General features: G+C 40.6%; 6 protein-coding genes across 12 annotated transcripts; 4 read left to right on the top strand and 2 right to left on the bottom strand.

The window, feature by feature from the left end:
• The first annotated feature begins 9,921 nt into the window (after positions 1-9,921).
• Positions 9,922-12,047, top strand: LOC122659742 (cysteine-rich and transmembrane domain-containing protein WIH2-like). The gene is made up of 3 exons (XM_043854860.1): positions 9,922-10,008; positions 10,230-10,407; positions 11,959-12,047. The coding sequence occupies exons 1-3, from the start codon at positions 9,960-9,962 to the stop codon at positions 12,002-12,004; spliced, it is 273 nt and encodes a 90-aa protein (XP_043710795.1). The 5' UTR covers positions 9,922-9,959; the 3' UTR covers positions 12,005-12,047.
• A 7,269-nt stretch (positions 12,048-19,316) lies between these two features.
• LOC122659741 (probable amino-acid acetyltransferase NAGS2, chloroplastic) lies at positions 19,317-67,438 on the top strand. 4 transcript variants are annotated; one of them, XM_043854856.1, is made up of 10 exons: positions 19,317-19,794; positions 20,601-20,688; positions 26,522-26,730; positions 26,905-27,056; positions 33,053-33,473; positions 42,181-42,278; positions 43,352-43,463; positions 43,652-43,811; positions 66,376-66,448; positions 67,141-67,438. In XM_043854856.1, the coding sequence occupies exons 1-10, from the start codon at positions 19,396-19,398 to the stop codon at positions 67,289-67,291; spliced, it is 1,863 nt and encodes a 620-aa protein (XP_043710791.1). In that variant the 5' UTR covers positions 19,317-19,395; the 3' UTR covers positions 67,292-67,438. The 4 variants fall into 4 exon arrangements, with proteins under 4 accessions (XP_043710791.1, XP_043710792.1, XP_043710794.1 ...); XM_043854859.1 differs by lacking the exon at positions 20,601-20,688 and having other exon boundaries at positions 19,660-19,794; XM_043854858.1 differs by lacking the exon at positions 19,317-19,794 and having other exon boundaries at positions 26,511-26,730.
• Positions 67,439-72,036: 4,598 nt separating this feature from the next.
• Positions 72,037-80,969, bottom strand: LOC122657641 (NADH dehydrogenase [ubiquinone] iron-sulfur protein 4, mitochondrial). Its single transcript, XM_043852411.1, has 5 exons — positions 80,767-80,969; positions 78,370-78,458; positions 77,241-77,370; positions 74,713-74,742; positions 72,037-72,138 (listed from the first exon to the last, which is right to left on the bottom strand). The coding sequence occupies exons 1-5, from the start codon at positions 80,923-80,925 to the stop codon at positions 72,079-72,081; spliced, it is 468 nt and encodes a 155-aa protein (XP_043708346.1). The 5' UTR covers positions 80,926-80,969; the 3' UTR covers positions 72,037-72,078.
• A 3,297-nt stretch (positions 80,970-84,266) lies between these two features.
• Positions 84,267-115,084, top strand: LOC122658258 (telomere repeat-binding factor 1-like). 2 transcript variants are annotated; one of them, XM_043853178.1, is made up of 7 exons: positions 84,269-84,502; positions 85,219-85,386; positions 85,610-85,809; positions 88,371-88,455; positions 91,100-91,186; positions 110,060-110,404; positions 114,632-115,071. In XM_043853178.1, exons 2-7 carry the CDS (start codon positions 85,237-85,239, stop codon positions 115,010-115,012), a joined length of 1,248 nt encoding a protein of 415 aa, XP_043709113.1. In that variant the 5' UTR covers positions 84,269-84,502; positions 85,219-85,236; the 3' UTR covers positions 115,013-115,071. The 2 variants fall into 2 exon arrangements, with proteins under 2 accessions (XP_043709115.1, XP_043709113.1); XM_043853180.1 differs by lacking the exon at positions 91,100-91,186 and having other exon boundaries at positions 84,267-84,502; positions 114,632-115,084.
• Positions 115,085-121,557: 6,473 nt separating this feature from the next.
• On the top strand, positions 121,558-124,393 carry LOC122658257 (F-box protein At3g12350). Of its 3 annotated transcripts, none has more exons than XM_043853175.1 (2): positions 121,558-122,657; positions 123,723-124,393. In XM_043853175.1, exons 1-2 carry the CDS (start codon positions 121,623-121,625, stop codon positions 124,188-124,190), a joined length of 1,503 nt encoding a protein of 500 aa, XP_043709110.1. In that variant the 5' UTR covers positions 121,558-121,622; the 3' UTR covers positions 124,191-124,393. The 3 variants fall into 3 exon arrangements, with proteins under 3 accessions (XP_043709110.1, XP_043709112.1, XP_043709111.1); XM_043853177.1 differs by having other exon boundaries at positions 123,637-123,859; XM_043853176.1 differs by having other exon boundaries at positions 123,628-123,859.
• A 1,584-nt stretch (positions 124,394-125,977) lies between these two features.
• On the bottom strand, positions 125,978-127,678 carry LOC122658259 (LIM domain-containing protein WLIM1-like). Its single transcript, XM_043853181.1, has 5 exons — positions 127,515-127,678; positions 126,720-126,816; positions 126,566-126,607; positions 126,351-126,439; positions 125,978-126,205 (listed from the first exon to the last, which is right to left on the bottom strand). Exons 1-5 carry the CDS (start codon positions 127,647-127,649, stop codon positions 125,978-125,980), a joined length of 591 nt encoding a protein of 196 aa, XP_043709116.1. The 5' UTR covers positions 127,650-127,678.
• Positions 127,679-131,576: the final 3,898 nt, after the last annotated feature.

Raw genomic sequence — 131,576 nt, 5'->3', positions numbered from 1 at the left:
GTGAGGACATAGGGAGCGTGTGGAAGCATTTTTTTTTTTTTGGTAGATAACAGGACTATTCATTCATGCGCGTCCAACGCCAATAGAAAAACAGGACGCATAAAAAGATATTGAAAAAACATAGATAACATGACCAACAGAAGGTTTGGGTATACAGAACCCAGACCGACGAGGCGGAAAGCAACCCGGTCTTGCATGCCACCATAGATTGAGTCATCCGGAGAAGGAGATGGGTGAAAGCCATTGCCACAGAAAAAGTATTGTCGACACAGCAATTGATAAGCGCATGCATTTTCGTGTCAATAGAAACGATCCCATTAGTGCCGAAAAGATTTGCGCCATCATGTTTACGTGAGCCGACACGTTGCTGTGACGAGAGGAGCTTTGGTGAACAGTGACAGGACCACAAGATCTGAACAACGAAAGGGGTCAGGGTAACGGAGCCAGCCATTTCCATGGCAACACCAATGCCAAAACCGGCGTAACCTGCAAAACTAGAACCTAACAAAGAAAAGGAAAAAGGAAAAAAGAAAAGGGGAGAGGGGGAGGGGACATGGGCTGGGAAAAGGGGAGGGGAGGGGGGGGGGCATGGTTGCGGAAAATAGGGGAGGGTGGAGGGACACCGTGCGGATAAAGGGGGGAGGGAAGGAAGGTGGAAGGGAAGCCCATGGAGGCCATGGCCGCACACTGTACCAGAACTTCCCTGTTCTTGAACATGGCCAAGTCAAAAAGTGTGAAGACGAAAGCGCAGAGATAGAAGGCGCCATCGCTGCCTGAGATGCCAATGCGCATGAGCACAGCGTCGATCCAGGTCGAAGACCCTTCTCCTCCATAAAGCTTCATCACCGTCGCCTTCTCCTCCATAAAGCTCAGGTCGAAGACCCTACCGGACCAGACGGCGGACCTGAACTCGCCGTTGGAGCCGTTGGAGCCGTCGTCTTCGTTTGTGGTTCCGATGAGCATGGTGGAAAAGAGACACGCACTAAGGCGGATAGAGCAACACGCACTGAGGTGGACTGAGACACGCACGGCGGCGGAAGGAGAAAAAAAGAAAACGCTCTGCGACGGACAAGAGAAGAAACGAGAAAAAAAAACCTGATTATTCAGTGTGTGGAAGGGGTGAGATTTCCACCTTTGCTCTTTAATACCATGCAACGATCTCTAACCTCACACACAACATATATAATGGGTGAGTATTGCTCCCAATGAATGATTTAGAGGGCAGCCAATACCGGAGGCTTGTTCAGGTACTCTTTGATATCTTTGTAGGCCTGTCTCAAATCTCGTCCCAGACAAAGTGACCCGAACCCTTTTTTTTCATGAGCTTAGAGAAGTGTCAACATTTTTTTGAGAGATTGGAAATATGGGAGAAAGGTTCTCTGAGCAAGCAAGGGTACTCAAACATGAGGTTTACAACCGGTAACAAATAAGTCTATTTCGTGAGTTCATGGTTAATACTGTTAAAAATTAAATTTGAATTAATAAAATTACCCTTTTAAAGAAAAATCCAAAAAAAAAAAAAATGAATGAATAAAATTACCTTTACAAAGAAAAAAAATAAATAACCCTTACGATTTTGAAATCTACAACTCATCTTCCCCAATCGATGAATACATGTTTGGTGGTGGCTAAACGTTCATTTGACACTTATATCCTTCATTCTAAAAATTATATTTTTATAATCTTTAACATTTTGTCATGTTTTTTAATAATTACAAAATCTTTGGTACCCTCAATAATTATTATTGTGTATACTTAATATTATTTAATATTATTTTCATTTAAAATCCATTTGTTTTTTTCCCTTAGTATTTATTATTATTATTATTTTAATAACTTAACCAGTTCGTTGGACGCCAAATACAAAACCCACTCCCATTTCATTCCTCCCACAAACCATGTCTTTCTCTTCAATATACCTTTTCGTTCAATATCTCTTCTTCTCCCTCTTCTCAATATACCCTTTCGTTGGATAATATTGGAAAATATGGGATTAAAAGGAATAACTTATCGTGTAATGTGGGAAGGTGTGAATCTGGTAGACGTGGAGCCAAAAACTTTTCATCTCAAGCCAAGAAAACCAAAGCCCATTTAATTCCTTAAATAAACATTGGATTTCTAATTAACCTTTCATAGGTACTTATTACTATTATTTTAATACATTAATTCTAAACCCATTCATTTTTTCAGAAATTAATCCTCCGTTCACTGATATAGCAAAACCAGAGGTTCTCTCAACAGTGTCTTCCCCATAAATCTGCAGTTTCCATGTGAGTCCAACAGTCGTCATTCCTCAAGGTCAACAGAGGCAAACCTTCTTCTCTCCCTCCACGGCTCCACTTCTTAATCTATTTCTCTGTGACGAGAGACTACTTGCTCTCTTTCTAGGGTTAGGGATTGGTTCACTGTGGTTATCCGAAGAGATACACTTTCTCCATTTTCCTTATTTGTTTGGGTTTTCAAATTCTCTGAGATTTGTTCAAAATTAGTGTTTACTGCCAATTTCTCAGGGGTTATGTAGGTCTGCTTCGAACACATGGGCAAGAATGAGAATCCACTTCTCTACTTGGTCTTGGAGTATATCGACACCGATTCAAAGAAGCTTAACGATTTTCACCGTAAGGGACTGAGTTCCCAGCCTTCCAATCCTTTCCTCCTTCTGTTATTCAGGTTCGTCTAATATATTAATTCTACTTACAGGACTCTTCATCTCCCATAGATTTGACATTTTCAGATTAAATTGTTTTCCTATTGTAGATTGTTACACTGTTACAAAGTGCCAAGAGTGTTTTTGAGATCTAACCGCTACTCAACTGAAGCTATGTGGTCTATTAGATGCATATTTGGTATTGCTTCCTTCCTAACTGTTTTTTTTTTTTTTTAATATTTTCAAATGATTTTCCATTGCCGTATAAATAATTTCTCTTATTTTTTTTGGCTCTGGATTAGCATTCTTATGCTGATTGCTAATTTTGGAATCACTAAAAGTGTTCCCTTGTAACTCATCCTCAACCCTATTTCACACACGTACAAGATTTCAGTTTGATTCTTATATTTCATCGTCTTCTTTTCTTAACCCCTAATCCTGGTTGACTCTTTTCTTCCCATATCATTAACTATTAAGTAAACTCTCAATTTCACTACGGGAAGTGCCATATAATTCAGAAACCTGATCATGTTAACTAATTATTATTTTTAGTTGCCACTTCTGTTTCTTCACCGAAGCAACTGCTATCTTCTGTTCAATTATTATTATTATTATTATTTTTTTTTTTTTGTTAAGGACAAGGGCCTATAGAAGCTCTTCTATCCTACAACGTATTGTCATGCTGCTTTTCCTTAATTTTACAGCAAAAGCAGACCTTGTGTGATTCAAAGTGATGATATTTATTCGTGAATCAATACATTTTTTCATACATTTACAGAGATGCGACTTCCTAAAGTGTTGAGTGCATCCTCTGCATATGTGATAACAGTTAAATTATAAATGAATTCTCTGATAGTGTCTTCTTTACAAATGACCATGAGGTATGCAGAACATAAATACGGACTTGATAATAGTAAATGGATATGTTCTAATTAAGTTCATGTTTTAAGTTGAACATTATTTAAGTTCATCCCTGCCACACAAGTAGATGGATTGGTGGTTCCATGTGATGGGGAACCTATCAACTCTTTCCTTTCTTTTTTACCCACTGTTCAACTTTAGATTATCTACAGAGGTCAAGGCTTGAAGACTGAGCATAATAAATTTTGTACGCTCTTGTGATCTTTTTTTAAGTTGCACTCTTTTATCTCCTTTTCCATTTCTGCAGTCCCACTGTTTTTGTTGTTCCTCCAATGCTAATTCTCCTGGTTATCTGCCAACAAGTTATGTACCTTACTTTTGAGATATGTGTTCTTCTATACAAAGTACGCAATAGAAATTTTAATGCTAATTATTGTTTTTGCAAGAAGCATTAACTTTTTTTGACACATTTTTTTAATGTTGTATTGTTGTGTTGGTTCTAGGATTTAAATTAACTTTTGTTGACATCTATTTTTTTTCCGTTCGCATGATGGGAACAGCCCTTGTTTCATCATTTGAGGTATAAGTTCACTATCTATATCTTTTTCCTTGGTGGTTGACAATGTCTATCTTAGTTGTTGACAGTATCTATTCAGACGATTTTCCTAGAGTGTTGGAAGATGGAATTTTACGCTCTTCCCTCACCTAAAATCAGCACATGTTGGACATTCCCTTTCTCTATCATTTCATCACCAGGGAGGATATGAACTTCATCCTTCCATGGCTCATTGTATGTTTCTTTTTCTCCACATTCCGTAGCCAAGTCGTCCTCATCGACATCATGATTGTTTGACCTAATTAATTTTTGTTTATTGTTTAGTTTCCCATCGGAGTCAGTCAATGGAAGTACTAACAGGCATTCCAGTGCAACAATAGAGATATCAGTCTGTAGGATAGTAGGACTATACAATATAGGATTGAGATCTCATTTGACAGGATATCATACCAACACACGATGAGCACATACAAGCATAGGTGATTTAAGGTATAAATTGTTCAGTCTACACCATCAAATCTTAGTTGAAAAGGGAAACTAATTCACTTTTCACTCTGTAATCCATGAGCTCCCTTTTCTGAAATCTTCTCCTCCTTCGACCTACATTTTGGGGATCTCAAGGGACCACAAAGAGAGTGATTGGGATTAGTTATGAGCGTGGTGCATTATATATTTTTATGGTTTGGATCTATTTCCACTACTGTTGCTAAAATTACTATTGCAAAGTTAGATTTATAACATTGGAGATTAGGACGCCCTTCTTATTCTAGACATTTTCATTTAGCTAAGTCTGTTTCTGATAGTTCAGTTCCAATAAGCATTGTGTCATTATCCTCGTGGAAAAATTTCAAAGTTTACTTTCTAAGTTCTTAAAGAATGTAACATTCTCTGCTTTCTTATCTGCCTTCTTGCTAGCTGCTCTGCTTTGAGCTAAAAGAAGAAAATGACGAACAATTTCTCTCCATCTTTCTTCTAATCCTCTGAATTGGCACACTTACGAACTACCTATTTTTGTGCTTGGGTGATTGCCCACTGTTTGTTTTCTTCTTCTACTCTTAGGTTCGATATTCATTTATTTCTTTTGGAATTTTACGGATTCTGGTTTTACTTCTTCTATCAACAGCAAAAAGACTTTTATTTGAGGACTAGATAAAGATACGAGCCTGGTAAGCCTTATGTTAGTTAATATTTATCGTTATTTTCTCCATTCTATTTTCAGATTTGGTCTTACGGAAATAAATACTATTCAAATGTGATGTTGGTGTCTTTCTACATTTCATGCTAATATTTACAAGGATATCTCCCAAATCTTTATAGCCTAATGGAATGTACTAGACGTATAGTGTTTAGGTTGATAGTAAGTTTACGCTTTGTGTTTTTTTTTTTTTTGTCAGAGTAGGATTTCTACTATTGATTTCTCTTTTGCCCTTTTTTTCATGAAATCAAAAATATTGTGGCAAATAAGGGAACTGGCTCAATTATAATGAAAGATCGATACACAGTGCAATCAAGACGTAACTGTTTACTATTGATGTGGCTGATCAAGATGGCGTGAGTTATGATCTTTCATATTAAAATATATCAATGTTTCCTTTCCTCTGTGTGTGTGTGTGAGAGAGAGAGAGAGAGAGAGAGAGAGAGTGAGTGAGTGAGTGAGTGAGTGAGTGATGTTATCGTATGTTTCAATTTGACGGCTTCTAAAAAAACGTTGATGCATGCAAAAGGTAGACGACACTAGAATCCAGTTTGATTAATAAAGAGAACGCTTTGATGTCAAAATTTATGGGCTTCCTCTCACGACCTTAGTTAGTAAGTTCGGGAATGGCAATTGAACGGGAACGGATACGTACGGCAATTAAACGGACTAGACAGTAATAAAATTTTTAAAAAATTCGGCTTCATAAAACGCATACGGTAATAATATGGTACGTCTTTAATATGGGTATAATATGGCATAGACGGCAATAATATTTTTAAAAAAACGGACATATTTATTAAATAACATGCATTCACCACCTAATAAACAAAATAATATCATGATTTTATTAACTAAAATAAACACAATAATATAATATGTTATATAACATCTCTAAGATTATCATTTAACATACCAAAATATCAATAATCTACAAGAAATGAATGTAGATTGTCTGAAAATGACATTAGTAAGTTGATTACCTTATCATTAAATCATTCTTCCAACATTACATTTCTTTCTATCTACAATGAGATAACCATATATTTTTAACCAGATGTGTTCTTGTGAAGGGGGATGAGTTCCCACTAATTAACCAACACAAGACAAGTGGGAGAGTTCCAGATATGGATCTCCACTGTACACATTAGCTACAAGAGATAGAAAAACAAAAATAAAATAAAATAGAGATTGAGCCGTTCTTGCCAATATCACACCAGATTCATTTGCTTCACTACCACCATCAAAGTTCAAAGACCAGAGAAACAAGAGGAGAGTACAAGACTTAAGTGCCGTTTTGTTGAACGGAGATGGCGAGGATGATTGGAGATGGATGGCGGCTACTGTTGCCTGCTACGGTTGGATGTTCAACGCAAATCGAAAGGGACGAAAGGGAAAGTGAAATCGTTTCCCTAAATTCTAATCTTTTGGGTAATTTTTTTTTAAAAAAAAGAGAGTATAATACGCGTATTATAAGAGTATAATATACGTATTATAAGAGTATAATATTTGATTGGCGTATTTTTTTTATAAAAATATGAAAAAATACGGGGATGGGAGTATTATATGTTTAAAAATACGGGGACGCATATAATATGCGAATTTACTAACTAAGCTCACGACTCTAAATCCCATTTTATATATACTTGATGAAGTCATATGCTTTGATCCTTGAGTTTGATGGCGTGATAGTCCATATCAAAATAATCACCAAGGAAATCAGTATTGAATGGAACATGTATTCAAATTATTGCCTAAAGCCTATTAGTGCTTAGATTAGTCTGTTTCAGACTCATTTTCTTTCTGTGCCACCTAAAAAATAGCCACAAAGTTTACTAGTATATATATATAATACTGCTTGGTCACGGGTCAATGGGAACATGTGCTGTGCATCCAACATGGGTCCAACATGGGGGATGGGGTGATTATTTTGCCAACCCTGTGTTTTGGCATAAGTATGTGCTACCAAGCAGTGTTGTCTTTCCCCGTATACTGAATATTTGATATATTAATAATCTCTTATTGCTAATTATATTTTGAAACCAAACCAATGCCCTTTTTTTCTTTTTTGTAGAAAAGATATCTATTGATAGGAATGGAATACACCCTTGTGATCTGAAAAAATGGATTCAGATACATAAGGATCAGAATTAGGTCAAACTGTGCTATCCATAATAGACACAGCCCTCCTAACAAAAGAGTATACAATAGAGTTCGCAGCCCTTGGGATGTGTTGGAAGATACACATATCAAAATAAGAAGATAAATGGGAATTGTCTTCAATGAGCAGCCTAACATGAAGGGCTGAATCCTTAGTTCTATGCCGTAGATAGGATATCACCTCCAGATTATCACTTTCGATCATCAATTTGTAGGCTACCCCTCTGATATAATTTGTAACAAACCTTCCTGGATGGCCATAGCTTCTCGCCTTCTCCTACTAAAATGTCATTGAAGTCCATGGGATTAGATATAACTAAATGGAATGGTCCCAAATGATCACATAAGAGGAATCCTAAGCCACTCTGGCTCTTTTCCGGGATATGGGATGCATCACAATTGAGTTTAAAGAAATCTAAAGGTAATAATTTATTTGTGAGGATAACAATTATAATCTCCAATAATAACCAATGGAAGTGATTCTCATGGATTTTTTTTATTTTTTATTTTTAGTGATTATCATGGATGATGATATAAAAATAGGGTACTTGGCACATATTTAAATTTTGTGGGCAAGTAAACTCAAAATTCCTTTAATTTTTATTTTTTTTAGTACTTCTTTGTCAAGTTAATGCTCAAATAGACTCCATGAGGATGTATGATTAATTTGCATTCGAAATTTAACACATGTTAAGTTCAAATAATTCCTTAAATATCCAATAGGTGGAACAACACAAATAAGAGGTCATGAGTTTAAACCACTTTGGGGCCTATCCCCATCCCCTACCCCCCCCCCCCTATTAAAAGTTCAGGAGAATGTTCTTTGTGCCAGGGGCGCAGGCTGCGCCCAGACACATGGGGATGGGTGCAATGACTACCCTGCCTCCTTGAGTGGTAGAAAGATTAGTTTATCAGACCTCCAAAAAAATGTTTTGGTAGAGAAAAAGATTTTATTCTCACACATAATTTGTTTTAATTTTTTAAGGGGAAGTGTTTGTTGTTGGGGAATGTGTCCTTGCACAAATAGGGCCAATGAGAATTTACACAAAAGCATCAATCAGGACGTCATTTTGCATTTCATGGGGATGAGGCAGTCATTTCAAATCCTCCCCCCTTCCATTTTTCTGGGCTCAGGATGCCATGCTCCCCCATAGAAACCATTTTTCCATTTTTTAGAAAGAGGGTTTCACATGAAGCAAGTGGAGGGGGGGGGGGGGTCTCACGACACATTGATGGTGTTGCAAAGAATAGTATCATCCACGTGAGACCCACATAGTTAAAACAAAAAGAGAGAGAAAACAATAATAAAAAAAGGAGAGACATAGGTATGTTGCCACGTGTGCTACATGCTAGCAGGTGGCACCATTGGGTGTGTAAGACGGGGTATCAAACAAGAGGGATACGGGTTATTTCAATGGGGGGAAGAGGGAGATATGCACATCACTCTCTAGCGTGTGGATCCTGCTCCTCTCTAGGGAGTCCATTGCCCAGTGAGGCATCGAATGGCTAGGCTAACTGGACGCGTGCAAGGATGCTTGCTTTGGATTTTCACTGGGCACTCCCTGGGCGATGGGGGTTGTTGGAGAGGAGCCCGACGTCTAATGCGTGGCATGCGGGCGGCATACCCAGACTACTTTTGAGCAGCTATTTCTCTATTTTTTGAGTAAATTACTTAGGCCTCCCCTGACCTTTCTGACAATTCAGAGAACCTCCCCTGCCCTTCTGACAACTACTCAGACCTCCCCTACTTAAACCAAGATTGAAAAGCAAGGGAGGTCTAAGTAATTTGCTTCTATTTTTTTTATCCAAAGGGGAATTGTTGTTAGGCTGTGTGGCCCCCTACACCGACCCAAGACATCCAATGTGCCCATGTGCGTGTGATTTTTTTATTGCATGGAGGGAGGGTGGGATGGTCATTTCACCATTCCTGTGTCTAGCGTCAAGCAACCTAACAGCCTTCCAGTTCCGCAGTGCCTCTAACAAGGGGGGCACAATTACCACCCTACCCCTATTTGAACACCCTGCTCGAGTGGGGTCCACCCCCCTTATTAGAGGCATTGGGGAATTGGAGGAGATAATTTTCCCTTCTTTTCCCCTTTTCATCGATGCAAAACAATACTATAAAATAGGCAATAGGGCAAATAGGGGTAGGGGGAGAAAAATGGGACTGTAGATATTGGTTCCAAGCAAAATACCTAACGCATATTGAAAACACTGAGGGGATTTTACAATACAATACCATAAAAAAAAACTGAGGGGAAAGTGGGGGTGGGCCGGTGGGGGGTTTCGTTCGGATTACTTGAGCTAAGAAAAGGCAAACCGCGTCCCTCACACACGCAAAAAACACATCCTACCCTGACGGCCCCCACCCCACTCCCCAGAAAAATCGAATTCCCGTTTTGATCTTTATCTCTTTCTCTAGAAATAGCCGTCTCCACCCACCATTTTTAACATTTGGTTTCGGCGTGTTGTTAACTCCATTTCCATTGTTCTCTACCTTTTTTCTTATCTTTCGAGCGAGGGAAACATTGACCAGAGAGATGAGTTATTACAACCAGCAACCTCCCGTCGGCGCCCCTCCTCCACAAGGTATCTCTACCTCCGACCTAAAATTTTATAGATTTTTATCAACTCCTGCGTCTTTGCATGTTCGATCGATCGACCGATCCACTATTGAGGGTTTGGTTTTCGTTTGCTTTGCTTTTATCCTCGTTTTGATCGAAAAATATCGGATTCAGGGATTACTTATTAGGGTTTTTTTATTTTTAAATGTTATTAATTTATATTTGCTTGGTTCCTTGATTAAACAGGCTATCCTCCCGAGGGGTATCCGAAAGATGGGTATCCTCCTGCGGGATACCCTCCGCAAGGCTACCCGCAGGGTTATCCTCCTCAGGGTTATCCTCCTCAGGGCTATCCTCCTCAGGGCTACCCTCAATATCCTCCACCACCTCAACAACAGAGCAGCGACGGTTGTCTTCAAGGATGGTGAGTCATCTCTCTTTCTCTCTCCGTCTCCGGAGCCTTTTTCACTGTGCAACCTGTGAGATCCTGATTCGGTTTTATTTTGGTTTATCGGGTAATTGTGGGAATAGATGAGTGGGATTATGGATCGTTTGGCCTGACCTTGTGTTGGAATTAGGCATTCCTCGGTCTTCAATCTTAAGTCTTAATCGTTTGCGACGGTTTGGTTTGGTAGTTCAGTCATAGATGTCGGTGGCGTATGAAGATCGCTACATTGTTATCACATTCAATTAGAAAACTTGACCACTTTCCTGATTACGTCTCTATACCATTCTTCTTTTTTCTCTCTCTCTCTGGGGATGGGAAGAAAAAGCTAAATAGTTAAAAGGGTGGGAGAGTGTGGTTCTCGAATGGAACGGTTCTATACATTTTGGGGGAAGAGAGGTCATTTCAGGTGACGAGGAGAAAGAAAGAGAGGCAGAGGCAGAGGCAGAGGCAGAGGCAGAGAGAGGGTGCTTAGTGTATCTTCTGCAGATTAAAGAAATAGAGAGATGATGAGACTATTTTTTGACCATTGGCCATTGGGGAAAGAGGGGGTGGTTTAGATTAAATTAATCATATCGAATTTTAAAGTCCTAATTTAATCAAGGGTCATTTCAAATTTTAGTCTTCAATTTAATAAGGTAAAAGGTTGCATGGTTTAGATTAGATTAGATATCAAATTTTAGGGTCTAATTTAATAAGGGAATAGGTTGCATGGTTTAGATTAGATTAGATTAGTTGTAATGAGTCTAATGGCCTCCTTGCTCCCTTTAAACAGGGTAAAGTTTGGATCAACTCCCCTGAGACTTCCACAAATGTTCATCTAAACAATCTTACCTCTTTCTCAAAAAACTGGGTCTCATATCTTGCACCTTCTCTCAAGGGTGTGTTTGGTTGGCAAGAAATAAACAGAAAAGAAGGGGGAAAACAGGGCAAAGGTCATCTCTCTACATCTTTTTGGCGGCTTGTCCAACGCTCTCCCAAAAAAAAATATGAGGATTGAATCTAGGTGACTACACCAATCAACTGTGACAGAACGGTAACATAGCCTTGAAGGGCGGCACCGTTTTGAATTTTTATTCTCTCAATTACACTTGTACTTGACGGCAAGTACATCTAATAGAGGGATGAATAGTCTCTTTCTCTTGTCAACCAAACACACCGTTAGATTTGTTGGAAGGAGTAACACTAACGTAATAGTGAAGGGAAACACACCCTTGGACTTGGAGGTAGTAGTAAACATGAAAGGGTGAAGACATTGGGAGCGTTTTTTGGTTCCTACCCAGGTTGTAGGCTACCAGGAATGTTCCTGCTACCTGGGCCAAAGAAATGTAATAATCCACCTGCCCTTGGGGTTCGTGCCCTTTTAGATTTTAGTAGTTTCAAAAATATCGTTAGATTCTGTGGAACATTCCTGCAACCCGCTGCAAGAAGATAGAGTGAAAAAAAAATGGAGTTAACTCATCATTTTCTCAACAACAGGGAAAAAAAAGAAAGAGTTGGTTAATTTTTGGTTGTTTATGGTGGGTGCAGTTTGGCGGCCCTTTGCTGTTGCTGTCTTCTGGATGCGTGCTTCTGAGGTTTCTTTCTGGAGCGGAATGGTGTGACTAATGAGGTTTTTATTCGGAATAGAGACGATTCAGACATGTGACTGATGAGGTTGAAGCTGGCCATTTTCTGCAGCTCTATTTGATGTAGATTTTTCACTCTTTGTATTCTCTCCTGTCTTTTCTTTCCATCGACCATTTGGAACAACAAAACAGTTTAAATACTTTTGATTTGGAACTTCCGTATATGTGTTTCTGGTATATTCATATTTCGTAATTTCTTAGTGGTGGTGGGGTTTTGGAGAATTGGAGGTGTGACTTTACGTGTGTAACTAACGATAAATCATCTCTCCCAGGGGTTAGGGGTACTTCGCCTATCAATTTTTTGTTGAAAAACGAGTCCTGTTTTTGCTTCCGATTGGCTTCTCCACCCATTGCAAGAGAGATCCCAATATCTTTATCTATCCCACCTGATCTCTTTGAGATTGGACTGAAGAATAGTATTTCAGATTGTGAACAATAAGGTCCCATTTGTTTGATGGGGAGGATGGGGCCGGGTGGGAATGTTGTGGGAATAATTCCAGATAGTGGGTTGGGGCACATGGGTGAGATTTTTATTTTTTTTCATAAACAGTAACTAAAATTATATGCTTTTTTGTGAGACGTTGGATAGTATAGGGGTGGAATATTCAAATGCTAAGTTAGCAAACAAAGCATTAAATGTTGTTTCTTGAGTTTTTGTAAATTCATCACCTAAGATTAAACAAATAAGATTCAAGTGGGATTTTGAAATGCCACATCAATACTTTTGCATACCAATTCTCCCATCCCACCTAAGTCCCCAACAAACAAAAGGCCCTAAAGAGTTAGAGATAGAGATGAACCAAGAGTCCAAGCTTCACAACACCATTGGTGAATCTAAGTAGAGGAGAACTTAATCCATTGTTTCCTTTCCTTGGATCGATACTCTATCTATTCATTTTGAGTTGATTTTAAAATCAAGTTATATGATGAGAGGATGGGCCTTGGTGCAACGATAAGGTTGCTCCATTGTGACCAAATGGTCACGGGTTTGAGTTTGGAAACAACAAAGGTTCAGGTAGAATCTAGCTGATTCTGATTGATCCAAATAGAATTAGATCAGAATTGATTGGACTTGATTCAGATACCAATTCCTTGTTTTAAAACCTTGAGGAATATTTAAATCAATAATGTCATAAAAAAAAAATGTTTAGAGCAACAAATTCTCTAATCAATGGTGATAGTCGAATATGGCGGCAGGACCTTCTCAATATCCACTTCCATCCGGATGATGCAAAAGCCATTAAGTGTATCTCTCTGAGTTTGTTTCTAGGGGAGGATACCTTGGTGTGGGGAGCTTCCAAAACTGGAGTTTTTTTGGTTAAGTCTACATATCACAACCTGTTGGAAATTGCTCATACAAATCAGGCTGATAGACCATCCTCATTAGATCATCAACAAGGGGACCAGATTCATGATAGTGTCTGGAGGCGTATTTGGGGCTGTCAAACACTCCCTAAGATAAAAAAAATCTGCTTTGGCAAATCTGTACTCGGGGGTTAGTTTCGGGAGAGGGTCTTCACCAGCGCCAAGTGAAGTTGGACCATGCCTGTCAGCGTTGTGGAGCACAAATGGAGACTAAAGATCATATATTCCTTGGTTGCAACTTCGCTAAAGCTGTGTGGTTTGGGAGTGCTCTCTCCTACATACTTCCTTGTGCTTCGGAGCCTAAATTCCATTTGTGGATCAAAGGGTGGGAAGCTATTCGGACTGGGTCGAAGAAAGGACATCGGGAGGCCTGTGGTTTAGCATCTTTCTTATGCTGATACATTTGGATAGCTAGGAACGATCTCATTTTCAAGCGACGGTCTTGGACTCCATTGGAAGTTATTGCAGCAGCTCAAGAGGCTCACCAAGAATTCCTCTCGGCCTTGGGCCCAAAACCTCAACACTCGCAAGATCGGAATCAGTCCCCTCCAGCTCGATGGACTGCGCCATTATCAGGAACCCTTAAACTGAATTGCGATGCCTCTCTTGTGCCAGATTTGACATCGGGAGGCTTGGGGTTTATTGTTAGAAATCAACAGGGCCAGTGCGTCTTTGCGTGCTCGGAGCCCATGGAGTTTAGTTCGATCTTGGCTGGAGAAGCCTTGGCCATGAGAGCTGGTCTGTTATCTTGCATTGGGGAGTGTTTGGACTCAATCCAAGTGGAGTCTAATTGTTTAGAGCTTATCAATCTCGTCAACTGCAACGCCAAGCCTGTGCCGCTGGAGATCACGTCCATCATAGAGGACATTTGTTTCCTTGCAGCAAGCCTTCAGAACTGTTCTTTCTCATACATTCCTAGAGGGTCTAATTTTGTATCTGACCATCTAGCCAGGATGACCACGTCCCTTACGTGTAGGACGATTTGGCTAGATTCCACTCCTTGGCTCCATAACCTATGTATATCGGATGCCTCGGTTTTGACACGTTCAATTAATAAATAATCCTTGTTTCTACCAAAAAAAACTTCTATTAGCAAATTCCTAAAAGAGTTTTTTTTTTTTTTTTTCTTGGTAAAGATAATCTTATTACTGGATTTCATGAGGGAAAATGGATATTACATTAATCAAAGAATAGCCAAGGCAGTGAAATGAGGTCCGGGTTAGAACCTTCCCAAAGATGCCATGTTTGGCTTTGAGCCCCAAACCTCGTTAGGGCGTTGGCGACAAAGTTGTCTTCCCAAAGGGTGTGCTGCAGGAAAATTATCTATTCCATTTCCTGCCTGCTCCATTTCCCCAAGTGCCTCTAATAGAAGGGTGGACCCCACCTAGATAATGTGGTCGAGCAGGGGTAAGGTGGTCATTCCCCCCCCCCCCTATTTGAGGAACTTGGGGAAATGGAGTCGATAATGATCCCAGAGTGGTTCTATAGATGCCCAGTAAAAGGTTGATGGGCCTTTCGGATCCCATAAGCTTCCGCAACATAAGCATTAATTTGTTCAATTCCAAATGTAAAGCAAAAGACGGTTAGTACTCCTCCTCCTGAATCGCGGCATATACCTCCAATTCCAGCCCGACCAAGGTTGCTTTCTAGTTGTTTATGATCTACTCATGTATCAATTTCATTGGAAGAAGGTTTTTTGTGTGGTCTACCTAATGATACCACATGGAAGAGTGACATGACAATCCAATCCTTAAATAAAAAAGAGTGTGATCTGAGTTTTGTCACTGGTCAAGTTTCGTTCAAAGGTCACTCGATGCTGGGAGTTCTTCGGGCGGCTAGCTCAAGGGGAAGGCGATACAGATGGATCGAACAAGCCCAGGTTGAAGCCTTTGCATTGAGATAAAAAGTATGGGCTAACTTATACCAAGGAAAGGGCCGCATACAATAGTTAAAACCATGTCTGTTTAGATGTCAAAGTGAAGTGGAATAAAATTTTCAGATGCCATTTATACCATAGCGGTGCAAATTAAGGTTTCTTAATAATGAATCAATATATAGAATATGATATTTATATTAGAATTTTATCATGTATAGACACTGCAATATTCATAAATATCAAAATACATGTAACTTGCTCTTGTTCTCATAAAAGAATGGATATTGTGGAGGATGCTTCTTTATGTGATTGTGTGAATGTTTATGGAGAGATAATGAATAGAAGAGTGTTTTGATTGCGTGGCGTAGAGCTAGTTATGTGCTATTGCTCTACTAGTTACCAATTCTATCATTCTCACCCTCATTGGCTCATTTTTTTTTGGTCGATCCAAATTTTCCTTCATCCACGGTGAATCAAGAATTTCTTCACTAATAATTTTTTATTGTTGGATGAGACTCTTGTACGCTTGAGAATGGGAAGGAATTTGGACGTTCGTAATATTACCGCTGGAATCTGAACCATCATGCCGGAGGGAGACATGCGTACCACAGATTAAGAACTGATCAAGAGAGAGGTCGGAGCGGACTCAAGGGGGAGTCTCTATGGCTTAAGTCATAACTAGTAGTATGAGCTAGTAATTGAAAGAGCACGAACGCAAAAGCAATTGAGTGTGATATATTGATGTATCGTATCTTGTACTCTACCTTCTTATTTTATAGGATGAGCAGTGGAGAGAACCGATTCACAGTAGGAAACAGAAAAGGAAAGTTTCATTGCGGGGAAGTTTCCTTGTTGAGAATTCTTTTCCGTGTGAAGAGTCATTTTCCTTGTGGCGGCCATACTATGAAAGAGTTTAAGTCTCTATAGATCACAATAGCTTCAATCTTCCTTTTGATTTGGTCTTCTGACATGTGTCAATCATTCATTGATGGATTATTTTTATGCATATCAGTATATAATGAGGATAGTAATTGTAACGATCACATTGGTGGTTGTATGGAAACATTCTTAGTTCATTGTAGGTGAATAAAAACTTTTTCCTTCTTGTCCTGAGTTCCTTCTACTCACTTCTTTTCCAACTGTACTTTCCCTCTGATTCTCACAGTTCTTAGACTTGCATGCATTGCATTGTTTTTTTTTCTTTCTCATAAATAGCAATTAATAGAATGGTAAAAAGAAGAGTATTATCTTCGATGCCAACGTGGGAACATCTCCCACACCACACCAATGGTTAAGCGAATAATGATGATATCATCCTACAGGAACCCAATAATAAATGACAAGAGAAAAAACAATAAAAAAATCTTTCAGAGGGCCATAGTATACTTGTGTCATGGCCTCATGTCATGGCCTCATGGATATCTTCTCCCCGTGTGAAAGGGACTGGTAAATACAGTTGAGAAATCAACTTGAATCGCCCTTTTCAAAACAAGGTGAGTTGGGCTAGTCAAACCTGATCAGGTTGAATTTTTATTTTTTATTTTTGGTAACTTTTTAAAGGGAAAAAGGTTGGCACATCTAGGGATGTAAATGGATAATCGAAATTCGAATTCGAATCCGAATCCACATCCATATTCGTTTAGGGATATCCGTATTCTCTTAGAGATATTCGAAAAATAATCCAAATACTCTGATAAAAATCAGAATACTTAATAATAAAAAATTAAGTAAATAATGATTTTGAGGGTTTTTTAAGATTCAACAAGTTCTAAAATATGATGAAAAGATAATCATGATCTAAGAGATATCGATTGAGAGTGAATTGTATCCGCTAGGGGGAGGAAGGTCCAGGTTTCACATGGCAGAGATGTATATGGATGGTTGAAAATCCAAATTCGAATCCGTTTAGAGGTATCTGTATTCGGTTAGGGAATATCCGATTCCGATCACATCCGATCCGTATCTGATCCGTTTACATCCCTAGGCACACCTGTATCTAACTCTCTCTCTCTCCCCCCCCCCCTTTTGAAATGACCCCCTACCCCTCCTTAATTATGCCATGTCCTGTGCCCACTAACTTTCAAGGCGGTGTTCCTATCCCTCTCCCTTTTGTAATATCTGCCTTCTTCTCTTTCTCCAAATGATGAGGGACGAGACTATGGTTGCTTCATAGGTGAGAAAAAATAAGAGGCTAATATTAAAGATAACAAATAAAAATTTTAGGGTTTTTGTTTAGTTGCATACGAAAGTTATGAGCTATTAATAATATATGGTCCAATTAAGAATAAAAAAAAAGACTCCGTGAATTTTACATCATGCTTGCAAAAATATATGGTCCAATTAAGAATAAAAAAAAAAAGACTCCATGAATTTACATCATGCTTGCAAAACTAGGGGTGTAAATCGGTTCGGAACCTGGTATTTGGTTTGGTTCCAATGAGTATTAGTGTGATCCAGATCTAGACCACGTCCTGTCTCAGTTCTGAAATTCTGTACTCGTACCGAACCTGCATGGTTCCGGTTTGGATATGGTTACAATTCACTTCTTGTAATTAATTCTTATCTGGTTACTATATCTAGGTATTATGTCGGGTTTAAATTCAGGGGACAAGACAAATGCTTATTCGCTGGCCAATAGATGTTTGGGGTTCAAGATAGTTTTGGTTAAAATATTAATCTAATAAGTTATATTTAGTAAGCCATAAGGACTAAGGACTAAGGACTAAGGGAGGACTAAGGCACTAAGCCACTAAGGTAAGTTAACCGTCAACTTAAGAATCTTAAACCATTAAAAAACCAAAACTAATAAACTATTAGGATTTTAAGTTTTAACTAACTAATAAACTATTAGGGTTTTAAGTTTTAACTTTAATGCGGGTATTTGGTTCAGATTCGATTAGAACCGTTGGTTTAGTGGCTAGTTTCGGATTCGAATCGAACCAAATTATAAAGACATTTTCAAATCCAGGACTTAACCATATTAAATTTGGTCCGGATCTGTTCAAGTTATTTGGTTCGAATCTGGATTCGATATTCTATTCCAGTTCCTCATTAACACCCTTAAGCAAAACACAATAAAAACTCAATTTGTCTGGTCATTTTCTTAATCTGGGCAAATCTTCACAACTCCTCACTAGATTTCATGTTTTTTTTTTTTTCGGATGACCTGCTCAAAACCCAGTTTTCCAACTACATAAATAGTACTCTGCACCAAAAAATATACAAAAAACAACATAAATAGTACTACCAAAAACACTACATAAATAGTTAAAAGCCCTTTTTCCTTTCTATTATTTCTTTACCAATATTTCCATCTTTCGCCTTTTGACCTTTTCCATTGTTTTAGCCATGCAGTTGGGGAAGGAGCTTGATGCCCAATCATTGAATGGCATATGTGCTAGGTGGCAAGTTGAGAGTTTCACAGAACACGATGGCCATACAATTCCAGTCCGCAGAGGAGCCCGATCCGGCTATCCTCTCATCGGGGAATTGCATGCAACATGATGGCCGCAGCCGAGCCCGATCCGGCTTTTCCTTGTCAAATATCTTTGCGAGTCCAATTCTTTGCACGTTGCACCTACGTGAGAGATAACCAGTTGTCTCAGTTTTGTTATTTACAAGACGAGGAAGGGTATTAATGAAAACAAAAAGAACAAGTGGTTGCTGTCATCAGTCATGTGACTCGTGTATGTTCACCCGTCCCCATGTGGGTAGCTTATCCGGATTCTTTTCACCCGTAGTGCAGATGATTTACCTCACACAACCTTGGATCTTTATCACCTCCAGTTTGCTGACCGGCCCAGTTCCCCATCTAACAAAGAGGGGCTGAAATGACCTCTCTACCCATGTCCAAACACCCTACCCGGGTGGGGTCCACCATCACCCTATTAGAGGAACGGAACTGGGCCGGTCGGCAAACTGGAGGTGATAATTTTCCCACAACCTTCGTCTTCTCTCTTCTACAGAAAAAAAAACCAAAAAAAAAAAACCTTCGTATTTCTCTCCCCTCCTCATTCCGTTTACTAATTTCCTTTTCCATACGTGTCTCTGTTTTGTTTGGAACATAGGATTTCGGTCTGGTCTCGAATCCACGCATCAATGGCCGCTTCGATTTCTAGTTCCTGGACTACCTTGCAGAACCATGGAGAGATATCGGCTACGCAGGAAAAGAAATTCATTCCAAGTGGTGCTTCGAGGTTCCCCCATGGTTTCAGGGCCACTTTCCAAAGTTACCAGTCGATCAAAGGGCTGCCACCTCTGGTTTCACTTCGTTCCAATGGAAACGCCGAAAGGAGGGGACTCTTCGTAAATTGCCATATTTTCGGCGAATTGGAACTCGGGAACACTAACGACCGTTGCTCTGATAAGGACAAGCACTTCGTTAGCTGGTTTCGGGAAGCTTGGCCCTATTTTAGGGCGCATAGAGGCAGCACCTTCGTTGTCATTATTTCCGGAGAAATTGTCGATACTCCCTCCTACTTGGAACCCATTCTAAAGGCAAGTTTCAGATATTCTCATCCTATTCTTTTCATCTTTCTTTCTTTTTTCAAATTTGAATGGTCTTTTTTAAAATTTTCTTGGTTTTTACAAGAATATATTGTTTGATTGTCGAGTTAAAACATGCACTGCCTATACACATTTAGTTGGAATATTAAATTTTAATCATTAATGTTTAGGTTTTTATTGAAATCTGCTCTCAGTATAATTTGATCAGATGTACAAACAGTCAGTGAATTTATTATCCTATGTTCCCTTAGTGTATATTAGCCATAAGTTTTAAATTTAAAAAAAAAAAAAAAAAAAAAACTGAAAATGGTGGTTCAGTTTTTATTTGTCAGTTCTTCACTTCGATAGGTGATTTCAACCCATAAAATAATGCTTCGCTATCTAATAGTGCAGCAATTGTTGGGAAGACAGCTGATTAGAACAATTGAAAGAAAAATGGTCAGAATACATCTGAGTCAGGTTTAAACTCTGCGTACTTTATATCATACAATATTGGACTGTATTGCTGAATATCTTATCGGATAGTATGTAATTATGCAGTACATGTCATAATATTAGAAATTTCATGGTTAGGTGCCAATGTGCATTTGAACGACTTCTGAACTACAATGTATAATTTGCTGGCTGATTCTCATTTTCATCAGGCTTGCAAACGTGTTTCCCATGCATTGCGTTTCATTTCAATGTCATAAAACACTAAATGGAAGACTCCTGTGTTATGTAATTTATTTTCTTTTTGTTTATGGCCCTTGATGTATACTTGCTTGTATTTTCAACACTAAGACTTATACATGCAGGATATCTCTCTCCTTCATGGTCTGGGGATCAGATTTGTTCTTGTTCCTGGGACTCATGTGCAAATTGACAAGCTTTTGGCTGAAAGAGGTGAGAAAAGTCTGCTTTGACCTTGTCACTCCCTTCCAGATTAGCATGGACCATCTGGTAAAGAATTGGTCCTGATGATTTTAGTGCTATAGGAAGCATCATCAATGTAATACGGAACATAACATGATTCATCTGCCCAATATACATGTTTTTTTTGCCATGTTACATCAGCATGGTGTTGGTATTGCCACTGCACTGGAGTACAATTTTTATTTTCTTTTGGTTCTTATTGTTCTATTGTAATGTTGGAGACTTTATGTAGGATATCTGTGACCATTCAGTTAAGAAGATCTGGCATTCACTATTTTGGTCTAGCATTCCTTTATTTAAAAGTTAGATGTAGAGAAAAAGGCTGGTGTCCTGCATTGGTCCCCAAAATCCTTAGGGCAGTAAGCAGAAGGGTCCGTATAGATTGGAACTCATGCCATGCTGATTGCAGCTGATGTTGGCATTTCTTTCTCTAAGTTATAGTCTTATAGAGCATACCCCTCCTCTTCATTCCATCAAGCTGAATTTTGATGTATGCTCTGTTAGCTAGCCAGTATATCAAATCTGTATTCCCAAGATTTTGAAGTTTCTAATCTTCTAACAGACTTGATTTATTATAAGACCAGAAAAATAGGATCACAGATATAGGAATGAAAACCAGAAACTGATAAAAATTACTGATTTCAGAAATACAATTCTCATAGGCCTGAAATTGTAGTTGATGGGTTGGTTTGGCAAGTAGAATTAGCCTGCAAAGTTTATCAAAATCTGATGGCCAGATCTTGAGACCTGGTGTAATCCTACTGCAACTAGGAAACTTGAAAACAAGAACAGAACAACAGTAAATCGATTAACAGAACCTGAAATCATATCCGTATTCTCGGAGGCTATTACAATGCAGAAAACAGATCAGAATAGGTTTTCTAAGTAACAGAAAAAACTGAAATCAGTAGCAAAGTAGATCTGAAAATGAGGAATCAACATAATAGTATAGCTGCAAGGTGTAAGGTTAGAAAAATATGATTTGTAACTTTGATAGCAGGAAGAAGGATAAAACATGTTAGGAATCCACCTAAACTCCAGGCTAGGAATTTATCAAAGCCTGCAAAGATAATCCACTATTCCACTAATATATCCACCATGGTCTTCGCTTGGAATCCACCAAGTAAACATCACTGAATCCACAGAATCAGAATTCAGAAACTGAAAAGCTTTATTCTTCAAATCATTGGGATGGCTTGAAGGCCTTACATGTATTTATAGCTTCTCCAAAAGCCTGTGATTGGCTTAGGAGAGAGCTTCCATCATTCACGCAATAGGAAATAAAAGCATCTATCATCTAATCAATGGAAAAGCTCCAAACTAACCTATTACATCATTCTGCAAATAAGAAAAGATGAGCCAACTCAGCTTGGAATAAATCAATCCCAAACCAAGATAAGATTTGATATAAAAAAATTAAGGAAACTAATCTTCTAGAAAAAACCCCACAATAGGACTCTTGAACAAGGATGAGATCTGGAATCATACTCAAAACAGAATTTGGATATGAACATTAACCGCAAGCTGTTATTGTCACAGCTAGGCTGGCTGTCACACTGAGAAACTGGCTGTCATGCTGGCTGTGAGGGCTTCTTTCTCCTCTGGTACTGTTGCTGGAACTTTGTCTGCATTAGTTTCATGCTGAGGTAGGGCTAGAAGCTAGATGATGCAGTTACATGTAGGATTATAAAGGGATTATTTTGCCTTTTATTACTTATTCTTACTTCCTGTTTAGTAACCGATAGGAATGAGTTGGACTTTGTTTCAAACTGTACCTCTGTCAGAGTTTGTTTAGGAGTTTTTTTATTCTCTCTTTTATAAAAATTGTAACCCACGATGGGATTGAATTGGATTGATTCAAATTTGAGATTATGTCATTGGCTGCCAAGAGCTGTGGGTGCGCAAACCTACCTCCTCTCCTTTGATCTTCTCTCTTGTTTCAGATACAAACTATCCACACTCTCACCTTCCATTCCTTTCCAAGAAACCTTGTTACTCTTCATCATCTTCTTTCATTATTTGTCTTTCCTTGTTTCTTCCTTTCCCTTTATCGTTTCTGTTCTTGTTTGCTGTATTGGGCTCCAATCAACCAAGCCCATCAATCAACACCCTACCCCTAATTCAAGCCTATACAATGACTGTGCTAAGCCCATTACATGTGAAAACATTACATTCTCCCACTTGGGCAGCTTATGTCATTGTAGTTACAACTGGATTACATAAACTGTGCACATATAGGAAGTGTTGAAAGAGGCGCACTATTGCAAAGTCGACCTCAGGGAACCAGCGGGAGATCAATTGCAGCAGGATCAATACAATAAAAAGAACAAAAATTAAATAACTAAAACTCTTTTATTGCTATTTTCTGTTTACATATGAAGAAGAACATCAAAGGATAGGAAAGAAGAAGAAAGGGATATAGAAGGGGGGGGGAATAGGATCAGCTATATCAGCCCATCATCCTCTCACCAGGGCTTCTCACCCACGGTATCTCACCGTTGCCGCATCTCACAGCTTCATCAATATCCATTTTCTGTTCAGCCACATACATTTATTTATAATAAAACAACACAATCCTAATCTAAGTAAGAAACCGATTAATAAAATCTATAAAATAGAAACTAGACTCTTAACTAGGATTCCCAATTAGGATTACAACTCAAATAGGAAACTAAATAAGTGTCTAACAAAAATAACACCAAAAAGTCAACTCCCCTAAGCCAGCAGCCCATATCAGCCCCAAAATTACTGTTTGCATGAACAATGTCGTGAGAACAGTGCGTGAGGTACTGTTCATGTAAACAGTAACTTTTTCGTTCTTTTTCTTTGGTTTTCTTCATGCTTCAATCTACATCAATAATGTTAGACTAGAACCAGAATAGATCAAATCCCAGGCAGAATCAAATAAAAAACCCTCCAATAAATACGAAATTATATGAGGGAACCAAAAGAACAATGGGAACTAAAATCATATGAGGGAACCAAGAGAACAATGGGAATTAAAATCATACGAGGGACCAAGAGAACAATGGGAACTCAAATGAGGGAACAATTTCCTCATTTGAAGTAACAATTAAAAAAACCACAAATTTGTAACCTGTTGAAGCAGCAATGATCTCGATGTTGTAATATTCAAGAAATCGATGTGACAATCAGTTGAAAGAAATCCCAGCAGCTTGTAGCACTCTTGAGATCGATTTGAACAAAATTAGGGTTTGGATTCAAGAACGGATGGAAGGGGATGGGGGAAGGAAATGGGGAAAGGTGGGGCTGGCTATCTCAGCCTGAGCATCACACCCAACCTATCTTAGGATTTTCCCAAAGGCTCAAGCCAATATTTCATTAATCAAATTCGTGTACAATGCTGGCCTCCTTACAAACTTATATAGAAGACCCTAAAATAGACTTAGACACTAAAAAGGAAAGGCCTAACCCTATCCTTAACTAATAAGGTAACCTAAATTGACTAAGAAAGTGAAATAATAAAGAAAACAAACTCAAAATAGGACTCTAACTAAACTAAAGAAGCAAATCCCGTAGTCCTACTTTATACCCCCTATTTCAGGCTCATTAAATTAGCCAATTACTAAGTAAACCCATGGGATCAAAGTCCCAATACATATATGAGGGGAGTTTGGGAGCTGGATAAGGGCATTGATTGATGGGCTTGGTTGGATGAAGCCCAAAATGGGAGATGATATCCTTAATGGATAATGGGCTTTCCAGTTAACTGCCTTAAATTTTAAGTAATATGTGGGCGTATTAGCAATTATGCCTATTATGGGACAGGCATCAATTGTTCACTATAACAGGGTTGGTCCTTACTCTCAGTTTATAAATTGGTAGCAATGCCCATTAGTTGCTAACCCTAGCTATTGATAGAGAAGAGAGCAGACAAGATCAATTGGGAAGATCAGAGTGTAGAGGGTCTTCTTATTCAGACGATATGTATAGGTATGAATTTCTTATCGAATCTCTATTTTATGATTTTCATGTTCAATGGTTTGTCGTGTTGATTGCGTAATTAAATTCTCACAATTGATGAATTAAACTTTGCAAATGTCACATCAAAAGAATTTAGGAGATCAAACCCCTCCCTTGCTCCATGTCCCCTCCCTCCGGCAGCCTCTGCCGCTGCAAGCCTCCTGTCCCATCCCTGTTCCCCTTCTTCCGCCTCTCCTCCATCCTCTCCACCTCCCTCTTCCCCTTTCACCTGCCCTGCTAATCCCACCCCCGATCCCAAACCTTGGAGCTCCCTCTTCACCAGACAACCCACCACCACCACCGACAGACATTCCCTCCATTTCGTCTCCCCTTCCATTTTAGATGACTCCAATATTGGCTTCTGTCTCAAGGGCCTACTTGACGAAGAAATCTCCAAATGGCAGTGCTGCCTAGTGGGTCACTTCCTAGGCACCCGCCCCCCCTTTCACGTGGTTAAGACTTCTCTTCAGAAACAGTGGCGAGCTGCTGGTGCAGTCTTCACCTACTTGATGTCCAACGGCATCTCCATTTTCAAGTTCTCTGACGACTCTGATAAAGCTCGAGCCCTGGAGGGCGGTCCTTGGCAGAATGGCAAGAAACTGATCTTCCTTCGACAATGGGACCCGCTCCTCCCTTAGCAAAATCGACTTGAAAGCCATTCCCATTTGGATAATCTTCCTGGTCTCCCCCTCCATTACTGGTGCCCCTCTGGGCTCAGCATCGTTGGCTCGACCATTGGAACTCCCCTCTACTCTGACGAACGTACCAAGAAAATGGATAGACTTTCATTTGCCAAAATTTGTGTCGAAATCAACGCTGAAGCTCCTCCTCCAAATTTCGTCACCATCCAAGAAGAAGGACATTCCTTTTCTCAAAGAGTTCTCTATGAGTGGCTTCCCCACTATTGCTCCTCCTGCAAGATATTTGGTCACCCCTCGAAGCAGTGCCTCCTTGTTTCCGACGGATCCAAGGCTCCCTCGACTCTTCACTCTGTCGCTTTGGTTCCCTATGTTGAAAATGATGCTTGCGGTAAAGCCCCTGGCGATGGCATGTTTGATGCCGCTACTACCGAAGCTACCTTCAATGCCTTAGTCACTGTTGTGGAAGATAGACATCCAGATGAGGATTTCACGGTCCACGTAGCAAGTTTCTCCCTGATTGCTGACCCTTCCAAGTTGCCGGAATCTGAAACTTCTCCGGTCCTTTCCCGTGGTCGGAAAAAAGAGAGAAAACGCAACCGGAAAAATCTTCAAGCTTCTGAGGAGATTCTGAACTCCGGCGAGTTGACCACTGATCCCTTGACTTGCAGAGCCCCCTACGCTGGCCATAATAGGTTTGCAGTGCTCCAGAGTCTCGATCACGATGTTGAATGTGATGTTGCTTTCTTGCCTGCTCCTTCTGAGCCCTGGGTGAACCTTGAAGCTGATCTGCAGGCTTCCCCTGCAGATTTGCTAGCAACCTCCCTTTCACCTTCGCACAACCCTCTTTCCCCTTTGTTAAGCCTATTACTGTGAGAAATTTACAGAGTATCCAAACATGTAGTTCGATGGATATACTTTTTTGCATTCTATTGTTGAGGAGTGTGGTTAGATCATGACTGCTGGCTTGTAATTTAGATGTAAGTTTCTTTGGGTCCCTATTTAGAGCCATCTGTAGCAGGAGAGAGGTGGAAACGATTCCATGCTCCATCTGCTCATTTGTAGTGGTTGCTGGCTATTGCAGTTTGATTCATTATCTTTCTCTCCCCCTTTTGTTTCTTCATGGTAATGTCTTTGTGGGTGCTGTTTAGTTTCATGAAATGCAAACAGTGGTTTTGCAGGAAGTGAGGCCAAGTATGTTGGTCGATACCGAATTACAGACCCTCACTCTCTGGAAGCAGCAATGGAGGCAGCTGGGAGAATCCGTATTTTGATAGAAGCAATGCTTTCTCCTGGACCCTCAATATGCAGTATTCGTCGACATGGTGATAATAGTCGTTGGCATGATGTTGGTGTTAGTGTTGCAAGTGGTAATTTTCTTGCAGCTAAGGTGAGGAAGTTTCTATGAGAATTTGGTGGAATTTTAGGATATTTGCATTTCATGTTATTCCTTTTATGGTGAATATTCAGTTGAGAACCTTACTCAGTTTGAGGTTTATCTTGTTTTTTAAACTGTATTGCCTCTACTGTGAGTTGAATTCATTTTATTTCAATATTTTGCTAGAAACGAGGAGTTGTTAATGGCATCGACTTTGGAGCGACTGGTGAAGTAAAGAAAGTTGATGTTTCTCGTATACGTGAGAGGCTTGATGGAGATTGTATAGTAGTATTAAGCAATCTCGGTTATTCCAGCTCTGGGGAAGTTTTAAATTGCAAGTATGCTCTATTGTTCACTAGGTATCTTTGGTTATTTATTAATCTGATTGAATTAGATATGTGCTCTTGCTTTAATGGGTTTAATGAAGAAGGATGTGATTGCGTATACTTCATCCCACGAAAGATTGCCAGGTTTGACAAATCTCATTTTTTAAACTAATCTTTCAAAATAACCCTTCATAGATTTACTACACTGCATAAAATTCTCCTTCCTCTCCCTCTTTTAATCCATTAAATTTGCCAAGGGTAATATGGACAAATTAGAAAATTTTAAAGCATTTAATAGAGAGAGACAGCCATGACATTGGACGTGCTGCAGGGGATAATGATTCATAAATACCAGTTCTGGACTTCATTTTGAGGTTTTAGTTGCTAGTTGATAATATGACTCTCCGGGTGGGAGGAGGAGGACTAGATTTGCAGAATTTAGAGGGGTTTTAGTTGCTAGCTGATAATATGACTCTTTGGGGTGGGAGGAGTAGATTTGCAGAATACATTTGCAGATAGATAGCAGCTAGAGCCCAAAATTGGGAAGAGGACTAGATTTGCATAATATGTTTTCAGAAAGATAGCAGCATGCAGTTTAGGCTTTTGGTTGCCGTCGCTATAATTGTAAACAGGAGCAGCTTGGAGGAGCATTGTTCATTTATACTGTAAAGATCACAAGATATATTTCTCATACTGTATAAGTCGAGCTTGGACTTGTGCTGCATTTCCTTCTCATATTAGGATTTTCTCATCTTTCTCTCATCTAAAAGAGTGGGTATATATTCCAAATATCTCCTCAGATTTAGTAATTTTTTCGTCATAGATCAAGCATATTAATTCATCTTGAAACTGTCAATGTTACTTCTTTTGAGGTTAGATCCATGAGTGTGTGCCTATGTGCATCCCCTTGTTCGATTGGATTTCTGAATTGGTATCAGAGCTATGGAAGCACTGCATAGGGTTGCTGATTTCCTTTGTATTGTTCGAGCAAAGTCAAAATTCAACTTCAGATTGAAAGATGATTGTGCAGGTCTGGTACAGCATCACTACAAAACTTATGGACGGGTTTTTTAAAAGCTGGAGAGAACTGATGCAGCAGCAAAACCAGGGCCATCGGTTAGGTAATGATTGGACCAGAACTGGGCCAAAACCTGGTGTAATGCCATCAGACCACCTATTCTTCTCTAGTCCCTTTGCTTCATCCATGTGGAAAAGAGCCCTAAGTACCTGCTGGCCAGTTAGAAGAAGTCCCCTCTCCTTTCATCCGAATGGCTTTGGGTTGACATGGTGTTTTTGTGACTCTGTTAGCAAGCTCGCCTTTTGTGCATCTATCTCTCATATTTGGATGGAACACAATCTTAGAAAATGGACTTCCAACTCTCGCTCCTTAGATAAGATTTGGAATGTCATCTTTTTCGAAGTTTCCACCAAACTTGGTTTCCTCCCCCTAGCTCCTGTTAAGGATTCCCCAAGGAACAGGCTTATTGTTGTATCTTGGGGTCTGCCTATTTCCCTTCTGCAGCCTGACCCGCACTATGCTTTTTTGTTTTTGTTCTTTTTGCCCTTGGGCTTGTATATTCCTCTCTTTTTCTTCGTAATTTAAATTTTCATTCAGCAAAAAAAAAATTTAAAAAACTTGACCACTGTAATTGTCCAGATTCAATGAATCTGGCCAGTTTTAGATCAGTCAGGAAACCTTAAGAGTTCAAATAATGGGGCAGTTTTAGTAGCTTATTTCTTATTATTTTATCGTTATAGTTGGGCTAGATGATTAGGACTCTATGAGTCCAGCCCATGGTAAGTTTGGGTACGGCAAAAAAAGGGGTACGGATATGTACAGGTATTAAACAGACTAGACGACAATAATACTTCTTAAAAATCTGGTGCAAAAAAGTGTGTACAGAAATAATACGGTATGCGTTTAATACGGTTTCTCTGTAAACTTCCTGGAGCAAAACTACGGGTATATATTCACTATGCAACAGACATGTATATCACCTAATAAACAAAATAACAGCATGTAGATAATGAAGCATTGGAAATTGGGAGTGTCAGAAGCTATTCTGTGATTTCTTTGAGTAAGAACAATTTAGTTATCAAGCACAATATGTAAATGAAGCTAAAATAGTAATGGAAGATGAGTGATGCAGGGACTTCAAGCTAAATTTCCTTTAGTATGCAATATTGTGTTCAGAACTAAACAAGAGAAGCGTAACTTAGGTAGATACAGATTACAGAAAGTATCCATCGCAACTTGAAAAAAACGTATTATCCATTTGTGTTTTGTCAAGAAGTTCATTGCTGATTTACTCACTAGAGATCTTCAGCATTTGAGACTTTATATTAAGCAACTATAACAGCTAAAGTTCTTATAAACTTGCACACAGTCACCAAAAGGCTATATGTGATATCTGGAGAAAGATACGATCCCTTCTTAAAGCCCATCACTGTTAGTGGCATGTGTGTGACTAGCGTAAAATACATTAGGGATGACAAAACTAAAATTGGCATGATACTCTTGAGTACTTTTTCTAATATGATCTGAGTGCAACCACGGAAAGATCATACCAAAACCAAAAATAAAAAACCAGGGAAGGAGAGTGAGATACTTACAGAGAGAGGTGGAGATGGGGAAGACGAAGGGGGCTGAATCAGGCTTAGACGGAGAAGAGGAAGGAGACTCTGCTCCTTGGAAAGAGTTTTAACTTTTATGGTTAATTACAAGTCTCTCCGTCTCTCCTCTGTAAACAACACAGAGTATGACGAAGCACCGCTAAAAATAGCAGAAGCTCCGCTAAAATTATCTCTAACCGCCACAGAAACTGTTGCCGGAAGGGACTTCTCCAGTGGGACTGAGAAGCTGTGGAAGAGATGGAGAGGAAGGGAGTTTTCCAATCGGGCCTTGGACGGAGATTCACTGCTGCAATTGCCAGAAGGGAGTTCGCCAATCAGGATTTCTGGTTCCAAAAACGTAAGCTGAGAAGAAGGGAGTGAGGATTGGGGAGTTGCAATAGGGATTTGGGGGGCTTTGCAATCGGGAATTTAGGATTTGGGGGTTTTCAGTTTGTTTTTGGTTTTTTTTTGAAGCAATGAAGTCAAGGTGTATTATATGCTATTGATGTATAAAACCAGTTTGATATGTGACCATATAAAATGCGTGTTTTTAACCATATATATGCTTTCATATGTAAAAAATGTTTTTTTGATCTATACATGCGCGTATTGTAAACGTATAATATGCGTACTTACTAACTATTGTCCAGCCATGTTTAAGTTGTTTTTTTCAATTTTATTCAGATTTTTAGTAGCAGTAGATTACCTCCATAACAAGCTATTTACTGGAGGAATTTTAGGCTTAGTTTGTCTAGTTTTTGAAGTTTTATTTAAACATATGTAAGGGCTATGCCCTACCTACAAATTTATGACAGATAGATAATCAGTTCTTCTGAATTTTGGCCCTGTGGATTCAGTGGTGTTACTTGGTGGATTCCAAGTGAAGACTAAGGTGGATTCCTAAGTGGAAGAGTGGATTCTCTATTGGTTGTTTGGTGGATTCCGAAACAACGGGTAAGGTGGATTCCTGCCCCATTATCCTATTATCCTATATTCCTATCCATTCTTCTATCTTTCTTTCTATTTCTATTCTATCGTCCAAGTAATTGCAGGTCAGATTTCTTAACCATACTACCTGCGGATTTATTGTTCTGTCTTACTACTATTTCATATCTAGTTCGTATCTTAAAGTCTGATTACTGGTTACAATTCTGCCATATTTAGATGCAGTTTGCCTTTCTAGTTTTCTAGTTTCAGTTCCTGTTCTGAATTTTTAGTCGAAATTCTGGTTTCCTAGTCAAGTCTACTTCAACTTATTATCAAACTCTAAATTGCTTTGCATAAACTGAATACATTCTACTGCTGAATCATCACTTTTAATCCTTATTTGTCTTCTGTTTGAATTATTAAAACATATGAATTGATTTTGCAGTTCTAGAGCTTTCCCAGTTGGAACAGATCCAACCATCAGAATTGGATCAAACTTTGAGGACCTGGTCTCCCTGCTGCAGTGACCCTTCGATTACAGTTTCAGGCCTAACTGTTAATATAATCTTCGATGGGGATACAGCCAACTAGAACCAGAACCAGGATCTGCTAGGGTTTAATGGGATCGGCTAGGGCAGAATTAGGTAAATACTGAAATTAGGGTTAGGGTTTAAGGAGGTCTAGGGTTTGATGGTGGGTAATGGTAAGATGATATAGGGAAACCTTCCAGTGAAGGTCCTGAGTTGTTCTAATGGAGTTAGATGTGTAAACTTGAGTAGATGGTAAGTTAGCTTTAGGGTTTCGGGTTTTTGAAAAGGAGAATAATGTAGGAATCTAGGGTTTATAATGGATATTGTTGGCAGGGGCTTGGATCGAGTTTCCCTGACAGTGAGAGGGAGCTTCGGTCCAAGTTTGGGCTTTTTATGATGGTGGATTCAGGCTGGGCAGGTTTTAGGTTATGGATGTGATGTTTGGAGATGGAGGGATGCTAGAGTTTGGTTTAGAGGATTAGGATCAGAAGGGTTTGGGGATGGGAACTATATAATTACTTCTTGTTGGATGGATCCTTGACCTGGTAGCAGATCTGGATAACTGAGCTATGAATCTTCAAACAATCAGCAGTAACAAACTTGAACAGATTTGAATGCACTTGAAGGATAGAGGCAGTGAACTAGTGAAGGCTATCTCAGCCTCACCTTCACAGCCTATCTCAGGACAGTGGAATGCAACAAAGCAATTTTCTTATTCATTAAATCGTGGGAGGCTCTCAAGAGCTCTTACAATATATAGCCTTACGGCTGGACAGAATTCAAACTCTAACTATGACTAACAACTTAACTAGGACTCATAATTGAAGTAGGAATGCTAACTAGGACTTCTAACTAGGATTCAAACTTGCACCAGGAATCCTAATTAGAATTACAACTCAATAAAAAACTGACTTAACAAATAACAAAATTAAAATCCTAACTCAGCCCACAATTTGTACTGCTGGTGTAGGGTCCCCCTACACCAACCCAATGGCTATTCATGCTGGTGTAGGGAAGAATCCCTACACCTGTGGCTGGTTTTAGAGCCAATTTACATTAATTGTTCTTCTCAAATTATTAAAATATTTTTATTTTTTTATTTTATTTTTTTTTCTGGTTTTACTTTCTATTTCCTGCGATTCTGTTGAGCTAATCAACAACAACATAGCCTTATCCCAACTAAATGGGGTCGGCTACGTGGATCCTTGCTCTCCAATCAGCTTTATTCAAAGTCGTACAAGATACGAGGGCTAAGCCAGGCATGTCTTTCATCATCACTTCTCCTAGGGTTATTTTAGGCCTTCCCTTGGTTCTTTTAGTTCCTTCAATCTGAATCAAATCACTCCTCCGTATTGAAGCATCCCAAGGCCTCCGTTGAACATGACCATACCACCTCAAACGACTCTTTCGTAGCTTATCATGTATCGGAGCTACTCCCAACTCAGCTCTAATATGGTCATTCCTTTACTTTATCCTTCCTAGTTTTGCCACACAACCATCTCAACGTCCTCATCTCCGCTACACCTAGTTTATCTGTAAGACACTTCTTAAGCACCCAACATTCTGCATCATACATCAGAGCCGGTCATATGACAGTCCTATAAAATTTTCCTTTAAGCTTTAAAGGAATACGCCGATCACACAGTTCTTAGGACTCACCTCTCCACTTCATCCATTCTATTTTAATTCTCTGGGCACCATCATCCTCCATATCTTGGGTCCAAATATCTAAAATAATCATTTTGTGGAATATCCCTCTCCTCAATAATCATGATTGAGCCCAGATCCTGTTGAGCTACTCTCCAATTAAACTTTCCCTGGTTCGGGATTTGTCTTCATAACTTCTTGCATGATATATTGTTCTTGTTTTGTTCTCTTTTAAACGATGAGTTAAGAACTGTTTTAAGGTCTGATGCTTTTTGCTTTTACATGTTGCAGCACTTATGAAGTTGCTACTGCTTGTGCCTTAGCTATTGGAGCAGAGAAACTCATTTGCATTGTAGATGGACCAATCTTAGATGAAAATGGACGGCTTATTCGTTTCATGACCCTACAAGATGCGGACATGTTGATCCGCAACCGAGCTAAGCAAAGTGAAATAGCTGCAAACTATGTAAAGGCTGTTTGTGAAGAAGATATTTCTAGATCTGGATATATTGATTCTAATGGGATGAGTCTTCATCATCAGAATGGGAGTTTCAGTAAAAAAAATAATGCAACGTTTCATAATGGTGTTGGTTTTGACAATGGGAATGGACTGTGGTCTGGTGAACAAGGATTTGCTATTGGAGGTGAGGAACGGTTGAGTAGATTAAATGGTTACCTTTCAGAGCTGGCTGCTGCAGCTTTTGTTTGCAGAGTAAGCCCACAGTAAAATAAATATATTTTGTATTTATTTTTTGTTTACTACATGACTGTTGTATGAACTCTGTTGTCACTCTCTTCCTTCGTGTGTATACATGAGAATATGCTTTCATATTTCATTAAATGATGTTTGTTAAGATTATCGTATTTAGGTGCTTGGGGTTATTTATGTCTTTTGTGGTTCCTTTTAGTTAGTTCTAATTAGTTTTATGTCTCAAGGGTATTTTGGGGTTTTCTATTGTAACTCATTAATGTTTTATTATAAATAAACATCTCTCTCACGATTTAGTAATTCAACTAAATCGTGAGAAGTCTTCTTTTCTCTCTCGGTTTTACTCTCTCTTCTTAGCTTCTTCTTCTTCTTCTTCTTTGCTTTCTTCTTCTAGTTGTCTTGCTACAAGTTAGGTTTTAGATTTAGTTCTGCTACATGGTATCAGAGCATTGAATTCTGATCCACGAGATTCTTCTTGCTGCTGCTATTTTGAAGGGTTTTCACCTCTTTGTTTATATCGTGGTCTACAGCAACCATATGCTGCTTATATTGATCTGAACTCTAGTCATATATTCATGAAGGACTAGAGTTCTCTGCTATGCTCAACGCTTGTGTGTGTCCTTGCTCTTGCTTGAAGCCCTTGAAGATTGGTTCCTTGCTTGCTCTAAAACCACGACAATCGATATTCCAAAATTCTGAGGAAATCGATTTGTTTGTTTTTCTGGGATCTGTTCTTCATCATTGCTGCTGGATTTACAGTGATTATACATCATTAGTGCTGGTTATTATCGAAGATTATACTTCTGTATTGGGCTGTTCTGCCCTACTCTTCAAGGCTATCGATTTTACCCTGATCAGGGTTTTTGTTTCTTTTCTCTTGGGCTGTTATCGCATTGGTGTTTGCATCTATTAATTTCCCTGATGGCTGATACTAAGTCTTCTACCGACAACTTTAACATTCAGATTACCAGTGTGAAGTTGAATGGTGCTTCTAATTATCTACTTTGGTCTCAAGCCTTTGAGATCTATATTACTGCTCGCCGGAAGATGAAATACCTTACCATGGTCCTTCTGCCATCCACTGATGACAAATATGATGATTGGAAGGCTGAGAATGCAACCCTTCTTTGCTGGCTTTGGAATAGCATGGAACCCTCCATTGCTTCTAATGTTATGTTCCATAAAACTGCCAAGGGTGTTTGGGAAGAACTCAAGCAAAGCTACTCTCAAGATACAAATCTGTCCCGAATTTATGATCTCTATGAGAAATTCTTCTCTTTTAAACAAGATGGAAAATCCCTTGGTGAGTATTACAGTTCATTGAAGGGGACGTGGGAAGAACTTAATGTATACCAACCTATCTCTACTGATGCTACTGTAATTAAGTCCCAACGATCTGAATTTTTGGTTGCCAAATTTCTCTCTGGGTTAGATTCTGATCTTCAATCCGTCAAAAGTCAATTGTTGACTGGAGAGAAGATCCCCTAATGTAGTCCTAGGTAGGAGTAATCCCACTAGGAACCAGGGTAATAGGATCTCTTAACAAGGCTGGCCGATTGGGACAGCTTAGGCTAATTAGGGCAAAATTAGGGTTATGGTTAGGGTTTCGACTTAGGGTTTTATTTGATAATGATGTGCAGAATTTTATGAGTCTAATGGTATAAGTTGGATCAAATTTGGTTGAGGTTGGAATTCTAGGGTTTTGGGTAGGATGCCTTATGAAAATGGACTGTTTGTAAGATCTAGGGTTTAGGGGCAGATTTTAGGAAAGAGGTTTATAGGGTATTAATGGGCAGGTCTAGGGGGTTATTTTGGTATAAAGAAGTTAGGGTTTGGATGAGTTACAAAATTCTGCAATTTAGGGCAAAATTGGATTTAGGGTTTTAGGGTTCTAACGGATCTATGGATTAATGGAAGGGGTGATAATAGGAGTAGATGGAGCTTAGGTTAGAGGATTAGAAGAAGAAGGTTAAATGCTGAATTAATAAACTACTTACTTGAAAGATTAAATCTTCAATGGTAGCAGCTTTGAAGAACTAGAAGAAGGACCTCCCGATCTACAAGATGCAAGGAGTCGATCGGAGTCCACCAATCCCTTCACCTTGATATTACCCACAAGGTAGCCTTGATATTACTCACAAGGTTCACTCAACAGAGCAGAGCAGCAGCTATGGCAGCAAACAAAAGCTTTTCATTAATCAAATTCGTGTACAATGCTGGCCTCCCTTACAAACTTATATAGAAGACTCAAAAATAGACTTAAACACTAAAAAGGAATGGCCTAACCTTATCCTTAACCTATTAGGCAACTTAAACTGACTAGGAAACTCAAATAGACTCAAAATAGAGTCCTAATGACTTAAAACAACTTAAACTACTTAAAATAAAGAAGATTCCCTAGTAGCCAATAGGATATAAGAACCTCTTAGCCAATAGGATCACTTCACTTAAATTAGACCAATTGAACCAATTAGATGCAACCAATTTAAACCGGTTCAATTAAAAACACAAAATAAAAACTAAGTATTGGGCTAATCCCGTATGCAACCTATATACCCCTATTTCAGGCCTACTAAAGTGGCCTAATACATAGAAAACCCTTGGGAACAAAGGCCCAACATATATATATCCCAACCCTACACTTATTCCCAATGAAACAAGCCCTATTTGATGATGAATCTGCATCATCCCCTCTATGAATGAAGCATATTGTCGGCTCTAGAGATTTGTATCCCCTTCAGTGGTGAAGTCTGATTCAGCTCCTACCAACAAAGATAATTCTACCCTGTTCACTTCTACTGGAGGGCGTGGCCATGGTGGTAGTGGTAACTCTTCTCGCGGTCGTGGTTCTACTTTTGGGCGTGGTCGTGGAGCTGGTTCTGGAGGTCGTGGGAATATGTCTAACACTGTTGGTTCTCGTTCTGTTGATGCTAGTTCTCGATGGTGCACTCATTGTAATCGGTCTAATCATACTATTGATCAGTGTTGGCTCAAACATGGCAAACCACAGTGGGCCCGTGAGCAATTTGCAAACTCTACTGTTTCTGATGGCGGGGCTGATTCTGTGCACTCTTCCGACACTGCCCCGGGATCCTCTACTGATGGTGGTAATTCTTCTAATGATCTAGTCTCTCAACTCTTACAACGAGTCCAACAACTTGAGGCTTCTTCTTCTACATCTACCGCTGTCCTTGCCCACTCAGGTACTACTGCTTGTTTCGCGTCCTCATCCTCTCCATGGGTCATTGACTCCGGAGCATCTTCTCACATGACCGGTAAGCCTAATTTGTTTTCATCTTACACATAGCCTTCTATGTCATCTCGAATTTCTATTGCAGATGGATCCTCTATACCAGTCACTGGTCATAGGAAAGTTTCCTTGTCTTCTGACATATCTTTAACTAATGTTCTCCATGTTCCCAAGCTTCCTCTTAATCTTTTATCTGTTAGTCACTTAACTAAAACTTTGAATTGTTCTATAACCTTTCACCCTTCTTATTGTGTCTTTCAGGATCTTGCAACAAAGACAAAGATTGGTGGCGTGTATGAGAAGGGAGGCCTATATTACTTTGATTTGGGGACTACATCCACTGTAGCGGTTGCTACTTCTCCTAGCGTATCTCCATTACATTGGCACTATCGGCTAGGACATCCTTCTCTATCTAAGCTGCAGCACCTTGTTCCCAGATGCAAGTCTGTCTCCCGTATCGAGTGTGAAGCTTGTGAGCTTGGCAAGCATCATCGTACTGTTTTTCCTTTGAGTCCAAAGTCTAGGAGTACTTCTTTATTTCAGTTGGTTCATTCGGATATTTGGGGTCCTTGTAGGGTCAAAAGTCGGTTAGGGTTTTCTTATTTTGTTAGTTTTGTTGATGATCATTCTTGGATGACATGGTTGTACCTCTTGAAGGATCGATCTGAATTTGTTTCTGTCTTCAAATAGTTTTATAATGAAATTTGAGTTCAATTTGGTGTTCCTTTAAAAACTTTGCGTACTGACAATGCCCTTGAATTAATTCAGCGTGAGGTCTCTCAGTTTTGTTCTGACAATGGCATTCTTCACCAAACTTCTTGCTCTTATACACCCCAACAAAATGGTGTGGCCGAGCGCAAGAATCGCCATTTGTTAGATGTCGCTCGTTCTTTGATGTTTCATATGCATGTTCCCAAACTCTATTGGGCAGATGCGGAGTTGACAGCTTGTTTTCTAATTAATCATATGCCTTCATCAGTTCTAAATAATCAAATTCCTTTCAAATAGTGTTTCCTAATCGGGCTGTTTTCTCTCTTTCTCCTCGTGTTTTTGGGTGTCAGTGTTTTGTTCATGTGCTTCGCCCCGGGCTTGATAAGTTATCTCCTCGGGCTGTTAAGTGTTTATTTCTTGGATATTCTCGTACCCAGAAGGGGTATCGATGTTTTGACCCTGTTACTCGCCAACAGTTTATTTCTGCTGACGTTACCTTTTTCGAGAGTTCCCCTTATTTTGCTGGTTCCTCTGTTGATGTTCATCTTGATGAAGTTGGTCGGGTTGCTGCCCCTGCTCCTCTTCCTCCTCTTCCTCTGCCGATAGCTGCCCTACCTGTATAGGTTTATGTGCGTCGTCACCAACAGCAGCCGCTGCTCCCACTTCAACCTATTGCTGCCCCACCTTTACCGCCACCAGCTGATTCTCTGCCTGCAGATCCTCCTGTTGATGTTGATGATCTCCCTATTGCTCAGAGAAGAGGTACTCGTACTTGCACTACCCGTCCTCTTTATCCTCTGGCAAATTATGTGTCTGTTTCTCATCTTCCCTCTCATTATCGTGCTTTTGCTACTGCATTACATTCTACTTTTATTCCCTCTTCTTATACCCTTGCTATGTCTCACCCTGAGTGGAAAAATGCTATGGATGTGGAAATGAAGGCTCTCATCTCTCTTAAGACTTGGTCTTTGGTTGATCTCCCACCTGGTAAGGATCTTGTTAAGTGTCGTTGGGTGTACACGGTGAAGTACAATCCCGATGGTACTGTGGAGCGACACAAGGCCCGTTTGGTTGCCAAGGGGTTTACCCAGACCTATGGGGTCGATTACTTTGAGACTTTCTCTCCTGTTGCGCGGCTGAATTCATTTCGTATCTTGCTTTCTGTGGCTGTTAACCTTGACTGGCCCCTTTTTCAGATGGATGTGAAGAATGCTTTCTTATATGGTGACTTGCAGGAGGAGGTGTATATAGAGCAACCTCCTGGGTATGTTGCTCAGGGGGAGGATAGTGTCCGAGTTTGTCGCCTTCATTAGGCAATTTATGGACTGAAATAGTCTCCCCCATGCCTGGTTTGATAAATTTAGCAGTGTTGTTGCTAGTTGTGGATTTTCTCAGTGCTACTCTGATCACTCTATCTTTGTTAGACGACAGGGGTCTGATGTGGTCATCTTAGCAGTATATGTTGATGATATTATTATCACTGGTAATGATGCTTCTGGGATTGGACAGGTGAAGACATATCTACTCGACAATTTTCAGATTAAGGATTTGGGTAACCTCCAGTATTTTCTTGGCATTGAGGTTGTTCGCCGTTCTCGCGGTCTAAGCTTGTCCCAAAGGAAGTATGTTCTTGATTTACTTGATGAGACAAGTATGACGGGTTGCAAACCTATTGATACTCCTATGGATCCTCATGTCAAGTTTGGTGCTTCTGATGACACAGCCTTTAGTGATCCACACCAGTATCGACGCCTGGTCAGTAGACTTATCTATCTTACAGTTACTCGTCCTGATATCTCTTTTCCTGTGGGTGTTATCAGTCAGTTCATGCAGACACCTAAGCAAGTTCATTGGGAGGCTGTGTCGTATTTTACGTTACCTTAAGGGTGCTCCTGGCAAGGGGCTTGTCTATCGCCGTCATGGACACACTAGCATTGTTGGATTTTCTGATGCCGATTGGGCTGGTTCTGATGGTAATCGCAGATCTACTACTGGTTATTGTACTTTCTTTGGTGGTAACTTAGTTACTTGGAAGAGCAAGAAACAGACTACTGTTGCTCGTTCCAGTGCAGAGGCTGAGTACAGAGCTATGACTCACACAGCTGCTGAATTGATGTGGGTTCGTTCCTTTACTCATGAGCTTGGTTATTTCAGTGATCAGCCCATGGAGATGTACTGTGATAATCAGGCTGCTATCTATATTGCCAACAACCCGGTGTTTCATGAACGAACCAAGCACATTGAAGTTGACTGTCATTTTGTTCGTGATGCTGTTCTAAAGAAGTTGATTACTACTCCTTTTGTTCGGTCCCAGTTTCAGCTTGGAGATATGTTTACCAAAGCTTTGTTTCGACCACAGTTTGCAAGTGGCTGTTCCAAGCTGGATCTTGGTGATGTCTACGCTCCAGCTTGAGGGGGAGTGTTAAGATTATCGTATTTAGGTGCTTGGGGTTATTTATGTCTTTTGTGGTTCCTTTTAGTTAGTTCTAATTAGTTTTATGTCTCAAGGGTATTTTGGGGTTTTCTATTGTAACTCATTAATGTTTTATTATAAATAAACATCTCTCTCACGATTTAGTAATTCAACTAAATCGTGAGAAAGTCTTCTTTTCTCTCTCGGTTTTACTCTCTCTTCTTTTCTTCTTCTTCTTCTTCTTCTTTGCTTTCTTCTTCTAGTTGTCTTGCTACAAGTTAGGTTTTAGATTCAGTTCTGCTACAATGTTAATATTAGCTGAATTATTTTATTTTGCTAGGTTTGTATGTCTTTAATTATCTCTCATAAATTTGTTCATAAGTGTGATCCAAACTAGTGCTGCTAATGGGCCAATCTGGCTCGGCTCAGAAGCTTTCTTTTTCAGTTCAGGAGCTGAGAGCAAAACTAGAATTAATCTCTTTTTTTTTAATTCTAGGTTTCTTTATGCATTAATAATGTGTCTAGATTATTCTCTTGCTAAATTACTTGGAAAATTGTAAATTATTGATAACGTATGATATGTCCATGGTACCCTTACCTGATGGATTTGAAGGATGGGAAGATCGGACAGCTAGACGCACATTGGTATGCCAAAATTCAATTCACTTTGATTTACCAGTGCACAATCACAAAAACTTATATGCTATCCATAACTTCCATATAATTGACATATTTGAAGTTACAAAGATGCTATAATTGACATGCCATTGAAATAACAAAGATGCTATTTTTCTTATTAAAAGGTATACAGTGAAGCACCAACCATCCATTGTCCGTTATCTCTATCTTCCAATTATACCACATGATCCTTCTCCTCATGTATAAAGTTTATAACGAGAAATCTAATCAATTTCATGTAAATCAATATAATTCCCATACATGCCTAATAAGTAGCAAGGAAATCTCTTGGATGAAGTTGTTTTGGGCTGCTCTCTTAGGTTTTTGCTTGGACTACGCTTGTGTCAGAGGGTCTCTAGGAATAAATTTGGTATGAATACTCTGCTGGTTCTTCAGATCTAAATAGCCAATATGGTATTCCAAGTGATAAAAAAAGGTATCAGTATATTGCCCAAGGAGAGGAAACCAATTAAATAGGGGGGTGGGGGCAGGCGGATTTGGGATTAGGCAAAACCCCTAGGAGGAATGATGATTTGCTCTCTAAATGGCTCTGGAGATTCCCCAAATAGGTGAACGGCCTGCTCATCATGTTGAAAGTTAAATAACAATCATGATGGATCTGCCCTTCTAGCTTGTGCAGGTTCAATAAGCGATTGTGATTCAGTTACTGCCAAGTTGAAGGTGATAGCAATTCAACGTGGGTTGCTTAACTTGATCGTTCAAGGTGATCCAAAACTGATGATCAGATGGCTTCAATCTCAATTGGGTGATCCTTGGACTTATATGCACTTCATCAAGAAGGCTAGAGTTTTGTGCTCCAATCATAATTTTCTTTTAGTTGTGGAGGTTGAGGTCTGCCAATTCAATGGCGGATGAGTTAGCAAAGTTGGTGGTTGACAGAGATTGGTTTTACTTGCGTCCTTTTCCTGCAATGTGATTATTTCTCCATCTCCCAACCATTTTTGTTTTTGCTCTTACTGTTTCCTTCAATAAAATTTGTTAATTATCAGAACAAAAGATTGTGTTCGCTACCGTTTCACCTAAAAGCTTGAACTGTTAGGGAAGGGCAGCGTCAATGCATGCATCAACACTCCCCTGCACGTGCAAGCCAAAATCCCATGGTCCTTGCACATGGAGCTCATGCGGCATTTCCTTCGCGTGGCACTGAGGGAGAAGAAATGTCGGGAAACTCTTCCAATGCACTTCCCAGGAATCAAACACTTGACCACCTTGCTTTGATAACCACGTTCGCTATTATTTCACCTAAAAGCTCATACTGTTAGGGAAGGGCAGCGTCAATGTATAAATCAACAGATTGTCACACTAGGTGCTATGTTGGGCATCTATGCCTTCCTCAGCATCCTTGTTTCCTAAACTGTAAATTGACTTCGTTCATAATTTTGTTTTCAACAATTTAAAAAAGTTATTAACTTATAACCAACTGTTTTACGCCTAATTCTGTGATTATGAAAATGATTTTTCAACAGGTGGAACATTTGTTTCTCCTGGTACTTTACCTGCCTGTGGGTAATCAGTTAATATGATGTGTGTCTATTTGCTATTATTGGCAGACCCACGCCTGCTGTTCTCTGCTTTACTCAATTGAATTTTATGATGCCTTTGCTCATGGTAGTCCTAAACTACTCATCTTCTGTCAGGGTGGTGTTCGAAGAGTTCATTTACTAGATGGCACCATTGGTGGAGTTTTGCTATTAGAGTTGTTTCAAAGAGATGGAATGGGGACTATGGTGGCTAGGTAAACAGTAATCAATTTTTTGGATTAATTTCTCCCATAAATCCTTAAAAACCTTTTGTGAAAAACCGGCAATCCGATCGCAACTTGCTTTCACTAATCTAGCGGCTGATTCTTGTACACAAGTATTTTATCTATTTACCAACTTCAAACAGTTTTTGCTTGTTTATTATTTCTTTGGTGCTTTCTTTCACATTTATTTCTATACTCTTTCTGCTACATTTTGGTCAATCTTCTCTATGACATGTCAGTCAGCACATCTTAAGGCTCGTATGTTGTTGTCTCATTCAGGCCCTGTTCATTGTGATAGACTGGAAAATGTTTCAAAGGGTTAAATTGATACCATGCTCTTTTTAGTTGTAACACCCAACCCCTAGAGAGGGACTGAATATTTATTTGTTTCTTCTCTATTCTGCTGAGTTCTGGTGTCCAACAGAAAATAACAGTTCCCTTGGAAATACATAACCTGAAATGCAATCCCTTCATCTCTAGATCACCATTTTGAAAATTTAATTTTCAATAGCAGGTCCCCCGCGGTACACAACCTGTCTAATGCTATGCTCATAAGGCATATCACTCTTCATAACCTGATATTCATCTATCTCACTATGAAAACATCTAACAAGGAAATAGAAGGGTGGAGGGGGACATTTTATGACAGTTCAATGTTGTGACAGTATGATAATCAGTCTAAATTTCCTGCCACCTAGGCCTGCTTATCCAAAACCTATTATTTGACCATGCAGCTACAGACCGAACATTCCTCAATTATATTCTGTCAATCATCAATTCTATGTTTATACACAATGTGCTGTCAATTTCAATCTTATTCTTCTCTCTAAACTTCCACTTATTTCATTTGCACAAGCAGTTTTTTTATTTTTATTGATGCTGATACAAACAGTACATTTGCTGTGAACATTTTATACATGTAGTAGTTTGTGCATGTTTTATGAAGATATATTTTGAGCATCCCCCCCCCTCCCTCTCTCTCTCTCTCTCTCGCTCTCTTTAACCCACTCCCCAAAAAAAATTTTAAGGCCCTGCGTGACCTTTTATGTATCCACATTTCTCAGTGATCTTTATGAAGGAACACGAGCGGCTGCAGTGATGGATATCCATGGAATAAAACGAATTATAAAGCCTCTGGAAGATAATGGGACTTTGGTTCGGAGAACTGATGAAGAGGTTAGTGCAATGGTTTTGCTTCATTGGTTGTTATTTTGTCCATATCTGAACTGCTTTTTAATTATTTTTTAGATATAAGTTGTGTAGTTAGATTGTGAATTAAGCAACACCTGATGAAAACTGCTACTCAATTGTCTTTCTTGGAACTGGAATAGAGGTTTTGCTTATCATGTGCTCCATGTCATCAGCTACTAGAAGCGTTGGATTCATTCATTGTTGTGGAGAGAGAAGGTCAAATTATTGCATGTGCTGCTCTTTTTCCTTTCGTTGAAGAGAAGTGTGGAGAAGTTGCTGCTATTGCTGTGTCTCCTGAGTGCCGTGGAGAAGGGCATGGGGACAAATTACTCGGTATCATGTTGAAACTTAATGCATGTTTTGTTTTGTCGCATTGGCAATGCTGTTAGATGCTGTACATCGGACTAGGTAACATTACATAGGTTCATTGTGTTCTTCATTGTGGTCACTTTATTCACTTTTTTTGGGTGAATTAAAAAGATGGAAAGAGGGAGGGCTATTAGTAAACGATGAGTAAAATATTATAATACAACCAAAAAAAAATTGTTCTTTGAACTTTATTCATTTTTAGTTCATCTTGTTCGATTATTTGTCTTTATTTCTACATAGGTTGGAGGATGAGGAGTGGACCTCCTTTTTGGCTGCTTTTCTCACTCTTACCTTTTCTATTTTTGGCTTTTGTATCTTTTTCAAACATCAATGAGGCAATTGCCTTTCATTGGCTCAAGAAACATGAGCACATTTGAAGGCCCAAGCCTAAACTCAGTAATGGCTAGTGAAAGAATCTAGTCCATGTTGGAATTGTTTTTTGTAGAGGTCTTTATGTTTATGCAACAGCATAATTTAATCAGTTTCGAAAGAAATAAAATTTGTTTTTGTGAGCTGCTGACCATGTGAATCCTATTAGGTGCTGGACACCTCTGTTGACCCTCTTTTATTCTTCCTTCTTCTTTTTCTCTGCCTTCGCTTCTTCCTAGTTGTCCCCATTTCTGAGGAGACATGTTAATCAAATTCTGTTATTTCAACCTGCAGAATAATCCATCCCATTTGATATTATTATTTGTAGTTAGTACGTAGTAGTTTCATTTTTGATTCTGTTGTGGGCTACAACTCTGCTTTATATAAGCTTAGCCAATTAGATGAATTCTTCCTGTCAGTTTTGTTTTGTTCGCTGATTGATTGCATATTTTCTGTTGTGGGCTACAGCTCTGCTTTATATAAGCTTAGCCAATTAGATGAATTTTTCCTGTCAATTTTATTTTGTTTGCTGGTTGATTGCAGATTTCCTCCATCAATTTCCATCATAATTACTATCCCATTAACCTCCCTTCTCAGTTGTATCTGTTTGTTTAGAATTACGTCTAGGGTTCTGTTGTTGTGATGGCAGTGTTGGTAAGCCTATAACCAAAACCATCACTGCGACACCATCATAAATCTGAGAAAGATCACTTTTCTCTGGATTGCACCTCCGATTGACCTTTCTACACCATTCAGCTTAAGTTTCTTAAACTTCTGTTTTGATTTTTCTTATTTCAAAAATTTATCTTTTAATTAGCATTGTGTGTACATCTGCCCCTCCCCAGACCCTGCAGTAGCGAGAGCCTCATGCACTGGGTACTCCTTTTTATCCTTTAATTAGCATTCTGAAAGTACCAAATATCACTTCTTTTCCTGTTCTTTTCAATTTCCTCTTCTATATTGTATTAGAATTCTGCTTCCTTTGTTGGTACATTAAGAACATATGTCCATTTTCCTTGTGCAAGGGAAATAAAATGAAGGTAAGAGAAACAAAATCAAAACTAAAATGGAAAATTTTTATTCATTAGCTAACATGATAGTCTAACTTACTCCAAAGCATTCCAAATCTTGTTATTTTGCAACCAAATTCCTTGGTTTTAAGGAGAATAAAGATTTCATTCTGAAAGTATAATTACCATATTTAGTTAGTTTAAGAAAGTTACACAATTTTGATTACAAAAGTTTTTCTTTTTAAAACTGATTTCACTTCCCTTCCCTTGCAACCACCTGTAAGATTAAGGCTGTGTTTGGTATGCATTCTTGGAATGCAGTTCTAGGTCGATTTTGCATTCTCAGATGATAAAAACAACTAATTTTATCATCCGAGAATGCACTCCAAGAATGCATACCAAACACAGCTTAAGCGTTCACTTTCTTATTCCTAGTGAGATTGGGATTCCTTTTCCTAGTAGAACTAGGACTGAGGGGGTTCTCCTACATAACTCTCTGTTGGGCACAATGTTTTTCCTTTTTCCTGGTTGGGTAAGGTACAGTTAGGGGTTTAAGAGTAATGTAGAAGGGGTTGGAAGCCATGCAGGTTTACAAACTGAATGTGACCTCCGACGACCTTGAATGATGCCGCCATCACCCTCAACTATCCATTCTGCCCCTCCTCCCCCCCCTGCACCCATCTCCTCACCTCCCTCCCCTCTCCCAGCTCGCAGAGACCCCTCTCCACACCACACTCCAGCCTCCCTCCCCTCTGTTCCCCCCTCTATCTCAACCTCCATCCCTGCTTCACCCTCGAACACCCCTCCCATCACTAGTCTTGACCATTGCAATCCAAAACCCCCTTCCTGGAACTCTCTCCTGTCCAGCGCCTCCCCCCCATCCTCTGATAGACTCTCGCTGCACTATGTCCCCCCTTCTCTCGTTGACGACCCCAAAATCGGCTTCTGTCCCCATGGCTTGCTTGATGAAGAAATTTCCAAGTGGCAGTGCTGCCTCGTGGGGCACTTCCTTGGAGCTCGCCCCCCCCTTTCATGTCGTAAAATCCTCTCTTCTCAAGCAATGGCGTGTCTCCGGAGCAGTTTACACTTACCTCCTTAGCAGCGGCATCTTCATCTTCAGATTCTCCGACAAATCAGACAAAGCTCGGGCCTTGGAAGGTGGCCCCTGGCAAGTTGGAAAGAAACCTATTTTCCTCAGGCAATGGGATCAGCGATCCTCCCTCAGCAAAATTGATCTCAGGAACATCCCCATTTGGGTCAACTTGCCTGGTCTACCCTTTCACTACTGGTGTGCCTCGGGTCTCAGCATTGTTGGATCAACCATTGGCAATCCTCTCTTCTCGGACGAGCGCACTAAAAAGATGGACCGTCTCTCCTACGCTCGAATCTGTGTAGAGATTTCTGCAAATGTGTCTCCTCCTGAGTTTGTTACCATCCAAGAAGAGAATGGCCACTCCTTCACGCAGAGAGTCACCTACGACTGGCTACCACACTACTGCTCAGTTTGTAAGATCTTTGGCCATCCTTCGAAACAGTGCCTCTCTAGCCCCTCTGACCAGAAGGAATTGGAAACAGTCCCAGCGGCAGATTCTGCAAGCAACTCCTCTAACCGCAAGCGCTGCAGAGACTTACCTGAGGTGCCGAAGGAAGCCGATATGATAGAAGATGACGAAGGCACTGCTACCCTGATGCTAGTCGAGGTCCAAGCTGTGGCGCAAACTGCAGTGGAGCAGGAAGACAACTTGCACCCTCCTCGCGGTAGGAAAAAACTCAGAAACAGACGCCGGAAAAAATCTTTGGAACTCGCTTAAGGCCCCTGTCATGGCGTGTCTCCCGATGCCCACCTACCACTCAGATCCTCAGAGGTTGACCACAATAGGTTTGCGATTTTGCAGACCCTCGATCACGATGAAGACGGTGACGCTTTAGCCTTGCTGGCTCTTCTCGCTGGCAGCCTGCACGGAGTATCTGACCTGTAGACCCCTCTTGATCCTGTCGAGACCTCGCCCTACTCCCCTTCCCCTTTTGGCTTTCCAATTTCTGATCTTTCCCCTGACACTCTAAACCTTTCACCCCTTTTCACCAAATGCCCCCCACCTAGTACGAACATCCCTCCCACCAAAACCCCTTTTGTCTCACTTAACCTACACATCCCACCCTTCGCCCCACCCAAAACCTTTAACCCCCCCAACCTAACCCATCAACCCATTTCCAACTCAAATCAAACCATCCACCCAGGCCTCTCACCCTCTTCAGAAACCCAACCAGGCCCATCATCAACTCAGCCCAATTAACCTTTTATCTGAGCTGACCCAGCAATCCACTAACCACCCAGGCCCATCAACCCAGCCCACTCACCCTCTTCAGCCACCCACCCAGGCCCATCAGCATCTCAGCCCAAACACCCTTTTATCTCCCCCCTCTTTTGCCTTCAACCCAAAGCTGAACCAAATCACATCTGGCCCCGGTTACTTGGACGGTTCTTCCACCCCCTTTGAACCAGAGACCTTTTTACCCTCCACCCCCCCTTCCCTCATGGTTTACTTCCCCCCTCTCCGGGAATATCGGATGAGGCCCTGTAGTGTTCCCCCGGGGTCCCGTGTTAGCTCCTCGGCCGGTTGGTTGCCCCCTCCCCCCCCTCTCTCATGATCCCTTGGACCATTTGGAATGTCCGTGGCCTTAACGCCCCGGCTAAACAGGTCGAGATTCGTGATCGTATCAAATCCTCTGAGTCCTCCCTTTGTTGCTTGCTCGAAATGAAGGTTCTTGAACCAAACTCATCCCGCATTGCTCATTCACTTGCTCCGTCTTGGTCCTTCCTTTCAAATTACACCCACTCCCTAAACGACCGCATCTGGGTCCTTTGAGACACCTCCAAATTCCATATCTCGGTCTCCTCTGCTTCCCCTCAACTCCTTCATCTCAACATCTCTGATCACCTACACAATCACCTCTTCTTCTTCACCATGGTTTATGCCTTCAATCGTCCTCAAGACCGTCTTCCTCTCTGGGACGACATCTGCTCCATCTCTCTGTCCATCGGTTCTAGTCCGTGGGGCATTGGAGGCGACTTCAATGTCGTCCGTTACAACCATGAGAAGCTGGGTGGTTCCCCCATTGACCACCAAGTGGTTGAAGCCTTCAACTCCTGCCTCGAGAATGCGGGTCTCAATGACCTTAGATGGTCTGGTGCTGAGCTCACTTGGCACAACAAGCGATCTGGCCTTGACAGAGTAGCTTGTAAGCTTGACCGTGTGTCACGCCCCTATTACAGCCAAGGAATATAATATCATATAAAGGGTGACTAGGACGACGCGTGTCATCCTACTAAACCGCCCGGATCACTGACACAGTGTCCCAACGCACAATCATAACCAATATTAACACTATAATATTAGAACGCGAAAAAAAGAATATTACATTCCAAGGATCAGTAGTATTGCGGAAGCGTATAAAATCAAATAGTTACAAGATGTTCAAAGGCTAGATGATAAATACAGTAATTAGTTACATTTCCAATGACCATCTAATAACTATCAAAAGGGTATAACAGTAAATATTTCAACATAGGCCTAAGCCCCAAAAGTAAATCAAAAAGGGACCAAGTCCCGAATATCCTCACGGCCCGTAGGCACAATCATCGCAAGGACACCCGTCGCCATGTTCCTCAAACACGGCTTCCGGCTCCTCCTCACCAATCTCATCGTATCCCGAGGGCTGAACTCCAAGTCCCGCGAGATATCCGTCACCTGCATCATAATCTAAAAAAGTGTGCGCACGAGAGGGTTAGCTCCACTGAGCCAGTGAGGGGATGGGGATGCACAAACACGCAATTCACATAGTCCAATGATGCATGCACATGTTAAGTCCATTTTTCCACCTAACAAACAACTAAGTCAATGGTATATGCTACTGTGACAACTCGGGAGACACTGTGGGTCACTTAACTTATCGCCACAATGAAACCTCAATTGTCACCTGGGACCTACGCCGATCGAAGCCTCCAAGACCACTCAGTGGCAAACCCCTGATAACCAATACTACCATGACTGGCCTCTCCCACCTCCACAGAATCCGGTGTACTGATTACCCAACACCTAAACCCCTATTGGTAAGGGTCGTAGCATAAGGGTGTGAAATCTTAGCCACAGATATACTACATGCAAGTCCTATCGTCCCGAGAGGTAATCCGGGCGCATCAACTTTTCATATGGTTTAGTGCCCGGTTACCAGCACGGCACGGCGCATACAGTTCAACATGACATTCAACATAATGACTTCATAAAATATATATAGTATCCGGGGTTCCGGCACCGGTACCCACCGGCACCGAGACCCGTCAAAGTAAAACATCTCCAATCAACATTATAACAATCATATATAAAAATATGCAATATGCGCAAGCATGCTTAATAATTATAATGATTACATAATATGTAATGCAATAATAATATCAAACCCAAACAACCAAACCCACTCACAATGTATATGCCAAGCACCAAGATTATAAGTTGTCGCCTCGATCAAGTAATAAGCCACAAGATGGATATATTAACCTAAACAAAGAGTAAAATAAGGTTAAACAAGCAAAGGGAAAGGATCCCCAAAAGGTCTCCCATAATTACTTAAGTATAAGGTTTCAGAAACAGAGTGGTTGCAGGAGTGGTTTCATGCCCAAATTCTGCAACCACATGTAAATCCTAGGAAACCAGGGGCTCAGGACAGTCTCAGTCAAGGTCGGTTGTAGATGTGGTTTCTCAGAAAAATGAAACCGCCCATAAATCCGAGCTTCCGGGGACCTTCTCGGGAAGTAATTTGGGGTGGTTTCTTGCAGTCTGAAACCACATGTAAATCCTCACACTGCGCAGTCCAAAATCCAAAGGATCCCCCTCCAAGGGTTCCATTTTCAAGTGGTTTAAAGCATAAGAACATCTAGGAACTCCATCCTAAGCTCATTAGGGTCCTAAGACCTCTCTAGGTCCATTCAATCACAATAGGTTCAAGAGAAGGAACCGAGAAGAACCTAACCTAAAGCATAATAGGGTCCAACCTTAAATCTCTCAAATGGAAATGAGAACCCTTACATTAGAGCTCATAATGGAGTGAAATAACTCCACCATAGCTTAGGCTTTAAGGCTCCATCGACTTCTTAGGTTCCAAGAGAGCTCTAGGTCAATCTCTCCCATTACCCAACCCCTTTTAAAACCCAAAATAGAAGAAGGTAGAAACTTCAATGGCTTACCTACCCCCAAGATGAGAGAGCTCCACGATTTATGGCTCCAAGAGATGGGGTCTCAACCTTCCACCAAGCTTCTCCACCTTCCTCCTCTTTCTCTCCTCTTTCTCTCCTCCACGATTTAGGTTAGATGGGAGAAGTAATTGAGAATTGAATGCTTTCTCCCCCTTTGGTTTATTTATAGAAAGTGGATCTTGGGTCTCTTAAGCCAAATGGGTCAAGAGCTAAATGGGTTGACCCATTTGTTCTATGTGGGTAAGTGAATGGAATAACCCATCATTGGGTCAATAGGGCTAAATGGGCCTTTAGTGAAATGGGCCATACTAGTTAAATGGCTTCTTAAGTTAAATGGGCCTGCCCACAACTTAAATTAGGGAAAAGCCCACTTTAAGATGGGTTCATATGAGATGGGTATAAGTCCCCAATGTACTTCCCAAAGGTAAGTGGGACCCGAACTTAAAATGTTCCCTTCTCTCATGAAATAGCTCGAGCGGTTCAGGCCTTGACCCGTACTTCGAGGTCACCAAGAAAAGAATAAATAACAAAACTTGAGGGCTAGAACTTACTTTTCTCCCTGTCATGGTTTATCATCCATGACCCCGAATAGCTTCGCCACGGCAATGCCAAGCTCATCACTGAACGAATTATCCAACTGAGGCAACGGTCCAGGATGCTCTCTCCTAAACTCCTCGCTTCCCGGGCTGGTACTTGGAGGATAGTCAACGAAGTCGCCGTCAACGAACTTTCCCCACTGGCGGTTGAGGAATCTTTCCTCCACAGGCAAACCCGTACTGTGGTCAACGATTTTATAACTAGGTTTGACCATCATGGAGAACAGGTCACCAGCATACATGGCAGCGGTATCTACACGTCACGAGAAGAAGTAATATTTAATTATATCCCGAGGTACGGGTATAACATCCCCCCCACCTTATAAGAAATTTCGTCCTCGAAATTTGACGTACCTTGTAGATAGGCAAGAAAAGGGTATTTCGCCCGCATCTCTACCTCTGCCTCCCAAGAAGCTTCTTCTTCCGGATGGTTGCACCATTTTATCTTCACATAATGGATGGGCCGGTTGCGAAGATGAACAACCTTGCTATCCAAAATCTTTTCAGGCAGCTCTTTATAGGACATGTCGGCCGCAAGTTCTGGCGGTTCATGTGTCAATACATGGCTTGGATCATGGACATACTTCCTCAACATGGACACGTGGAAGACGTCATGCACACCTTCTAAAGAAGGAGGGAGTGCTAACCGATATGCCACTGGTCCAATCCGTGCAAGGATCTCAAAAAGGTCCTATAAATCTCGGACTCGGCTTGCCCTTCAAAACGCATCACCCTTTGGAGGGTGATACCTTAAGGAACACTTTATCGCCGATAGTGAACTCAGGTCTTTCCGCCTCAGTTCGCATAACCCTTCGCTCGGGTGAGCCGCCTTGATCCGCTCACGAATCAAATCCACCTTCTCGCATGTCGCTAATCAACTCGGGTCCAAGAATACGCCGTTCACTCTACTTCGTCCCAATATAAAGGTGTCCGGCACTTCTTCCCATATCGAGCCTCAAACGGTGCCATGCCTATAGTAGCACTGGCGTTATTGTAAGCAAACTCAATAAGTGAGAGATGCTCGTCCCGCTGCCCTGCATATCAATAGCACAAGCTCGGAGCATATCTTCCAATGTCGAATAGTCCTCTCCGATCGTCCGTCGATCCGAGGGTGGAAGGCCGTACTGAAACTCAATAGTGTACCCATTGCCTTCTGAAAACCACCCCAGAACTTAGATGTAAATGTGGGATCTCGATCGGAGATGATGCTAATAGGAACTCCATGCAGACGAACTACATTATCAATGTACAAGCGAGCCAGCTTGTCCATCGAATAGGTGATCTTCATGGGGATGAAGTGAGTAGTCTTTGTCAATCTGTCAACGACAACCCATATGGTATCGACACCTCTAAGCGTGCGGGGCAACCCGTGACGAAATCCATGGTAACATGCTCCCACTTCCACTCGGAACAGTAATGATCGTAAGAGGCCATGAGGTCGCTGTCTGTCCGCCTTCACCTGCTGACAGGTAAGACATTTTGCCGCATACTCAGCCACATCCCTCTTCATTCCACTCCACCAGTAATATTCCTTCAGATCTCTATACATCTTCGTACTGCCTGGATGAATAGAATAAGGGGAGTCATGGGCTTCAGCTAACACTTCCTTCCTCAACTGAGGGTCACTAGGAACACATAGCCGCTGTTTGAACATGAGAACACCACTCTCTGTTAAAGTAAAGTCCAGTTCCCGCTGCGTGTCTCCCTTGATAGCCTCAATAATCTTTTGAAACTCCTCATCAGATCCCTGGGCTGACTGGATTCGCCCTACCAGTGTTGACTGTACTGATAAAGCTGACAGAGATAAGGTAACACCATCAACCAGTAATTCCAGGTCCATTCTTCTAGCTTCCTCAATGAGTTTCTCACTGACTGCTAGTGATGCCAGTGACAAGGACTGAGATTTTCGGCTCAGCGCATCAGCTACTACATTTGCCTTGCCGGGGTGGTAATGGATAGTACAATCATAATCTTTCAACAACTCCAACCACCGTCGCTGCCTCATATTGAGTTCCTTCTGTGTAAAGAAGTATTTGAGGCTCTTGTGATCACTGTATATTTCGCTCTTCTCACCATATAAATAATGTCTCCAGATTTTTAGAGCGAAAACCACAACGGCAAGCTCCAAATCATGGGTCGGGTAATTCTTCTCATAGTCCTTCAATTGTCGAGAAGCATAGGCCACCACCTTCCCATCTTGCATTAGAACACAACCCAAGCCCATTTTAGATGCATCACTGTAGACTACCATCCCTCCAGTACCATTAGGAATGGTAAGTACTGGAGCGGAAACCAGCCTCTGCTTGAGCTCCTGGAAGCTCTTTTCACAGCTATCAGACCACTCGAACTTTACTCCCTTTCGGGTCAGTCGTGTCATAGGAGCGGAGAGCCTTGAGAAGTTCTCAATAAATCTCCTGTAATAGCCACTAGTCCCAGAAATGCGAATGTCGCACATTCTTGGGTGTCGCCGATCAACTATCGACTTCACCTTGCCAGGGTCAACCTCTATACCCTTGCCGAAACAAGGTGTCCCAAATGCCACTGTTGTAGCCAAAATTCACACTTACCGAATTTGGCGTAAATCGCTTCTCCCTCAAGCGTTGCAATACTAGGCGAAGATGGTCCGCATGCTCCACCTCGCTCTTGGAATAGACCAAGATGTCATCAATGAAGACAATGACATACTTGTCTAGAACATCGTGGAACACCCGGTTCATCAGCTCCATAAAGGCGGCCGGGGCATTGGTTAACCCGAAGGACATGACCAAGAACTCATAATGGCCATAGCGGGATCTAAATGCTGTCTTGCTGATATCACTATCTCTGATCTTCAATTGATGGTACCCTGACCGGAGATCAATCTTCGAGAACACTTTAGCACCCTGTAGTTGATCGAATAGGTCATCGATCCTAGGCAAAGGATACCGGTTCTTGATTGTCAATTTGTTGAGCTCACGATAGTCAATGCACAGACGCATACTACCATCCTTCTTTTTCACAAACAACGCAGGTGCTCCCCAAGGAGATACACTGGGTCTAATGAAACCCTTCTTCAACAGATCATTCAACTGTTTTTGTAGCTCCTTCAACTCAGTTGGGGCCATCCTATAAGGTGCCTTGGATACTGGGGCTGCACCAGGAATCAGATCTATCATGAACTCTGTCTCGTGATCTGGTGGTAACCGCGTTAGATCCTCAGGAAAGACATCTGGAAAGTCTTTCACTACACACAACTCTTCCAAAGGCCTGACTTTGGCTTCAGTGTCTATCACAGATGCCAGAGAACACTGATATCCATCTGCCAACAACTTCTGTACTTGGAGGGCAGAGATGATAACTTTCTTGGGTCTCTCCGCCTAGTACCCAAAAACACAAACTCTTCACCTTCACTGGTTTGAACAGAACCTTCCTCTCTCGAGCAGATTAGATGGCCTTGTGAGTTGATAGCCAATCCATTCCCAAAATCACATCAAAGTCTTTCATATCCAGCAGTACTAAACTTGTTTCGAGTCCACGACCACACACACATACCGGGCAAGGACCATAAACCGAGTCAAGTTCAACCTTGCTACCCGTTGGTGTACTGACTATCAATTTCTGGGCCATTAGCTTTGGTTCAATGGACATCTTCTTAGCAAAACTAGGGGACACAAAAGAGTGTGATGCCCCCGAGTCAAACAAAGCATAAGCAGGCTGAGAGCAAACAAGAACCACACCTGACAAGCAACAGACAACCAATCATAGAAACAAAAGCTATAAATATGCACATGTTAAGAGTAGAGTGCATTACCTGTAATAACACTAGGATCGGCCTGGGCCTCTTCATTTGTCACAGAATACACCCGACCTTGAGATCTGTGGCCTGGAGTAGGAAGAAGAGAACGCACCACTGCCTTGGCTTGGGGTACCTTTTGTGTAGCTGCACTTGGAGGACCTATCATCCGAGGATGAGGACAGTCTCGAACCATATGCCCGGACTCCTTGCAATTGTAACATATAAGAGTCTGGGAACCATAGTGAGGAGTTGATGTAGGCCTGGGTGCTTGCACCGCATCTGTCCTCTGGGACTGGACCGGAAAAGCAGTACTGTAGGATCCTCTCTTTTGGAATTTTGTGGATCCCTTATGTTCATGAGAGGTCATGGGCCTTTTACCAGCCTGAATGGCCCTGTAGTTCTCTCTCTGCTGGTCCTCAATCACCTTAGCGGCCTGGACCGTCTCAGCATAAGTAGGGTAATTGTGTAGCACCACAGAAGTACTAATGCTAGGTCTAAGCCCCTTCTCAAACTTCCTAGCCTTCACATCCTCGGCCTTCATGTGCACCGGGGCGAAGTAAAACAGCTCCTCAAAAGTTTGCTGGTACTCAAGGACCGATTTGGATCCTTGAAAGAAGCTCATAAACTCCGACTCCTTCTTATCACGGAAGTTCTAAGGGAAGAAGTTTTTGAAGAAGACTTCTTTGAATTGAGCCCAAGTTGCCTCTGGATGAGTCGCCCAAAAATGGTCTTTAGAGGAGAGCCACCAAGCATCAGAATCACCCCAGAGCTGGTAGGTAGCACATCGGATCTTGTCCGTGTCATTGCACTGTATCACTTCAAAGATCCTCTCAAGATCCCTTATAAATGTTGCAGGGAAAAAGGAATCATGGGCCATCTTGTAGAAGGTTGGAGGACGATGTTTCTGAAACCTTTCCGATAGCTTGGAGGCATCTGACCAAGCCGGAGCCACTGGAGTGGGAGGTAGAGTAGGTGCTGGCACCTCTTGTGTTAAAGGAATTCCGGCAGTAGCTTGAGCCAGAGGAACACTAGGTATAGCAGAACCCACAGGGGCAGGTGGGGGAGGATTGACTTGCACAGGAGGAGGCACTGGCTGCCTTTCCCTAACAAAGTCTTGGAACATAGTAGTCATATTTTGCATAAATTGGCGCTGCTCTTGTTGCGCCTCCCTATGCTCTCGTTCCATGGATTGCAACCTATTGCTCAACAAAGCGGCGACATCCGCATTATTATTAATTGGCAGTGCTACCGATAAAACCGTATTCGAAGCCTCACCGGCCTCTTCCCTAGCAGGGGAACGGTTGGCATTTGACCGTGTATTAACCATGGTTCACACCTGGTTACAGTCAACACCCACAGTTATAGGCACATAGCAATATTAAGCAAACCAACCAAAAATTGATTTACAAGGGTAAACACAGGCTACACGAGGGGTAAGGGAAGCAATAATGAGGGTAATAAGCATTAGAAACAAGTCGGTTAAGCAAAACAGGGTCAAAAACTCTTTCTGGCCGGGTTGGTCTTAGGTGTGGTTTCACTAAGCTGCGACCACAGGTAAATCCGAGCTTCACAGAACCAAAATTTGGTCTCAGGAAAACCGCGGATTCACAGTCGGTTTCATAATTTTGCAACCGAGTGTAAAACCGCATGGCCTAAAAATTAGAATCTCTGACTCGAAATTTTTTTTTTGTTGTTTTTTTTTTTTTTAAACCCATTTCCTATTTCTAAAACACACCCTACGCTCTGGAGAAACCCAAAACCGCGATCATTCTTGCTCCATTTCCCTTCTTGGTGGATTTTTGGCACTCCAAATCACTCCTCAACAGATCCGATCGAGTTCAGGTATGGTTTCTTCCCCTTCTATCGATCTATCTCTTTCTCCCTTCGACTTCTCTTATGGAGAAACCCCAAAATCGATTTCGGGTTTACAAGGCTTAGGGTTTTTTGTTTTCTCCTTGCTAAATAGATGGGTTATTGTCCATTCTCCATTCGTTTCCCATCATATGCAATCTAGGTGAGGTATTTCCCCCAATTTTGCACCTTCATAATGGGTTTAGGTTGGATTTTGGAGAAATCCCAAAACCCTAACCGAAAATTTTATTTTCTTTTTGCCCAAATCAAGTTCGGTTTTGCTAGGTAGGCTTTGTGTATATGAATTTGGGTTGTCTCAAGCCATAACTAATTTACTTCTTGCATTTGGAACTTCAAGAATCACATCTGAAATTTTCTTTTAGAGATTCAAGCATGCCTCATGATCGAATGCACCCCTTGCTTGTTTGTATTTATCATTTCATAAGAGAGCTTAATCCCAAACATAACATGGCCATGAATAGTTGTCCCCTATGATTTAAACTCCAAGCACCATATCTGAAATTTCTTTTCTTTGAAGTTCTAAGCATGATTCACTACCAATTAGCTCCATACATTGCTTGAACTAGCTATTTGGTATAAAACCTGATGTTCTAGGTATAATATGGCCATGTATTTATATTATTTACTATGCCATTCAACTTCCAAACCCAAATCTGAAAATTTCTTCTTTGGATTTCTTAGCATATTTTCTTATCAAATCAGTTCAATTCTTGTTTGAACTAATTGTTTGCATAATATAATGCTCTCCAAGCATAATGTGGCCATGTACATTTATTCTCTATGATTGCATCTACATGGTGGCCGTGCATTCCCCTTTTTCCTAACTCCTTAGACCATTCACAACAAAATTTACTAGTAAATTCCTTGCTGTAGTTTAATTAATCTGTTGTAGGAATCAAGGTCTAGGTTCTAATTCCTTATCTCTTTTCGTTGCATATCTCCTTAGGCCTTAATATCCAAGCACTGACTTGATATGTTTCTATTATTCTTGGCCCTTCTTGGTTGCAGGTTAGGGAAATCAATGGCTCCTAGAACAAGGCGTGCACGGGCCGAACAAGCTGCCCCAGCTGTTTTAGATGCACTATGGTTTCAAGACCTAGAGAAACAAGGAATGTACCAAGACTACTTTCGCTTTAAGAGTATTTTGGAGGGAAGGGATGTAGTATTGGAAGACCTCAAGGCCTTCAAAGTAGGGCCGAGATTTGAAGCACTGGGGTGGTCTAACCTCCTCAACCTTCCAGAACCATTTTATCCCAAGCTCATTCGTCACTTCTACTCCAACTTGCACACCGAGAACCTAGGCACACGAGACCACCGAATCATCTCATATGTCAAGGGAGTCACTATTTCCTTCACAGGGGCACAATTGGCAGGCATCCTCAACGTAGCTATTTGGGGAGAGAAGACCTACTGCGCACCATGGAAGAATCCCTACTCCTTTCTCAGGAGAGAAGCATACAGGGAATTATACAGGGAGCTTACACATGGGGCATTTGAGAAGAAGGTGCCGAGACTTCTTTTGCTAAGTCTCCAAGGATATTGAGCCAATTGTGCGGCCAGACAACATCGTGCCTATAGCAGGTCACCGCACCATGCCTTCCATCTTTGTAGGCTATGTGGCATATCACCTCTACAAAGGCATTCCAATCTGCCTACCCTACATTATCATGCGGACCATGGATCATGCGGGGCGAAATCCCAGGAAGAACTTAGATTTACCCTATGGGAGGCTGCTCACCACTATATTCCAGCATTTTGGAGTTAACTTGAGTGAGGAGGATCAAGACTTAACTGAAGATCCACCTCTAGATCGAAATGCAGTGGCGAGGATGCGGATTGTGATGGATGCATATAGTGATGGGGAGCCAATGGCCCCAGCAGAGGGTTACGGGCCTGAGCCTCAGGTACAGGAGCCTCCTCCTCAGCCGGCTGTACATGCGGCCTCTTCATCTGGCACTACTCCGAGTGGGTCTAATATCGACAGGATTCTTGCAGCTTTAAGCCAGATGAGCACCAGCATGGCTCAGGGCTTTGAAGGAGTGAACACTAGGCTCGATGCATCAGATAGACACATGGAGAGCTTCGAGCAGCAGATGCAGGACTTGCATTCCTACCTCCATGATGAGGGCACAGAGGATGAGCCCAGCAGTGATGATGAGATGGAGCAGTAGACCTCCTGTCCATTCCCACCATGCTCTCCATTGGACTCTTGGCTATTTGTCTTACCATTTAGTATTTTTAGCTCTTTCTTGGTTGTAAGAAATTGAAGTCTATAGTTCAGCTGAAATTTTGTAATTCCTCCCTTGGCTTATGGAAAAATGTACTAACAGCTGAAACTAAGGAATATATATATACATCTATACATATGTCTTTTCCTTCTACTGTTGTGCCTATTATTTGCTATTGTCTTCGGCTTTCTCCCTAAACTAGTCTTCTTCCTAGCATTCGCACCCATTCCAATTATGCATTGCTGGAAGCTTTTAACTTAGCAACCTATTGTGTAGAGTAAATCACAATTCCGCTAGACTGTGGCTAGTGCAGAGCATCTCGCTCTGATACCACGCTGTCACGCCCCTATTCCAGCCAAGGAATATAATATCATATAAAGGGTGACTAGGACGACGCGTGTCATCCTACTAAACCGCCCGGATCACTGACACAGTGTCCCAACGCACAGTCATAACCAATATTAACACAATATAATATTAGAACGCGGAAAAAAGAATATTACATTCCAAGGATCAGTAGTATTGCGGAAGCGTATAAAATCAAATAGTTACAAGATGTTCAAAGGTTAGATGATAAATACAGTAGTTAGTTACATTTCCAATGACCATCTAATAACTATCAAAAGGGTATAACAATAAATATTTCAGCATAGGCCTAAGCCCCAAAAGTAAATCAAAAAGGGACCAAGTCCCGAATATCCTCACGGCCCGTAGGCACAATCATCGCAAGGACACCCGTCGCCATATTCCTCAAACACGGCTTTCGGCTCCTCCTCACCAATCTCATCGTATCCCGAGGGCTGAACTCCAAGTCCCACGAGATATCCGTCACCTGCATTATAATCTAAAAAAGTGTGCGCACGAGGGGGTTAGCTCCACTGAGCCAGTGAGGGGATGGGGATGCACAAACACGCAACTCACATAGTCCAATGATGCATGCACATGTTAAGTCCATTTTTCCACCTAACAAACAACTAAGTCAATGGTATATGCTACTGTGACAACTCGGGAGACGCTGTGGGTCACTTAACTTATCGCCACAATGAAACCTCAATTGTCACCGGGACCTACGCCGATCGAAGCCTCCAAGACCACTCAGCCGCGGCACCCCGATAACCAATACTACCACGATCGGCCTCTCCCACCTCCACGAATCCGGCGACGATTACCCAACACCTAAACCCCTGTTGGTAAGGGTCGTAGCATAAGGGTGTGAAATCCTAGCCGCAGATATACTACATGCAAGTCCTATCGTCCCGAGAGGTAATCCGGGCGCATCAACTTTTCATATGGTTTAGTGCCCGGTTACCAGCACGGCACGGCGCATACAGTTCAACATGACATTCAACATAATGACTTTATAAAATATATATAGTATCCGGGGTTCCGGCACCGGTACCCACCGGCACCGAGACCCGTCAAAGTAAAACATCTCCAATCAACATTATAACAATCATATATAAAAATATGCAATATGCGCAAGCATGCTTAATAATTATAATGATTACATAATATGTAATGCAATAATAATATCAAACCCAAACAACCAAACCCACTCACAATGTATATGCCAAGCACCAAGATTATAAGTTGTCGCCTCGATCAAGTAATAAGCCACAAGATGGATATATTAACCTAAACAAAGAGTAAAATAAGGTTAAACAAGCAAAGGGAAAGGATCCCCAAAAGGTCTCCCATAATTACTTAAGTATAAGGTTTCAGAAACAGAGTGGTTGCAGGAGTGGTTTCATGCCCAAATTCTGCAACCACATGTAAATCCTAGGAAACCAGGGGCTCAGGACAGTCTCAGTCAAGGTCGGTTGTAGATGTGGTTTCTCAGAAAAATGAAACCGCCCATAAATCCGAGCTTCCCAGGGACCTTCTCAGGGAAGTAATTTCAGGGTGGTTTCTTGCAGGTCTGAAACCACATGTAAATCCTCACACCTGCAGGTCCAAAATCCAAAGGATCCCCCTCCAAGGGTTCCATTTTCAAGTGGTTTAAAGCATAAGAACATCTAGGAACTCCATCCTAAGCTCATTAGGGTCCTAAGACCTCTCTAGGTCCATTCAATCACAATAGGTTCAAGAGAAGGAACCGAGAAGAACCTAACCTAAAGCATAATAGGGTCCAACCTTAAATCTCTCAAATGGAAATGAGAACCCTTACATTAGAGCTCATAATGGAGTGAAATAACTCCACCATAGCTTAGGCTTTAAGGCTCCATCGACTTCTTAGGTTCCAAGAGAGCTCTAGGTCAATCTCTCCCATTACCCAACCCCTTTTAAAACCCAAAATAGAAGAAGGAAGAAACTTCAATGGCTTACCTACCCCCAAGATGAGAGAGCTCCACGATTTATGGCTCCAAGAGATGGGGTCTCAACCTTCCACCAAGCTTCTCCACCTTCCTCCTCTTCTTTCTCTCCTCTTTCTCTCCTCCACGATTTAGGTTAGATGGGAGAAGTAATTGAGAATTGAATGCTTTCTCCCCCTTTGGTTTATTTATAGAAAGTGGATCTTGGGTCTCTTAAGCCAAATGGGTCAAGAGCTAAATGGGTTGACCCATTTGTTCTATGTGGGTAAGTGAATGGAATAACCCATCATTGGGTCAATAGGGCTAAATGGGCCTTTAGTGAAATGGGCCATACTAGTTAAATGGCTTCTTAAGTTAAATGGGCCTACCCACAACTTAAATTAGGGAAAAGCCCACTTTAAGATGGGTTCATATGAGATGGGTATAAGTCCCCAATGTACTTCCCAAAGGTAAGTGGGACCCGAACTTAAAATGTTCCCTTCTCTCATGAAATAGCTCGAGCGGTTCAGGCCTTGACCCGTACTTCGAGGTCACCAAGAAAAGAATAAATAACAAAACTTGAGGGCTAGAACTTACTTTTCTCCCTGTCATGGTTTATCACCCATGACCCCGAATAGCTTCGCCACGGCAATGCCAAGCTCATCACTGAACGAATTATCCAACTGAGGCAACGGTCCAGGATGCTCTCTCCTAAACTCCTCGCTTCCCGGGCTGGTACTTGGAGGATAGTCAACGAAGTCGCCGTCAACGAACTTTCCCCACTGGCGGTTGAGGAATCTTTCCTCCACAGGCAAACCCGTACTGTGGTCAACGATTTTATAACTAGGTTTGACCATCATGGAGAACAGGTCACCAGCATACATGGCAGCGGTATCTACACGTCACGAGAAGAAGTAATATTTAATTATATCCCGGGGTACGGGTATAACACCGTGTCCTTGTCAATGACCACTGGCTTTCCTCCCTTCCTTCCTCTTATTCTGTTTTTGACCTCCCCGGCCTCTCTGATCATTCTCCCATCTCTCTCTTTGTCCTCCCCTTCCTCTCCTTTGGCCCCAAACCCTTCAGGTACTTTGACATGTGGTCCTCCCACGATGGTTTCCTCCCCATTGTTCAGACAGCTTGGGCCATACCTGTCTACTCTTTCTCCTCTCCCCTCCTTGCCTTCACCAAAAAGCGTAAGAATGTTAAATCTGCCCTCAAATCTTGGAACTCCTCCACTTTTGGAAACATCTCTTCCCGAGTCTCCTCGTGTCGTGAATCCCCCTCCTCTATCCAACTTCGCCTTCAGTCTGACCCTCTCAACCCCTCCCTTGCTTCAGAAGAGACCTTTGCCGCCTCAGAGTTAGCCTCCGCCCTTTCTCAAGAGGAGAGCTCCCTCAAGCAAAAATCTCGGATCAAATGGCTTGAGCTTGGTGATTCGAACTCCACTTTCTTCCACAGGTCCTTTAAAGCCAAAACCAACTCTAACTCCATTCTCTCTCTCATCTCTTCCACTAGTGCGGTCCTCTCCTCTGTTGATGCCATCAAGTCTGAAGCTGTGTCTTACTTCAACGGCCTTTTCAACCCCCCCTCGCCCCATCAACCCCTCATCCCTGATGGCCTCATCAACAAATTCGTCCCTCCAAACATGCTACCTTCTCTTTGCTCCATCCCCTCTGATGAGGAAATCCTCTTGGCTGTTAAATCTCACAAGGCTGGCAAAGCGCCTGGCCCCGATGGCTTCAGTATGGGGTTCTTCACCACTTGCTGGGACATCATCGGCCCTGAGCTTACTAGTGCCATCAAAAGCTTCTTCTTCAACCCTCACCAGATCACTAACATCAACCACACCTTCCTCTGCTTCATTCCTAAATCCCCCAGAGCCTCCTCCATGACTGACTTTAGACCCATCTCCCTCTGCAATCTCCTTTATAAATTCATTGCCAAAATCCTTGCCAATCGTCTCCAACTTGTCATTGACTTGCTGGTCAGCTCCAATCAATCAGCCTTCATTTCTGGTAAAAGCATCTCTGATAATATCATCCTTTGCCAGGAAATAGTCCACGGGTTTCACTGAAAATCCATCTCCCCTTCTGCCCTTCTGAAGATCGACATCCACAAGGCTTTTGACTCCATTCGTTGGGATTTCATTTCCTAAGCTCTTCTTAAGATGTCTTTTCCCCCCGCTTTTGTCAATTGGATCCTTTTCTGTATTTCCACCCCCCGCTTCTCGGTTCTTCTCAACAGCAGCCCTGCCGGCTACTTTCCCTCCTCTGTTGGTATTCGTTTGGGTTGTCCTCTCTCTCCCTTCCTTTTTTGTCTCTCCTTTGAGGTCCTCTCCTGCAGTATCCAGTCCAAAACGGACCTTCACCTCATATCTCCCATGCCCAAATGCAAACCCACCAAGCTAACCCACTTGGCCTTTGCTGATGACCTCATGATATTCTCTAAGGCTGACCCAACCTCCCTCCAGTCCATTAAGGCCTCCCTCCACCTCTTCCAGGAGATCTCTGGTCTCCGCATTAACCTCCTTAAATCCCAGATCTTCCTAGCCGGGGTCCCTGACAACACCATACCGTCCCTTTTAGCCATCATGGGCTTTACTCCAAGCACCCTCCCAGTTCGATACCTCGGCCTCCCCCTCATCCCAGCCAGGCTTTCAGCCCATCATTGTAACCCTATCTTTGACCTCCTCCGAAAGAAACTTCAGCTTTGGAAAGCCAAACTCCTATCTTACGCAGGCCGCCTCGAGCTTATAAGATTGGTTCTTCAGTCTTGTTACATCTATTGGAGTGGTGTTTTTGGCCTCCCTAAAGCTACCATAAAGGCTGCTAAGTCTATTATGTGCACTTTCCTTTGGAAAGGAGTGGACTCCACCAGGTTTCTTCATCCCTTGAGTTGGTCCTCCACGTGCCTCCCCAAAGCCGAAGGGGGTCTCGGCCTCAGAAGGATCAAGGATGTCAACATGGCTGGTTCGATCAAGCTGCTCTGGAAGCTTCTCAACAACAAGACTAGTATTTGGACTTCTTAGGTGTACGCAGGGCCTCTGCGTTGAGACTCTATTTGGACTGTCAGTCCCTCTCCAGACTCCTCTTCGACCTGGCGCAGTATTCTTCGAGTGAGACATATTGCCAGGGGTGTTATATCTTGCAGGATTGATGGTGGGCAGCAGACCCTCCTTTGGCTTGATCAGTGGCATCCTTCAGGTGTCCTTGCCACTATAGTCAGTCCCCGCGTCATGTATGCCTCAGGCTTGGACAGATTTGCCCCTGTGGCCTCCATCATCGCCAGAGGCACGTGGACTCCTCCCCCCCCCCCCCCTCTAGCCGATCTTTGGAGCTCCCTCCCCCCCCCCCCCCATCCCCCCAGGCCACAGGGGCAGGGGTGACATCACTATATGGCTTCCTTCCCCATCGGGTATCTTCAGCTCCCACTCCGCTTGGGACATGGTTCATCATCGAGGGACGCCCTGTCCTTGGCATAAGGTAACTTGGTTCAAAGGGCACATCCCTCGTCAGAGTTTCACCGCTTGGCGTGCCTTGGCAGACTGCCTTCCCACCCAAGCCTTTCTCATTCGCCGCCACATGCAAGTCTCCCCCAATTGCTGCCTCTGTTGGAATGGGCTCGAAGACACAGACCACTTATTCTTCACTTGCCCTTTCGCAGCCTCCATTTGGAACCAAGTTCTCCGTCATTGCTGGCCGGCTCGAAGAAGACCATTACCTCTCTCTAGGGAATGGATTTGGATAGATATGACTTTTGGAAGGAACTCGATTTGTGACATTGTGGGCAAGCTTGCCTTTTGCGCTACTATTTCTCACATTTGGATGGAACGCAATCTTAGAAGATGGACATCCAACTCCCGCTCTTTCGATAGGATTTGGAAGGCCATCTTATTTGATGTTTCATCTAAAGTAGGCACCCTTCCCCCTAGTAGTGTTAAAGATACCCCAAGGAACAGGCTCATTGTTGTCTCCTGGGGTCTTCCTACCTCCATTTTGTGTCTCTGCTAGTCGCTAGCTTCAGTTTTGTTGGCCCTTGGGCTTGTACATTCCTTCTTCTTTCTTCGTAATTTAAATTTTCATTCATCCAAAAAAAAAGGTACAGTTAGGGGTGCAATAGAAGGTGGATTGATTGATTCATTTCATCTCTCTCTCTCTCTCTCTCTCTCTCTCTCTCTCTGTGTAACACATTCTTTTGACAAGATTGTGTTTGTCTCATATACCAAGATTCTGAACTGTCTCATTTCAATTGAATTTCAGATTGAGTTTGCCTTGTTATAAAATCCTATTTTTGAAACAGTACTGTATAGAATAGTAAGTTCAAGAGTATTATCAAATGTATCAACATGACAACATGGAATGGCTGCATTGGATAAAAGGAGAAAAGGGATTACTTAACTTTAAGGAAAATGTTAATGACTGTCTTGCTAAGGTCAAATCAGCCACCTGGATGGATGATCGACAGTCAATTTTGAACAGTTGGATGGACAGAGCAACCTCTACATAGGAAATGTGTCAAAGTTTGTGGCAGCTTAATCATACGGTAACATAATTGATGTATGTAGGGTTTGAACACCACTGCAATCCCTTTAATTTCTAAAGCTGAAACAAAGAAAAGCCAAAATACAGATTTCGGACACCGTCATAAATCTAGGGTATTAAAATGCAACCCCCAAACAGGAAAGAAGATAACCCCCTCCCTCCAAAGGAGATAGAAGATGGAATGACCTAACTAGAAGATTAATTAATATTAATAAAGGGACATTTCCCCTGTATTTTCAGCAGTCCAATTGTTTCCAGAACATTAAATTTTCAGCTACATGTTATGTTCTGTTTCTTTTGAAGCTATTCTCCTGATTCAGCCTTGGTGGGACTAAGCATTGCCCTAATTTTATTTTCAGTACACCCCCCCCCCCCTTTTTTTTCTTTTCGTTTTGGATAATGGATTAGTATTTTCTTTCAAAATTTAGGGTGTAATGTAATCCAACCACAAGTTGATGGCTGTTTCACCAAAATTTAAGGTGTAATATAATCCAACCCCTTCTTTTTTCTTTGCTCATAAACAATTCTCATTATGTTTTTCTGTTTGAATGTACAGTCTAATCCTTAGTAAATGTTTCTAAATCTTCAGATTACATTGAGAAGAAGGCATCATCCCTTAGGTTGGAGAGGCTTTTTCTGCTTACTACCCGGACTGCGGATTGGTACACATCTGGGCTCTGAAATTTAAAAAATTTATAAGTGATGGTACACTTGATAATTGTTCAACTTCTAACAAGTGGATAATTTTAAATCCTGATCACTTACTGTACAGTATTTGTTCTTTGATTATTCACCATACGTAGTTATTCTAATTCTCATCCGTTGGTTACTATTTCTGTCCTGATGTTCTTGAAATATTTATTTGAAGCGCAGAAGTATGAGTTAAATGCATTACATTTCCTATATGAGCAAATGCATATCTGCATCACTTGGTTGATCAATTAAATTTTTTATCACAATCTAGTCAATGTTCCAGGGAACTTTTAGTGAAAGGAATTCTGAATTTAAAGACTAGTTTGTGGAGGAAAAAATATTCAAAGAAACATTCAGTGATAGATTGCACTTGTTGTAGTTGGTCCCATCTCGTGGGGAAACTAGAACAGCTTCTTTTGAGGGAAAGGAGGGCTGTTAAATAAATGAAACAAACCCTGTGAAGCCACTTATGGGATTGCTCTAATGAAATGCATAACTTGAAACTGCAACTGCATATCTAAACATCGATGGCTGTCGCATCCCCTCCAGAGGATATCAAGTGATAGTGCCAAGAAAGGAGTCTTATCACTGCATTATTAATGTCTAGTTCATTGACCATTGTCTGTTGGTGATGCTTAACTTACTGGTAAATATTTTACAGGTTTGTGAGGCGCGGCTTCTCAGAGTGTTCCATTGAGTCTATTCCTGAAGCAAGGAGGAAAAGGATAAATCTCTCCCGTAAATCAAAATATTATATGAAGGTGCTGCAGCCAGACATGAGCGGCATTACAGTTCATAGGGAATTGAATTGAAATGGCCAAAATCATGAGATCATGCTTCTATTCCCAGTGGTATGTAGCCCATTTAGAACTGCTGACTAGTATAGGATTTGCTGGAAGAGTCAACAACTGTAGATGGTATTTTCATAGGTAGGTTTCTGAGTGCTGTAACTCCCTCCACCACCCCACCGCCCCTCTCGCCAAGGGGTGGCTGGGAATAGGGTTGTGATCGGAGCCACCTCCATATACATCGACTGTAGGTGCTAATCAGGTTATGATGTACTTACCACCAAAAAAAAAATCTAGTTGTGATGTGGCAATGGCCGCTCTTTTTTCTTTATTTCATTTTGACGGGCAATGGAATCTGTTTGGGTGAACCTCATACTGGCACATGAGCAAGGTCACTTGCACCTGCCTACGTCGAGCCCCGTTCTACCAACAATAAGCCTGGTGCAAAAGTGGATTGCAACATTGAAAATAGGGAAAATTTCTCACTCCTGCACTAACATTCTATTTGTGCAAACTTCTCTTGTTAGAATTTCACCTCTGTTTCTCCCAAAAAGAGAACTCTTAATTCTTCCCCCCTGCTATTTTGAAATGGCCAAGGTATCACTTCTATTAAGTTCTCGTCACTTGTTAACTTCCATTCTTTATTATTTTGTTATTTCTTTATTGTTTTCTTATTTTAATCATTCAATCCTATTTTCTTCTATTCTTCTTCTTCTTCCTCTGTGAATGCAGCGAGGGAACCCTCACCCTCTCCTACCCCCTCTGTGAACCATGCCCTTCCCTCTCCCGCTCTAACCTCCCCTATGACCCCACCCCACCATGTTCTCCTGACCCTCAGTTCACCCAAACCCACCTCTGCAATCTCTCGTTTCTCTCCAAGACCTTCTGACCGTGCCCCAACCCACCCCTGCTGCAACCCCTTGACCACCCTCAACCACCTTGCAAATCCTGCCTCTGCATATCTACCATTTTGCGCGGATTGGCTTCATTTTTCTCTCCGCCTCGACATATGTTCGAACTAGGAAGGAAATACAACAAGTTTCGCAGAGGCTGTTTCAGAGACATGCTAAAGGGGACACATGAGTAGATGAATTGATTCACACAAGTTCTCCAAAATTTTCTAAAATAAAAGATAGAATTGATAATGACATGCATGGCAAAGTGATGCAGCACGGAGAATCTCAACTCTTATCAACTGGTGCAGAGAACCAGTCCTAAAGAAGTAGTTGCTCCTACCTTTGTTGAATTTCCCATCAATTTTTATTTTTTTTATAGATCCCCCAGCATCTCCTTTTCACTGAAAAAATTAACTTCTAAACATGCCCATGATTGATCTGCTCTTGAACCTGGAAATCCAAAAGCTCAAAAATTCAGATTCTTTTGGGACCTTTTGACAGTAAATTTTCATGCTGCCAGTCCAATTATAGATTCTGAAATATGCTTCTGCTGTCTCCAGATACCCATTAGTTCCTTGCCTAATGGAGGGATAATTTGGCCATTTCAAAATAACAGGGGAAACGAAGAGGTAAAGAATTTTAAAAAAAAAATTTGGGGGAAAATCTGAAACTTCTGACAGGGAAGTTTGATTGAATAAAGTGTAAATAATGCAGAAGAATGATAGAAATTTTCCCTTGAAAATATTGCTCATGCTCAACCCCCACATCCTTGTTTTTTATTTAATCCCCTTCATTTTAGGGTGGGAGCAAGAGAGTGGGTGTTGGCCCAAACAGTATATAAGGACGCCCCATGCAGGGAATAGGATTCCTGGTCTAGTGGGATTGAGAAAATATCTGATTAAGCGTAAATAATGCAGAAGAATGATAGAAATTTTCCCTTGAAAATATTGCTCATGCTCAACCCCCACATCCTTTTTTTTTATTTAATCCCCTTCATTTTAGGGTGGGAGCAAGAGAGTGGGTGTTGGCCCAAACAGTATATAAGGACGCCCCATGCAGGGAATAGGATTCCTGGTCTAGTGGGATTGAGAAAATATCTGATTAAGCGTAAATAATGCAGAAGAATGATAGAAATTTTCCCTTGAAAATATTGCTCATGCTCAACCCCCACATCCTTGTTTTTTATTTAATCCCCTTCATTTTAGGGTGGGAGCAAGAGAGTGGGTGTTGGCCCAAACAGTATATAAGGACGCCCCATGCAGGGAATAGGATTCCTGGTCTAGTGGGATTGAGAAAATATCTGATTAAGCGTAAATAATGCAGAAGAATGATAGAAATTTTCCCTTGAAAATATTGCTCATGCTCAACCCCAACTCCTTTGTTTTTTAATCCCCTTCATTTCAGGGTGGGAGCAAGAGAGTGGGCGTTGGCCCAAACAGTATATGAGAGCGCACCATGCAGGGAATAGGATTCCTTTTGTCTAGTGGAATTGAGAAAATGCGCATTTATATTTTTCAGTGTAATGTAATAGGTTAAATGAGGCTGAAATTTTATGGATAGATAGGTTTCTCAGTCCCTTGCTCAAATGTTGAGTTTCCGGATAGAAGAGTTTTACTATTATATGGCAAAATAAAATATCAGGTAAAATATCAAGTGTTTTTTTTTTTTTTTTTTTTTGGTGAAAGGGAAAAGTCAAGTTTATTGCACAATCCAAAGTATCGAATAGTGAGAGTATGAGATTCACGTACTTTTATCCCACGTGAAAGCCATACCAAAATCCAAATGGTCTACAACTCAAGCGGGGGTTAAATTAAAAAGGAAAAGAGGAGGAACCAACCAAAATGTGGAAGGAAGCTAAATCTCTGCACAACTGCATGGTAACGGTGGACTGAATAGCTAGCTGCAATGAAAGTATGAAACTGTGGGTGCATGGAATTCGTGAAAGGGTTCTATCACGTCGCACCAAAACCAGCTTCCCTTCACAACGGCGCTCCTCGTGTCTTCCTATCCCAAGCACTCCTACACGTAAACCCCAACCTACCCCAGGATTCAGATCTAAATTGCCACTCCCACGATGCCCAAATGGCACTTCCCCCCCCCCCCCCCTCCGCATTCCAATCCAGTCATCCTTTCTGTTCTCTTTCTCCTGCCTTCTTTGGCTTAGTGGTGATGTTAACCCACCTACTAGAGGATCCAAGGCTCACCAACACTCGTCTAGTGGTCTCTCCTCTGTCCTCTCTCCCCCCTCCCCCCATTTCAAACATCTCTCCCCTCCACTTCATTCCCTGCCCCAACTACGCACGGGGCACGGTCACGTTTCATTTGGCTCTTAGGCCTCTTTCGCCTCGTAGCAGTGATATCATCATGGCTCACAGCTCGGTGTGCCAGTTACCCAGCGACCAGGAAAGCAGATACAAAGAAACCATGATCATCAACTCTCTCAACCTCAACATCTACTCCTCTCTTTCCAAAACCGATCAGATCATGTCCAGGTACAGACCCATCGCACCAAAGCCTCAACTGTCCATGCATCATCATCCCATATTGGACAACAAGTCCACACCTCCTCGGAGAGTAGCCCAGCACCATCGTCATTTCTTCAGAAACAACCTTACCCACCACTTGCAGAGCAGTGCTTCCAGGGATTGCAGAAAGAGGACCAAAGCCGGATTCTCAACCTGTACCTCCAAGAGATTGAGGACACCTCTCCCAGAGTTCCCTGCTTCTCCTCATGCAGCACCTTCTTCCTCGTGGCCGTCATTATCCCTTGTTGGAAACGCCTCCCTCAGCCGATCCATGCAGCAGGATTTTGTTCGTGTACTCCCTGGTGCCACAATTTTCAGGCCCGGATTCGATGGGGCAATGGAGAAGCCAACCAGTGCATCCGCCAATCTGGCCACCCTCCTCCACCCACATACTTCCATCGCTGCCCCTGACAGTGCATCTGCCAGATCCATACCGGCACCGTATTATTACTACTCGGAGTTCGTTGATGAAGAGGAAGTTTTGGACCTCAATTCTCCTACAACCGGAATTCCACCGGAGGAGGGCTTGTTACGGAAGCTGCATGCAGCGTTGCTTTGCAGCAAGGTCATAGTACCACAGCCCGTGAGACCCGTAGGGTCGAGCATAAGCGTTGGATGCATCAGTGAGGACCCCAGCTCAAGCTCAACCTCTGGTGACGTGCGTGCCCCTAAGAGACCCGAGGAGGTGGAGGAAGAGTTGGAGGAAGAGTCGCTGCCGGCCATCATCTCGGATTCTAACAACAGGGTTAGGCTGGCAAACTCCGCCTACAAGGAGATGGTGGGGCAGCCAGAGTGCTCTTGGCTTAATGCTACTTACGATGGACGGCTAAGTGGCTGTGCATGCAAGAGGATCAGCGGAGAAGTGATGCTTCAACTCTCAGATACGGCCGTACCACCTGCTTTAAATGGTTTTTCCTGCAAGGTTAAGATACAGTGGGGACGCGACGGGAAGAAGAGCTCTATTTATGTCCCTTGTGATGTCATTAGACTATCTTGTCTCTCTAAGGACTATCTCTTCACTTGGAGATTCCACACCAGAGGGGCTTCTGAGTTCTGAGGCCAACTCCAATGCTTTGATAAATTATTAGAGGAAACGATCATTTGTACTACTGTTTCCGATAACAAAAAAACAAAAAACAGTAGTAAACAGTCACTTTTTATTGAATTCGGCAACGGGAGCACATAGGTCTGGAATACATCCATTGCTGTAAACTATAAAATAAAAAGGAAGAATGCCATCACCAATAGGTTTTTACCGATATAGGGGAAAATGATGTCAAAGCCCTTTTTTTTCTTTTTTCTTTCTCTTTTTTTTTTTTTTTTGTTTCCTTAAACTCAAACTCTTGCATTCTTCAAAGGCACTCCAACATAGTTCCTGATAAAAATAAAATTAATCCTCCTGTGTCTTGGGCGGGCCCTTCCACTTAAAGTTGTCTGCATAAGACTTCACCTGCACAGCAGAAGAAACATTCCAATTAGCAACTGCTACAACTGATCAAATAGCCTCTGACCACTGTCAGATCGGAGCTCCTCTGCTTGCCATGAAACCGACAGGGAGCATTTTCCATTATCTCAGTCACAAGTTCAGTCATGTATCAATACCAACGACCAATTGTTTACGAAATGGTTCCAGAGTTCCTTTGGCACCCATTACAGATTGAACCACCAATTTATTTGGCCCCGTCATTAAATCACATTTTGCCATGTGCCTTCATAGATGTCTGTAACCCAACACCCCCCCCCAACCCCCCACAGACACAAATGACACAATAATCTCAATTTCACCCCAAACAAGTGACGGAAGTGATCCAGAAAGTGACAGAGCCACTAGGTTCTGCCATATAAGCAGCATTTTGCATAATAATTTTTTTGACCTCTTAAGATCACATTTTAGCCATTTCTATGTTTCTGTCCGAGCTGAAATTTGACCCATGAGATCCACCCATGATAAGTTGCTGATTAATATAATTCTGTACCATAACATACAAGCATAAATAAATCAGCTTAGTAGTTAAAGAATAGATAAAAAGAGCCCAAATCTATCCATCTATAGGAAATTAGGAGTTCCACTTACCCCCACACACTATAGGAATTCCAAAGTGTTACATACTACTAGTAGCATGAACCACTTCAAATTAATTGACAAATATCTCACGAATAATTCTTATTAAGTCAATGAACGGCATACTGGAGAATCACATTCTAAGGAACTATTCTCCAAGAGGTAAGGTTCGTTTTTTTTTTTTCTGAGGGGTGGTAAGTGGGGAAGGGGGGGAGGGGGTAGTATTGCTCGAGATAAGGTTCATTTTTTTCATAATATTATCATTAATTATTGTACGCGTGACTTTTGCATGAGACAGAGAAATACCCATCTTCAATCAATTCTACATGATTCATCATCAGAAAATGTCGGCTATACTCCACTCAGATTGTTCTTTCTACAAGACAAAATCCAAAGCTCTCAAAACCCAGCAACGAATGGAGAAACTTTTGTGTCGAATTTCAAATTAAGAGGCAGCTACAGCCAAGCTAATGAATGCAAAAGATCTGTGTGAGGTTTCAAATCTGTTGAGAACCTAGACAATCTCCTTCTGAGAGGCATAGACATTGGTATTGGACAGAGTCAATCAAAGTTCCATAAAAAGACCAACGAAATCAAGTTATAGCTATGCCATGACTATTTGCAAAGTTCCTGTGCCTATTTAGATGTAAAATTATTTTGAAAACTTTGCCATTAAGACTCCAAAACACTGAAAGGAGACTAGCGATCCAAAATACGCCCTCGACAAGTCTTCCTAAGTAACTTGTTACAAAAGGGCCTCCCAAGAAAACACATAGAAAGATTCTTCTTTCATCTTTTGATAAGGTAATAAATTAAACCATAAACAAGGAGCAGAATGAAACACCAGAAGTAGCATAATTACTAAGATGGCATAAACATGCAATAGACTATACTTAAAATGCACTACTGTGAACTGTTTTATATGCCTTTCAGAGAAACCTTTTGTACTGAAAATTATTCTACAGGGTATTAATCAGAAAAGAAAATCCGGGTGCCTAATGCTAAAGGATAAAGCCCTGGAACGACTAAAACGGCAGCCATAATAATTCAATTTTGTCAACCAGAAACAGGAGACAAATGTAAAAGAGTAGGGAGTTGGGTGTGAGGCTGCCATCTTGCCAAATAAGGCTCTTCACAGGTATCTTTTCAGGAGCATTGCAAAATATGGTTCTTGCATCTCTACTTGGGTTAGTTGTCAAGGTCTTAAGACTGCTACGGTCTAGAAGAGAGTATTAAAGGTGATGCAGAGATAAAATATATAGTGGTAGTAGAAGGATAGGAGGGCAGGTCAGTGGTTAGCTTGTTAGATGGTGAAGACAGTCTTTTTGCCCTGGTGAGGTGCAAACCTTAAAATTTTATGAGCTTCTGCAAAGATGTACACCGCCACAACCCTAAAAATGAGAGAGCGATACTAGTAATTTGCAAAAAATAGAGAAATGAAAAAAGATCAGCTTATTTAAACTAGGAACTTTAATTCGATAAAAAAAAAAAAAAAATTTAAAATCTTCCTACAAGTTACATTTTCAATATTTGAGACAAAATAGCAATGGAATGACATCATTTCTAAAAATCAATAAATTAAGCATGGTTTTAGAGATTAATATCGGAATATCCAATCTGTATCAGTGTCAGACAGGACCAATCTGAACCTCCATCATATTTGGTGGATTGGCTAATCTGGTACCAATTACGGGGTTTGGCTCATGGACCAACTGATCCTTTAAATTATTCAATAAACAATGATATTGGATCACTATCACTTGGGAATGCACCAGGTACGAAAACTGATTCTAGATGCAGAAAAAAGTGACTTCAGAAATACTATGATATGGGGCTTATCTTTCAGATCATCTTGCCTCGACACCATAAAATCAAATTGATATTATATTGTGTTAGAAATAGAGAATTTCCATTAAATTGCTAGAGCATGTCAATAAATTTGGTGAGAGAAGAATGTCGAACCTTCAAAATTGGTGTATGACGCTTCTTAACCTGCAAAAATCAAGAAGTCAACCCAAGATTACATAACATACAAAAATGGGGGATTAAATCAAGAATATATCTAGAAGAAAATATTGAAGTGGTGCTTCATAAAAAATCAAGACAAGCATGCACAAAAAAAAGAAGATAACTTGTTCTTTCACTGTTATAGGTGCATGCCTGACACAGCGCCTTTGCGATATTCTGCACCTTTGTGCATCGTTGTGCTGGGGCTGTTCTATTCAAGCAAAACAAAGCATAAATTCAGTTCGTTTTACCATTTTTACCTCGGGCTTGTTCTGCTGGAGCAGAGAAACATTGTTTGACTACATCGATTAGGGTTTGCTATCTTGTACAATGGTTATATGCTATAAGGGAAAAGGCTATCTGAGCCTAAGGCGTACACTGTGCCTCCTCACAATATTATATTAATTTTTAAGAGAGAGAAAAATAATGTTAAAAAAGATCAGTGTGATAGGGTGTAAAGTACCCTGCTTGCTCAGAGACTCTCCTTCTTGGGTTTTGTTCAGATCATAACATCTCTCCTAATTTCATTGAAAGTGATTCTAAGATGCTTTGTTTATTGGAGGTAGGGGTGGAAAGCATCGAGTAGTTGTATCCATGTGCAAAACCAGAGCCTACAACATTGATGACGAAGTAAGCTAGAGCGGAGCCAGTTGCTTAGCCAGTCCCAGCTCCTTAGTCAGCAGCGTATGTGGTAGTAGTAGCAGCACATCCTATCCACCATGTTAGTTATAATATGCTTGTGCCAATTTCGTGTTGTATAATCTTGTTATATCATGTTAATTTCCGTAAACTATCTGAAACCATCTTCCTGAATTATGTAATTCACATTATTTCTTAGTGTTTTTTATATTTGTTTAATGTTTTCCATAAAATGACCTCCCACTTCAATCAAGCATGTGCCTCATCTTTCATCTTTCACCTCAGGTGCTCCTCAAAACTTTAGCCAAAATATCTGGGGGATTCCCTTAAATCTGCTTGAAAGGATGTATGCACCTGTATCAGCAGGCTTCACCAGATGACGATTGGTTGGTGGGCTGGTGGCTTGTCATCTATATCCATATACCAACTTCGCAAGGTTCACTTACTTTGAGTGATGCTGGCAGATGAGGAAAGAGAGACATATTGACATTTCTGATAATAAGTAGAGATCACTAGTTAATGGTTTATATCATCAAAGTTTTGCATTGTCATTGATCATTCCCTTTTTTTTTGGATTAGTATTTTGTTTAAGGAGAAAGATTTCCTCCATCCGTAGAGGACGGTTCACCACACACCCTAGAGTTCACAAAACCCTATAGGGTTTTAGTATGTTCCCCAAACTACTACCCTCCCAATACGCCCCCCACACATCTAAAGCCCCCACGGTGAATGGAGGAAAACTCGGTCCTTTTTTTAATGCTCATTCCTACTGAATATCCTTTTTTTCATTTTATGTTTATTTCTACTTTGATGGATAATTTCACAAATCCTGCTAGAAAGCCTCAGGGTGGATTGTACAGCATTTCCTTTGCATGCTAACAAGATTCCCAGCTCATAGCCTGGTAGAGTGAATAGAACATGAGGGCTCAATTAGTCGTACATCCAACTTCTTGTTTAATTGAAATCTTCAGTCTCGGCGTTAAGTAGTGGTGATCCTTTTAGCTAGTCTTGAGTTAGAAGGGTAGTTATGTATCAGAGTCTTGTAAATCAGCAATGTAATCCATGCATGAAATAAATATTTGGATTAACGGATTGAGTTTACATCAGTTTTGTATTTTGGATTAATGGATCAAGTTTTGGTGGACCTTTCCAATCATGTGAAACTTTAGAGCTTTCCTTGTTAGTTTCTTCTGTTGCAATCATGTTCTCTCGCTTTCTCTTGCTCATCCTTCTTCCTTCTTCTCTACTCTACTCTCTTTCTTCAAATAAACTTGCACGCCAAAGTCCATTTTATCATCCATTATCCTCTAAACTTCCCGTCCTTTAAGGCTTTAATTTCTAATTTCTTAAACCCTGACCAGATATATCATTTCCACTGAACCGTGACCTCCCTTACAAAAACCAGTCCAATCAAATCCTTCACTCTTGAAAAATAACCCAAATGACTAGAGAAATTCAGCCTAACCCAATAATCCACCATCATACTAGAAAATAGAAAACAAACCAAATCTTCTTAGACTTTGATCATATTTCAACTCTAAACCCAGATTTCCAATTGATTTTCTTTCCTAGATTGATTTTTCAAAATTTTCACTACTCATCTTTAGTTATCCACCACGGAGCATACTGTATAGACCACTTTAACAGTTGTTTCAAAACCAATTTTAGCCTATTTGGCCAGCCATTTAAGCACTATCCATAAACAGTACATCTCAACCAAGATTCCTTTGTTTCCTTCATGACAGTCCTATATCATTGCGGATAAGGTTATAAGACAACAGGTTTAAAATGGTCAAAGATACAAAAATAGTTAAAAACTAATTTAAAGAGCTAGAGACACATACCACATACTCCCAACCATGTCTCTCTGCAAAAGCCTTTGCATCTTCTTCGCTATCAAAACTGAGTCCTGCATCACCCACATTAGCATATGGGTCCCCAGTGGATGTCCAACCCATCAATGGATTTTCCCACCTACAAAAATGTAAAATAAGAAATATTTATAATCGAAACAATTATATAAGTATCAAGAGTTCAAGACCCAAAATTATTTATGTAAATGAGAATATTGACTGCCCTTCACTGCAGCATATTGCATTCATGAATAAAAGCATGCATTCATCAAAAGCCCAACAACCCCTAAGAGCTATTAGGAATAATATTTATTGTGACATTTCCAATATCATCCAAAACCTCATATTTTCCACTTTTTTTCTGTAGCAAATATAAATCTATATCTCTATAAGAAATTACATATCGCATATTTTCTAACTAAAAGAACTCTAATTGCACATAAAATAACATATTTCACCAGTACTTAACTATTCTCTCCTGATCTTGAAATATAAATTGAAAATTTTCCTAAAGTAAATTCATTTATATCAGTAAATGAATGTATTTCCTAATTTGGAATTTTACTTCCCCACCAGAGAACCAATATAAAACACTAAGAAATGAAATGTTTCCCTAAAAATCCTAAGAATAGGGTTTTACAACCCTATTCTTAGGAATTTTTACAGGGGGGCAAAACAATGACAGAAGTGTACACAACCTGTGAGAGAAGTGTACCTATGGAAGTCTTTTTAAGTTGCTGAAGTCTTGAAGTGAAGTATTATTAAGGAATAGATATTTAAATTCAAACTTGGAGGAAGTTTGAATTTTAATATCTGCCCCACACCTTTTCCCGTGTAAGGTGAATTCTTGATCCAGAGGGGCATATCAATGATAGAAGTATACACACAACCTGTGCGAGGTGTACCAATGGAAGTCTATAAGTTACTGAAGCTTTAAAGTGAAGTATTAGTAAGGAATAGGTATTAAAATTCAGACTGCCACCAAGTTGAAACCGCAAATTCAAGCATACATGCATTGCAAATATATTCCCTTGAAATCCAACCCTGAGCAAAGAGAATTTGAGTGCAATACAAAAATTTGAGAAAGTGGAAAGAAGAAAACATAGATGGTAGAACATACTTCTGGGTTGACAAGAAATTAATCTTCCACCTTCCAACTTTTCCAGAACCTTGTTGAGTTGCGGTTCGAGCAGGTGAATAAATTACAACCTGCCATGAATGGAAAGAAATGCAGTCTTAAAAAAAATTAAAAATAGAGGGGGGGGGGGGGTAAAGCAGAGATTGTATGATTGAGTCGTAAAAATTTATCCAAGTAAACTTTACATTAACAAACACATATATAGGCAATTAGACTATGGTTTATAATGTGAGCATTTGGAGCATAACCAATGTGTGACAGTTGCATTACACGTTTTTTAGTATCAGAACAAACTGGAAAGGGAATGCACAAACGTAGCTATTTAAGAGTGTTGGCCCCAGTCAATCCCCTATGTGAAATATTTACATATACTATTTTTCAACTCTAAGGCCAGATTCGGTATGATTTCCATTTCAATTTTGGATTAATTTTATGAAATAGTCAACAAATAGATTTTTGGTCAAAAAATTGAAATTGTTTTGGTTGTATCACTATGAAATATTTCAAGTATAAAAAAAATCCATTTGGTAGTTCAATTTTTGAGAATAGATTCTCTATATTTCTTTGGGAAGGGGGTGCTGGTGGTGGGGTAGTGGTGGTGAAGGCGGTGGCGGCGGTGGTGGTAGCGAGAGGTGATGGCGGTGGTGGGGTGGCGGCGAGAGGTGATGGCAATGGTGGGGTGGTAGCGGCGGTGACGGTGACGGTGACGGTGACGGTGACGGTGGCGGTGGTGGTGGTAGCGGTGGCGGAGGTGACGGGGTGGTGGTGGTGGTGGTGGTGAGACCATTATGAGAACAAAGGTGATGTTTTATTTTTAACATGAAATTACTACTTTGCCCATCAAATTAGCCATGTGCTCATTAAAGAGCAAGAGTGCAATCAAATGAAATACAAATTCTGAAACAGCTCCTCAGCTATTTCAGAATTTCTATTCCACTTGATTTCTATTTCACTGAAATAAGGTGCAAAAAGCAGACCAAACAATTTTCGAAATAGAATCATCCCCTGAAATTGAAATAAAAATCATACCAAATCAGGCATTCTGGCCTAAGATTCACTGCTCTTTTTAGTTTTCATATTGCCAGTCCTAAGTCTGAACAAAGGAAAGCTGGTTATGCAGGCAGCCAGCGGAAAGCCTAACGCTGAACCCATAACATGAATCAGGAATATTCATTGGTTCAAACTTATATGAAATAGAGTTTCCAAACAGGACACATTTAGCTGACACCTATGGGCATCATTCAGCTTTCGGCCGCAATACACCAAGAACAAAATCTATATCAAACAGGAAAAAAAATTAACCTTAGGATGTAGGAGCATGTAAAACAGTCATAGTGATTAAAAATAAAGTTATTAGTCGGAGGAAACAGAAGTAGCAGACATTATCACTAACACAACGGTAATCGATGTTAGGCAACACAAATGTAATATCTACGTAGACCTTCATTCCCAACGAAATCAAACCCATTCGTGCACAATAAGAGGTGGGATATTCACCTCAATCCACATTGTTGTATAAATTCTGACAAATATAAGACTGATACCAAATGAGAATTTCACCATCTAATTATTCGACCACAACACAGAAAGAGAAGCAGTGAGTTCATGACTCACAAGTCACAACCTCCAAAGTTTTTTCATCAATTCCTTAACAGCTTATGAACTTCTTCCCAATGGAACTATATTTACTGTAACTTTGCAATTTCAAGGAGAAGCGCCTCATCCAATTAACGATCTTTGTAAAACGGTATGGAACACAATAGCCACCTGACAGATGTAGCTAGGTAACTCCCTATCTTTCTTATTTCTCCTCCATTCCGCGTAAGACTAGGATTCTTTTTTTTTTTGGTTGGGTGGGGGGGGCACGAGAGGGAAGTTTTCCATAACTTGGCACACGACACAGAAACTCCCAAGGGATTATCTCTCCTGGAAGATTGCAGCGGGTAAGAGATATGAAACTGTAAGAAACAAAGAGCAGGTATTACGGCGAATTCCTAGTTCTTCCAACTAAAGATTCACTTTATAGGGTAGGATCAACGAACGATTATCTCCAGGCAATGAATTTGGAGAATTGATCCTTGGCACGATACAGAAAGTAGTACTGCCTCTCGTGTTAAGACATGATAATGAGAAATTCAAGTTTCTGCACACAAAATTCAAAACCCTAATAGCACCAACGTGACTGAAATTAATACATGAATTGATGATTACTTGCATTTCAACTAAGCCAAAAACGTAGCAGCGGTCGTGAGAAAGTAGACCTTGTGAGCGTGTCCATGACCTTAAGTTCGTAGAGAAAGGTTGATGTCAAAGATAACAACATTATAAAAAATAAAAATAAAAAAAAAAACTACAAAAAAAATAAATAAATAAAAATACCCTTCTCCGAAGGTGTTCTTCGGGGATTCCCGAAACCATTCCGATCTCTCCCGGTTTGACCTCAACCAAGGCGTCTGCAGAGTACAGTCTCGACGAAGAAAGAAAAGAAGGGCGAAAAACACGAGCACAAGCGATGCCCCGTTGCAAAGTGTTCGCCATCTTACGAAGAATACGAGCAGAATCCCTCGTTCGTTTTTCTCTTTCGATCTGTGAAATGTACTACTGCGCTTCTACCTTGATTTCTTGACCAGTGCCCACGGCGACATCGTTCTCCATCGATCCCGGTTCCACGGTTCGTATGGTCCTATATCAGTCGGATTCGGTAGGAGACCGTTAACTCGGGTGTTTTCGAGGAATCGGATAAAACAATTAGCAAAATTAACGTTATATTCTTATTTTTTGTAATAATTAACGTTTAAATATTTATTTTTTTTTTTTTTTTGGTAAATAAGTCTTTATTAAGAAAAAGACATGCAGAGTTCACGATAGCAAAGAGCGACACATCTCACGCAACCATGGAGTGGAAATGGGCCACTCAGTCGTGCATGTTAACGACAAAGCCCTCCTAACCAAGGAATCAGTCACACTGTTAATCTCCCGTGGAATATAAGTGAAACTACAAGATACAAAGAAGGAAGAAAGATGGATAATGTCTTCAATGATGACACGAATCAGCAATGGTGAAGTCCCACCACCATCCTAGATATGTGTAATCAGATTTCTATTATCTTATTCAACTATAACTTGTGCAAATCCAGCCTTGATCATCACGTTTAATTATTGTTGGAAAATCAGGTTTTCTAACTCGACTCGTCTTCTAGAAAAAAACTAGGCGACTTGGTCTTGTCAAACTCGTCAAGACGAGTCAGTTTTTTTGTTTTCTAAGTGAATTTGATTTGTGATTTTTTTTTAAAATGACTAAACTTGCCGATTTTGTCATGACTCGGGTAAAAATGTCGAGTCTTATTTGACTCAAACCATTATGACTCAGTCTCGTCATTTTTTACCTTGGCCTAGTCTACTTGAGTCTTGACTAGGTTTTCAAATTTTTGACTCAATTCGGGCGACTCGCCCCCAATCAAAACCCGATTTTCCAACTAATGCCACTGAAGTCTGAAACTGAACCAAAAAAAAATGCATACTTTTGTCTTCCTAGTTCCTACTTTTAGTTTGTTTCATGAGTTTTGCTTTGGAGCAGTGAACAACATTTTTATGCTCTAAGAATCATGCTCTATGAGTTTTGTGTTTTTTTTTATAAGAGCTCTAGGAGCATATTTGGGGCCGGTCTGATCTATAAGAGCATGAAATCAGATCGGAGTTGCCAAACGGAGTTCCACACCCAATCTGCTCTCTTGAATAAAAAATCATTAATCAATAATTGAGAGTGTTACCGTTGACAACTGCGGGCACCCTCTACATTACACATTTTTAGGGATCAGGATCATCTCCAGGGAGCCCAGTGCCCAGCGGGCATCTAGTGGTTGAGTTGTGCCGCACACATCTTGGCGCATGCCTAGGGATGTGTGCTATACAGTCCAACAACTGGATGCACCCTGGGCGTGCTAGGCTCCCTGGAGACGAGCTAATTAATGGGTCCTTTGTTCACATTAACCCCATCCACCATTGTGCATTGCACTCTCCAAGCCCTTGAATTTTCTATTTAGCCAAGCATAAGAATTGAGAAATTAATTAATATGACCTCATAAATATAATCATATAGAGAGTCACTAAAATAAATGGCTCACTAGACAAAACAGATATAAAAAACCAATTGTAGGCAGTCCAAAGATGACACCAACATTGCCACTAAATATGATGTCAATAGGATATTATACCTTTTTACAAAAAAAAAAAGAAGAGAAGATATTATACCTTTGAAAGTTTCAACATCTTATACTAAAAGGCAAATGAAATTTCAAATCGTTTATTATAGGGAAAAAATCACGGACATCCCCTGGAAGTATTATGTTGTAGACTCTGACTACCCGACTCTACCATGATATTTGACATATTTTAATAGAAAAAGGTATCATTTGTGATATTACAAGGGAGGAGAAGACAGCCTATAATCCCAAAGGAATTGTTTAATCATAAACATTCATCTTTAAAGAATGTCAATGAGCGAACAATTGGAGTGTTAAAAACTCGATTTGGTATTTTAAGGTCCATGCCTCCTTATCCCCTCAAGATCCAAAATTGCATCATGATTGTCTACTACCCTCTTCGTAACTATAGTAGAGATGAACAAATAGTAGATGTCGAGTTTACTAGATTAGGTGTTTATGATGCTTGTGATGAGGAATAAGAGGCAATTTTTTTTGCATATGAGGCAACCCATTGCATGGCTGTAGAGTTAAGTGATCCATGTGATAGTGCAAGGGAGATGCATGGATCAATTAAGATGATAGCAAATAAAATGGCAATTCGTGACATGATGCAACAACTTTGATTATTGGATTTTTTTTTTATTTTTGAGATTTTGAAACTGTAATTTATATATGCAAGTTGTCATGAACATCTGTAATTTCAATTTATATATTTTAAAAATTTTTTAGCAGCTTGTTAAAGGATGTGTTCACATTAAATTGAGTTTTACAATACGCTTGCACAATTATTTTATAATGCTTACTGGTAGAAAAAAAAAGATGCTTGCTTTATTGTTTTAAAATGCTCATTGGTTATTTGTAGAAAAAATGACTGATGATCAACTAATTATGTGTCAATGTGGTAATGGCCGCATGATAATGAGAACATCCTAAATAATTAACAATCATAATGGGCATTTTTACACATATCCAATGGGGCCAAAATATTCACGTTCATTTATGTGTGTTGATGTCTACGAAGAGAAGGTGCACCGAGGAGTTGAATCGCATCAATGTGTCAATGAAAACTGTGGTCACCTGACAAGTGCGCAGTGAAATTCTAATTGATCAAATTCTTTGAGACCATTGCAATGGCCTAACAATCTTCATATGGCTTTTTTTCTAACATATTTCGTTATAGATTCGACATATTTGAGGTGATTGTAATTTAACAAGGATTATATTTTGAAAACAATATTTAATATTTTTGGAAGAGGCCGAATTATGATTATTTTCATTTTTATTAGGTTAAAAGCTTGGTAAAATGGTTTTACACACTTAAAATGGTATTTTTCGTAATTACCAGTGTATAGATAAATACAGAAAAAATCAAGAAATTAATAATAATAATAAAAAAAATTTCCATCAGGAATCAAGGAATTGAGAACGTAATTGTTACCAATCAGGGCTGAGAAGCTGGCAAAACCAGGATTCGACCACGTGCAATGCAATAGAAAATTAGAAACAGAGGTGTGTTTTTATTTATTTATTTTTAATATATATATTATATTATTTTGGATCCATCCGGCCCATGCGTTTTCGGAACTCTCAGGCGCCGCAAATCACATTGTAAGTTATAACTTGTAAGAACCACCGTCGCCGACAATAACCGGCGAGAATACAGAGAGGGAGAGAGAGAGAGAGAGAGAGAAAGAGAGAAAGAAAGAGAAAGAGAGAGAATAAATTGTCCGTGTTCGACTGTTCGTTCATTGGCCTCCCGGCCCTCCCGCAGTCCCGCTTCTAAAATGTAAGTACACCGCCGATTCGCAGAGCTTCTTTTTAGGTTTTACTAAATATCCTGGTCCCCGACGAAGATAAGAGAAGAGACTAAAGAGAGATAGGAAATCGGAGGAGCACTCGTACCTTCACAGGTAACGCATGCTTGCTTCCGTTCTCAGAGAAATTAGACAATGATATCTGGAAAATGGTTATTCTTTCACGTGGGTTGAGAAACTATGAGATTCACTTCCTCCCCCCTTCCTCCTTCCACCGCGAAATTCGCGCATACTCGGAATCTGTTACGGTGTTCTTTGTTAAGGTGTCTGATCATCTGTGGCTTGTGAAACATGGGTTAGGGTCTTTATCTGTAGATTGTTGAAAGTTTCTTTTCGTTAACTTAATATCGTTAATTAGATTAATCTTATCAAAGGGGGTTGTCTTGGTTCCATCGAAACCATCCTTTCCAGATTCTGGTGTACATGGTATTATAGGGAAGTAGAGGGTGAGATTGAGATGCTCGGAATTTTGGTTGTTTTTGAGAGTCAGACGGGACTGATTTGATTTATTATGTTATCTTGTCGTTGCTTTTTTCCTCTTATACATATTCTCTCCCCCCCCAAATCCTGTTGCTCAACATTCTAGAAATAATAATCACAATTTCTGTTGCTGCTCAACTGGTTGTTAAAACCTGATCGTCATGAAGCTTAAGCTGTATTTCTTTGATTGCTGAGATCATTTATTAACTTTCGTGAGGATTTAACAAAAAGCATCTGACCATCTGTTGGCGTTCTCTTATTTTCTTATTTTTAATGTTGGGTACATGTGCTAATACCAAGACCTGATTAGCTTTCCGATTGTTTTGGTAAAGATCCTTCAGCTCCTGTTAATGGGTGCTCCGAAGCAGAAGTGGACTGCAGAAGAAGAAGCAGCCCTTAAAGCTGGAATAGCAAAGCATGGGGCTGGCAAATGGCGCACAATACTGAGAGACCCTGAATTCAGTAGTATATTGTCTATGCGTTCGAATGTGGACCTCAAGGTATATATATGTTCCTTTTACCTTTGTCTAATAGTAAGTAATGTTAGTTACGGAAGGAAGTTCAACAAGTTTCTAATCCGAGTGCGGAGTTTTCTTGGGTTAGTTATTGGATTCCTGATAATTCTGTCTTATGAAATGCAAAATTCTCTTTCCCCCAATACGACTGTTATAGTTCTTATACCTAGGCCCATGTACTGATTTCCTTGGCTTCAATTCTGGACAGGACAAGTGGAGAAATATGAGTGTGACAGCACATGGATGGGGATCTAGGGAGAAGGCTCGTTTAGCCCTTAAAAGGAGTCAACAATTCCCCAAACACGATGATAACCCAATGGCTAGTGATGAAGAAATAATTGATGCAAAGCCCCTTGCACTTCCAAGTGAAACATTGCAGACTTCTGGTCTAAAAAGACCTATGACAAGGTTGGGATCAGTTTTCTTTTACTGATTTTGCATTTCTAATTTTTTCCAAACCTTGATTTGTGATGGCAGCTTAAGATGCTAACTTCAATTCATTTAGTGGTAACCGTATTGATAAACTTGAAGTGACCAATTTTATTTTAAGAATGCTTGGAAACTCCTACACAAAAAGGGAGCTAGGTGCAGCATCTTCTTCCATTTCAGTGTACCAATGAGCTGCACATAGCGTTAGAACAATTGGATAGTTGACTGAAGGCAGTCCTGGAAGTCTTTTGTTGTGTATTTGTTTCATCCACGTTCATTGCTTGACTTGGAAATTTGTGCTTAATGAAATAGGCATTGTTGCCTCTAACCAAGATAAGGTAAGAGTTGCTTGTAAGGTGACCTGCATGCTTAAGGTCCCTCCTTGGGCATGGAAATTTGTTTTCACATGATATAAAGAAGGGGGGGGGGGAACTGGGAAAGAACATGAATGAAACACCACTGCTTTTCTACATGGAAGTACCAAAAAAACTTGACTACTGAATTATAACTTAATCAGTGGGGGAGGTCTAATGAGTAATGACATCCAAAAAACAATTTTTTATTGGATGATTATACCCCTACTTTTTTACTGACATCTATATAAAACCATGGTCTTAATTGTTATCATTAAAGTTCCTTTGGGCTGAACAACCAACAACATTGTGTCATTGGCTGATTTAGTGGGATCTTGGATATGTTTCATGTTTGGAGGCTCCACCCCCTTTTATCAGTTGAAACAAATTTATTATTCAATTGTTTTGTTGTGACATGAATTCGCTTGATTATATTCCATAAAAAGATGGTGGATTTCTTGATTCTTCTTCTTTATTTTGCTTTTATGGAGCCAGCTAAGATTTTAAGAAATCAACCACCATTAACTGCTCTTAACATAATCCTAATCATCTCAACCCAAGCTTGCACCTTTTTTCATCAGTTTCCACAAATGACTGGCGTCCCACTTCCCACCCAAGAAATCCTCAACTGATCAACTTATATCAAGAAGCCCACGGGAATCATGTGTATCCTTGTATACATATAGTTTCTACAACAAACTATAGCTGTTTTCTATTTTTTTGTTTTTTTGGAATTGTCACCCTTACCTATTATCAAGAAGTTTGGGGAGCGGGAGAGGTGACTTTCCTAAGAACGATATTTAAGTGTGTGCTGGTTCTGGGTTTGTTTCTGGAAATGAATGACCATCTTTGCCTTAGGTTGTTCTGTTCTTACAAGGAGGTATTGGTTAAGCAATGCTTCACAAGTGAATAAAGGAGAACTCGGGTGGAAACTGATTTTGTTCAGAAACTTCTTGGATAGATGAGGAGCTTATCAGCATATGTAGCATCTTCAAAATCTGGCCAGTTGGTGCCCAAGTTAGATTATGTTATTCTATTAAACCTTGCAATGAATTGTTACATAACGAGCTTTCTGATTTTGTGGACGGATCAAGGCTCTGAGAATCAGATGCTCCTCCTTGAGTTGAGGTCTTTGTATGTATTTTTTTTTTTTTTTTGAGGGACTGGTAAAAATCAGTGTTAGATTTGCAAGATGTTATTTAGTGTGAAGAAAAAAAGAATAATCAATTGTTTCTGAAATGTATTGCTATTAAACAATGTTATTGGACAAGTGAAAAGTTTCTCTACACCTGCGTGCATAGAGGGTATCTCTACAGTCTACACAGTATCCAAATATAGTATTGATATTAAACAATGTTATTGGACAAGTGAAAAGTTTCTCTACACCTGCGTGCATAGAGGGTATCTCTACAGTCTACACAGTATCCAAATATTTTGACACTTGGAAGGTGATGTGGTAATTTTAACCTAATGAATATCTAGGTAAAGGTGGGAATCAGCCACTCATCAAATTTCAGACTCAGATTCAATCTGTACTCTCCCATGTAATGGCGTTCCTTCCCATGTATGTCCATGCACTCTCTACCGACACTTAAGAATTTTTCAATATTCTATTTTTCTGCTTGATGAATTCTGTTTAGGTTAAAACTTGACATGTGAGCAGGAGACTTTGGGGTCTCTCTATCTACAAAATCCAGCTTATCCAATATGCCACACAGCATAACTTGGGGTGCTGCTGTAGAGATACCCTCTACACCCATTGGTGTAGAGAACCTGTCCATGTTTGAAAATACTATGTGAATTTATTTAGGATGGAATGAGTGGACTTCGTCAGATGAAGATTGTCTTTAAATTATGAAACCTTCACTATTTTTAAACCCAAGAATAAATTTCTGTGGGATCTGGTTAGTGGTTACTTTTGCAATCCGTTGGGGGCTTTGTGTAGACACATTAATTTATTTTCAGGACACTTTATAAATACCTTGTGCATGGTGGGAAACATCTTATATGGTTTTCACCTTTGAGCTTTAGATTTTATGGATTTATGAGAATATTACAGATAGTTGTTTGTTTTTTTTTTCTGTAAGCAACTCTCTTGTGTGCATTTAAGGTGATTCTTGGCATGTTAAATTTGACTTGCCTTATATATATATAATTTTATGTATAACTTCCCTTCTATTGTTGTAGGTTAGACAATCTTATATTGGAAGCAATATCCACTTTGAATGAACCTGCAGGTTCTAACAAGACTGCTATCGCTACATACATTGAGGTATATTTGGTTCCTGGATGTCTTCAAATTATAGCTTTTTTTGTCGAATTTGTTAAACTGTATCCTATCAATTTTTGTTTTAAATGTTTTTTAGCCTGATACATTCCAGTATAAAACGCCTGTTTCATCAGTCACTGTGGAGAAAAAATGTTTTATTGGGTCAACCTGAATGAGGAATACATGGTTCTGGGCCCAAAGAGAAGGTTTTGATCACCGCTAGAAACCTAGGGTTATAAGGGCTGGACAACCTAATAGATAAACAAGAAACCAAAGGGTTTAGAACCGAAAATGTCCCTTGTCAGGAATGAAAAAAAAAAGTCTTTATAATAAAACTAATGTGTTACAGCCCTAAAATACCATTTGTGGGTGAGTATTAATCCTACTTTGTTGAAAGACCATGACATTGTTCTAAATCTCGGGGCAAATATTGTCCAATACATCATCAAACTGTTAAAAGACTTAATACTGTTGCAACCCCAATTAACAAGCAACTTTACGGGAAGTTATTGTTGAAATTAGCAAAACCTATTAAAAGAAGACTCAAATTGCTAAAATAATACTGCTAAAGGCTGAGGAGGGGAGAAATATGTGCTGTTGAAGAATTATCCAAATAGAAGTGCTGCCTCTGACTGCCGTATTATCCTAATTTTTTTAAACCTTCCCAGACCAGATTCTGGCCTAAGAACTCATATTCCGAAGTAGCCAGCTAGCTCAGCTAGTATTGGTTCCTTGGCAGGTTGCTGCCAGGACCCATATGACTTGGGATAGTCTCCTGACCTTCACCTTGTGCCAAAAAGGAAGGGGGGGGGGGTTCTCCCTTCTCTTGTAGCAGTGCCCACCATGTTGTTTGTAGAACCCCTTATGTGGACCCCCCCCCAAAAAAAAAAAATAAAAGGAAAAAAAGAAAAAAAAAAGAAGAGAGTAAAAGACTGCATACTCCCAGGTGCTGATGTATGCTTCTTTAGTTCTTTATCTCTTTTTCTTTTTTAATCAGTCCCATCTTAAACCACACTTTAGACTTAAATCCACCGTCACTATCAGAGAAAACTCTCCGTCGATCTGACCTGATTTTGCACAGATTTGATCCTCCACAATGCTCTTTTTTTTGGGTCTTTAAGTGCAGCTTAATCCTTGCAGACTCGCCGGTTCCAGTTCAGACCCAACTCAATCTATTTTCTAATTGAGAAGCCTCCAAGGTTGAAATAATTGGCAGACCAGCTAGGCTGGATATTTATACCTTGTTGAGGTTTATAAAGAACTAGCCCACAACCTTGGGTAGGCCTAAAGTACCAACATACTATGGTCTGGTTCTGAAAACTATGGTTTGTTTATTCTTTTCGTGAGATACATTGGATCACATTTTTTTTGGTTTAGTAGATGTAATGGCACTGAAACATTCCATTTACTATTGATAAATTTCTGTTTTGCTTTTCTAAATGGCCATTTCCCATTGCTGGTCCTGCTTATGCAGGGTCCTGGGAGGGGTGAGTTTGGAGACGGTCCTAATCTTCAGCATTTTTTGTGTGAAATGGCCGTTCTCAAGTCTCGAATTCGGGCATTGCCCTGGCAGCACGAACCTTTTAACATTGCTCCAAGCAATGGCCCCTTATATTCTGCTATTCTGCAATGGGAAAAGGGGGGGGGGGGGGATGCTAAACTGCTTGATGGTTGTATGAGGGGAAGGCATTTTGTCCTCTGAGGATATGAGGGATTCAACACTTCAATCAGTGGTACTTTTTGCTAGGAGGTCCGGTTTCTAGCCCAACCTGCATTTGGGGCCTGGTAGGACTCATAGTTCCAGCTCAAAGTACTTGACCAGCAGTGCTGTCAATGGGCTGGATTTTTCAGATCCATATTCATATTCAATCTGATTAAAGCCCGGATACGGATACGCTACTTTCCAACCCATTTATCAATACACTGTTTATTTGGGCTGGATACATTGTATAGTTCCCGATTAATTAGAGGTCTTAGGTGTCATTTTAATGAATTAAAAGTTACTTATTTCTGTAGAGGGTATTCATTTGTATAAGGCCATCTTTTTTCCATTTAATAAGTGGAATATCTAATTTTTTTATATCATATCTTATATAATTTTTCACATTAACAATAGCTTAGTGACTAGTTTAGCCTAATTGGATATCCGATTATTGGATCAGATATGCAGAAAAATGGATTTGGATATGGGATCCACCTATAGAGATACGCCGGATATTTAATTGTATATGGGATATTTGTTTATATAATCAGGTCAGGTATCGAATATGCACATATCTGCTCTCTATCCGACCCACTTATGACCCTATTGGCTTGGCTGGATTTATCTTGTATAAATTCATCAGCCTGAGATCCACCCTCTACACCGACCTGTATCAAGCCGAACTAAACCCATTGGCAGCCCTAGTCATTGACTCATAGTCCAGGGCATGAAGAGTTGGACACTGTACATTTTCAGTTCAGGATGAACTCAATTCACTAGGTCTTGTCCCAAGTATGTTCAATTCAAGTGTTGTAATGCAGAAGTTCTAGAGAGCTTATATCTTGAGGAAAAAGTTCCAAGTATTCTGGAAATTCTTCCAACAGATGGAATGCTTTCTCGAATTTTACTTCTTGGTTCTAACCTTCTCACTTTTTCATTTTGTAGGATCAATGTTGGGCTCCTTCAAACTTCAAAAGGCCAGCACTGTCAGCAAAATTGAAGCATTTGACAGCAACTGGGAAATTGATTAAGGTAATTCATGCACCAAGTCTCTGGGCAGGAATGTTAGTAAAACAACTGCCTTTACTTGCTGGGACCTTGCTTTTGATGCCACATCACCTGTGGTTGCTTGAAGTTATTAACACTGAAGCTTGTGTAGTTTTATCATTGCTTGAAATAGGTCTATGGTGTTCAGTTTGTAGTAACCTAGTCAAACCCTTAGGTTTATTTGGTATCCAACCATGGTTCATGGTTGGCTCCTCATTGTGATGCATTCTCTGCCATACTGCAGAATGAGCACATGGGTATCTACCTTTCCCTTCTTATTTAGGGGAAATTTGTTTGCCATTTATTGGGGAAGTGCAATATATGCTGGGCTATGGGTATGATGTAGTCAAGGGCCTTGCCATGGCAAATCCAGATTGTAGAGTCTTGCCTGTAAAATGGACTATTTGGAGTGGACCAAGGTACTAAAACTCGGGTCTCGGTACCAACTCGGCTCTTGGAAAAACCGAGACGAGTCGAGATCTCGCCGATCGCTGAGTTGGTGATTTTTTTTTTCTTCCCAACTCGAAGCTTCAATGTTGGGTCAACCCGAGATCTGGACCTGAGATCTCGCCAAGATATGTCGAGTTCTGTCGAGTTAGGGGAGGTATTTAAGTGGTAGGAGGGTTAAAAAAATGGTTCGAAACCAAGAACCGAACCGAGATCTCGCCGAGATATTGCACTTTTGAGACTCGCAGGCAGTATCGTTTCGGCTTTTCCAAAAATCGAGAAACCCGGCGAGATCTTGAACTGTGGAGTGGACGCGTCAGCCCTCTAACCTTTCATGTGTAGAGGGAAAGGATGCTATTCCCGAAAAGAAGCATAGACTAAAAATAACAGGCAAAATCTTTTTCCAATATGAAAATCCTTAGGTATAGTAAGTTGGCACACAAAGTTACAGCAAGCTATGATCTTGAAATATTTCTTTAGGACTCCAGGACAAGGGTGAAAATATTTTCTAATAACAAATAGTGGAGTTGCTCAAACTTGACACATAAAACCCTCTTTCTTTTCCATTGTGTATTTTTAATGATGCCATTCTACACATCTTTCTAAGAATAGGCTAAGATTATTGTCCATTTGAGATGTGTGGCACATTGTAACCATGATAGAAGTTTAGACTTTGGGGGTTGGGGGGATGGAGGGGTGATTTTTCTGCCTTCTCTTTTGTCATAATTTCCATTATGATCCATCCATTTGATTTTTCCGCCTTCTCTTTTGTCATAATTTCCATAGTGATTCAGTTAGCAGAACAATTTAGAGTGCAATGCTTGAATGATCAATGTGATCATCAAGCCCTCTTATTTATAACATTGAAAGAATGGACAGAATTACAAATAAACCCCCTCATAGCTGACTCTACTAGCTATGGGGAAAACCCCCAAAATACCCTTTCGGGTTATCACTCAACACTCCCCCTCAAGTTGGTGCATAGATATCACACATGCCCAACTTAACCAAATTAGGATGAAACTTTTTTCCACTCAATCCTTTAGTGAAGACATCAGCAAGCTGATCAGCCAACTTCACAAAAGGTATACAAATCTGTCCACTTTTTAACTTCTCCTTGATGAAGTGTTTGTCAATCTCCACATGTCTGGTACGGTCATGCTGCACTGGATTGTGGGCAATGCTAATTGCTGCTTTGTTGTCACAGTTCATCATCATTGGACGATGAACAGAACCACTAAAATCTTGAAGTAAACTTTGAAGCCACAATAACTCATAGCAAGTTGGGCCCATGAGTTTGTTTTACGAAAAGAAAAGCAGATGAAGCACGATCCCCGTGGCCTCCTCCATCCCCAGAGCCAGCAATGGGGAATTATTTGCAATGGGCGAAAGCCTGACGAAGCAATGCCGCGTGGAGGAAGAAGGCCCACGGGTTGTAAACTTCTTTTCCCGAAGAAAACCCTTCAACACTCTTCTAAGCAGTCTAAGCTTTGTCTATTTTTTCCACTCAATCCTTTAGTGAAGACATCAACAAGCTGATCACCTGACTTCACAAAAGGTATACAAATCTTGAAGTAAACTTTGAAGCCATAATAACTTATAGCAAGTTGGGCCCATGAGTTTGTTTTACGAGAAGAAAAGCGGATGAAGCACGATCCCCGTGGTCTCCTCCATCCCCAAAGGCAGCAATGGGGAATTATCCACAATGGGTGAAAGACTAACGAAGCAATGCCGCGTGGAGGAAGAAGGCCCACTGGTTGTAAACTTCTTTTCCCGGAGAAAACCCTTCAACACGCTACTAAGCTCTATCTATTTTTTCCCCTCAATCCTTTAGTGAAGGCATCAACAAGTTGATCACCTGACTTCACAAAAGGTATACAAATCTGTCCACTTTCTAACTTCTCCTTGATGAAGTGTTTGTCAATCTCCACGTGTTTGGTACGTTCATACTGCATTGGATTGTGGGCAATGCTAATTGTTGCTTTGTTGTCACAGTACAACATCATTGGACGATGAACAGAACCACTACGATCTTGAAGTAAACTTTGAAGCCATAATAACTCATAGATTCCTTAAGCCATGGCACGGAACTTTGCTTCAGCTCTAGACCTTGCCACCAAATTCTGCTTCTTGCTATGCCACGTGACAAGATTACCTCCTACAAATGTACAATAGCTTGAAGTAGATTTCCGATCAAGATTACCGCCCCAGTCAGCATCAGTGTAGGCCTCAATACGAAGATGATCATGCGGAGACAAGAAAATGCCTTTTCCTGGAGTTGACTTTAAGTAATGGAGAATACGAAGAACAACAACCATATGAATGGAGTAAAGGGATCATGCATGAACTGACTGACCAAACTCACTGCAAATGCAATGTCTGGTCTAGTGTGGGAGAGGTGGATCAATTTTCCCACTAACCGTTTATAGAGTCCCTTATCAACAGGATCACCATCTTTCTCTTTCAGATGAGTAGTAGCTTCCAAAGGAGTATCACAAGGATGACACCCTAACAAACCAGTCTCTGAGAGTAGGTCTAGAACATACTTCCTTTGGGAGAGAAAAATGCCTTTGGAAGAACGGCCAACTTCAATCCCAAGGAAGTACCTTAGCTGTCCGAGATCTTTTATTTCAAATTCTCATCCCAAGAAATTCTTCAGGTGAGAAATCTCATCAACATCATTACCGGTCACAACTATGTCATCGACATAGACTATAAGAAGAGTAATTTTATCTCCACGACGCTTGATGAACAAGGTGTGATTAACATTACTCTGTTTGTTTCCTGCAGAAATCATGGCTTTATGGAACCTGCCAAACCAAGCCCGAGAGGACTGCTTCAGCCCATATAATGCCCGCTTCAGTCTGCAAACCTTCCCATGAGTTTTGTCACATGAAAAACCTGGAGGAATCTCCATGTAAACTTCCTCTTTAAGTTCTCCATGAAGAAAAGCATTTTTTTTTACGTCCAATTGCTACAAATCCTAACCCAGATTGACAACATATGACAATAAAACCTAAACAATGTTCAACTTTGCAACTGGGGCAAAAGTCCCCTGGTAGTTGATCCCATAGGTTTGAGTAAACCCCTTGGCCACAAGTCTTGCCTTGTTTCTATCTACTGACACATCCATCTTTTGCTCGACTACAAATATCCATTTACAACCGACTGGTTTCTTGCTCGGAGGAAGAACCACTAACTTCCACGTCTCATTTTTGGATAAGGCTTTCATCTCTTCCATCATGGCTGCTTTCCACTTTGGATTTGCAATTGCCTTTTGCTATTTCTATGAAATAGAAACAGAGGAAAGAGAAGACACAAAGACACTATAGGAAGAAGACAAGGAATCATAGGAAACAACATTGGAGATGGGATTTTGGGTACATGACCTAATGCCTTTACGAACAACAATAGGTAATTCAAGAGAAGGATCCTTACCAGATGGAGTAGCAGGCTCTAGATCAAGGTCTGACGAGTGGAGAAGGGGTACAGTAGTGGTGGTAGTCTCGACTTGCTTTTTGTGCTTAGGGATCCGGGTATAAACTTTATCAACAGGAATCTGACTCACAGGTCTACAAACCAATTGCTCCCCCTGAACAGGAACCGAACTAGAGGCTGGAGTAGAGGCTGGAGGAGATGGCTCCCCCTGAATAGGAACCAGTAGTATAGCAGGCACATCTTTAATACCTAAAGCATGCTCCCCCTGAAGAGATGGTTGTGAATAATACTCTAGGGATTCATGGAAGACAATGTCCATAGTGGCCAAAGTATGCCGGGTAGGAGGGTGATAACACTTGTATCCTTTTTAGGTAGCTGAGTAACCCAAACAGATACACCAAATGCCACGAGGATCAAGCTTGCCATGAGGATGATGGTTACGAGCATAGCAAACACAGCCAAATATCTTCGGTGGAACAACAAAAGAAGAGGAACCCTGGAGAATGTCTGTAGGTGCACGACCATCAAGAACACGGGTAGGCATGCGGTTTATCAAGTAGGCAGCGGTAAGGACAACATCACTCTATTGTTGAGAAGGAACCTGCCGTGCAAACATAATGGCCCGAGCAACTTCCAAGAGATTACGATTCTTTCTTTCAGCCACTCCATTCTGTGCAGGAGTGTTTACACAGTTGGTGATGAAGTTTCCCATTGTCGACCAAATATTTTTGGAACTGACCCTCCATGTATTCTCTGCCATCGTCACTACGTAGAATTTTTAGAGTTGCATTGAATTGGGTCTGAACCATACGATGAAAGCGCTGAAAACATAAAAAAACTTCACTCTTGTGTTGCATCATGTACACCCAGGTGGTACGAGTATAACAATCAATAAAAGTAACAAACCATCTATGACCAGAAATGGATGCACGAGAGGTAGGACCCCACACATCAGTATAAACTAATGCAAAAGGAGAATCACTTATTTTATTCAAAGAAAAATAACTGGAACGAGTCTGTTTGGCTAAAACACAAGCCTCATATAAAAACTCATCCAGTTTACAATCTTTGACTAACTGAGGAAATAAAAAAGCTAAAGTTTGAAGAGGAGGATGGCCGAGCTGACAATGCCATAGGTGGAGATCAGGAGACGAGGCTGAATGTAATTGATGAGCTGGAGATGAAGCTGGTGGAAGAGAAGTCTGACCCGTGTCAAGCAAGTAGAGATCACCATGTACCTTACCACCGCCAATCGTCGTCCCTTTCACAAGACACTGTATGAAAAAACATTAGTAGAAAATGAGGGAACATGCAAAACAGAAGATAATGTAAGGGTAGGACTTAGGAGAGCAGCGAATGGAACCCTTTCCAAATATAGGAGAAAGGGAACCATTAGCCACACGAACAATGTCTTTCCCGGAAGAGGGAGAATACTGTTGAAAAATATGGGAGGAACCAGTCATGTTGTCAGTAGCACCGGATTCTATAATCCAGGGACTGAAGACAGCCGATGCACAATGACTACTGATTGGAATACTTGAAGCAAAGTGAGAACCAGAAGGGGCAGCAGGTGTAGATGCCGGAGCAGGTGAAGCTGGAGAGGTCTTTAACATGCGACGGAAAGCTAGAAGTTCATCCGGAGTGAGACCAATGCCAGTAGAAGGTTCAGCAGTAGTAGTTTCAGTATGATTAGCCTTGGACTTGGACTTCCCATGATCACGTTTCACCTCAAAGTCAGCAGGTTTCCCATGTAATTTCCAGCAAGTAGCCTTAGTGTGATAGGGTTTGTTGCAGTGTTCACACTTCTCCTTGGAGGCAGCATTGCCATCGGGTATGGTAATGGGAGTAGGGCTGGAGCTATCTTGTAAGGCAGATCTATCAACAGTAGAGATGTGCAACATAGCAGCCCTACGAGTCTCCTCAGTATGAATCAAAGTAAAGGACTGCTCTGATGTAGGGAAAGGAGATCGGCTAAGCCCTTGCACACGAATATGATCATATTCAACATTCATGCCTGCCAAGAAGTCATAGACACAAATTTTGTCCACGTGTTTGCGATAGGCAGCAATATCAGCTGCAGTGGAAGGCTGAAAATCTGAGTAGTGATCCAATTGCTGCCATAAACTCTTAAGGACAGCATAGTATGTAGAGACTGACATTTCCTTCTGTGTGGTGTCATGAACCTTCTTTTGAATCTCATACACCTGAGCATCATTCCCTACCTGCCCATAAGTCTCCTTGGCAACACTGCATATTTGATCGGCTATATCCAATAATAATTAATTGCTGGAGAGGTCATGCAAATAGGACATCACCATAGCATTATTGGAAACCCATCGATCCTGAAGAGAACTAGTGTCGGCTGGCTTTGTGTCACTGCCAGTAATATGTCCAGTAAGTCCTCGACCAGCAATGGTCAAATAAATAGATCTGCACCGCATTAAGTAGTTTGTTCCATCGAGTTTAATAGGAGCAAAGGTAAATATTCAGTCCTTGTCTGTCCATCAATCCCAGAAGTAGCAGTTGTAAGATCTGAACCCGTCATTCGAATTTAAAGCTTCCTAATCACAAATGTGAAGGAAGGTAGAGAGCGGTTACTCAAGCTTATCCCCTTTATGTTATCAAAAGCACCAACTGAAGCACAATCAACAAGAAAACCAAGCTTTTTTTCTTGCTGAAAACCTTTGGCCGCCGCTTTGGAGCAGCCTGGCCGTATGGCGAGGCTGCTCTCTGCCTCCCTTCTCCCTTCCCCTTCTCTCTTCCTCCTCCTCCCCCTTTCTCCACTTTTTCTTCCTACGTTCGGTGCCAACAACGCAGATTGAAGCCTCTCGAACAGTAGTCTTGGGTCGCTTGCTTTGTATGGTCGCTGCCTGGCAGGTCGCCTCTTCTGCTAGGCCTGTCGTTCCCTTGAATGCCGGCCTTCTTGGATGTCACACCGTCGGATCTTAGGCTCGTTTTGGCTGCACCCGCTCGGTAGTCGCTTTACTGGCAAGCTTCTCCGACAACTGCTCATTTGGGCCGGCTTCTCTCTCGTTCGTCAGCACCTCTGCTGTTGTCGTCTGCATCATCAATGGTCGCAACTTCCTGCTGGTTCTGCTTTGCTCGCTCGGCCTTCGGCCGTTTCACTGCCAGCTGTAAGGTCGCAGCCTGCAAGGCTGCCTTCTTTGCTTGGCTGGCAGCCCCCTCGCCGTCACCCTCCGCAAGGCCGGCGCCCTCCGTCATGGTGGTCTCCTTCGCTAGGCCAGCTTCTCGTTTTGGCTGTGGCCCTTCGCAAGGCCAGCCCCCTCCGCCTTGGTTGCCTCTGGCCGGTAGTTCCCTGACTTCGTCGTGGCGCCTAGGAAGATGATGTGTTGAGATATGTTGTCTAGGGTTTTGGGGGACCCTACCTAGAATTGTCTATGTTGCCCTTCTTCTTTCTTTGGGCTTCATTGCTCTTGTTTTAGTCCTTGTGGGCTTTTGTGTTGCATTGGACATGCCCGTGTGGGCTTTTGTCACCTTGTTCTTGCTGGGCTTATGGGCTTGTGTTGTAGTCCTAAATGGACTTTCTCTTCCCTTTTGGGGGCTTTAAACATTTTATAATCACCCAAAAAAAAAGAAGACCTGAACCCGACATACTTGCAAAAACCAATCAACAGAACCAACAAGGGATGGATAACTCAACAGAACCAGCTAGGGATCGATGCAGCCAGCCAAAGAGGAACCAGAAAAATAGATTGATATTTGGAGAAATCGATCCAAGGAAGAGAAGACCTGAATTTTGCAAAAAAACTCATAGATGTGGCTGATATTAAGGTCGAGTGCTCCTCTGGTATGAATAGAACTCCCCTAAAAAAATCAGCAAGAGGTGACAACCCTAACCCTAAAATCGATAAGTGTCAGGGTTTTACAAAACCCTGAAAGTTGAGATTGATGTAGGGTAGGGGGTGATGTAGTCCTAGGTAGGAGTAATCCCACTAGGAGCCAGGGTAATAGGTTCACCTAACAAGGCTGGCCAAGTGGGCAGCTTAGGCTAAATAGGGCAAAAATTAGGGTTAAGTTAGGTTTAGGTTAGGGTTGTCTTATATGGTAATGATAGGCAGGTGTAGGGAAGTCTAATGGTATAGGTTTTATGATGTTTGAGTGAATGGAAGTAGGTTAGATGAGTTGGACAGTAAGATAAGGTTATTGGAGACAATTCCTAATGGAGGTAGGAGTGAGGGGTTCTAGGGTTTAGGGTGATGGGGGTTTGATGAAACTTGGATCGAGTGTCAATAATGATGTAAGGGATATATGCTGCAAGTTTGGTTTGAAACTAATGGACAGATTTGAAGTTATGAAGGAATCCTAGTTAGGGTAGGAGTGAGAAGAAGAAGGTTTAAACAGTGTTTAGATTCAAACTTACTGGATCTGAAGAGATCTTCAATGGTAGCAGCTTTGAAGATGAACAATGGGGTCTCCCGATCTACAAGATGCAAGGAGATAAGTAGCAGCCCTCTCGATCTTCACGATACAAGGAGTCGATTAGAGATCCACCAATCCCTTCACCTTGATATTACTCACAAGGTACACTCACGATGGAGCAAAGGCAGCAACAAAGACAGCAAGCATAAAGTTGAGTTTTTATTAATCAAATTCGTATTCAATGCTGGCCTCCCTTACAAACTTACATAGAAGACTCAAAAATAGACTTAGACACTAAAAAGGAATGGCCTAACCCTATCCCTAACCTATTAGGTAACTTAAACTGACTAGGAAACTAGAATACTAAAGGAAATAGACTCAAAACATGGCTGGACTTAAAGAGTCCTAATCCAACCTAACTTACATCACATGACCACTTAACCAAGTCACATGATCACTTAAATTGAACCAATTGGATGCAACCAATTTGAACCTGTTCAATTAAAAAACATAAAAATAAACTAAGTATTGGGCTAATCCCGTATGCAACCTATATACCCCTAGTTTAGGCTTATTAAAGTGGCCTACTACATAGAAAACCCTTGGGATCAAAGACCCAACATATATATATCCCAACTTTAGACTTATTTCTAAAGAAATAAGCCCTATGTGGTGATGAATCTGCATCAACTCTCTCCAGCTTGAAAAATTTGTCCTCGAATTTTGTAGTGATGAGGGGGAAACAACATGTGAGTAGCAACTTTGACCATTCCCAAGCAGAATTCTGGTTGCTTGTAGACTTTAGGGATGTCGTCTTTAAGGCATGGAGCATTCTCTTCAAAGAACCATAGTGGCATAACAAACTCTATGTGCTCTACCTCTTCAAGAACAACATCTTGGATGTCGATGATTTCTTGTGGAGTGTTCTCAATCACCACTTCATCTTCCATGTCATCAGCCTTGTCTACTTTGTTCTCTTCAATGTATACCTCTTCAGTAGAATCTTCTACACTTGTGTTTTGGACCTCCACATCAATTTGATGGCCGAGCTTCTCAATTATGATCTCAACCACTGGTGCAACTTGATCTACTTGAATTTCTTTAGTTATTGGTTCTTGAATCTCTTCAACACAAACTGCCTTAGTAGAATCTTCTGTTGGTACATCTGCCATTGGTGAAACTTCAAACACAATCGATGCTCTTTGCGTTTGAGTTGACATGGTCGGCAGTCCCTATAGTTGTACAGTCGATGTGGTCACCTTTGGTTGTAACTCTTTTAGAGTAAACAAATGGCATAGACGGTGTCGATCAGGTAGGACACACGAGTTGTTTTCAGGTTCAATCCAACCTTATCCCTCGTCCAACCAATTACAACCTGCTGCAATAACGCTCCTTAGAGATGGTACCGGCTTACACCAAGCACCATCATGGTATGAAGAACACTTAAATTCAACAAAGACTTTACCTGTAGGCATGATGCAAATCTCTCCTGATTGGGACAACATATCCACCACGGATTGTAAAATAATGTTGTTACGTCGCCTCTCATCAACAACTAATATGGCTGTGCTCCCATTGGGTAGACGAACTCGGGTCTTGAAAACGAAAGGAAGTGGGTCTTTCGAGGCTTGGTTGGAGCTTCCCTCCGCCATAGCTCTGATACCAATTTGATATAGTCCTAGGTAGGAGTAATCCCACTAGGAGCCAGGGTAATGGGTTCACCTAACAAGGCTGGCCAAGTGGGCAGCTTAGGCTAAATAGGGCAAAAATTAGGGTTAAGTTAGGTTTAGGTTAGGGTTGTCTTATATGGTAATGATAGGCAGGTGTAGGGAAGTCTAATGGTATAGGTTTTATGATGTTTGAGTGAATGGAAGTAGGTTAGATGAGGTAGACAGCAAGATAAGGTTATTGGAGACAATTCCTAATGGAGGTAGGAGTAAGGGGTTCTAGGGTTTAGGGTGATGGGGGTTTGATGAAACTTGGATCGAGTGTCAATAATGATGTAAGGGATATATGCTGCAAGTTTGGTTTGAAACTAATGGACAGATTTGAAGTTATGAAGGAATCCTAGTTAGGGTAGGAGTGAGTAGAAGAAGTTTTAAACAATGTTCAGATTCAAACTTACTGGATCTGAAGAGATCTTCAATGGCAGCAGCTTTGAAGATGAACAGTGGGGTCTCCCGATCTACAAGATGCAAGGAGATAAGTAGCAGCCCTCCCGATCTTCACGATGCAAGGAGTCGATTAGAGATCCACCAATCCCTTCACCTTGATATTACTCACAAGATACACTCACGATGGAGCAAAGGCAGCAACAAAGGCAGCAAGCATAAAGCTGAGTTTTTATTAATCAAATTCGTGGTCAATGCTGGCTTCCCTTACAAACTTATATAGAAGACTCAAAAATAGACTTAGACACTAAAAAGGAATGGCCTAACCCTATCCCTAACCGATTAAATAACTTAAACTGACTAGGAAACTAATACTAAAGGAAATAGACTCAAAACATGGCTGGACTTATAGAGTCCTAATCCAGCCCAACTTATATCACATGACCACTTAACCAAGTCACATGATCACTTAAATTGAACCAATTGGATGCAACCAATTTCAACCGGTTCAATTAAAAAACATAAGAATAAACTAAGTATTGGGCTAATCCCGTATGCAACCTATATACCCCTAGTTTAGGTTCATTAAAGTGGCCTGTTACATAGAAAACCCGTGGGATCAAAGGCCCAACATATATATATCTCAACCCTAGACTTATTTCTAAAGAAATAAGCCCTATTTGGTGATGAATCTGCATCAGGGGGCTTCAATTATTGATAATGACTTATGATAGATGCTGTCCAAGGCTGCCAGAATGGATCTCCAATACGAACAATCAATCTCCTGTGGTGATCGAAACTTGATCTTCAAAAGGGAGAGAATCTCCAAAAATCGCAGAAGAAAGGGAAGCAGCAGCTATCGCAAAAAAGCTCCTTTATTTCATTGATTGAAGAGGTGAGACGGAAGGCAGCAACTAGATCATTCGATCACCTCCTTAGTGCTGCCCTTTAATAAGGGTGGAAAACCAGAAAAAAAAGAGAAGAAGAAGAGAAAGAGAGAAGAAGATGAAGAGAAGGAGAAACAATGGGGGGTTGTTTTGAAACCTAGATCAGATTATATAGCCCTGATGCCATGTTAGCAGAACAATTTAGAATGCAATGCTTGAATGATCAATGTGATCATCAAGCCCTCTTATTTATAACATTGAAAGAATGGACAGAATTACAAATAAACCCCCTCATAGCCGACTCTACTAGCTATGGGGAAAAACCCCAAAATACCCTTCGGGTTACATCACTCAACACAACCATTCCCCCTCCTCCCCACCTGAAAAGAAAGAAAAAAGGATGGGGGGGGGGGGGAAACAAATAAAAAGAAGAAAATGAGATCAGTCTATAAGCTGGACTTGTTAGTGGTGACTTCTGTGTTCTCATTTTCTTACTTTTATTCCTTGGTAAAGTTGCTTCTAACCATAAAAAAGGAGCTACTGATGTTTTTTTTTCTTTCTTTGAGAGCACAGTACACCCAATCAATTTTTTATATATAATTAGATGATTGGATACTCACCAACCTTGGGTGCTTTGATCCTCTACTTTGTACTAAATCACACCACAGGCCTTTCCAACTGATCCTACAATATGGGGCAATGATTGACAATCGCTCCATTGTTCAACTTAAAACTAAATTGTAGTAGAAATCCAAGCCCCTCCTGAAAATAAAGCTTTGACCTGGGAAGTGAGTCATAATTTCTTCCAGGGCATCCCTTTGGATTATTTTGTGAGGTACTGGGCTTTGGTTGTGACATCTAGGGGCACCCCCTCACAGATTCAGCATTCTTGAGTTCCACCCTCCCAATACAGTCATAAAGCTGAATGTAGCCATAAGTTCGGCTGGGAATCCTGGGCCTCACCATATTGGTGGTTTTTTCAGGGACAGTGGGGGGGGGGCACTTTGCGTGTGGTTCTATTGAACATACAGGGAATTGGAGGTAGCATTCCACTGATGTCAAGTCATGAACCGGTTCCTCCAGCCCTTTTTCTTGTGTTGGTGTTCTATATGACCGACATAAGACTCGATTTGCTAGATATTACGGAGGTTCAGTTCTTTTCTGATCCTATTGGCACCTGACTCCACAGCAGAGAAGCTTAAAGCCTTCATTAAAGGAACGGATATCTTGATCTCTAATTGTTGGCTTAACACTATTATTGAGGGAGACTCCATTACAGTGGTTAGGTGGTTGCAAGACCATTCAAAAGTAACTAAGTACAGGAATATGATAAAAAACAGATAATTACAACTTCAAGGAAATGTCTCCGTCACTTGGAGGATGTGGTCAACCAATTTGGAAGCTAATAGCGTCTCCGTGGTCGTTATCTAGTGACTTAGGCTACTGTGTGGTTCTTTAGGACTTGGCTATATATTTCTGTTTAGCAATAAAATATCTTTATTATCTATCCAGAAAAAGAAGAAAAAGGAAAAAAAAGGATCAGTTTTATAACATCTTGAAAGGCATTGGAATCCCATTCAAATGAACCATCCAACTCAACAGGAGAATGAGTAGTGGTGAATTCATCCCCCCTCCCTGATATAATATTGTCAATTTTCAGAAAGACAAAAACCTTTTTGTTTTTTTTCTTTTTCTGGTTAACTAATGAATATAGATTCATCATGGAGACAATTTTCTTTATCCAATGAAGATAGATTCATCACGGTGATGGAAAGTGGAATTCGAAGTTCGCATCCAATATGTTGATTATCCAGAAATATTTATCTTCGTATTACTCGATGTTTGATGGAACTGTTGATTGGGACTCTGGTGTTTTGAGTCTTTTGACAGACACTTGGTTACAAATACTTTAGGAGGTGTTTTCCCTTTATATATTTGGCTGTACACAACGATTGAGAGCTGGATTTTTTGATTGAAATTTAAAGAAAGTGCTTACCGTGTGCTGCCCAGAGCTGGTGCGCAAACCCCTCTCTCTCTCTCTCTGTAATTGATCTCCACTCTCGTCTCAGGTACACTTTCTCATCTCTTCTTTCTTCTCCCTTTTCCTCTCTATTTTTCTTAGTTTTGTATTATCTACCCTGTTCCAGCGACATCTGTGACCAACCATATTGGTCATCGATCTCTGTACCCTCTTTCTTTCAACCTAGGTTTTGGGTCGAAGGAAACCCCTTCTAGGTAACCAAGTTACTGGAATTTCATCCCTGAAATCATCCGCTGCTATTAGATTGAAACCCGTAATCACTGCTGGTCCTGTTTTACCGCCAGTTAATGGTTTCAGCATTGATCACTCTATTGTTAGGTGATGAATGGAACCAATTCTTGTTGTATTCAATAGGGTTTGATGATGTGATTTAGTGTTTAAAGTGCTGAATCGATTGGATTTCATAAGGGAGAGAACTCTCTGTCAAAATGGTTTTTTTTTGTTTTTCCCTGTTGGATTTCATTTCCCTGTTGTAAGGTTGAAGAAGACCTTCATGACAGATTGTTAAATGTCACTATAACCTCTCTTTCCAAAATTAGCCTTTCCATTCTTTTTTATCCTCTTTTCTCTCTTATTTTAATTTTATTCCAAGTCTACCCCTTCTCTTAAATTATAATCCCCTTCATATCCATTCTTCTTTATTATTTTAAATAGCCATATAAGATTCCCCTTGATTACAATTCTGCCACTCAATTATAAACTTCCATTTATTTACAGATTTACCACTAGACTCTTAAACTTGAGTTATCTATTATTCTATTGGGCCCACAAAGACCAAAATAGGGTTTTCGAACCCTGGGATCATGTCAGCAGAGACGAATATTCTGACGGTTACTAACCATGGCAGGTCAATCTCCCATCACAAAACCCGATTTGCACGAGTTATATTGGGAACTGGCTGAGAGTCATCCAGAACTTGTGGGGAATCAACAGAAGATTGAGGGTAGGCTTGACAAGTTCATGAGAGAAATTTAAGGCGTTCTTACTGAGATTCTTGCCTTTATGAAGAGGGCCGAAAAGCGAGATAAAGCAAGACCGTCTACGCCAAATCCTTAGTTTCATACCTTACAAATTCAAGATACACCTCAGAGGCAGCAACCTGATCTAGCTATACCCCAGGATGTCTCACAACAATTTTTTGACATGGTATATCGTATCAAGATAGAGGGTCTAGGGTTTAGTGGTGAAAAGGGGCTAGATGAATTTTTTGATTGGCTTACCAAAGTTGAAAGAGTTTTTTCTTATAAATCCTTTCCGGATGAGAAAAAGTGTGAACTCATCCTCACCAAGTTTATTGGCTATGCATGTTCCTGGTGGGATGACATACTACACTCGAGACTTATTAGATGACTTGGACCCATTGCTAATTGGCAGGTCATGAAGCATATTCTGAACAAGAAGTTCTTCTTTCCTAATTATGAGAAGGTATTATTTCACAAATTGCTCAATTTTCAGCAAGGCAACAAGGATGTGTATACCTACACGATAGAGTTCCACAAGTTGTCTTTTAGTTGTCAATTTCAGGAGAGAGACCAACAACGGGTTTTGAGATATATGAGTGGGTTGAGTATTGAGATTCGATTAGAGGTGGGCAACAATGATTTAAGGTCTGTTCATGCGGCAACTGCTTCATTTAGTTACCTTCAAAAGTGGACATCATAGTAGCCAAATAGTTTTCTTCTCACCTAGAAGGTCCGATGGATTGTTATGTAAGGACTGTAAGGTTATATCAGGGGAGAGTCTAACCACACAACTTAGATTAGTGGTTATCGATATGTGCCTCACTACACATAATCATAAGAAAGGTGAGCTTATTTGCCCTAGGATAAGGTGGTTGAGCTTAAAAGGAGATACTTTGAAATTATTTATTGATGAAGTGGTCAAACAAGGAAAGTGGGACTTTAAGGGAGACACTAATACAAAGTGGAATGAGATGTCTACTTGTATTAAGAAGGTTGCTAAAGATGTCCTAGGTGAATTGAAAGGAAAACGTCATTCTTCTAGAGAGACTTGGTGGTGGGATGATGAGGTTCAAACAACCACTAAGACTAAGAAAGCTAGTTTTAAGACATGGCAAAGGACTAAGGATGTAGAGGATCTACAAAGGTATAAATTTTCTAGAAATGAAGCTAAAAAGGTTGTGGGAAAAGCAAGGGCGAAGAAATATGAAGATCTTTATAACAATCTGAGCACAATGGAAGGGGAAAAAGCTATTTATAAAGTCAGGGAAAGGAAGAGTAGAGATCTCGATCATGTTAGATATATTAAATTGAAGATGGTAAAGTACAAATAAGGGATGAGGATATTAAGAAGAGATGGGAAGGTTATTTCTGCTACCTACTAAATGAAGACCCTTCGAGTAATAGTGCTCCGAAAGACTGCATTATCCATAAAGACACCACATGTCATAGATATATACAAAGAATTAGGGTGTTTGAAGTAAAAGAAGCTTTAAAGAAGATGAAAGTAGGCAAGGTACAAGGCCCAGATGAGATCCCAATAGAAGGGTGGAAGAGCTTAGGAATTTGTGGTTTATCTTGGCTGGCTAACCAAGCTTTTTAAGAAGATTATGAACACCAAGAAAATGCTAGATGAATGGAGGAAAAGCATTGTGGTTCCGATATACAAAAATAAAGATGATATTCAAAACTGCAATAACTATGGAGGCATAAAACTAATGAGTCATACTATGAAATTATGGGAGAGGGTTATTGAAACCCACTTGAAACAAGAAACTACTATTACGGAGAACCAATTTGGTTTTATGCCAGGAAGATCCACAACGGAAGCTATTTACCTTGTTAGGAGATTTATGGAAAGATTTAGAGATTGCAAGAAGGAGCTCCATATGGACTTCATTGACCTAGAAAAAGCTTATGACAAAGTCCTTAGAGAGTTAATTTGGCAAGTACTAGAGAAGAGAAGTGTTTCAAGTAAATATGTGGACATAATTAAAGATATGTATGATGGTGCGGTGCCAAGTGTACGAACTGTAGGGGGCTAAGGTAGTGAATTCCCAATTACAATTGGGTTACATCAAGGATGAGCTTTAAGCCATTATTTGTTTGAGCTTGTCATGGATGATTTAACCAGAGACATTCAAGATGATGTTCCTTGGTATATGGTTTTTGCTAATGATATTGTTTTGGTGGATGAGGTAAAAGTAGGGATTAACACCAAGTTAGAGTTATGAAGATCAACTTTAGAGTCAAAATTTTTTAAGATAAGTAAAACAAAGACGGAGTTTCTGGTGTGTAACTTTGGTTACACTAGGACAAATAATGAGGTGGTGAAAATTGATGAGAGGGAGATTCCGTAAAGTGATTATTTTAGGTATCTTGGCTCAATCATAAATAAAGAGGGTGATATAGAAGATGATGTTTCACAGAATTAAAATAGCATGGATAAAGTGAAGAGGTGCGTTTGAAGTGTTGTGTGATCGGCGTGTTCCTTCAAAACTTAAAGGAAAATTTTATAGGACAGTCATACAACTGGCTATGATGTATGGTGTGGAATGTTGGGCAGTTAAGAAGCATTATATAGATAAAATCAATGTAGCGAAGATGAGGAAGTTGAGATGGAGTGGAAAAACTAGGAAGGATAAAGTAAGCAATGATGAAATTAGAGCTGGTTTGAGAGTAGCTCTGATACATGATAAGCTATGAGAAAGTCATTTGAGATGGCATGGCCATGTTCAACGGAGGCCTTTGGATGCTCTAGTATGGAGGAGTGATTTGATTTAGACTAAAGGAACTAATAGAGCCAGGGGCTAACAGAAAGACACCTCGTACTATGATTGAATCCCACAACAATACTGGGCTGGTTTTGGGGCCTTGTTCCTGCGGCTACATATGGAACTTTGATCTTAGAGCGTGAGTCGCTAATAATATTTTAATGAGAGATCGGAGCCACAGAATTTCTTTGAAAATTTCAAGACTCCGATATCCGAGACCAGCGGCATCGAAAGGCTCTGACCCCCAGATCTGCGCGCGACACTTTCTATAGCATAGAGCACCTTCTGATCCCCGATGACGTTATCGTCACTAAGGAGACGACGAAAAAAGGACGCCTAGGCGCTGTAAGCGACCTCCGCAATACACCACACAAGAAAATGGTGGCAGATGATATATTGCGAACAAAAGCCAAGATGAGAGGTACCCCTGGGATGTCCACATTTAAAGACATGATATCCTTTCTTGAGTCACTCAGAGCTTGAAGCATCTTTCTACCACATCAGGTTGAGTCTGGAAAGCTTCATTTTTGGGCAGAGCAATGCAGGGGCAAGATCAGATGTGTTTGATGTAGTTTGATCTCAAGATCAATGTCTTGGATTTGTATTTGTTAATTCATGGCCTTATATTACCATGGGCCCAAATGATACAATGCTTTTTAAATTAGAAGTAGATTAGTTTTTCAATTATTTGTGAGGCCATGTATGGGGGCCATTTGAAGACTTTAAATGGCTGTTTATAGGTTTCCTGAATTTCAGGAAACTTATCATCTCAGCTTACCCATTAGGTCCTTATTTTCAGCAACCTTTCATGTGGAGACTCGTCTCCTTAAAACAGATCATGGGATTAGTTTTGCAGCCATATCTCTTTATTTATTTATTGTTGAGGTGTACTTTATTTTGTTTTAGTCATTATGACAATTTAGAACTTATCTTTTTTAGCCTAAGGCTGGAAGAAAGAGTTAGTGTTAGTTTGGGTTGTTTTTTCTTTATTATTTAATTGTGGTTGAGACTATTTAAGAGTCCATGTCAGTATTATTTATATATACATGTAAAGGCTATGAGCCTCCCTACGAATTGATGAATGGAAACTAGTTGATTTAGTTTTAGGGGTTGTTGCGCCCACCCCCCCCAAAAAAAAAAAAAAAAAAAACCGCACTATTTTTCTTTCCCCACCATGAGCATATCCTATGCATCACTGGGCTTATTGAGACCTGCAACCTTGGATTTGGGACTCCAAACTGACTCTAATTAAAGATACCAATTCAGAATTGCTGCATCAGTTACTTTATGCTTTGTTATTTCTATTTTACTATCTTTATATTAATAATGGTAGTTAACTAAAAAAGTATTTTTATTTGATAAGGATATCCATCAACGAGAAAAAAAATGAAAAATGGGATCGAAATATTATATCCAGTAATCATTGGTGATCTAGATACATTCAAAGTGTTTACTTGATGCTTAATGGGATTGAAAATTTAAATGATTTGGGACAGGGGGTGCAAACTTGGTTTCCGATACTGAGTCCTTGGGTATGAATGTTCGGACAGTCTCATGGCTTCTCCAAGATGACCTGCTCTTCAATTTTAGTTTTATTTCTAAGTTATTTTGAACAAAAACTCAAAAAAATAGGCTGAGTGGACTCATCTTAGTCAAAACAGATGAATTAGGACTTGTTTAGATCCACAGGTAGCTGGATCAATTGCTGAACATAGTCTCTAGCTGAGTACTTGGTTTATGACGTAATTTTTTTCTTTCCACTTCTTATTTTAATGCCCTTTTGGAATAGTAGCTTATAAGTGATTGCAATTATTTTGAAAGGTAAAGCGTAAGTACAGATTAGCACCAACCTCGATTTTCTTAGAGGGAAGAAGAATAAGCTCTGGGTTGCCACTCATTGAGGGAAGACAGAAAGATTCAGAAAAAGATGATGTGAAGACATTTACTAGATCCCAGGTAGATGCAGAGCTGGCCAAGATGCGACACATGACTGCAAAAGAGGCTGCTGCTGCTGCTGCGCGGGCAGTTGCGGAGGCAGAAGCGGCCATGGCTGAAGCTGAGGAGGCAACAGGAGAGGCAGAGGCGGCAGAAGCTGATGCAGAAGCAGCACAAGCCTTTGCTGAGGCAGCAATGATGACCTTGAATGGCAGAAACTTCTCAAATCTGGTAAAATTCTACTTTCATGTGTGTGTGTGTGTGTGGATTTGGTATTCACTCTATGAAGTAGTTTATAAAGAAGAAGAAAATTTTATTGACTTAATTAACAAGTATGATAGTGTATCTATTGGTTGCAAAAGGGTTTCAAGTTGGTATAATGATGTAATAAGGATATGTTCGTCGAAACATAGTTGTCAAGGCGTCGCCTAGGCATCCAGGCGCCTTGGTCGCCGAGGCGGGTGCCTTGGTTGCTTTGCATCCAGGTCCCTTCCAATGCCTTGGTTCACCTAGACGTGTGCCAACTATTGTCGAAACTGTAGCTAGTGCCCCTCCTCTTTTTTGAATGAAAAAGAACTGTAGCTAGTGTTACAACAATCATGGAAGACTTCAGTACATTTTCAACGTAGGAGTCTCGCACCAAGGTCAGCATTGAGACCCTACCTCTTGGCATTAGTTTGTGGATGATACAATTTTGATTGATGAGAGTATGCACTTAGGATAGGGGAGGTGCCAAGATAGATTTATGGAGGAATGCTTCAGAATTTAATGTTTCAAGATAAGAGGATTAAAGTGATTTTAGTCATTTGGTCCGTCATTTGTTTACACGATGTGACTGCACTCCATTTATTTATTTATTATGACTTGGCTGATATTGATTTTAAGGAATTACTTGGAGTTTTTTGAAAGAGTATGGATGCAAACAAGGGAGGTGGCAATGATAATGATCTTTAGAAAGTGGTTGTTTCTGTAGTTAAATGAAGTTTACCAAAAAAAAAGTAGTTAAATGAAGAATCATGTCTGTTGTTTCCTTTGAAAACAAGAGTTCTTTGAAAGGAGCAACATTTGGGATGTAAATAGAGATGATGGGAGCTGATATAGGCATATCCAACTTTGAATCCATTTGTTATGACCAATACCAGAATCTGATTCAATATCCATTGGATGGTTGAGATTGAAGAGCAATTCAAATTCACGGGGATACCAGATATTTGAACAAGATCCTATATTGATATCAGATAAAACAAGGTATCTAAAGAAGAGATGCTAGAGTACATTAGTAACAAATAAATCCTTTGTATGTAAAATGACTCGAGAGATTTTGGGGATAAAGACCAATCGCAAGGCATGAGACGACTCAAAAAGCATTTGATCATGATCAACTTTGGAAACCTACTTGGGTATTGAGCAATTACCTGTATGAAGTAAATTCCTTGCAATGGATAGTTGCAACTCTGGAAAATGCAATCCTATAAAATTTTTCTTACATAGTCATATAATATATAAGGATATGGATAATCGATATATATATATATTTCGGAATTGACATGAGGCCTGGGACCTAATTCTAATTAGTATCTTTCTTATTGGAACTTCAATTGGAATATTAATTTAGGAGCACAACATTTGGGATGTAAACAGGAAGGGTGGAGCTGATATAGGCAGATCCAACTTTGAATTCATTTGTTATGACCAATACCAGAATCTGATTCAGTATCCCATTGGATGGTTGAGATTGAAAAGCAAATTCATATTCACTGAAATACCAGATATTTGAACAAGATCCTATATAGATATCAGATAATTAAAAATGATTTTTTTTCTAGGAAAAATTACAAAATTTGATATTTAGTATTTAAGGAAAAATGATTTTAAAGTGAAAATTGCTATTAAATTACATCTGTTCCTAAATTTGGAGCCAGTTATCTATTGCAATTTGCAACTACAAAGTCTTGAGCAAGTTATTAGGAAAAACAATTTGACAAAAAACAAAAAAATATAAACCAGTAGAGCAAGAACTCCATGCTTACTGCAACCCTAAATCCTTGTAACTATTGAATGCAGATCTGGCTAGAGTTTACTTACTGTCACAAATTTGAAAAATAAAGAGTAAACAAGAGATTAGAGCAATGGGAGTTTTTTTGGGGAGAGAGAGAGTTTTAATTAAGTGTGGGTTGGGCGACATTGTGGTTTGGTCGGCTTCCCCTAATGGCCTCTTTTGCTCCAAATCAGCCCGGGATCTCATCAGAGTTCGTGGCTCCCTGTCCCCTTGGCGCAAATTGGTTTGGTTCAAGCTCCATATCCCTCGGCATAGTTTCTCTGTTTGGCGTGCCCTTTCGAACTGCCTCCCAACATTGTCCTTTTTGATTCATTGCCACATTCCAATCTCTTCGACTTGCTGCCTTTGTTTGAATGCCCGAGGATATGGATCACCTTTTCTTTGCTTGCTCCTTCTCCATCATTTGGAAAGGCATTCTCTCTAAATGTTGGCCCAGTTCTTGACGGATCCTCCCTTTCCAGAGAGAGTGGATTTGGATGGATATGACCTTTGGGGGTTCATCGCTTTGCGATATTGTGGGTAAAGTTGCTTTGGAGCCGCCAACAACCACATTTGGATGGAACACAACCTCAGAAAATGGTCTTTCCAATCCAGGTCTTGCCAGCTGATTTGGGAATCTATTGCTTTTGGTAATAGAAGCAAGCTTTTGTCCTATTCTAAGAAATGTTTAGATACCCCAAGGAACAAGCATATTGTTGTATCCTGGGGCCTTCCGTCCTCCCTCCTGCAGCCCTGTCTATAAAGGCTAGTAGCTTTTGTTATTTTCTCCTTCCTCCTCTTGGGGCCCCTCTGTTCTCGCTTCTTTTGGTAATGATATTTATCCATCCAAAAAAATATATCTGGGCAGGGCATGAAGAAGAAGAAAATGCAGGAAGTCTGTGGGTATTAAAATATTCCATTTGGGCTTAGGATTTTTTCCTCTTTTTTTATTTATTTATTTATTTTATAGAATAAGAGAAAGGAATGGATATGTTCTAGGTTTAGAAACTCTGATTTTTAGTTTCATGTGTAATATTTTCTTTAGTAGTTGACACTGATATTGAATTTGATATTAAATGGAGTGGAATAGCGGATAGAGCTCTCCTAAAATTTGTATTTGATAACTTTATGGACATTAATAAAAAAAAAGAAAAAGCTGAGTCTGTAGGAATCTGATTATCCAGATAAATATCCGCATAAATTTGTACAAACTTGAATCGGATTCAGATTTTTGGCCTGCCCAATTACAACCATTAGGAGATTATTTGAAGGAGGCAGTTTTCCTTCACCCACGGTCTAGGGAGAATCCCTTGATCGAGGGGTTCGGATGGTGTGCAAAGTATCAGGGAATAATTGGGGGGAGGGGTTGTTATCGACTTCATACCATAGGGAGCAGAGCATTTATGACTCTAGATGGGTCATGGGTGTACATTTCATTCACCCACGGTGGAAGAAAACTTTCTCCTTATTTGGATATAAAACCCAAGGTGTCCAAAGCATGTGTTGGTATTGGCATGGTTTGAAAACCCAGCAAAATTGTGATGGAGATTTCGAGGTGGCCGAGTCGAAACACAGTAAGATCAGAGAAACAACACTGTTGGGTTTTGCCAAAATTTGACCCTATAATGCCCTGTTTCAGCTGTGCCTGGTCGAAATTTCGACCAAACTCGAGCTATTTCGCCCCTTTTCTCTGTGTGAAGAAGGAAAACCCATATTTCGGCCTGATTTTTGCCACTTCACCTCTACACACTTCCGGATACGGTACTGGGGTTGCCATGTCACTCCAACGATGTGTTTGCTGCATATTGGTGAAGATCTGACCATATTCAACAGTTCTCAAAAATGAATTTTTGTAAAAAATATGATGGATTTTCCCAAAAGTTGGTGATGAAATTTTATATGTTAAGACATTGGAGCCCGATTTGTTTTCCTGTTTATATTGTATTTTTTATTTTTCTGGTTTCAAAAATGGATTTTTCTACAACAAAAATGTGAAAAAAAATTAGGGATAATATCAATTGAATGGGGCTCAATTTTATATATGTTAAATACCGTTGGCCGATCTACAACCTCATAGAATTAGATTGTTTTTTCTGTTGGTAATTATTATTTTATAATTCAAAATTAAGAAAGAATTGAAAAAATAAGGAAGAATAAAGAAGAAAAAAAAAAAATCAGTTTTGGTTTGGCAAAAAAATGAAAACCATGAAAGTAATTTCAGCGTGTTTTGAAGAGCATAAGTGCTTATTTTGTTGTACCATATGTGCTTTTGTTGTATTAGGCCAATATTTCTCTTAAATGAAAATTATTTTTAATCAAGATAAAAATAAAAAATCTTAAGGGAAAAATATTAAGTAGCTACATTGTTGTCTTAGTTGATGTGCCTCAATTAATAATGGCTTGTATTTTTCATGTAACAGTACGATGGTGAGATAATGGCTGCCCAAGGAGGAGATGCCGGTGGTGGAGACATAGCATGGAACCATGGAGTGCCAATTGGAGGTGACAAGAGAAAAACACAATGTAATTATTGTGGTAAGAAGATCATGGGAGGTGGGGCCACTAGACTGAAACAACATTTGGCTGGGAATGGTAAAGATGTGGTCACATGCCCTATGGTTCCTGTGGAGATTTCTAGGGCCATAGCTAAAGTCATGAGGGGAGGGAGGAGGGTAGAAAAAGGGAAGGCGAGGGTGCAATTTGAGGAGACAATTCTAGCGACCCAATTAGGAGAGGGGGATGGTGATGACAGTGATGATAACATGACAGTGCCTGACGACATGTTCCGCCTCCAGTTGTGAGCGAAACTGGAGTACATTTCCGCTCAATCACTCCAAGAGGAGATGGAACCGATTGGTTTCTCAACATCTGGCAGACTTGGTGTATGTGCACTATAATGTGAGGCTAAAGATGTAGGAGGTACGCATGGGTATGGACAACAATAGGGACCCGTTCAAGCTCATAGAGATTTTCGAGGTGGAGTCAAAGGAAGAGGATCCATTGGAGTGAGTGAAGGATAGAGGTGGCTTGGTGATGGATCATGCTAGGGGTAGGCATAACCCCCAGATAGCCAGTCAGATGAGTGTTGATGTGGATGAGTTTATGGCTTCAGAGGATCGCATACACTCATAGACACCCCGACCGTTTGAGCCCCTCCGGGCAAGGATGATGAGGACCTTGATTGGTCCCTTTCCAATTGTCACACTCGTATACCGTCATCGTCTATTCATGGAGATGATGGTGGGGTTGGTGATGGGGGTGATAGATATGCTTTCCTTCGAGAGGAGGATGCCTAGGCATAGGAGGAGCGGGAGCTGGACTTGGAGCCGATTTGATTCACTGGAGAGACCTAGTTTGATCACATTACACAGGATATGGACCGTAGTACACATCCATCTTCCTCATGTGCAGGCTATGTAAGAGGGCCTTGTAGCCAATTCCAGCCAGATGAGCAGGCTGATTGTAGTAGCGTGGACATCGATGTGGAAAGCTTATCTAGTACTCTTAGAGGATTGAGTATAGGGTGCAACACTAGACATAGGAGGTGGAGTGCCCCATCCTTTGCCGCAGAGGGTACCGGTTCGGAGTTCAATGTGTATGGTGGTTTTACTGGGGTGAGGGAGTATACATCTTCATTCGTTCCCAGTACTTATGAGCATGACACCCACTCATAGACTGGATTATCCTTTGTGGACAACCTCTTCTCCTACTTGGCTCGCCAGTTGTACATGTAGATGAGACCAGTTACAGGGCAGCTATGGAGGACTTCGAGCGTTTCTTCCGGCACACTATGACGTGTCTTGCATTTGTCATACAACCAGAGGATTGACTTCACCACCATCAGTTCATGGCTTATATCCTAGGGTAGGTTACCTCCAGTATGTAGCTGAGGCCACTTACAGGGCAGTTGTAGAGGACTTCGAGCGTTTCTTCAGGCACACTATGATGTAGATTGCATGTGTCATACAGTCAGAGGAAAATTGGCGTCGTCACCATCAGTCCATGATTGGGCTTAGTCCTCCATGTAACTCTATGTGGTATTAGCCATTAGGATGCCTTGAGGGTGTCCACTTTGTACTCGTGTATCACCACACAATATTGTATTGTTGGGACTTGGGAGTTGGGACTTTGGGTCTCTATGAGTCAATGGTACATGTACTTTGTACTATTTCATAATTAATTAATATTATGTTTCTTTATTCATGGTGCATAATTTACTTGTTTTACTTAACTTTTCTGTCTTTTAGTACTTGAACAATGTGTAGACTAAGCAATATTACACAAGGTATGCAATAGGATTCGACGTATATTGCCAACCAAGGGTGCAAATCCAAACTACCACTGTGTGACTTTTCTTGGAATATAAAGGTTTGCATATGTTTATATATGATAAAATATGGGTTCTCTGAAGCATCAGAGCTTAATTGAGGTTATGTGGGGATGGATAGATTCTCTTACGAAAGATTGGCTTTCTTTGTCATTAATGGTTGAGACTTCTATATGATTTGTATCGTTTGTAGAGGAATTATATTATCTTTTTCAACTTTAATTAAATATTTTTTATGTTGTCTATCAAATATATTCTAAGAAAAGAAAAAGTTGTTCCAAGTTATGTTGGACTAAAACAAAGTATATGGAGTGCTGTTTTAGTAGAAATACAAGTATAAATAAAACAGTGGTTAATATCTGTGACCTAGGGATGCACAGTTCAACTTGTCAAAAAAAAAAAAAAAAAAAAAAAAATTAAAAAAAAAAAGAAAAGAAAAAAGAGATGACACAGTGCAACTACTTCCACTATCTTGGTTTAGTTATCAACAAAGAGGAGCTAGATCTGTGCCAGATGTAGCGATGAGAGCTGCTTCTTGTTGAGTAGTGGATGGATACTGTTGTAAGTCACATAGCATTTAAGAGAGGGTTAGAAGACGAGCCTTGCTTTATGAAGCTTAATATTTTGCAATAAAGAAACTATTCGTGTGACTGATATTGAAGCTGTTTTGATGGATGAATGGCAAAAGGCTAGGAATGATAGAATAAAAAATGAATGCATTCAGGGGAACTCAGCAATACCATGAATAGATGACAGTATGATGGAGTTTTAATTTACTGTTAAAGGTGGAGTATGAACCACCTTACATCGGAATCTTCTGTTCTGAAATTTTGGGGCTTACTAGCCCCTGGTGCAATCTTGAAGGTACTTTTTTTTTATCCTAAATAACCAAGGTTTATGTTTGGTTTAAACCCCAAATATTTTCTGGGAATTTTAAGTTATTTTGACCGCTCAGGGGCTTGCTTCTTAACTCTGAAGTTTCCCTTGAATTGATATTTTGTAGAGCTATGTGGTTCAATTTGAGTCAGGACAAGTTTGAGGAAGATATCACATATTTTCTGTTTCAGAAACTTTTGGCCCTTAATAAATTTTGTGTTCTGGTATACACCAAATCCGGCAGTGTAGAAACTGAAACCTGTATTGATGCAGAACAAACAAATGGAAAGAGCAAACAAACAATCAAACAGATGCAAACAAGAAGATTTCCGTGGTTCGGCAAGATTGCCTACGCCCATGGTGAGATGAGAACTGTTTCTCTAACAATGGAGAATAGGGATATAGCCACTTCTGCTATGGTCTTTTAATGGCCCTTTGGAATCAGCCCACAAATCCATGCAACACAGAATACAAGACATCCTACCCCCCCACACACAGGTCTAACAAATCTCACCTTGAATTTTGACCAGGAACCCTCTTACGCTTTACCAAACCTGCTTCTGTAGGTTTGGAGTGGGGCTGTCCCATTTAACTGTTTAAGAAGTTCCATTGCCGTTCCTCATGTGAAAATGCATGGCCACTTACAAGTTTATGGAAGACACTGCCATAAGCAGATTGGTATGGTGGAAATGATTCCTGTAGCTTTCCCCAAATAGACTGGGAAAGGCTTAGGTAATTGAAGTGGGGTTGTCATCCTTCTCTACCAACAATTCTCGCATTGTTTAAAGTATTTGTATGTAGATCTTTTCTTTCTGTTCTCTCTTCCACTCTACCCTACCCTCCCCCCCCCTCCCTTCCCCCCCCCCAAAAAAAAATAAAAAATTGATGACTACATTTGGGCCATACACATCTGTTTAAAGGATTTAAATGGGAAAAAGAATACTTTAGTGAAATTCAATACAGGGAATTGCAAACAACTTCCACTTTAAACCTCAGAATGTGGTTTCCCCAAAAACCAATGATACGTTGGTTATATTAAGAGTTTTAGATCATTTATGGATATATATATATATATGGTCACTTATTAAAGACAGTCTACCTACGACATAGCCAGAATGAATTGTGCATGTGCAAGGTTTTAGGTCCCACCACCTTATTGTAACCAATAGTAATATTGCTTCCTTTTGGATGGTTAGAGAGAATGGTGAAGGGTCCTAAAATGATCAATTGATTATAGGTAAATACAATGATCTAAAATGGAGTCTAATTTTGCATACCTAGGTGGATGCAACCAATATCGGTCAAAAAAAAAAAAAAATTTTTTTTTCCAAATCTTGTGGGGGGGGGGGGGGGTGTTTACCCTTTTGCTCTCTAATTTTTGTTGGCATCTTCTTTTGCAATGGTTTGCAGATGGTTCACGCGTGACACAAACAGGGTCAATGCAGCAGCGAAGGAGATGAATGTTGAATTTATCAAGAGTTGGATGAATGCATAGATGCCTTCCGTGTTACATTTCTGTGTCTGTAAAATATGGTAAGATCGAGTTCTATAATCGTTAAAAAAATATCAAAGTTCAAAGTTCATTCATGCTGTTGGATTCTGGTGATAGAGGTCTCTGAATCACCAACTCCGTGCATATATTTAGAAGAATTTCATTGGTTACAAATGCGTCTGCCGTTTGTATATATGGGCTTTTGGTTCAGAGCAGTGGGGAAACAAGAATGCAGTAGAAACTGCTGAATTATGTTTGGAAGATATTAATTATAACCTCTTTGTTGTTTTGGATGCAAGGCCGAAGAAGATTTATAATAATAACCTTTGGAAGTTGATCGATAATTGAGTGTACTACGATAGAACATTACTTCACCTGTTTTGTTGGCTTCTGATATGAAATTGTTGTTGGCCGGGATAGACGTGCTTTAATTTATGTCCCTCTTCACAGTCACAGCATATGCTATTTTATGTCCCTCTTCAGAGTCACAGCATATGCTATTGGACTTGGCTCTGGTGCAGTCGTGGCAGGAGCTGCACAGGTGCAGCACCTCTTTACCACCCCCAGATACAGGGGGAGGTGGTCATTTCACATGTGTAACCCACCTGTGAAATGACTACCTTACCCCTGTTTTCGCTGTCGTTTAACGGTGTCACACCTGTGCAGCTCTCCCGTCCCGCCACCACGGCTGCACAGGATCTTCAGGGGGCATGATCCTTCACTTGAATTAATCAATAAAAGGGAGAATCAACTTCTTGTCTTATTAGTATTTGACATCACGATTCGGTGTTCCAGCCAGGGTTATCACATTCACCATCTGTGGGAGGGAGGAGGTACCACTCTCCACTCTCCAGAGATGAACCTGATTCCAACCTTGGGACATTGTGGATGGCAATCATCTTGGTTCAGTGGCTCCTCCTCCAATATATGTCGTCTGTCAATGGGCTAATCGAAATAAGGAGCCCTACGTTTTTTTTTCTTCTCTCTCTCTCTCTCTCTGTGTGTGTGTGTGAATGTCGGGGGTCAAGAATGTACGATGGACTGAGCCATCTGCTCACTTGGCATCACAACTAATTTCCTCATAGCATCCATTATTCTGTCATGTGGTGGGTGTCTATAATATTGGACCTAAATCTTGTGGATATTTCAACATAAGCTTCTCATGGGTAGATTCATCCCGGCTAACATATAGAAAACTAAGTATGTGTGATTAATTCTCAGCATATATATATATATATATATATATATATATACTTTGAATAACCCAATTTTGTGATTCAAAAATAGGTTGTTAAATTCTGACTTCAATATATATACATATATATATATATTCGTTTGGCTGTTTTTCCTTGTATTTTTCGATCTTTCATTTTCGACCATTTTTTCAAGGGGGTAAGTTCTTTTGATGTGGCTTCCTTCTATTGAGAAGATGTAAATATTTGCCACATGATAGATGAGAGAGGAGGCTAAAATAGGTTGACCTCACTGTCCTCTCCTTATATGTTAACTTCCAATATTCAAATGGAATTCATCAAGTGACAAAAAAAATATAAGTTTGAAAAAATTCAGAACCATAGCTTATGAGAGAGTGCTGCATTATGTGTAAACAAACATGTAGGTAAATTTGATTGTATCTAAATTCTGAAATTTGATACATAACTGAACTAATAAACTAACAAGGAATGTGTTACAAAAAAACGAAACAAAGAAAAAAAGTGCTCTCTCTCTCTCTCTCTATAAATATAATATATATATATATATATATATATATATTTCACTAAAAAAAACACAAACTATGTCCATGATGATGGTTTGAATAATCAGTCTATTCGCCCAGTATCGGCCAAAGCCAACCCTGAATCTTGACTGATCCGATATCAGGGTAAGGAGGAAATAATAATAATAATAATAATAATCATCGATTTTTATTAAGTAGTAGGGATATGAATCCCAAGAACTAGAACCATGCGTCCATCAGGTTCAGGGACTTTAAGAATCAAACAGTTTTGAGGTTGATTTATATTAGTTGTTGACGTCAAAGCCTCCAACTAAAAATCCCAAACGGGCGAGAGTGCGAGACTCTCACCGCGGGTTTGTAAATTGTAATTTTTTTTTTTTAACGAAAGTGTGATCACACAACAATCCCAAGACTGTGATTGACAAATATGAGTCATGAGTGAGTGATGATGACCTGCTCTAATCTCTAATCTCTACATCTCTAATCTCTAATCTCTCATCTCTCATCTCTACCGCTGTAGGGTCCGTTTGCCAGGACGTGTATGTACTTACTTTTAGTTCCTCCCACGGTCCCACCAAGCCCCAGGCGAGTAGACTTCCGCTTCAGGAGTAGATGAAGACAAAATTACAAGAATGTCCCCTGCACTACGGTCTACGCCCCACGGGTAAGGGCCAGGGTGCACGCCGTGGGCTGTCGTGAACGCAAGAGCTTACCGTCTTTCTCTTCTCATCTCAATTTCATCTTATCTACCCTCTTTTTGAATACCCAAGAGAGAGAGAGAGAGAATCATTCCTCTCTCCCCAAGAATCTTCCTGCAAAATTAACGCCCTTTCCCCTAAAAACCTTCGTCTCCTCTCTTCTCTCTATTTGTTTTAATTCTCTGTCCCTCCCTCTCCCCCCCCCCCACCCCTCCCACCCTCTCTGGTTCTTTACCCGTTCTAATTTCTCTTGTGCCAAAAATTTCCAAAAGAAGAAAATATGGCGAATTCCGGCGATCCAGATCTCAGAATCTATGAAGAAACTGTCACTCCTCTTCTTTCTTCTTCATTAGCCCAATTTACTTTTGAAGATTTTCCTGAAGACGTTCAGCTCTGCATCCTCTCCTTTTTGACATCCCCGGAGATCTCCTCTTTTGCCTGCACTTCTAAACGATTCCAATTTCTCTGCCGAAGTGACGGCATGCTCTGGTTTTCCATGTGCGACAGGAGATGGGGCTCCAAGACCCACATCACCAAATGGGGAAACGGTAGAATCGGATTTAAGCTGCTTTACAAGACCCTCTGCCAGTGGGAGAACTTGATCGGATTCTGGCGTCGGATTGGACAGCCAAGCACCATCGGCGACTCCACGCCTCCGCTTGTCTTCTTCCAATGGGGTCCCTCCTTCCTCACCGCTTACAGGGTTTCTCCCTCCAAAACCGGTACTTACCAGGTCGTTAAGACACCCTTTCTGTGGATGGGGCTGTCGCCGACTGGCCAGCCCTTGATTTTTCTGGACCATGAGTGCCGCTTCGAGTCATCGGGAGATTTCGTCAGGGCAGCCCAATCGGGTGTTCCCGGTGCGGATTTGATTCCTGTGGACGTCAGCTTCGTGGGTAAGAGCCATTTTGTTTTGGAGGAAAACCTGGGCTTTGTTTCCGAAGGATCATTACTAAGGAAGATGGGGTACCGGTGTAGCTCCACCGCTAACATTGGTAGTACCACCTTGTCCACTACTGGTACGTGGGGAGGTCCGGGAGGAGATGACTCAGACGACGTCAACGTGATTGGTTTGGAGAATACATCTCCATCGCACTCTCCAATGAGTGGAAGCCCCCCGGACGACTGTTTGATGTCGGAGATTTATCAGTCCTTGGCCAACCGAACTAGCCCCGGTAGTGGGGATAGATCCTCTAGAAGACAGAGGAAGAAGGGCAAGGAACGGCAGGGAAGGCGGAAATGGGAACCTGAGCATTTCGTGAAGATCGTCAACTGCAACCCCACGCCGTCACGTCCTTTGCAGGGCCTCTGGAAGGTGCCATTCCTCTTCCCTTTCAACTGTTTTTTTTGTTTTGTTTTCTTTTGTTTATTTATTGCATTGCCTTGGATAATTGAGGACTGCGAGTAGTTAGTTAGGGTTGTTTTCTCTCTTCCATTCTCTCGTCTCTTTATTCTGTCCTCGGCATTGGCATTTCTCTTCCTCTTATACAAACTGTTTATATTCACACTTTACGAAGGAGAAATCAAAGTGTCATATACTAGTAAGGAAACAAATACAGGAAAAGAAGAAACTCTCTTTTATTGATTGTGTAAGGAGATAATTCAATTATCAAACACACATTAAGCTTTTTCTGCTGAATACAGTAGATTTCAGTTTCCTACTGAAATTTGGACAGACAAATCATGGGTTGATATTCCCCCTCTCCATTTATAGCTGAAGCCTACCCTTGGTGACGGATCCAGATGTTTTTCTTAAAACCATTATTCTCTTTGTGTTCTAAACTTTCCAATTGAGCACTGGGATTTCAAGTTCCTTTCAAAAGCTAATATAGACAATTCTGTTCGTTCCAATGGTTCAGTATGGAACATACATTTGATGTTTCTGTTCTGTTTACTTACCCTATAAGTATAAGTATGGCTGTCAAATATGCTCAGATAGGAGGAGGCTGAATAAGTTAAATTTTTAGCTAGCTCCAAATAATTATACTTCGATTACTCATGGTTGTGGATAAACTCAACTCACTAACCGTTACTCTTTGATGGATCATAACTTAATAATCACTGGAATACTTTGAGCCTGAATTCTGGTGCATCTCAAATCTCGACTGAGCTTAACTGCTTAAACCTATTTTCTCAATTGCGATCAATTTTTTTTTTAATTTCCTCTAGACCAATGAGTTGTCTTGATTTATGAGTTGATGGGCTATTTGTTGTGTACCAACGTTTTCTTTGCTGCTCCACCAACTTTGATGGTGTCAGTCAGCAAGTTCTTCTCTTGTTTGGTAGGTTTACAGGGTCCATGAAAGGCAAATTTGTAAAGAAGAAATCTTGATAATGGCTTCAATGATGTTATCTAAGTCACTTGAATTTGCTCATTCAGGGTTTCTGTGATGACTTGAGCTTGGACTTTTACCTCGTGGCTTATGATGACATTGGGGGAATTGCTTGCCGTAAGATTGGGGATGCATCAGAACTTTCATCTGGATATTCTCCAGTTTTCTGGACATCAAACATGACTTTTATCGACTTCCCATTCTCCACTGAAGAAGAAGAGTTATATGAAGGCCGTGTACATCTCAGGCCCTCTGATGCAGATGCAGCTAATCACATTCATGGGTGCCTCATGGAAAACGATGTGGTTTCACGCATACTCAGCATTAACTCAAGTTATGATCTGGTGATTCCAGATTTAACTGGATCTTCTGCGAACCCTTGGCATGTGGAGGGAAGGGTTTGGCAATACAGAGATGGGACGTTTGGGTTTGGATTTCTTCGTAACAATTTCATTATAGATTTGAAGCATATTGCTTTAGATGGCTTTCTTCTTGATTCAACAGGATGTTGTTAGAATTAATTTCCTCCTGGTTTGGGGTTTGTGAATACAGATGACTAACTGATCAGGCTGGAATTGTATGGTACATGTCATTGGAAATAAATTGTTTAATACCTAGTAATAGGCTATGAAACCCACAAAATACTTTAGGTAGGAAGGATAGTTAGTAGGTTCAGTACCATGTTGTCTATATCTGATTTTTCTCATGTTTGCAAAAAGATTCTACCATTCTACAGCTGCTTCTGTGGTGTAAAGTAAAACGAACTACTAATGTCAAGTTCTGGGAAGCAGGAGTCTGCAAAAATTATGCAGTTGATCATAATTGTGATTGTTCTTCTTACCTGCATGATCATGGAAAATGGTTTTCCTTGCATCAAAACTATTCTTGCACATGAGCACTGCATATATTGAGTAATTATCTGTTTACAATAAATTTGTTGTCTTCCTAGACTGACAAATTTATATTATTGTAGGGTCTATTCAAGCTACACTATTATTGTAGAATTTCATATGGCACCTCAAACCCTTTTATCTTTTATCATGTACACAATCACTGTCACTTCCATTTTATGCCATATAGATCCATCTAAAATGACTGTTTTCCCCTTAGTTGTTGATTTCATGTGTAGTTCACTCACCTACTTAATTTTCCCCCTCCTTTCCGATTGCCTCCCGGCCTTCCTCTCCAAAATTTCTTTCTTTCCATGCAATATTTAAGAAAACTAACAGATTTTTTTTTTCCTTGGGTAATTGGTAGTAGGTTAAAAGAGGGATGATGGAGGAAATTGGCATATTCCATCTTTTTTGATAGTGGAAAGAGAGATGGAGAGAGAGAGAGAGAGAGAGAGAGAGAGAGAGAGAGTTTTTGGGAAGGTGGGGAATCATTTAGATGGGTTTACATTGCATGAATTGAAGTGGCATGCGCGTGAAAACAGTTGACAGTGTGAGATTTTTTGTTTTTTCCTTTCAAAATGTAAATCAAAATATTAAGTCATGGAGGCTCTGTTCTCTCATACCGATCCTCTGTCGCTGTCACTGTCACTGGAGGAGCCATTCAAGCTCATTATGAGCCATTGTTGATCTATTAACATTTAATTTATTTTATAGGAAAATGAAACTAATCAAGAAATTTTGTATTTCAGTTCAACCCTTAAGTCCTCTGAACAACAATCGCAATCTGGCCTTAGCTGCTTAGGTGATTGTATGCCCTAATACTTAGAGGAAGAAGAGATTGTCAACCAGTACTCTTGTTGTATCAGACGACCTTTAATAGGGTCATACTGCACAGGTTTTGGCTCACGCACTTAGTTCACTTGCTCCCCCTTTTCTTTCTTCCCCCCTTCATACCCCAACCCAACCCCTTAATTAAACCCCTACACCCTTTTCCCCCTCCTCCCCTCCCCCTCCCCCTCCCCCTCCCCCCAACAAAAAATAAAATAAAAGAAGGACAAGTAGTCTCAAATCAATGTCACAAACCATTCAAGACATCATAAAAATAAAAGGAGGACAAGTAGTCTCAAATCAATGTCAAACCATTCAAGACATCTTTGATATTACTCAACATTAATAGGAACCCAATATATAGGGGACTGTTTAACGCTTACACATCTTAGATGGACAACATCACATCTTTGGAAAAGCAGAGGTACTTATTTTGTACTAAGTAAGGAAAAGACTGGAGGAAAACGTGGAGGAGGAGGGGATCAAAGGACAGACCAAAAAAATAAAAAAAAGAAAGAGAGAAATATAAGCTCTGATTCTCATGAAAGGGTGGGGTGGGGTGGGGGGGGGGGGGGAGGTTATTAGGATTCGGCAGTGACTTGTGTGGGTGTGAATTTCGATGTCACTGGTGGCTTCTCACGCTCATTTTCAAGCTGACTGTAATTGCCTTTCTCCTTGTAGAGTTGGGTGTGGTGGTGCCTGCAGTAGAGTTTACCCTCGTGAGCAATGTAATTGGAAGGGCTTATAACACATCCACCACGGGTGCATTTGAAACAACTCTTGTGGTATGCACTGCCATCCACTGCAACCTGTCAACAACCAGCTAGCATTAATTAATAGCAAGACTCAATTTTCCAGTTTTCACATACATTTGTGGATCAAGGTAAGACATAGGAGGCGGAGGAGGAGGAGGAGAGGGGTGGGTACTTGTTAGTCGATCGTGTAATTAATTACCTTCTCAGTTGGATACACAGTCTTCTGACAAGACACGCACTTATCTTTGGTTCCCCCAAACATATTTGAGACTTTGTTGGTTGTTGCAGCTTTCTGTTTCAACCCGAAAGACATACTCAAGGCCGGAGTCAAGATTAATTGAATTTAAGGCTTAAGGTTAGGAGGAAGAAGTTATTACGCAAGCTATGTAACGTAGTAGGTTTTTACCTGATCACTATCGACGGCGGGTTTCTCTGGTTTCACAATCTTTGGTGTACCTGAGGAAAGAAAATGGCAGACAGAAGCAGATGAACAACTGAGTGTCAATTACTATTATTAATAAACAAGTGATCATCGAGTTTGGGGAAAGTGGCCGGGGGGCATGCACACCTTCGAAGCTCTTATCCAGACTACCGGTTCTCTTGAAGAGTTGGTCGAAGTGAGGCCTGCAGTACGGGACTCCCTCAAAGGAATTGAAATTGCCCAGCTGCAGCAACCACAAACAAACAGTCACAGTCAGTGTACCGGAGATGAGATCCATCCTGTTTTTTGAAAAAATTTATTTGAAGATCGATATCTCATTTCTTATCATATCAAATTTTTTTTTTGGGTTGTAGGAATGAATGAATTATCGATCAGTTTTGTTATTTATATCTTCCCAATCCAATGGATAGAAGGACTTAATTAGATTAATGCTGATCGATCATGAGGACGAGAGAAAAGGACAAGCAGGTTGCACTACTGTCTGAGATCGAGAGATCCATGTCAAATTAGCAAATTAAATGCTGTTCAAATTCAAACACCCAATACCTGCTCCTATATTTATATTTCCAAATCGATCCCATCAAGGAAAAACAAGGAAATGAAAGAGGAGGGAATAAAATCCAGTCAATGTGGAGCTGGAAAGGGAAGAAACAACAACAACGATGGAACAGCGACAAAATCCCTGATCTGATCAACGGGGGTTTTGTTTTTCCTCGGATCGACTCCTTTTGTGTTGATAGTTGGAGAAAGCTAGGAGAGGTCCGGCGGAAGTCGGAAGGAGTGGGGGTTGGGTGGGTGGGAAGGGATTAATGTAACATTAATGTAACAATTGAAATGTTAACGAAATGAAGAAGATTAGAGCAATTGGTAGAGATATATAGAAAAAAACAAACAAAAAGGGAGAAAGAGTACTAAAATTACCTTGAGGGTACCTTTGCAGTGGTGGCATCGGAAGCAGGCCTTATGGTAGATACGGTTATCGGCAGTGAGCTTATCCACTAGATACACGGTCTTGTCACAGGCCCTGCATTTCTGGTTTGTTCCGGCAAACGCCATTGGCTTCCTTTCCCCTTGAGAGTTGGAGACCTCCCCCTTCCCCGGCCAATACTCACCAACAAAATTAAGATCTTCTTAGTCAGCCTCTCTCTCACGAAACAGATCTCCGGGGCTTCCCCCAACCACCTTCTCCCCTCTCCCTATCCTTGCTCTCCAGCTCGATCTCCTCCCAACTCCAACTCCAACTCCAACAGAGAGAGATAAAGAGAGGAGGATTGAAGGAAAGAAATGAAATGTGGGGATGCAGAGAATTGCGGGTGGGAAAAAGGCAAAATTATAGATCAAGTTGGCATTTCATTGGCAATCATTCTTTCTCCAAATAAAAAGCTTCTCCCTCTCTCTCTCTCACTTCCAACAAGGCAACAACTAATGAATGACAACCCCCCCCCCCCAACAAGGCAACAACCATGAATGATGAAGATGAACCACCACCATCACCTCTGTCTCCTACTTTTTTCACGATTGTCTGTCCCTCCTCTCTCTCCTTCATATACGGAGATGTCCACCTAGTGTAGGAATACTTCGATTTGGACATTCCGATCCCACCCACCCCATAGGGCATTGCCCTTCTTGGGCCATTGAAACTTGAGTGACGATTTTCTTTTTTCTTCTAGAAGAACTTTTCCATTTTTCAGGTGTAGGAGGTAAACCTAGAGGGGCACAAATTTATGCCATATGAAGCGTTAGCTGAAATTTTGTGACAGTACCTTATTCACATGTTAAGTTTGATGTTACTAGGAAATTGACTACATGATAAAACAAAACTTTAAAAATCAAATTAAAAAAATAAAAGATTGCGTGCACAATCATGCATGCTGCACGACTATATATACAACCGTTGGATGGAATTAAGAGCAATGCACGGTAAACCATCATCCCCCATCCAATGGCTTTGTGTATGATCCTGTACCATACACGATCGTGCACAAAACCCTTTTCCAATTGAAAAAAATAAAACTTTTATTATAAGAAATAGATGGTTGAAAATATACTTGAATATGCAAATTGTATCCACGGGGTTTGCACAAAAATAAAGAATCTCTTGGTGACACACCTCTTTGTGCTTATGTGAAAAGGAAATGTGGAAATTTGGGATTCGGCTCCTGTCCTGCAGTGGCGGGAGCTGGAGCATCCAGCACCCCCTGCGATCAGGACACCTGGCCATGTGATAATCTAACGGTGTTAATACATGTAACCTATTATTTTAATCCACCTCTCCCATCTACCTCTCTCACCCGCCCATATCCTATTAAACCCGACCCGTTTTTCAGTTTTTGAAATACAAATCGAAAATAAGAGAGAAGATAAGAGTTCCATTTCATTGAGCGACCTTATTCCAGAGCTCTCACCACATCTTCACTAGTTGGGCGAGCAGCGGCGAGTGGCGACGAAAATCATGGACTACCTACGTAGCTATCTATCATGCCTTGCATCCATTGAAGACCTTGGAGAGTACCTGTCGGAAACTGCAGCAGTAGATCCCCAATAAAAAATGCCAGAAAATCGAATTGCCGATGCGAAAACCGATAGCAAATCCACTAAAAAGAGCTTAACTTCAAGAAATCGGCATATACTCTTCCTCAGCATTACTTCCAACAGTGTGGAAATCCCAGCTTTAAATCTAGACATTTTATTTTCTCTTTCAATTGTATAACCACTTTCAGAAAACCAAACAAACATTGGGAAAGAATGAACTGGGAAGAGAAATCAATCTTTCTTCAGCTTTGTTGTAACAATTTCTGGGCATTTCCCCTGATGTCTAATAATCAATAGTAACAGTTTTAAGTCAACTACCATTTGAAGAAAGAAGACTGAAAAATTAAAATGTTCCCAATTTTCACCTTTTTGAATCTATCAGATTCTTCATCGTAGATGAACATACCGATCTCAGATCTTGAACCAATAGGAAAATACAAGCCTACATCCTCCAACATCTGATGAGGATGATTCCTTCCCCATCTCTTTTATGATGACTAGAGAATCATTAAAATCGATCACTTACAAATACAACTTCGGATGAACAAAACCACCTTACAAAAACATCCATCGCCAACATTAATTACTATTTCACGATCCCGTGAGAGGGTACTTAGCAATGACCCAAATATCACCCTCATTAGGGTTTTTCAAGAACAAAAATGAGGGACAGCCAAATCCGAGAGAGAGAGAAACAGAGAGAGAGAACGAGAGAGAAGTTACATTACGTTTCCTCGCCAGTTGCCGGTCACCGGTTAGTTTCGTCGCCTTTTGTCACCACTCGCCGCCGCTCGCTCAACCCGTGGAGATGAGGTGAGAGCTCTAGAATAGGGTTTGTCGCTCTGAAAAACGGATCGGGTTTAATGGGATATGGGCGGGTGAGAGAGAGGTTGATTTGGATTGGATTAAAATAATAGATTAAATGTATTAACACCATTAGATTATCACACGGGCAGATGTCCTAATCGCAAGGGGGTGTTGGACACTCCAGCTCCCGCCACTGCAGGACAAGAGCAGAATCCGGAAATTTGATTGTTGAATAATTAGAGAATGATATATTTCAGGCTCATATTCAACAAAGTACAAGTACCCCACATTTTATGTCTATGCATCTATGTATTTCTAAGCATAAAGGCATGCCCCCTCTCACGATGTTGGACTTCCAAAATTTTATTTTGACCCTCGGCCTACTTTATTTGGGTTGAAAATTAATGTGGTTGGGAGATCCTTGGAATACTTATCCATAATATTTGGGTGTCATCCAAATTGCCATGAGTCAGATACTTGTATGGCCACACGGCCTAAAAACACCTGTTGGGTAATCTATTTAAAAAAAAAATAAAAAAAATTCACAATCTACTTTTAAAACAGGATTATAAGAAAATTTATTTGATAAAGTACCACAAACTAGGGTTGTAAATGAATAGTTGAAATTCGTTTTCGTATTCGTATCCGTATTCGTTTAGCACTATCTGAATCCGTCCGAAAGTTAAACGGATGCGGATGCGGATACGGATAGACTATAGCTATTCGAAAAAGCTATATTTACATGTAAATGGATAAAATATCTGATTCTTATCCATGTCCGTATCCGTTTAGTACTATCCGAATCCATCCGATAGCTAATCGGATGCGGATGCGGATTTAGCACTATCCGAGCCAAATCCGATCTGTTTACAGCCCTACCACAAACCATATCTTTTCCTTCCTATTTATGAATGGTCATACTATCCACGCTCCCCCTATGCACACTGATCCAACACTGTAATCAATGGATACCCCATTGTGAGGAGTTGGATGGCGCAGATGGTATTCTTTAGAAAACAAATTGAAGGGTTAAAAGATTATGGTTTTGAAAATAGACAAATATCTAATTTTTTTTTTTTTTTTTGATAACTGACAATGTATCCAATCTAGGTCTTAATCTTTCCATCCAATGGCCAAAATGATCACATCCGCACGTGTAGTTGAAAATTATGGCCCATGAATAGAGCCTAACTACATGGCCATGGAGGGAGTATTTCTCTATTTAAGTATGGGAATGTCTAAATGACACTCTTATTGGTGTATTTAGAACTTTGCATCTCTTGTTTTTTTTTTTTCTCAAAAAAATTTAGTGTAGTTTTTTTAATGAGGATAATCTGTTATTTCACATAGCAACCGCATTTAATACTGTATTAAAATTAACTTTCATCTTTTTGAAAATTCCTTTTTACCTCTATATTAAATAATTTTTAGGAAAAAATAAAGGGCAAAAAAATAAAATAACAAATCTATGACACCTCAATGAGAAAATACCTTCAATTATAAGCATTAGTTGTACTATGAGATTTCTTGTTGCCAAAAAATAAAAAGGTAATATGGGAGCGAGGCTTAAGGGAATGATCTCTCCATGCTAGCTTCAACCTTCAGGTGCTGTTGTCTGTCTATTGGTTTTAGAAGAGGGACTGC

The sequence above is a fragment of the Telopea speciosissima genome, chromosome 4 (assembly GCF_018873765.1).
Source record: "Telopea speciosissima isolate NSW1024214 ecotype Mountain lineage chromosome 4, Tspe_v1, whole genome shotgun sequence".
Classification (NCBI taxonomy): domain Eukaryota; kingdom Viridiplantae; phylum Streptophyta; class Magnoliopsida; order Proteales; family Proteaceae; genus Telopea; species Telopea speciosissima.
The sequence above is the reverse complement of the archived record's forward strand: the minus strand, read 5'-3'. Positions and strand labels throughout refer to the sequence as shown.

Excerpts from the sequence above, each read along its gene's own strand:
- LOC122659742 (XM_043854860.1), top strand. The coding sequence starts at position 9,960 with ATGAGTTATTACAACCAGCAACCTCCCGTCGGCGCCCCTCCTCCACAA. Across the intron at positions 10,009-10,229 it reads CGGCGCCCCTCCTCCACAAG|GCTATCCTCCCGAGGGGTAT; the intron begins GTATCTCTACCT and ends TTGATTAAACAG. Across the intron at positions 10,408-11,958 it reads GACGGTTGTCTTCAAGGATG|TTTGGCGGCCCTTTGCTGTT; the intron begins GTGAGTCATCTC and ends TGGTGGGTGCAG.
- LOC122659741 (XM_043854856.1), top strand. The coding sequence starts at position 19,396 with ATGGCCGCTTCGATTTCTAGTTCCTGGACTACCTTGCAGAACCATGGA. Across the intron at positions 20,689-26,521 it reads CAAGCTTTTGGCTGAAAGAG|GAAGTGAGGCCAAGTATGTT; the intron begins GTGAGAAAAGTC and ends GTGGTTTTGCAG. Across the intron at positions 27,057-33,052 it reads GGGGAAGTTTTAAATTGCAA|CACTTATGAAGTTGCTACTG; the intron begins GTATGCTCTATT and ends TACATGTTGCAG.
- LOC122657641 (XM_043852411.1), bottom strand. The coding sequence starts at position 80,925 with ATGGCGAACACTTTGCAACGGGGCATCGCTTGTGCTCGTGTTTTTCGC. Across the intron at positions 78,459-80,766 it reads AAGAACACCTTCGGAGAAGG|GTTGTAATTTATTCACCTGC; the intron begins GTATTTTTATTT and ends CATTCATGGCAG. Across the intron at positions 77,371-78,369 it reads AATTTCTTGTCAACCCAGAA|GTGGGAAAATCCATTGATGG; the intron begins GTATGTTCTACC and ends ACATTTTTGTAG.
- LOC122658258 (XM_043853178.1), top strand. The coding sequence starts at position 85,237 with ATGGGTGCTCCGAAGCAGAAGTGGACTGCAGAAGAAGAAGCAGCCCTT. Across the intron at positions 88,456-91,099 it reads CTATCGCTACATACATTGAG|GATCAATGTTGGGCTCCTTC; the intron begins GTATATTTGGTT and ends TTCATTTTGTAG. Across the intron at positions 91,187-110,059 it reads CAACTGGGAAATTGATTAAG|GTAAAGCGTAAGTACAGATT; the intron begins GTAATTCATGCA and ends TTATTTTGAAAG.
- LOC122658257 (XM_043853175.1), top strand. The coding sequence starts at position 121,623 with ATGGCGAATTCCGGCGATCCAGATCTCAGAATCTATGAAGAAACTGTC. Across the intron at positions 122,658-123,722 it reads CTTTGCAGGGCCTCTGGAAG|GGTTTCTGTGATGACTTGAG; the intron begins GTGCCATTCCTC and ends TTGCTCATTCAG.
- LOC122658259 (XM_043853181.1), bottom strand. The coding sequence starts at position 127,649 with ATGGCGTTTGCCGGAACAAACCAGAAATGCAGGGCCTGTGACAAGACC. Across the intron at positions 126,817-127,514 it reads ACTGCAAAGGTACCCTCAAG|CTGGGCAATTTCAATTCCTT; the intron begins GTAATTTTAGTA and ends TGGTTGCTGCAG. Across the intron at positions 126,440-126,565 it reads AGAGAAACCCGCCGTCGATA|CTGCAACAACCAACAAAGTC; the intron begins GTGATCAGGTAA and ends TGAAACAGAAAG.